Below are 144,179 nucleotides of genomic sequence, written 5' to 3'. Positions count from 1 at the left end.
TTAAGGTCAGGGAAAGATCATGGCTTTGACAAGAGGGCAGTAAAGACACTGCAGAGCATGTTCTTACCTTAACCAACTGTCTAAATTCAGCCATAAAAAAGTTAAATAACATGACAAGAGCTGGTATTTTGGTACAAAATCAGGAAATACAATGTTGTTGAACATTTATTAAAATTCACAGTTTCAACATTTTAAATAATGCTAGTCATGTTAAGATAGTTCCCTTAGGATGTTTATCTAGATATCTATTTTTCTACATATTGAATATATGCTTATTTTTCTACTTACATACAATCTATGCAGTATTAATACTTTCTCAGTGATTCTGTTCATCAAACAATCTGTGCAATACCACTGATATGTGCGATAATGTTTTTTCTATAACTAATACTTTTGTATATTTTCTTTTTCTTAAATTTTTGTACTACATTCCTTAAATGTTTGCACTAACTTTGCTGCTCTAACACTGCATTTTCCCCATTGTGGGATTAATGAAGACTTATCTTTCCATTTGCATCAAAATGTTTTTGCTGTTTCAAATTGGCGGTATACATGTGTAATTTATTCTGATCGGGGTTAGATTGAAAAGAGGGATACAGCGCACCTTCACCATGTCATCAGCTTCAAAGTGAGCCACCTCCCCTTTGTTAATCATAGACAATGATTCTCGCCTGTATACAGACTCCCATAATACTATTGTAAACACAGCAGCATTAGGAGATATCCTCAAGAACCCCCACCACCCCAGCAGCTTCTGTCCTCAGGCTTAGAAGGAGGAGCCCCTGGGACAAATCTGGATTTAGCACCAATGCGGATGCCCCAGGAATAATACCAAACACAGGATGCACGCGCTTGTCTCAATCACACTCGTATGCGGAAGGATTTATTTTTCATTTCAGATTCTATAAAGGTTGTCTGAGCATCTCAATGTCAGGGTCTCGAAATAAGTTAGGAGACCGCGCATATTCACGACCAGTTTTAAGGTAAAGTTTTGCATCATGTAGCAGAGCGTGGACGCGCATTTCCGGCCAATTTGAATGACTTCATAAAACATGAACCGTGCATTTCAAGTGGATGTGTAGTCGGGGTGTGTAGCTCGTTTAAGCGTGCATGTCACCAGGGCTGCCAACCATGAATTAATGAATCAAGTTGAAAATGTCAAAGCAGGTCCCAGATCGCTCTGCTGTGGTTCGGCTGCAGAGCACTGTCAGCACCAGGCGGCTAACTGATGGTAAGAGGCCTCGCTCACAAAACAAACACAGTCAAACAAACAGGCATGCGCGCGCACGTGCACACACACATTGTCTGCCAAGCCTTTCCATTTCTCTTGCTATAAAAAAGGTCACTGTTGTCTTTTCTCCAGCCTCGGTGGGTGGTCAAATCTCTGCACTCGAGCCTTCTATGAGACTGATTGCTACACAAGCGAGGGTTGCTGCATCTTTATTATGTACACATTTCTCCCATCTTGCATATGGAAATGCTCTCTTCCTCCTGCAGCCAGACTGACATTATGATTTCATACCTGTCTATACTTTACAACCCACTCATCGTACCCCCACGATGCTTTAACTTCATCCGTCTGCATTGTCATTATTAGACAGGGGATGTATGTATTCATATATGTGTATCCTGGGGTAGAAAACTCATCACACAGATGCATTAAGGGCAGAAGGGTGATAATCTCCTCTTCACACTCTTTTTTTTCATCTCCACCTCATCTTTCTTTGCCTTTCATCACCCTCTTCTCCTCTATGTGTGCCGGCAGCAAAATGTGATTGATAAGAAGAATATAAACAGCGTGACATGAAGAGCAGCTGAGTTCATAAAGAACATCAAGTGCCGAAATTGTGTGAAAGGATTCCGAAAGACGTGCAACAACACATGCATTCAAACCTGCACGCAACAATGAGACTGTAATTGATAATAGTACCATTTCTTGCTTTTATTTTGTTTAGCCCTGTTCTAAGTTCTCACCGCTGTTTGGGATTCACTGCATGAGTGCAATCCGCCTAAATCCAAACCACCGGCTCAGGATTATTTGCTTGAGTTTGCCGTAACTAAACAAAGCCACAACTTTCCCACCCAGCAACATTACTGCAGGTGCAACAAGAGCAGCTTTCCAGCTCTGCAATCGATACCGCACCACTGTCACCAACACACATTTCAGCAGTTACTGAGGCACTAAAGCACAAGCCAATGATTTTCCTGCTGCCTTTAAGTGTATTTTTTTACACACGCTTAAACGCAAAATACCCACTTAAATGTTCTCACACATGTAGTGTTGTCAATGGTGATGCGTCTAATGAAGCATGAGCTTTAAATCACTCAGAGATGCAACACTCAGTTATCTCCAAGACATTCACACTTTCATAATCTGTCTGTGTCAGTTTCTTCCCTTTTAAATTTCTGTCACATAATATTTATTTATGGCACACACACACACACTTAAGAATATGCAAAGCAGTGAAATTCCACAGCAACCCACAAAGCGGTGGGGTCATCCTTTAACTTCAAAACATCCTCAGTGTTGCTTTATTACAAAATGTATTTGTTTACTGCAGCATTTTCCCTCCATTATCAAAAACTTTCATTTGTTTTAAAGAAACGTGTTTTTGAAGGTGAAAATCTGCATTATGAATTTCAACCTGAGACATTCCTAAAGGGAGCCTTATTTACATTTGGCGATTTTCAAGTCCACTTCATCAAACTCTGAGTGAGGAGGCATGTAGAGAAACAGTACCATTATAAGAGTGCATTGTTTACCCTACAGGGAGCTTCTCTTTCAACACAAATGCCTCATATTCTGCATCCGTTGTTTTGACCACACAGAGCAATCAGAGGTTGGAATGACTCTCAGTAGATGAGCATTATGCTACAGTGTCCAACACCATATGTTTCTACCCTCATTTGCTGGTTTACTCCCATTAGATCATATCGCCTTCCATTGGTCAGAGGTCTGGGTTTTGCAATCCTAATATCAGTGGTTGTCAATGTGCACAATGCACAAAGTAGAAATTTGAGAAAAACAAGACTTCTCTGGTGCTTCTTTCTTTTGAAAATACTGTAAAAAAAATTGCTTTACCATTTCAATAAATGTTTAAATAAGACAATGTGATAAGAAAAATGTGGAAATCACTCTGAAGTATAAGCAATTTGTAGGGAATCAAAATCACAAATGAATTGGCAGGTACTGCCAAATGATATCTGCATGTTTCCTGGATACTTAGTCTGCTGTTACCATCACCTTACATTTTTTTCTGTTTATTAGGAATGCTTAGGCTCTTTGTACTTCCATGTAGTATAAGATTTCAGACTGTTTGGAAACCGAGTGCTGCAGAAAATATCAGATTCTGTATAGATATTGTGGACTCTCTAACCCATTGTATCTGTGTGTGTGTGTGTGTGTGTGTGTCTACAATGGAAGGGTACAGTATGTGCTGCTTTTGTCTGGAAATGAACAGATGGAAGAAACTGGCAAAAGCGTTAAAAGTATCAAGTTGATTCTCCCACAGATAACTGATGTTCAGGGCGAGAGAAGACTGCAGATTTGTCACCTCTCTTTGCCGTCAGCCTCAGGGCCAGATGCTGTTTGAATACTTCCTGTTGAGTGTGTGGTCTGTCCGCCACAGAGTGAGCACATACAGCACACATTTCGCTTTCCGCAGTACTTCATATGTGTCCCAGGGCTGTGACTCAGCAGTGCATAACCCGCTTTCTGACAGTGGGGGTGTTTGGTATGACTGTACACTGGTGCCAGGAGCTTCAGTTCATCATTCACCTCTTTTCCCGTCCCTATGGAATTCACGTCATGTCTGAATCCACATTTCAAAGTCCTGAAAAAAAAAAAAAAAAAAAACGGGGCACAAGGCGCTTATAGAATCTACTTACTGTAACCGTTCTGTCTCTTCAAGTAAAATCCGGCATGCATCAAGTAGATCAAATAAAGCACAGTAAAGCGATGTGTTGCTTTAAGAGAACATCACCGGACGAAAACCAGAAGTTGTTTTGACAGTTTAACTGGAGAGAGGCATGACTGAGTTGGTGCAAAGGAGACAAGATGGTCAGGTACGGGATCAAACAGATGGCTGACATATGCACAGGAATAATATGTTCATTGTTTCTTTAATTACATCTTGGCATCATCTGTCATTTATCAAATACATAAAAAATGCAAAAAACTCTGTCTAATATCTACTACTATTGTTGCTATACTTCCATATTTTGTAGTTCTTAAAACAATTTTATTAAAAAAATCCCAAGGATATTAGCAACCTCCTTTGAGCTAACTTTACTGACTCTACTTTGTATGGCTAGTGTTTTATTACCTTCCACAGACGTTTGTTTGCCTTAACAACTAAAGATATTCACGTAGGAGGCCAGAGTTCAGCTCGTTCAATTTTAAGACGCTTTCTCGTTTTACCTCCACCAGAAGGAAACCTCATGCATTTGTTTGAATAAATCTTTTTAATGGCAAAGCAGACCTTTTAAAAATCCTTTCAGGATTGCGGCTGATAACGGGGATGGTAAAAGGCTGACCCTCGCAGTAAAGAATTAGCTATCTGAGGCCTGCAGATGACTTGCAGAAACAATGCTGATGACCGGGAGAAACGATTACACACACAAGCACACACACACTGCAAGACCTAAAACAAGCACTGTGCAAGCACTCTGGGGGGAAAAAAAGTTCTCAAAACACATTAACATTTTATATTTTGTGCGTTTAGCTAGGGCTCTGAATGACTCACTTCAGACAAACACAAAGACTAGAAGCTGCGTGCTTGTTGAACTCGGGTCATACGGCTTGATTTAGCACCATTATGCTCAAAGTGTTGACCGTTTTTTTCACCATGTCCTCTAAAACCCCAAAACAGCATATTTAGTATCTCTTTGTGCGTGTCTGGGAGGGGTGTTTGTCCACTACCACGCTGATGTCCACCACTTTAATGTGGTGTTTGAGTTACACCGTTTAATAAGGAGGTGTTGTGGGAATTTTCAGTGTCTTGGCTCTTCTCCAGAATTATGAGCCCATCCTCTGAGGCTGCTCAGTGATAAAGTTGTCAACTGAATATTACCCACCCAGAGAGAATTTACTCCCTTTTATAAGAGTGTGTGTACGTTTGCTAAGCCTTGTGGCTTGGTCATGACATTAACGTAGGGTATTATTGCCACACAGAGGCCTGTTGACTGACAGACATTAATTGCACTAACATTTTTTTCTTCTTCTTCTCTCTTTTTTACCCTCCTTGCACTCTGCTAATACTCAGGAGGTCCTTTCTCGATGCATCTGAAAAAGCAGAGAGGCACTAATGCTCCCTCCATGACCCACATTCTTACCCCACATTTCTAACATACTGCCCCAGAGACTTGCTCCCTCAGCGGGGCAAGTTCTAGGTTTAACCCCCCTTCATGATGGTAAAACCGCCAGTGATGGATGTTCGCTGCATTAAATCTTTGTGTGAGGTTTTGTGCGTATGGTCCCACAGATGGTCTTTTACTGGGAGCATGGTGGGGTAGTATATGGAGTTTGTTCACCACAGGCTGCCCTTGGATCAAGTTTATGATCATTTTAGTAATGTTATGGTTAAAGTACTAGCATGTGGTAAATGAATGTGCTATAAACAGCCCGAAAGCGTGGATACATTTGGAGCTATATTTTATTCATTTAACAATTATTCCACTTTTGCGAGGTTAAAGGCATTATGGAAGATTTTTTTTTTTGTTTAATTTGTCTGATTCACATAAAATGAATATACTGACCTTTAGTGGACTTGTATGTATGGTTTCTAAAAAAAATTAAAAATTAAAAAAAAATGACTGTGGACATGGCAGGACCTGAAAAACATCAGCCAATCATTGCACTCAGACCGAGGCGTTTGGTTTGCTCCCTTTCCTGTCAATCAAAAATCTTCCAGCTCAGGCCTAGGTACGTAGAGTACATACGCCTTGGACTTACGTGTTTTCTGTATGTGTTGCTTTGGTATAGCTTCGTAGTTAGCTGGCGACTTGTTTTGCTCATCTTTTTTTACATAATGGCAGATAAAGATCCAGGGGGACCCAGCCGTAAAAGACAACTTCACGAGTCCTACGCAAGTTTCTAGAGGGGGCGTTTCTTCGTAAATGTTAAGAGGGGAGAGGTTAGAGGGGGGTGAGGGAGAGGTTGTATGTGCGCATGCGCATGCTACGTTCAAAGTCGTAGGAAATTAAATCTCCTCTAATGCCTTTAAGTCGTGCCTCACCTCTTTGGCTGTAAAACCAAGGGAGGACAAACTATCATTAATAGTTCCACTTCAGCTTCTCTCCAAAAACAAGAATAATCACATAATTGCAATTTAAGACAGACATGTATTTCTATTGATAAATTTTGCACACTGCCAATCTGCAGCTGTCTGGTGTTATGCACTGTCTGGCCGACAGTCCTCTAAATGGAGATTGCTAATGAGAGAGAGCAAGACAGACAAATAGAAAGTAAAAGAGAAGCCTTGCTCATCTTCCCCTGAGAAACTCAACTCATGCCCTGTTCTCCACAGAGCGCCTCAGGGGACGCTGGGAGTTGGAGGCACTTGAGTCGCTCGACTGTAGTTCTTCAGCTAAATTGAGCACCAGCTGAATTCCCTGTTGATTAGCCCAAAACAGCAGCCAGTCTGACTGGCAGCTCACAATCATCAGCCGCTGTCACTTCAATGCCCACAGTATAATTCAGCAAAGTCCACCACAGCCTCCACTGCATTAGTGAGACATTATTAATGGGTCATCAACCTTCTAACACCTAATAGTGTTGACATGAAGATGGACTTTGACTGGAATTTTCCCTGACAGCGTGTCTAAATATCTGAGAGATGGTAAGAGGAAGGAGGCCATTTTACTGAGAGAAAAGGTGGATGAGTAAACAAATTTTTTTCCAGGCATTTATTGCCAGAGTGCGCGGTTTGATGTGTCATGCAGAGAATAAAATACGAAATCTTTATGACTGCATCTTAGCAAACTTAAAGTAGTGAATTCAGAGCACTCAAAGGCACGTGCATGCTTCATTTTAATTGAAAGTGAGCACCACTTGCAGCTCGGTTCTTGTGTGACAGAAACTAACTATGCTGAGGACTGAAACTTTTAATCTGCTTTTAATTCTGGGGAAAGTTTACTCTGCAGCTGATGAAGAATAAGACATGGAAATCCAAAGTGGCACTAACCACATTTTTTACAACAATACATGAGCATAGCGACAGCTGGAAGACAACAGTGAAATCAGATTACCATGACAACACAATCTGTTCAGTGCCTGGCGCTGTTGCATGTTATAAACTGTTGTTATAAATTAGGAAGCCACTGAAGTAAAAATAATTATATTTTTGTAACTATTGGAGATGTTTGCCATCAAATGAAGCCAGACTTGTTTCTTTTTTAATAATTCCCATCATGTTTAGTGAAGCTATTATGTTAAAAGTCACTCTGGACTTCAAAGAGAACATCAGTGTATAAATACATAGTTATGTCATTCATCACCTGTCATACCTGCTTCTCATTCCACAAAATCAGACCCCTCTCGTCTACTCTCCAAGATTTCACTACTCCCCGGTCAGGTCCCTAACCACATGCTAATATATGCTAATCCACTCAGAATTTACATGCCACTTTTAGCCAATGAGCTCAGCTAGAACAAAAGGCTGGAGGTAACCTTTCTCTCATCACTCAGCCGCTGCAGCTCAGGATAAAAAGTCTTTTCAGAGAGGAAGATGTGCACAGACACATTCAGTCTTCGAAACAGCTCCTGCTGTGCACGCTTGATTTTTTCACTGTACCTCCGTAAATGTATAAAAGTAAGAAAATCCTCAGTGAGATTTCAGAGCACCAGAAGAGCAAGTAATATCCAGTTTTATATCTGTGTGCATTTCAGTGGCACTTTAACTAACAAGACAATCCTCATTCTCTCTTCTCTGGAAATCTCCCAGAAAAGGCCTTTTTTCCTCCCCGTGGTCCTACTCACCAAAGCATTCGTTCCTGCACCACTAGAGTTCTCTTTTACCCCTTTCTATGAGTGGAAGGCTGAGTGTGAAAAGCCTGGTTAACCTCAGTCAGGGCCGTTGGGGATACTAGAGTGCTGTATGCTACATGTCAGAGGCTTAATGATGGCTCACAGTCAACTCGAGCTCAACTCAGCTTGCACATTGTGAATGTGCATGGACTGTGTGTGCACCTGTGTGCGGGCGAATACATCTGAATGCGGCTCTGTGTGTGTTTCCAAGATCAAGGGTTAACTACATAGGGCATGGTGTCAAAAGCAGGGCTTTGGTCGGTAAAAATACTGCCGAATCCACTCAGCAGTTACCATGGAGACAGCAGTGCTAATTCTTGACTGTTCCTCAACAGCTCTGCTTCTGTTATCAATGCTATTTACGCTGATTTGGTGCCTTTTGGAAATTACTGCTCATTTGAAAGGCATTTTAAATTAAAAGACCATCACTCAACACAAGTGAAGACAAGTTGGATGTTATTAATACAGACTAATATCACAACAGGCAGAAACGCCTCAGGTTACTTTACAATCTGCATAGTGCCCTCTATTCTCAGACTCACAATTCTAATAAAAAAAATTGCACCCCAAAAATCCTTTAACAGGGCAAAAACTGGTAACCACCTCAGAAAGAGCAACGGAATAGAATAACTTCGTCCGGACGAGTAGATGTGTGTATTGAATCTCATTCCCTGACACAACTCCTGGGGTAAAAGCTGTTGACAAGGGAACTCCAGAGAACCCGTTCTTGAGCGTTCCTTCTTAATGTCTGTTTGTAGATCCCTTCGCGAAGTTGCCTTTGCCCCTTTGTTTTTCCTTGAGGATTCCATGTCAGTTCTTGTCTGGTGGTGTTGGTCACCAGTTTTCATAAAATATACACAATTTAGCACCATTTCCTCTTCTGATTTCTTCCTCTACTATCCTCTACTAGTAATTGCTGTGTTTTCAACCATGAATAGTTGGTACTGATCTTTTCCAGCCAGCGCACCTTGAGGATCTTTCTTAAGCAATTGGTTGATGAAGATCTGTACTGTACTGAACGTATTTTTCATCATTCTCCGAGTCTCTGAACCGTAATGGATTTTGGATTTAATATTTGAGTAGAAAATCCTTACTTTAGTTTGTTGTTGTAATACTTCAAATGTTTTTGAGCTGCAAAAATCTTGTCCTCGCCTTGCCAGTTCTTGATTTGAATGTCGGTGTTGCTTCCAAATAAGTGGATGGCTCCATTTCCTGTAGTTTGACTGGTTCATCATTGTTTGTATTTATCCTCATGAGTGTACAGAATGTAGGGACAAAACAAATCTGCTGTATAGATGAGGATGACAAAATAGAGACTGCCAACCAACCTGCCACCAGAGTACCACCAAAGCACAGGACTTGAGCTCCACCATAAAGACATGGAAGGATTATAGGCTACACAAGCAGCAAGAGGCAAAACCAAAGCGCACGATTCACAGATACTGGAGAAAGGTAATCAAACAAAGAGAGAGAGAGAGACAGGAGCAGAAGCTGAGTCTCTTAGAAGAATGAAGATCAGATCCAAAACATATGGACGTTGGCACCGACAGCTAGGGGAGCGAGGAAGGTCCCAGGACAGCGGACGATCCAAGACAAAGAAGCCTGAGTGAAAAGACAGGACAAGAAGGAGAACATAAAGAGAGAGAGAGAGAAGGGAAGGAAGGAGAAGCACACACAGCTTGCATGGCCATGTGGTTATTTTATTGAAGTTATTTCAGGGGAAGGGCCGCGATATGAAATGGCCTTGCAGCCTGCTGTCTTCTTTTTAACTGTCAGGAGCCTGCAGACGATGGGATGGAAAGCTAGACTGGACTGTCTGAAGAGGCCATAACCATTCAGAAGTTGGAAAAACATTAGCATCAATTGTGACTCAGAGTTTGAGATGTTAAACCTTTAAAGTCATATAAAATCAGAATATCTTCTTCTCTGCCTTCTCTGGTTTCCGGAACATCCTGTTGCTAGTAGCAACTGCTCCTAGCACAGTACCATCATCTTTGTCAGCAAATATTCAGCATCTTACACCTGTGCCACAGATGTACTTGTTGAAAGATTGTCTCTAGGTACTACTTTTAACTACAACTGTCTTGTGCTTGCAGATTTATGTTCCTGTGATCCGTTTACTGCCAACAGTACCGGTTCGACTGTGTGTTCTGACAGAACAGAATTTTAAAGTTTCAGTGCAAAGATGCAATTAGACATGAATGTGTCACGAAGACTTGCATACATAGGAGTTGAAAATGTTTCATCCAGAGCAAAGAAACTGTGCTTATCCGAGGGCTTTATGAATACGCTTGCATAAACATACAGATTAGAGGGAAAAGAAGAGAAACTGGAGGGCTGAGCTGAACATAAACACACAGACATAGTTTCTTACCAGCTTAGCCAACATTTGCACATTTGTTAGTACACTGGTTGTTTGGGGAAAATAATCAGAGGACTTGAGATTAACTTTTTGAGGCATTTGTCCTTCTGAAAAAGTTTATTTTTCCTTTCCCTCAACCAGGTAATGAAATCTAACCTAACTAAGGCTAGTCTGTGTGCCTTGTTTGCATTTTGTTTTTCATATTGTCGTATAAAATGTCTCTCAAAGACACATTTTTAAAGCTAAATTTGAATTTTAAATAAAGATTTTTTTCATTTTTTTGTCCGTATTGAAGCTATTAAATTCCTTTGAATTATCTTGCCGTTTTCCCTGGACTGTGAAGCAAATTGTGAAGTTTCTAATGACATCCACAGAAAAATCTTTGACCATCCTGCTAATGTTATAAATGACGAGTGAGATTTTACCCTGGTTACATTTAAGAGCGTTGCTATGTCAATTCATGGATAATTGTATGTACAGACAGACGCATTTCTATTCATAAACAGAATCGGACATATGTGCAGCTTCATACATTTCAATGAATACAACAAACAACATTTGAAATGACAGATGTCTTGAGGTAAAGTGCTGCAAAGTACGTTCTCAGTCAACATTCACTAACTTTACATAATGAAGAGTGTAGTTAATCACACACACACACACACACATACACACACACACACATATATATATAACAACTTGAGTTATACTAATTCATGTTACTCTGTGCAATGACACTAAATCTGAATCTTCTCCCATCGTATAACTACATATCGAAGCTACTAGCACTAGCTAGTCGATGCTGCTTACTTGCCAGTCAGGTCGGGTTGCACCAGGGAGGATACAAAACAATATTACACTTTTTTAGTAAAGCCTCCATTCAACTGTATGTCTCCAACTGTTTACAATTTTAGTTGTGAAGACACACAGTGTTTTATTCATTTATTATGATCTTAAACTAGTCTGATTGGCAAAATGTTGAGCCTTCGGTCAAAACTGTGTGAATGACGCAGGGAAATTTAGCTTTTTTTTTTTTTTAACATGCTGAATCTTGTCTTGAATATTCAACTCTTTTGCTTTTTATAGATTTGTGTTTACGTATTAGTAATGTGCTTATGTTTTGTAGTAATTTAGGAATGAAGATTTAACTCAGTTGCTACACTGGTGGTGCTTTTTTTCCTTCCTTGTTTAGAAGACATTAATAATTACTGTTAAGATGTGTTTGGACGGCAACAAAAAGTTAATCTTAGCCTTACCTCAATACTGAAACCTTGACCCTTGGATCCTTTGTGTTGCTCTGCTCCAGACAGCTAATATTCCTCCCTGCTTAATCTACATTAGCTGGAGGGTACCTACAAACAGATGTGCCTCTGGGAGTGCGTCTGAATTCAGATTAATCTCTCCATTTCATTTTTCCCCCTCCGAAGTCTCTAAATTTTCCTTTCTTTGTATTTATGAGGCAGATTCATGAGTTCCTGAGATAAATACAGATTTTTTGTTTAAGCCAAAACAATTTCAACCCTTGTAGATTGGAACACCTTTGTACATCTGTTTGTGCATGTGCTGTTTTTTTATTTGGGACTAGTTTAAGTTCTGTTAAATATTCTGCCTGAATTTTGAACACTTCATGTTTTAAGTCCAAAGAATATGTGGTTTTACCTTCGAAAAGTTTTATGTGGAAGTTAAGGGTGCAATATCTCCAGAAAGCTGTGAAATTTGGTGAGGACACAGACAAAATTGTTCCCAGCAGATGACTAAATAGCTGCAGCACATGTAAAGTTTTGAATTAGTGCCACTTAAAATGGAAGAAAAAATTTCAAATGAAGATGGTATTGGTGTCCCAGAGACTGTGTGTGTGTTTGTGTATGTATGTATCTATATTTTTGACTAAAAATGCAGTCTTTGGTCAACATTTCACCAACGTTTAAGCCTCTAACATCAGTAGAATTTTTGTGACAAATGAGGCAAGGCAAGGTTCCATTTTTTTTTTTTTTGCTATATTGACATGCCAAAAACTAATGTGGACATAGGACCACAAAAACTAATGTGCGTAGGAGTCTATATTTGATCACTATTTGTGCAAAGTTATGTTATTTCTATTTGTCTTCATATTTAAATGTAACAAACTCTAAGACTTGTTTGTTTTGCCCCATGCATGCACATGATAATTCAACACACATCACAATAAATCTCATATTTACTGAAAGACATCCTGGCAAGCACCATAAAAACAAGACAAGTGATACAGGATATTAGTGCTGTACTGAGAGCAACAAAAGAAAACAAAGCCAAAGAGTTATCATTCATCAATGGATTTGCATTTCAGCTATTTGCAGAGAGGAAATTCTCAAAAGCCATTTCCATGTTTGTATCACTCTTAATGTCAAGTTTGTATTGTTTTCTGTCTTCATTGCAGTTGGGATGGGTGACAAAACATGTACTACTAACACCAACAGATATCATCAGCTGGAGGTCACATGAGTGATGCAGCTGCATACGCTTTACCCTCACATTCTGCTCATCTTCATCTTCGTAGGTGGTGAATCCCAGCCACCACTTGCCACCAGAAAAGGTAACAGTTCACCGCAGGTAAGAGAGGAATGATTCAATATAATAAAAGTATAGACAGAGACCTAAGAGGGCAATAAAATATAAATAAAACACTTGAAACCGACAAACAAAAATAATACTCGACTATGCTAAAATGTAAGAGAAAACCAAATTGCTATTTAAATTCTCAGGCTGACAAAGGTGGCATTTAAAACAGTTGAGGCAATCAGGTTTCACTCCTACCACAAATGTTGTCACTAAAGACAAATTAAGAGGCTTATCTGCCAACCTACTTGCCACCTAAACCACAGACAAAAATGAGATTTTCTAAAAGATGCTACATTTAAAATGCATTAGAGGAAGCATAATTAGAACCAATACCTCCACTGGGGGAATCTAAAGATGTTACACCGAGACAAATGTGCGTAAAACACAGTAGATTAATATCAATTTAAAACTACAAGTTACAAAGTGATTGTTTGGGGACAGAGTGAATTGCACATACCTCAGGGTGGATAAAAGTCAGACTGTAAGATGATTAACACGAGGTCTTTAATCGTGGCTCTGCAGAGGGTCGGAGACAGCTGTGACTGTGTTGTGCGCGGCAGATATTTGAACACTGGCCGGATATTCTAGTTCATATCTTCAGTGTTGGTCTTTTCCTCATAAGCAAGGTGAGCAACACAACTGGAGTGGCAAGACATGCACAAGTGAACTGACCTGACAAGTTGAAATGCAGTTGTGCTACTACTTAAGTTTGTTTTACATTCTGAGTCTTTACTTTTGGTAATTTGCTTTTCAAATTAGTGTATAGTTCCCCCCCCCAGTACCTTTCATCTTAGTCTTCTTCAGCTATCTAGTTTTGTTCGGATTTGTTTTCCTTTTTATTGTTGTGTTTAGCAGGCCTGGACTGGCAATCGGGAGAGGGGGGACTTTTCCCGGTGGCCTGCCTCCTTATCAGCCCGATCTCACGAGGATTCGTGAAACTGTCACGTAAATTTTTGTTTCGGTTTCGTGCGCACCAACACGATTTCGTCATGTTTTTCGTGCCGCTCACCACGAAATGCGCACCAATGTATTTTAAACGGCGGACTTTTCGTGCCACTCAGAACGCATTTCAAACGAATGTGTATATTATATTTTTAATGTAAAACCGTGGCGAATCCAACGCTATATTTTGCATGACATCGTCCCTAACCATAATCCTAACCATAATCTAACCATAACCTAACCATAACCTAACCCGGTGGTACACTTACCAATTTGCATAGGAATTCAAAGAATGTCCGACGGCCGCAAACGCGATCACACAAGCAGTATACGCCGATGGACAGCTTAGATCGTCATGAATCCGCCGGTATAAACCACTTTCAGATGTGATTACCACAGCGGGTTTCGTTGTGAGCAACACGAAAAACATTTCGTGGTGAGCGGCACGAAAAACATGACGAAATCGTGTTGGTGCGCACGAAACCGAAACAAAAATTTACGTGACAGTTTCACGAATCCCCGTGAGACCGGGTTGTCCTTATTGGCCTGCCTGGACAGGCCAGCCACGGACTGGCAGGCCAATGAAAAAAGCAGGCGTAAACTAACCGTGACGTCACCCGTTGGTTTCAACGGCGAGAAAATGAAGCCCGGATTTTGCTACTTCCTGGTCGCCGTTTTGGATTTTTTGGAGCCAGTGACGTAAAAAGCGTCATCAAACAGACTGGACCGGAGAGCAACTAGGGGCAGGATTGGCTGAGAACTCTCTTATCCCGCCCACGTTTTACCGCAGAGGCTTCTGTTGCTGTCTATCAAGTATAGCCACGCCCCCTGGCTCTGCCAACTTTAACGATTTATTTAAAATTCAGTATTGATTTATTTTAAGATCGGCCACCTGATCTCTCATTTTGACCATGAAAACTAACAGGAAAAAAATCCTGAGCTGTAGAAAATCAGTCTATCAAATTTTATTTTTTCCAAAAATGAATTGGGGTCTATGGAGCAAAAGCTTTTTGGAGCCAACCCTAGCGGACGGCGGGATATTGCAAGTTTTTGACACTTCCGGGTGGACTTCAATTCTGGAGCCAGATGCTACGTCCACTATACAGTATATACAGTCTATGGAAAAAAGTTGATCGGCTTTTTGGCAGACAGGCCAGAGACAGCAGCGCCAGAAGCCTTACAGAGTACACGCCCACCCTCCTGTCACTTACACAAAGCAAGTGCTCTGAGCTCTAAATCAGAAGGATAGGGATTGGTCAAAGTGACATTTTTTTTTAGAAGAAACGTGCCATGATTGGTTAGTTGCTTTATGTCCCGCCCCTTCATAGCGAGAACGGGAAAGCACGCACTGCAGAGCGGTGATATGAAAGAGAGTGGAAGGAGCCAAGATTATGGAGCACCCTGAGAAAGCTGGCGGCAAAAAACGAGAAAAGACGAAGAGAAAAGGTGGACATGAGAGGGAGATGGAGAAGAAAATAAGGTTGCTCGAGGAGGAAGGGTCAAAGTGTTATAAAATAACACACATGTTCCAATTCTTTTAGTTTAGCTATGTTTAGCTGAAATGTGCCACCTGCTGAACGTATTTATTTGGATCACAGCAGGGGGCCTGATCTCACTAAAGTTTGTGTGATTTTGATCCACCTTGTCTGCTTCATTGGATCATTATTGCAGTGTTTTTGAAAACTGATAAATACTTAGTGCGCTATTGATGACCATTAAACAATATTTGTAGAGAAATGAATCAAATAATTATTACACCTTTGTTCTTACATGGTGATGGAAATGTAATGCTAATTTTAATGCACAAAATATGGTGAGTCTGGCCCAAATAAGCTCCACAGGTATCAGGTGGGTTGCAGGAAGCCTGAAAACGTTTGAGACCCCGTCTTCAGGTAGGATAGGCAGTTGACTTACAATTATCAGTTATAAAATGAAGATTGGTGTTTGCATATACTATTAGCTATGACCAGCTGACATCTAAATGACTTGCTGACAAAATAATATATATATTTTTTTAATTCCACATGTTACACACGTGGACAAAATTGTTGGTACCCCTCAGTTAAAGAAGGAAAAACCCACAATTCTCACTGAAATCACTTGAAACTCACAAAAATAACAATAAATAAAAATTTATTGAAAATTAAATAATCAAAATCAGCCATCACTTTTGAATTGTATTTAACATAATTATTTAAAAAAACAAACTAATGAAATTGGGCTGGACAAAAATGATGGTACCCATAACTTAATATTTTGTTGCACAACCTTTTGAGGCAATCACTGCAATTAAACGATTTCTGTATTTGTCAATGAGCGTTCTGCAGCTGTCAACAGGTATTTTGGCCCACTCCTCATGAGCAAACAGCTCCAGTTGTCTCAGGTTGGATGGGTGTCTTCTCCAAATGGCATGTTTCAGCTCCTTCCACATATGTTCAATGGGATTCAGATCTGGGCTCATAGAAGGCCACTTTAGAATAGTCCAACGCTTTTCTCTCAGCCATTCTTGGGTGTTTTTGGCTGTGTGTTTTGGATCGTTGTCCTGTTGGAAGACCCATGACCTGCGACTGAGACCAAGCTTTCTGACACCAGGCAGCACATTTCTCTCCAGAATGCCTTGATAGTCTTCCGATTTCATCGTACCTTGCACACTTTCAAGACACCCTGTGCCAGATGCAGCAAAGCAGCCCCAAAACATTACTGAGCCTCCTCCATGTTTCACCGTAGGGACAGTGTTCTTTTCTTCGTATGCTTGGTTTTTGAGTCTATGAACATAGAGTTGATGTGCCTTACCAAAAAGCTCCAGTTTGGTCTCATCTGTCCAAAGGACATTCTCCCAGAAGCTTTGTGGCTTGTCAACATGCATTTTTGCAAATTCCAGTCTGGCTTTTTTATGAGTTTTTTTCAGCAGTGGTGTCCTCCTTGGTCGTCTCCCATGAAGTCCACTTTGGCTCAAACGACGACGAATGGTGCGATCTGACACTGATGTACCTTGGCCTTGGAGTTCACCTTTAATTTCTTTGGAGGTTGCTCTGGGCTCTTTGGATACAATTCCAACGATCCGTCTCTTCAATTTGTCATCAATTTTCCTCTTGCGGCCACGTCCAGGGAGGTTGGCTACTGTCCCGTGAGTCTTGAACTTCTGAATAATATGAGCCACTGTTGTCACAGGAACTTCAAGCTGTTTAGAGATGGTCTTATAGCCTTTACCTTTAAGATGTTTGTCTATAATTTTTTTTCGGATGTCCTGGGACAATTCTCTCCTTCGCTTTCTGTTGTCCATGTTCAGTGTGGTACACACCTTTTCACCAAACAGCAGGGTGACTACTTGTCTCCCTTTAAATAGGCAGACTGACTGATTATGAGTTTGGAAACACCTGTGATGTCAATTAAATGACACACCTGAGTTAATCATGTCACTCTGGTCAAATAGTTTTCAATCTTTTATAGAGGTACCATCATTTTTGTCCAGGCCTGTTTCATTAGTTTGTTTTTTTAAATAATTATGTTAATCAACAATTCAAAAGTAATGGCTGTTTTTGATTATTTAATTTTCAATAAATTTTTATTTATTGTTACTTTTGTGAGTTTCAAGTGATTTCAGTGAGAATTGTGGGTTTTTCCTTCTTTAACTGAGGGGTACCAACAATTTTGTCCACGTGTGTATATAAATAATAGGAAAAGGACAACTTTGGAAAAATTGGTGAGGGTAGTGAAGAGATTACAGAAGAGAAAAGTACTGGACTGTATGGAGCTGTCGTTATGGTTGTGTTTAATAGACTTACTGTCTGTTTAGTAGTGTTGTAATTGCTATAACGTAACTGTAAAAGGCATATTTTTGGAAGGAAAAAAAACAAAATTTTGGTGCATTATCCCACGTGACACAACCCTTGCGGTGGCGGAAGTGGCCTGACTGATTGGAAACCTCCCGGCCTGAATTTCTTTCCCAGTCCGGCCCTGGTGTTTAGCTCTCAAGCACTTGTCCAATATTTTATTTCACAGTTGCTTCCTTTAAAAAAACTTCAAAGACAATCTGCTGTCTTTGACCTTTATTAGCAGTGCTCGCTGCACAGCTGCACTCTTACATGCATCGTGACATGAGCTATACTATACCAGAAGGAGCAAAGCTTCAAAGATAAGTTATTCACGCACATTTGAAAGTTTAAATCTAAAAGGGACGAGGGCACAGCTCATATTTTAGAGTCCCTTTCTCTGTTACCAGAAGTACTGGGATTCTTTAAATTACTAGACAAGAAACTCATTAAAAGTGGACAGTGAAAGTAGCAATCTTTTAAATTGAGTAGACTGGAAAAGCTATCAAACCCACCAAAATATTTTCTTATCTAAATTGAAGCACTCAAAGCTCAGCAAGACTGAGCTGTGAAATGACAAACTCGGGACCTTTCATCTGATATTTAATTTGATTTGTAAGCTGTTTTTTTATTCAGATCTTTCATTTCTATCAAAGGGCTGAATAAAAGCGATAATTCTGATGCTTTGAAGACATATGAGATCTCCTATGCAGAGAAAATGGGATCTTTGGATGGTTCTGCAGGCTTTGTGCTCTTTGTATGATTGCCTTGTCAGATCAGGCTGAATTCCTAATCCTACAGCAGCAAGTGCTTCTCCATGGCGGCGAGTTGCAAAATATTAATCAGTTAATAAAGTGATTAGAGGCGGTTTCTAGCATGCTGAATGATTGCATGAAATACTGTATGTCATGATGGACTTTATAAGTGCACAATAACTGTATTGTAACTACTGTGACTGTTAATCAGAAAGTATGATTAAATAACCACACTAACAATGACTTGCAGTACTACGCTCTCCTGTTGCAAATACTACCACTACTACTACCACTATCCATGTACTACCATGGGATTGTGCATAACGAGCACCCCACTTCAGGCACATTTCACATGCTATGTCTACATAATGTCATTTAAGAGTGTTAAACTGATGCAAACGGTTGGGGTTAAGGTGAGGAGGCGGGTGTTGCTCGTTGTAGTGTGAAATGTCATGTGAAAAGCAAAAGAAATGCATTGTGATGACACTCAAAGGGACTCGGCATATATTTTTCATACACCACAGAATGCCAGGCTGACTACAAATAATGATAGTAACCTCACAAGATCAAAAATGTCCATCAATACAACAACTAAGCATTACAATTTCTTCTAAAAATTCAGCTTATATATCAAACTATCTACATGCAGTGGGTGGTCTCCTATGACCGTTTATTGAAATTATATTTCTGAAGTTATTTAGTCTAGTATAATGTAAGGTAATAAAACCTGCTAAAACAAAGCAACGGGATTTGGCAAAAAATCACATCTTCTATGTAGCAAGCTTTTTAATGAATGTGTTTTGGAAGTTGGTTAAACAGAACGCATCTACAAAATGTTCACTTACTACATATTTCATTAGTTTTCTAACAGTGTCCACTCATAGCAACTTAATTAAATATTTTCATGGTTGTGTCTAGGCACTCACAGCACTTGGTCACGGTAAAAGAAAGTTTGGTAAATATTCTAAAAATATGAATTATGACAAGTCACGTCAATCGCTTCACCAAAACCAAAATATGTCCCACACAAATACCAAAGTTTTTACATTAAACCTGATCACGCTATATTTGTATTTTAAATGCAAAACTGGATCTAAATCGGGCATTTTGTAGACCCAACAATCAAGTCAACCACCTCCTACTTCCTTTACTTTACTGAACATAAGCTAGGAATTGATTACGTTTCCACTGGAGTATATTTGGCAGAAGATACCTGGTATACACACATTCATCTGAGCCAGCCTCAACAGTGAATCAGCAGGACTTGTGTGGCTAAGGTAGTGATGGATGCTTGATAACATGAATACATGCAGTTATTGGATGTGCATGCTAAGAGGAAAGGCTGAATGACTTGAATCTGTAAACTTCTTGTTATGATGCTGCATGATGGTAATTAAAGCTAACTAGCTGACACTGACAATAAGAACATGCTGATGGTAATGTTTGTCAGGTTAATTGTCTAAGTTTTAGCATGTTAGTATGCTAATATTTGCCAATAAGCACTAAACACAGCACTTCTAGGATCCACTGCATAATTCTGAAGTCAGCAGAGTAGGCTTCAGATTGATGCAAGTTGAAACTATTTTACAACCAGGGGAGCACCAGCCTTACTTGTGGTTAACACAGCCCCAAAAGTCTTGGCTAATGGGTATAAACATGCAAGTATGTATTTATGAGTTTGAGGTGAGGTGTACATCCACCTTGCAGCCATATTCTACTGTAATAACCTCTGGGGCCAAATATTTCTAAACTCTCTGGGGTCCCAGTATTGCTGGCACACACACACATACACTCGCACAAACATCCCACAACAGCCAACAAACAAGTCTATTTGCTTTCCCCCCAGACACAGCTTCCTTCGTTGCAGCATTAAAGGGGGAGAGATTATTCCCTCTATTTCCAGGGAAATGAATTTTATATCAGTTGTGTGTTTGTGAATCAGACCTCCATTTCCAAGAAAGCAGGGGGTATTACTCTTATCTCCTTTGACTGTATTTGTAAAAGCACAACAATATAGATTACAACTTCTCAGATTTCCTACCTGGCTGCCTTGGGAACATGCTTTTCCTGTTACAGCTGGTATATCTCCAACGGAATAAATCAATTAAAGTGCAAAGGCAGAATATAGAACACACCATGTTTCCTGACACTTTTGAAAATAGATTTTTTTTTTCCCAATGTCGTTCCCAGATCTTTTATCATTGGTTATCACTCTCTTTGAACCCAATCTCCCACCACTAAGTTAAGGAATAGAGTATATCATTTGCATTTAGACAGATAAGTTACTGGAGGAAATTCAGATCAGCCTATTGACTACGCTTACTGAATTAAGTTCAATTTTGCATGCCTTCACTTGCCGCAGATAGTTTGGAAACGTTGATCCCAGTTGGCTGATAGCATGGGAGCTGTGGGGTAATAGATCCTGGATTGCTAAGACATTGCTCCCCTCCGTGGCACACCCACTGCACCACTTGGGCCCAGGCACCATCAAAGTTTTTTGGGTTCAGCGTCAACCTGTAAGATATCATACCCGACAAGAAAAAAAAAGGGAAACGCAGAAAGAGAGAGAGAGAGAGAGAGAGAGAGAGGGAGGGAGGGCAAGCACAGATAGAAATCGATGAAGATGACGAAGACTATGGCAGTCTGATTGAAATCTGCAGGGCTTAAGTCATTTATGAGATCTGCAAAACCAAATGTGATTACCCGTACCTCCCTGGACCTCCCTCCCCATCCCCTCTACTTCTTCGTTCTTTTCATTCTTCACTGGATCTGTCACTCAGCCTTGAAATATTCATGCCGGCTCTGAAAAATGAATGCATCTGCCGAAAGGAGCAGAAGTTGAAAAGAGAGAAGTTAGTCGTTTTGATAGATATTCTCTCATGATGCAAGTGACAGAGGGCTTTGAGTCAAGCCTTGCTTCAGGAAACGTGGGTGACGTGACGGCTTGAGGGGACAGCGGTGTGCAACACGGTGTGCACGGCGGCATGCGAGGACGTACGAGTGTGTATGTGGCTGTGTTTACACATAATCACGGTAGAATCGAGGTATCATCATGCCATTTTAAGTGAAGCGGGCTCAGGGAAAATGAAATTTATAGGTTGGGTCACAGCTTTTTTTCTGAGCATGATTGAATGTGTGTGTGTGTGTGTGTGTGTGTGTGTGTGTGTGTGTGTGTGTGTGTGTGTGTGTGTGTGTGTGTGTGTGTGTGTGTGTGTGTGTGTGTGTGTTACCACTTGATAAATAACTGAGAGATGAGCACTGCAATATTTGACCTCAGGATTCTACAGGTTGATACTCCTGACAAGTTCAGTACACACAACACATTCACAATAACAACAGGGTGAGACTGGGTGTGTTCAGATCAATGCATTCTATATAGTGAAAATAATGGACCTTCCTCAGAGGGTCTCTACTATTACTCTCTCTCTCTCTCTCTCTCTCTCTCTGTCTCTCTCTCTCTCTCTCTCTCTCTCTCTCTCTCCCTATGTCTGATCTTTCTATTTAATTGGCTGCAGAGTTTCTCAGCTCTCAGTCTCCACAAAGTACATTTTGTATTGATCCTCTTTCCTTGGCTTCACAGACTCTGCTTCCCATAGTTATCCCATCTACTGCTGGTGTCTCTATCAGCTGGCCTCACACACTCTCGCATACACACACACACACACACACACACACACACACACACACACACACACACACACACACACACACACACACACACACACACACACACACACACACACACACACACACACACACACACACATTGGGGAGAACACAACATTTAAAGAGTCCCTCTTTATGAAGTCTCATATAAAGCCCTGGGAAATTAAATGGGGCAGAATTTGTCACAGGCAATCCTGTAGGTCTGTTTATTTTGGTCTTCAGGTTTTTTCTAATCATTCTGCTTTGTAATTAGCTGTGGGGTGGCTTTATTCTGAAACCACAAAAAAAATTTTTTTTAAAAATCACTCTCGCAGCTTTCTGAAAAACTCAGATGCAACTGGAAGAAGTTTGATTTAGTTTAGCTAGTAGGTGATAATGTAAGATCCTCAAAGTCAAGACGAGTTAATCAGACAACTTGACTGTAAGTGGTGCATGCTATGAGAGCATTTTTTCCGAATACGCTGCATTCCCATCACTCACTCGGGTAATAATAATGGATTCAGATTTACACAATACTACTAAAGTTGAAAACTTTTACAAGATTTTTTAAAATTATTTTTTTACACAAATTGGTATTTGACAGTGAAAAATGACTACTTAGCTTTAAAGCTGTACAATAGATTCTGAAAGTGAACTCTGATGGTGATGTCTGAAAAGTAAAGCCGACGAGAGGGTGACTTTAGCCTGCATTCTTTCTAATGACCAACAGGGGGGTGAGTGCTCCTGTTGCCAAAAAAAGCCTGAGTATATAAAAGTCTATGCAAAAATCACCCTACCTTTCACCTGATTTGTTACCTTAGTAAATATTTTCCTAATTGATTTATGGTCTCAACTGTTAGTTTTAAGTCTCTTTTAATACAGCATCATGTTCATTTTGTTAATTATGATAGATTATAAAGCAGGATATCCAGGTGAAAGTCAGATTTGAATCTCAAGACTTTAAAGCAGTATTCCACAAAACAATGATTTATGTCATGTGGCTATTTTTACATACAGTCTTTGGATTTAATGATGAAATGGTAACGTTCTTTGGGAGTTTGTGGTGTTTTTACATTCAGTAGTAACGCCAGGTGAAAAACATGAATGTATGGGTGTAAATTTAAAAAAGGTAGCAGTGACCTCAACAGGAAAGAAAATGGATCCTAACTAAAGGACCTGTGTTTTTGTGGCAACAGCATTATAACAGCTATTCACTGAAGCTTCTGTCTTATCATCCCAAATCGTTTAACCCTAAAAACCCACTGAGGTCAGAGGTGATAGGAACACTTGTGCAAAGCTTTGATGCTCTTTGGTTTTCCTACAGATTTGTCAGGTCTGTCAGAGTCACACAACCGGAGAGGGGCACTCATGAATAATACACACCTCCACGGTTGTACACAACACACTGCTGTACTGGCACATAGTTGACTTGTGTACGAACATACTAACAACATCAACTCGTCTGGAACACGATGCTGAGATTGATACTCATGCTGCTTCGCACACATACACTGAAACACACATGCAGCCGTACAACGTGTCCCACAGGTAGCGAATGCAGAATAACATTGTTTCCAGCACGCTGGGCTATTAATCATGGATGAACTTCTGCATCACTGACAAATCAGCCTCATCTCACAGGGAAGGGTGTGAGTGTATACACACAGGCACGTGCACACTAACAACCAAACACACACACTCACAGACACATCCATGTGCATACACAAAGTGGAGTGTGTATGGACGTGCACACGCTCATACACACATGCATTTTATCAGTCTAATCTCATAGGAAAGAGCATGCTCTGACTGGCAAACAGAGAATTAATGCAGAGCAGGGGGCTCTCCTCCCCTCTCCCTCCTCCTGTCTCAATCTTTACTTATCTGTCTCTCTCATGTCCTTCTCCTCCCCTCTCATCTTCTCTCTGTCTTAGTTCTTTTTGTGGCAAACAACAAAACAACATGAACTTTCCGTCTACACGCAGGCTGGTGAAACAGCACACAGTCAGCAGACTGATGGACTCTGTGACAATCCTTTGATTTTTATTGAGCAGCACACATCTCCCACATCAATTGTAATGACTATTACAAAAAAACAGGTGCCTTCTTCATTCAGTGCACACACAGATACATTAATACACATATTGTGCGCCTAAGGAATGTGCTGGAAGAGAGGCTGCACTGCAGCAGAGCTGTTGAATATCTGCTGTTCATGAACTGTGTGTCTACGCAGGTTTACTGTAGATGTGTGTTTATAACTACTAGTGTCTGCATGGTCAAGAGAAATGGAGCTAATGAGACAGAGATCTTCACAAAGAATGAGTGTTTAGCTAAATAAATGAAATGCTGTAGGCTAAAATCTGTTCAAAATGATGACAGCTTGGATTGGAATTTTGGCAACCGTAGATGATACAAAGAGCCAATGTAGTCTTTTTCTCACTCATGTTTGCGTGCTGATTTGTGTGCTGCAGCATATATATGTACACATTTTGAATGTTGGTGTGGATGCTAACACTTGCGCATACATGCATTCATGAATCACAAGCAGCCCTATGACTTCTAAAGGCTCCTTCAGCTGTAGCGCTTGCATATCTCAAAGCCCTGTCGGAACACACAATAATATCCTGTCCCCTCAACGCCCACCTCTGTTCTAGTCTCTTTTCCCTTGGCCTTGTGACTGGCTGCTTTGTACCCTGACAAATATACAGCCCTACAGGGCTCTGGGGAAATGAGATACAAATGCCACGGTATCTGCGGTACCACTGCCCAAAACCATGCTGCAGCCTGTGGCAATAAAGCAGCAGTCGGGACACTGACGCTACAATAAATGGGATAAAACAACACAGTACATGATAAATCAAGATGATTTTAGACATACAGCAGAACTCCAATCAGACAGGACCGACTTGATTCTAACACTCTTATTTAGCCTGGTACATGTCGTCTTTTCACAGCTCGTCATGTAACCTAAATAGGCTTTTAATCACTGATCCAAACATGAAAGACACACAAATGCTATTACATCACTGTATATCTAACGCAGTGTATCTATGTGTCCTTTAATTTGCCTGGCTAATGCAGCACTCTAGCATAGTGATAAGAGAGTGTAATCTTCTTAGGTGTGGCGAAAGCTTAATCAATATTAACATATTCCTCAGCTCCCTCTGCATTGAATAATTGATATCCCCACACAGTCTTGCTGAGAATGAAATAAGATGTAGGAGTATTAAAATAACTTCCCCGAGATAAAAGAAAATTGATTAAAAAAAGATGGCTGAAAATTAAAGAGAAGGAAAGGGAGCCTAAGGGATTGGACTTTGCATACAAATGAAGAAAAGGGGTTTTGGGGGTGGAGAAAAAAGGAACTTTAAGGAAGTTATGAGCCCATTTATCCAACTCTAGTCACTGCACACTCGGCCGGCTGGGCTTTTACCAAACCAATCAAAGCGGTTAATCTGAGGGATCCACTGTAGCTTCACCAATCCCTGACCTCCTTGTAAAACATGTAGTTATTAATCAATGATTGCTCATCTGTAATTTCCACATGATTACCTCTTCATTAAAACTTGCAGCGGCAACATCTCAGAGTTCACCTGACAGGGTACCTCCCTGTTCCCAACTCTAACATCCTAAGCATTGTTCAGACCTAACAGACCATGCCTGCGGGCTCTGGTCGACCCAGGCAATAATTTCCCAGCAGGAATAATAATTAGAATTAATTGAAGTTTTAAAAACTTATTTCCACAAGGTCCTGTAGTTCAACTCCTACATTTAAAGTTTAACACTATGCCAGCAAGCTATAAATTGCAAAATGTCCTAAAAGTTTTGGGAAAAAAGAACACAATGCATTTAAGTCCCTGGCCCTTGCTACTAGGAGTTCATCTCTCCACAGCTGCAGGGACAACACAGGGAAGGATTTTCAAGATGGTTGCTGTGAGAGGATCAGGGTTAAGAGGAATCATGCATTTAGACCACCTCAGCGCTATCAGATCACTGCTGACACCTCACCTACCACCCCCGGGGCTTTAGCACAGATCACAAGTTGAGAGGCAGAAGGCAGACAGATGCTCGTGACTTTGTGCTCGTGTGTCTGTGTGCATCTGGGCAGTTTATGGGAATGTTTGTGCGAGAGGGAGAAAGTCGGCAGACAAATTTAGCCCGTCTGATATCTCAAGGTTGCTGCACTCACAAAGGAAACACATGAAGGACAAATGTTTGTGAGGTGTTGAGCGGCACGTCTGACAGCTGTGTTCAATCAGCGAGAGACAAACTGATGGGTGAAAATGAGATGTCAACGAGATAAGAATGAGGCCAACATGGAACAAAGATATAGACAGCAACCACACGTACACACAGAACTTCATGATAAAATACACTGGAGGTCGACGCCACTGTGTCGTGTCTCCTCTGTGGAGAATTTTTTAAATAGACAACTTGAAAGTGACACGTGGGTTCATCGAGGGTTTGATTGAAGTAGTCATGGATGCGGTCACGCCCGAGTGTCTCCTGCACGTTAAACTGGTCTCTCGTTCATCCAGCACTGTATCAGATCACCTCCATCTCCATTTGACAGGCAGCTGATGCGCAGAGAGGTGAGATAGTTGCTCCGATCAATGTCTTCGATCTTCTCACACGCCGGCATTTACTAGCACACTTGCAGATATATCCTTCAATATTAACTGTGCTTTTTTTTGTTTGCTTTTTTTTATCACGACAAAAATTAAACTCATATTGTCTCCCTATCCCAAACTGAATCAACCATCTGTCATTAGTAATGGTGGGAGGATTAGATTTCAATGCCTCCTCTAATTCTTGAAAAGCGATGGTCGGTAGTCATAATGATAACTTATGACAATGCAGTTAAAAAGATCTAAAATCTTTTTCATGGCCTGTTTTAGTGTTATTCTTTTAATAGCAGACATTAACATCTTGAATTCATGGGGAGAAATGGCAAATTGCAGCCATTTGTACCTCCATCTCATGCCTCTGACTAATCAAACTCCAGCCTGTTAACTGCTTGCACTCTGCTATGAGAAAAGATCTATGCACTGTGGCTCTGCACTCATATTTGTTTTTGCAGGTGTGAGATGATACAATTTTCTTTCCAATTTTTTTCCGTCAGCCTTCCTTTGCATAAATTATAGGCAAATGTGTGAATTTTGTCTGGATTGTAAGTGGAATCTTCCCTCTCATTTTCTAACTTTTTCTTCTCTCTTTTCACTTTATGTTCAATTTCTTTTGTATTTTTTCCCCCACTCTGTCTCTTTGGCAGGCGTCCTGTCAGCTGAAACAAATAGCCATGCATCAGACAGCTAGAGTACAGGGCAGGTGTCAGTCAGGCACAGTTCCCACAAACCAACAATATAGATGCGTGCAATGCTCACACAGTTCATTGATTATACAGTTTTCTATGCCTTTATTTAGTCTACTCAGTATGACGGTTCATTTGAGTTCTGTAATAGTTTCTCAACTGTGTGTTGCATGTTCTCTTCCCACAATGCACTTTGTCTCATTCCTGATAAAGGGATTGTGCTGTGCAGTTGCTGTTTTTTTTTTTTTTTTTTTTTTTTACATTTTCTATGATTTGGATGATGGGTGACTGTAAACAGAAGGTATAGAACTGAGGTTTAATTATAAGTGTGTTCATGAAAGACGCACATCATTCAGATTGCTTAATGTAATCTTCTCTATCAAATGTCTCTTATCTAAGTTTCTAGGAGAGAAAATAAGTCGCTCCTGCTGACCTGTCACAGGTCTTGCAGTTGCCGTATATTGTCTCAGAAACCAGCATTTGTCAGTATTTGTTTAAGCGGTCTGTATTCAGTAATGAAGGGAATTGTCTATCTGAGGTGGTGATTTTAAAGGAAAACAAGGAAACATGAAACTATATTGTCTTAACTATGAAATATGTTTTATACGTTTATGGCTAAAAATAAGGAACTAGACAGTATACAGGCAAATAAAGGCAATTAAAGGAAAATGTTTTACTGTGGTGGCTGTGCACAAAACCACCTCTTTGTTGCATGGGATCTCCCTCTCCTTGAAAACTCCAGAAAGGCTCTCCTTGTGAGAAATCCTATAGCTGACCAGACAAGAATGGTGTCAGTTAATGCTGTTCCTGATAGTGCGTGAATCAGACCCCGTTTACAGCCAAACCTTGGTCTGGCTCGCTCAGCCTTCCAGCCTCATATCTAGAGCAGCATTCAGTCAGCCATCTTTGCTTCACAGTTTCTATTTCTCAGTATCTCATCGTCATCTGGGTTTTATGCCACTTGAATGAAGCACAGAGTGCTGAAAAAGCAAAAAGAAACTGGTGTACATCAACCTCAGGCTGCAAAGTATTATCACTTTCATGACTGATGAGTATTTGAATAATTCTTTTCAAGTGATCAATGAATTGTTTTGTTCTTATGGTACATATATACTGAGGAGCCTTAATTACAGATCAAGAAAAAAAAACAGGTTGTACACATTGTCAGAAAATTGTTAACTGGGGAGGTTATTGTTGTGTGTCTAATAATGAGATTTTGCTGCATACAGTGAAAAAATCTGTCACTCACACTATAATGAACATGTGCACTTGTAACCTTACATGTATGGATAAAATATCAAAAATGTGATCTCAAAGCTTCAGTGTTTTCCTTGGACTCTGTACAGTTTTATACTTCCATCCATCCATCATCTATACACTGTTTAATCCTCATTAGGGTCGTGGGAGGGCTGGAGTCCATCCCAGCTGACTTAGGACACTCACATTCACACCTATGGAGAATTTAAAATTCCCAATCAACCTCAGCATTTTTATGGACTGTGAGAGGAAGCCAGAGAACCTGGAGAAAACCCACGCATGCACGGGGAGAACATGCAAACTCAATGCAGAAAGATCACAAGCTGGGATGTAAACTTCTAGCTGCAAGGCAACAGTGCTATCCACCGATCTACTGTGCAGCCCCACTATACCTGAATGTTTATCAAATACTCATCACTGAATTAACACCTGTCACCTTGACGTACCTTATTTTCTTGATCAAAAACCTTTAGATGATGGCTCAAAACTTTTAAGATTTTAAACTACAATAATTGTTGCGATCTTAATGAAAACACATCTATTAGACTCCTGAAAATTAGTTAAAAGACACTGAGAAGATGTTTGTTGGAGTTGTTTGGGAGAGTCTTCTAATCTTAGTCCTTCTTTATAGCACTGGTACAGAGTGATGCCTCTTCTACCTCATAAACAGTCTTTGGCAGACTGCAGAACAAAGCCGACAGCAGCCAAGTTTTATTTTGGTCTGTCATTAAGTCACTCGTGGAATTACTGTTATGTAATGAGTCATTTTAAACAGTGAAAGTGAGACAGACGTGAAGACAGAAGAGAGAGCTTAGCAAATTTCACCAACTTGTGTGTGAGAAAAGACTCCGCGTGATCAAGACTGTTTTTTTTTTTTTGAAAAATCACACTGTTTTCACTCTTACATGCAATGAATTGATTGAATTATTTTATTGAGTTGTTATTAAGGAGAGCACACAAAGAAGAATGCAATAAAGAAAAGAATTGTATTGTAATTAGCTTCATCTGAGCCAATACCGATTCATTAAACAATGCCTTGATCAATCCACACAACTTTTTGGCTTTGTCTTCTTAATTTCTTAATTAGAAAACTTGAACAGAGGTGAACAGCCTTAATAGGATTGGAGGACAAAAGAAGTGTATCTGTAATGTCTTCAAAGTGTCATCTGTACAAAGCACTATTTTACTGAGGAAACTTTTAGTACTGACAATTTAGACAGTGAAGACAGTCAAATGACAGCTTGACAATTATGTGTAATGATAACAGAGGTGAAAACCTGTGCCAGCACAGATGGAAAATACACAAACAGATGTGCGGGAGGAGTTGAAGAAGGCCATTGGAGAAGGACTTTCAGCTGGCCTCAAGGATATTCCAGCCAACTATCAGAAAGAACAGAAAAAGAAAGGATGTGAATCTGACTGAACCTGATCAAAACACTCTCAGTAGAATAGGACTATAGGATGCTGAGGCTGTTGTTAAAGGCCATCTGGTTCTTATACAACCAAGTAAGAGCTGTGTCTGCATTCTTGGTAGGAAGTTCACAACACTGTCAGGGTGGCCTTTTGTCAGTGAATCTGTTTGTGGTTTTCATGGACAGGCACTTAAGATACAGTCAAGGGAGGAGAGTAGCAGGTTTGGGGACCTTCAAATTACTTTTCTTCTCTTTGCAGATGATGTGGTCCTGTTGCTTCATAAGCTTGTAGCTGAATTGGAAGCTGCTGGAATGACATTTTCCAGGAAATTGGGATGAGACATGGTTGGAGACTCAAAACACAATGATGATATTGTTTATTTAATTTAGCCTCAGAGTGCCTCAGGATCCTCCAAGAGGAACTGGGAAATGTTCCGAGGTCAAAAGGCATCTGAGAGCCATCCTTACCTTGCTCCTGCCACTACAACCGAAAAATACTTGCAGGATTGTGGAAAAAAAGTCTTAGGCACTTTAGATGTTTAGATTCTTATCCAGCTAACTCTGGCAATGCATTAGGTCCATCCTAAATTTGTTCTGCAGCACAACATAGAACAACAAGGAGAGTTCAAGCGACTATATGATCCCCACAGAACCCTGATATCAGCATAATTAAGACAGTCTAAGATTAGCTGAAGTGACAGAAGACACTGACAAAGTCTAAATCTGTGGTAAATTCTCCGAGATATTTGAAACAGCCTACCTGCTGTAATACCTTGAAGAAATTCTGCACAGTATTTTAGGCTAATCTCCTGAATCATCACCATCTGAATATGCTGAGAGTGCAAGAGCTAACACTCAAACTAGTAATTAGATCCTCATCCCCAGGAATGAACAGTGTCTCCCCGATTAAAACCCTGCCACAAACCAGAACAATGTTATCAAAAATGAGGGATTTTACCTGAATTGATGTACACAGCATCGGTGAGTATCTAGAAAATTGCTCTTTAAATAAAATATAATAATACTAATAGACATAACTGACTCAAGGTTGCTAGCTCCTTGGGCATAAACATTCCACACTTTCGAATTTATACGGATTTAGGCAGACAGGATTGAAGATCTTTGTTTATTTTTGTGGTTTTCATTTGTAGTTTATTTGCATCTCGTACCATTTTTAGGCTTCGTCTGCTTTGAAGATGAATTTCAAGCTTAAGATAAGAAATGGAGATTTAATTTACAACATGACAAATATCGATATTGACTCATTCTGAGCGATACCCACAGCTATCACAGTTATTATGTTGTGGACGAGAAAGGCCTTGAACTAGACCAATTTCTCTGTCACCAACAGCGGTACACACACAAACACACACACACACACACACACACACACACATGTTTGTTTTTCTATACCGGTGGGGACTTACCATTGACTCCCATTCATATCTAACTCCTAACCCTTACCCTAACCCTAACCATCACCAAATCAATGCCTAACCCTAAACAAACGTTTTTGCACTTTTACATTTTTTATTAACAACAATATGGCCAAGAAAACGGTGTTGCCACCCGTGGGGACCTCATTTTAGGTCCCCACCGTAAGACAAGTCCCCACCTTTATAGCAAATAGTCAGGTCAAAGTCCCCACCGGTATAGCAGAAACAAGTACACACACACACACACACACACACACACACACACACACACACACACACACACACACACACACACACACACACACACACACACACACACACACACACACAGAAAAGAAACAGCTCAAGAATGCTGAGTGTCTTGCAGGTCTTTTCTCGTCGTACAGATGTCCAAGTCACACTGCAGCTATTTCCGACGGCCTTTTTTTCTGCTCTTTTTAGTTGACATGCATTGGAGCTGACTTCTTCCATTTACATTCAGGGAAACATGGAAAGAGAACCTCATCTACCTCATCCAGTCCATCAGAGGGAGGGGGGGAAAGAGACGGACAGGAAGAGAGGCAGAGCACGAAATGTTTGAAAGCACAGGAAACAGCGCTAAAAACTATTTCCATCATTAGACCCCACACCACCAGCTCTCGCTGCCCTCCCCTCGCACACACTAAAACATTTATACAGCCGTGCCTGTCTGCTGATGGTTCTGCCTGTGAATTATTTACCAGTGGAAATGCAGGAACAATCTAATTGAAGAGAAGGGAACTCCATTGGAGATGAAACTCTCTCTTTTATTTTCTTTCTCTTTTTTCCCCCTTATAAGATAAATGTTTTCCGGTTGATGTGGTCAGATTCTGCTGCCGTTGACTGTGCCGTTTTGTATTCTCAAAGCTTGCCGTCTGCAGCTGTCCACAATTACTACAACGTTAATGACTTCTCCTCTGTGAGTTAGATATCAGAGGGCGAGCTTTAAATTTACAGTCGCAGTTAGTTTGTGTGCGCCTCATGGGATATGTATGTCAGATGTGTGTTATGATGCAGTATGATGGAAATGTTGCTTGACACTTTTCAACTTTAAAGGAAGATGGAGGAGATGTATTGATTTCAATTTTCACACACCTTTGCGGATGAATGTAAGTCTTATTTGAAGAGAGCTACCAAGAAAATCAAACCAGCTGTCCTTGTTAATATGAAAGATCGGTATGTGGTCGATTCTTAAAAGAAGGTGGCAATTTAGTGCCGAATTATTTTACTATATTGGCTTATTCAGGTCACATTTCTATAAGCTTTCACTTATGAGAGAGTCAGTCATGAAAAATACAGAAATATGACCAAAAAAATGCATAAAAAAGACAAAAAGCTTTATACATCTGGCTGAGGTGGAGATGGGGATTTATTAGCAATAATATAAGTATTTATTTCTTTTTTATTGTTTATCCCTTTAAACAATCATATTGTAGGACCTGTTAGCTGATTCGTTTTACTTTATTTGCTGCTGCATCATACTGACACCAATTTTTTGCTCCACTAGAAAGTCAAAACAGAAATACCCTTAAACTAAAACATCACATTTTGAGCACATGGAAGAAAGAATTCAATGCCACATTTGGTGGGATGCAGCTGAGGCGATTGCTTATGCATTCTTCTTGCACCTTCTACAGAATGTTTGCACTTGTAGTTCATGGTCAAGCTTATTGACTCACACTTTGCTGTTTGAAATGGACTCCAAATTTGCATTTGATAAAATATTTGGATGCATTTATACCGACTACCACTACTACCGCAAGCATCTTTGCATCCTTGATACAAACTGAAGTTGCTAACGGCACATTGTAGATTTAAAAAAAAAAAAAACAGTTTGCAGACACTGCAGGATAAATATTGGCTGGGGACATCGCTGTTGAGCGTCTGATGATGAGATTCCCTGTACAAAGCAAAAAAAAAATACTCTCGCTTACACTCTATTGCACATGTACACATTCCCATAGTTACACACACACACATGCAGCTCTCCCTCCTTTGAAGTGCTGCATCACTAGGCTGTAATGGAATTCTATACCTGAGTGCTGACTGGAGGCTTTGGAGGGGGGATGGATGGAGAAATGGGAGGATAGAGAGAGAAATGAAAGGAGAGGTGGGTGGAAAGGTGGGAAAAATTGATTGAAGGAAATTGGTGGACTGTTTTTGTGGTCGTGCTTTTGAAGAATTGTGCCCCTTTGCCTCCACGGGGGTTGTAGAGGTGCACGAGTCTGTCTAATTGTGTGTGTGAATGCTCCTTGTGTGATGGCATTGATATTTTGCGTGGCACACAGATGTACAAAGGTTTTCTTTTTCTGATATCTGTTTTAGAAGCCCCATCTTGCCTCACAACTTCAAAAAAGGCTCTCTGGGGTAAGGATGTAAGTACAGGCAACACCTCCTCCCCTTCCTTCCTTTTCAGAGTACTTTTTAGCAGGGGACAAGAGGGTACTGTAAATTACCTTTTGATTCATCCCCTTTAATTATGCAAATAGACTTCATTATCTGCACCGACTCTAAAGTGTTGTGGAATGCATTCATTAGTCTGCGTGTAGAGCTGTGAGAGTGTTCACTGAGGGGCACTCAAGTGTGTACAATTTTGCTTGCTCCCATTTTTATCGGTGCATGTGTACAATATATTCAACAAGGTGTGTGCGCACCTGTCTGAACAAAGTGCACTTATCCAGTGTTAACGCTTAAAGGCGCGGCAAAAAGGAAGCCGTATCCTCTCAGCCACTGTGACTTATTCACACATGAAACTGATCATGTAGATGGAGCATAATTCCAAAGACAAATTAGATCAAATACAAGGCCATAGACAGACAGTATAGAGTATTATTGACCTCCACTCACATTTTCCTTTCTAGGAGGGACACATAAACAAATAAGACTACAAGTAACTTTGAGAAGTTCTAGTTGAGATCCAGGCTGCACAGTAGGGTAGTGGTTAGCACTTTTGTCTTGCAGCAAGAAGATCCCCGGTTCAAATCCCGGGGTGGGCCTGGGATCTTTCTGCATGGAGTTTGCATGTTCTCCCTGTGCATGCGTGGGTTTTCTCCGGGCGCTCCGGCTTCCTCTCACAGTCCAAAAATATGCTGAGGTTAATTGATTATTCTAAATTGTCCGTAGGTGTGAATGCCAGTGTGATTGTTTGTCTGTATATGTAGCCCTGTGACAGACTGTTACCTGTCCAGGGTGTCCCCTGCCTTCGCCCAAGTCAGCTGGGATAGGCTCAGGCACCCCCCGCGACCCTAGTGAGGATAAAGCAATGTATAGAGAATGGATGGATGGATGGATAGTTGACATCCATAGACTGAGATGCTGCTCTGCGAGTTAGTAACCCAGAAAAGCTAATGGTCAGGCACAGTTTGATGTCATGGGCGGAGCCAAATAGTCATATCACTTTTGATATATACTGCCTCATGTTCAAGATGAATCTTAACATATTACAGTAGGAGAGGAAGAAAAAAACATGATATAGTTTGATATAAAAGCACTGATTCATTTAGCTAAATACTCATTTTTAAAGATACTTCATTGTAGATAACCTTTGCATTTATTTTGTCTCCAAGGTAAACCCAGATTACAGAGTTAAAATCACTATAGACCGAACAAAAACATTCCTGACTGCAACATTCTTTAATTCAATACAGATAAAGGGCTCTAAAGAATTAGAATACACAACCTGTCTTCATCTCATTCTCAAGGATAACTTTAATGATTTTCTGTGTCTTTCTTCAATGAAGACAGCAAAACAATTGATCTCAGTAATAAGTATCAAAAGCTGGGTTTATCGTATCCCTCTGTGCTGGATAGCTCCATTATTTCCAAAAACAATAGTTCGCTGAATATTTTAAATAGTCCACAGACTAATAATCACTTTCACAGCCTTTGAAAAATGTAGCAGAGGCCACTGCTAAGCACAGGGACATGGTTTATATTGTTAATGATCTTTTCTTCTTCTTCTTCTTCGTTGCCTTTCGCAACTTATACAAAGTTAGTATTCGAACATTAAGTGAGGTGAACACATGAAAGTTGATCCTGGTCTCTCCCATCTTTAAACTCCTGTAGTGCAGCCTGCATAATTTCCCATTCACTGCTTGGTATTACTAAGCCCTGATTGCAGCTCCACCACCAGTTCTCCTGCACTTCTGTCGGGGTGTTCGGTGCCTTGTTGTTCAGTTGATGGAGTCATGTTGGTTTCTGCTGTTGCTCTCAGTCTTGACCCTGTCAGTATATCTCTTTTTCATTTTGTCTTCTGAATACTCCTCATACAGGTAACGTTATATGAATCCAACATATCCCGCAGTTTCTTTCTGTGCATCATATTCATACTTGTGTATACATCAGATGCTGTCTTTGTCTGAGGAGTGAAGTCTAAACTCAACAGATTGTGATCAATAGACTTAAGGTCACCTTGTGGAATGACCCTTGAATTACAGGAGAGACGGAAAGTCAATGCTGTTATTCGTCTGAGGATGTGCTATGAAATATACTACGGTATGAATATTTTTCAGAGTGAAGAAATGTCACCCAATAGCATGGATGTGTCTCAGTGTCTTTATTATTTGGGTCAATATATAATTGTGGGACTTTTCTTAATATATTTGACATTTTTGCTGTTTTCAGGCCTAAAATCAACATGGTCGCCTATGACCAAACACCACATGACATTTTAACATAAAGATTCTTCTAAAATATTATATATTGTTATAATTATTGAGTAAAATTCAAATTGAATGTTATTTCTAAAGATATTGTGGTAAACCTGTTGACATATGACAAATCCATACTTGACTCACACACTGCTTTATATCAAATAACTCAGAAAGCCTTGGAGTCTTGCCAGTCTTTTCTTCAGGAGGAAATATCATGTGGAGCAGGTCATGTGAATTTGGAATTAACACACTTCCTTGAGAGTTTTTTTTGTAATGGGTAACTTAGTTAAAAGTGATTTCTCAGACACAGATACAATTTATCATTTTCTATGTAAAATTTGATATATTGCCAAAAAAATATCTGTCATGATTATCTCAACTTAATATTATTGAATAGGCTCATTTTTTAGGCTGATTGTTTAGTTAATTATAAGGTGATTGGTATTAAATTCAGATGGTTATTTAGTTGACATTTTAGTGATAGACAGACTGGTGACCTGTCCAGGGTGTCCCCTGCCTTCGCCCGAGTCAGCTGGGATAGACTCCAGCACCCCCTGCGACCCTAGTGAGGATAAAGCGGTGTATAGAGGATGGATGGATGTATGGATTTTAGTGATATCCAGTCATTTTTCTATTAATAAGTGATTGTTTCCATAATAAATTGTTATAAAATTTGTAATGACCTGATCATAATGAACATAAAACGTTATTTTTTTTAAAAAAACTTTTAATAAAAAAAATGTATGCAGGACATATCCCATAGACTTCAAAAGTCCCTCAATTATATACTGACATGCTTATATATATTTTTCAAAAACATTTTCTTTTCTTTATTTTTGTAGCTGTATGACACACAAGGAGATGGTACATGAAGTCTTAGATACATGCAATATTTGTTTGGAGAATTAATTATTGTTGTTTTTTATATTTTCATGGGAGAATCACCAAAATTCTTCTTAAACTTTGAACCTATTCCTCCAGCATTGGTGTTATTGGATGTTATTATTCTAGGTTCATCTTATGTTGGCTATGAACATATCCACTGCAGTGCTATGACACACATATATAAATTCAGCTCTCTCAGTGACAAACACAGACGCCTTCTATGCCTATGTTTGGAACAGAAACTCTCCTGAGTTTCCAGCACAAACTGTATGTGGCTGTAATTATGCAAAAGAGGTCATTAACTTAATAAACAGCATGTGTAAACAACAGCACAAAGGCACAGTTTCTTTGCGTCCTCCCCTTTTTCTTTTCTCTCTTGCTGCGTCTCAGTTCACTCCCTCCGTCTCTCTATTACTCCTCTCCCTCTATCCCTCTCCAAATTTAACACTGTGGTCTTTTCAGTCTTGGTGATGAGCGTCTGAATCTGAGAGAAGCATCTGAAGTTGGAGAGGAGAAAACATCCGCGCTATCTCAATAGCTAAATAAACAGCTGATGGCGCAGCGAGGGAGCAGAAAGGGTTTAATGAGTAGACTATGGCAGCATGACCCAGATCTAGTTTGTAGACTGTCACTGAGCTGACTGCAAAAAACAAACTGACAATAACAATCGTCAACAACAAGTCTCATTAATTACAGTGGCGACACTCGTGATCTTCATTCTCAGAACCGGCCCAAACAAACTCCCTTGAGTCTGCTGTGTGTGTGACAGATATCTTTCTCTATCGCTGTCCCGGTCTCCCTCTAATCCCGTCTTCTTCTCCTCATCCCCCCATTGCTCCCATGTTCTGTAATGCTCTTACTCTAACTTGGCATCATCCCACCCTCACATCCTCAGTGCTCCACGCTAAATGTCAACAACTGAATATTCATCACAATGCTGACACCCCTCCCCTCTGTCTCCCTAAATCTCTTCCCAGAGATGTTTTTTTTTTTCTGTGCATGTTTCTCCCTCCACAGACTGATTAGCAGCAGATTTGAATATTACCAATTACCAATATTAGAACAGTAATTTCCTGCAATATTCTGCTTCTCCACCCTCCAAGAAATTCAGAGAGATCAGAGAGTTTTCTCCTTGTTTACCAAATGCCAACAGACGTAGTGTAATAGTAGCTTACAAAGCGTTAGCCTCATTTGTTTCTGAGTTTCAAAGTGTAAAATTTGTGTGCTAATTTTTCTATGGAGTGATACCTTGAACGGGAAATTTGCAAATAGAATAAGAGTAAGGGGGTGGTATTAAATAGGAAGATAAAAAAAACTGCTGCAAAGTAACTAAGTACATTTGTTCAAGTATTGTATTTGGGCACAATTTTGAACATTGTACTTAAATACAGAAACATACATCTAAGAAAGAAATATTGTACTTTTCATTCCACAACATTTATCTGACAGCTTTGGTTACTTAGATGAATATTTTACACTGTGGATAATATAACAAACTTTTAAAGTCCAACACATTGTTAAAGACTAAACCATCAGTTTTTTGGCTTCTGCCGTCTTACACAAAGCAATGACTAGTCGGGGTCACATTTCAGACGACTTTGAGTTGTTAACAGCTCCACTAATTGGTGATTTTTCTCTCTCAGCTTCTCACATGGCTTCACCTTCATATATCTTCAAATGATCCGGTGTTTCACCACAAGTCAGAGATTACAGAAAAAGTAAAAAAACTGAAAATCTGTGAGTCAAGATTTTGTTTTATTCGTCTTCTCTTTCCCATTGTTCATCTGTTTAGCTAACCGTGAGTATTAAACTCTTTTTTTAAAAGTATTTAAAACTAGTTCCACCTCAGGTAGCTCCAACAGAAATTTGCTGCTTACACGCTGATGCTTTAGTGTCAATTATCAAATCCTGTCTTTATAATGTATCATTCAGAGCAGCTCGACCACACAAAAATTACATTCCTGTATAACTTGTCCGCATTCTCAGTGATGTTTGACCGGTCAAAAGTTTTAGAACACCCCAATTTTTCCATTTTTGAAAGCATAGAACGAACAAACAAATGAAGGTAAAAAAAAAAAAAAATCAGTTTAGAAACCAAAATGTATTCTTAACTTTTGACTCATCAAAGTAGCCATCTTTGACAGATACAACAGCTGAGCACAATTGTGGCATTCTTTCAACAATGGAAATCAAATATTGTTCAGAAAATTCTTCCCAACTATGTTCCGGAAGTTCCCATAAAAGTGTGGCACTTGAGGTTGCTTTGCTTTCACTCTTCTGTCCAATCCATCCCCAACCAGCTCCATGGGGTTTAAGACTCGAGACTGTGCTGCTTCATGTTTTCAAGCATCTTGTTCTTTTTGTTTGTTTCTAGTTCTGGCATAGCTTGAACTTGTGTTTCGGGTCATATTCTCACTGTAGGATGACCCCCTGACCACCTAGGCGCATCCCAGAGGGTACTGCATGGCGCTGCAGAATGCTGTGGTAGCTGTTTTGGTTCATGGTACCTCTCACTTTGTACAAGTCACCGGCCCTGGATGTGGCATAACAACCCCAGACGATCATGCTTCCTATTTCATGTTTGACAGGTGATGTCTCTCACTGAGGAACCATCCTTATACCTACTTGACGGCGTACAAAAATCCTGTGTGATGAACCAAAGATTTCAAATTTTGATTCATCAGTCCAAAATACCTTCTTCCAGTCTTCAGTAGTCCATCGGTGGTGTTTCAAGGCCCAGGTAAGCCTCTTTTTCTTACTCTGACATCTTTGCAATGGCTTTCTTGCTACAACTCGACCAGTCAGACCTGCAACTCGAAGTCTTCTCTTCACAGTTGAAACTGACACTGGCTTACTATGACCACAATTAAGCTGTGCTTGAAGGTGTTGTCCTGTGAGCCGCCGATGACTCAAGCTGTTGACTCTAAGAAACTTGTCTGAGAGGCCCAATGCAGGCCCACCAGGAAGCAGAGGCTCATAGTAACTGAGAAAATGGAGGCTAAGCATCAAACATGTTGAGAAAGGGTCACATTTGAACCCAAACCATGATTCTTCCCAAAAGACCAAGTAGTTTTAGTGCCGCAATCTAACCAAATAGTGAATAAAGACAAAACCCAACTCCTACACAAACACCAGTGACCTGTGTGAAAATCCGGTGTTGGACTAATGCCACCTCCTCCACTCCAACCTGCTAATGTGAACTGTGTGGTACTATGAAAGTGTAAACAGTTCTGACTGCGTTATGCATTTCCTTCAAAACACGAGTTGTACAGGAATTTAACTTCTGGAAGACAGAGTTCTTGAGGGAGATTTTTATGTTTGTAATGGAGTATTTTTACACTGCTGTAGTGGTGCTTTTACTTGAGTAAGACGAAAAATTATTAACAAAATGCCCAACATTCAAACTGTAACCTTTGTGTTGTGGGCCTTGAGGTATCTAACATTTAGTTTTTTTCCCTAGATGAGCTGTTTAGTAAATGTAGTTGCAGGTTTGAAAACTGGGTGTCATTTTTCTCTTTTTATATTTACCACTTTCTAATTAAAAGACATAGTATCAGCAAGAAATTCAAAGTTATTTGCTTTATTATTCATTCTGCCATGAGCTAGTCACCTTTTAGAGGGACTGTTTTGACATTTTATAACAAAGTATGAGTCCTTCAAGTCTGATGAGGACAGAATACAAAAGGTCGAGTTGCAGCAAACTGATTTGCTCAACACTTGAGTTTTAAATATGAAGTAAAAGAACTAAAGCAGCCACCAGTTTCCAAACAATGAGCATTTTTAATTAATGGGTGGAATTGACAATGATCTGTTCAACTATGCGTGCTTACTCATTGAAAAGGCCTCAGGACTGAATTTCACATCGAGATATGAAAGGTTCCGATATGTCTGCCTTCGAGAGCAGACGATCATTATCAACGCTGCAAAGAGACGAGAGATAAATTGAGGTTGTACTGAACAGTTAGTTCTCTGCCTATGTGGATTAAAAGAGATTCATCTGTAATGCATTGAGTGGTTGAACTCTGCAGTCTGAATGCCATGTCTTCTATTCTATTTTTCGCGAGCAACGTGTATATTTTAACCGGCTAAACAGTTGCCTCACCAGCTGTGTGGCCTACTTTTCATCTCAAAATAATCCAAAACGCAACTTTGGTGGGTAATTTGGGAGACATTTCTGTGACAATCGCCACTAATGGCATCCAGTGAGAGGTGCTCTCGGCAGGTTAGGGTTCAGCCATCTGCTGCTCTGTACAGGTGACAGTTACCTGTCACTTGGAAATGCCTCTTGAGCCTACAATAAATGAAAGGCGTGGGTTGGCTTTGCAAGGCTTATGTTTTAGTGTCTGGACAGGCTGTGTATCGGCAGCCTGCTAGTTAGTCTAGATGTCATGGAAATGAATACTGCAAGGCCACACACACAGATAAGCAGACGCACACATTTTATGCAGCAAGTAGACGAGAGGTCATCTTATCTGTGTGAGTCATCAGTGCAGCCTTAATCACCGTGACTCATATTTAAGGCTCATTCGGGAGCGACTCGTAGGGAATAGAAAGGGAAGCACACACCTCCTTTAATGTGTCCTGTGCCATGAATGACACAGCTGGGGCAGGGGTTATCTGCCTCTGTATGTGTGTGAGCGAGCGTATCGGGCAGTGTGTTTGAGGAAAATGACAGGTTGAGACCGCCATGTAAAGAACCCCTTGGGCTTGTGCCGCTTATCAGTCCCACACACACTCGTTCTTTCTTGCATGCCATCCACCTTGCACACACAAAGGCATACACACACACTCAGTTGAATTATATGTCACGCTGATCTATTGAGTTCATCTGTAACCTGCTCAGATCTGCTCTGTTTCCAAGTCTCATGACAGAAGCCATATTATTTTTAGGCCATCATTCCGCAGTAGCGTCACAGAACTCCCCCTCCATTATTTCTTTCTTTCTACTTTCCTCTTTCTCACGTCTTTATTCGAATGTCACAGTCAGACTGCATGCCTGCACATGTCGGATGTTGCGTAGAATTATAGTGAGTATGGGAGATGTTTCAGGAATGACTTACTTGTCTTTAGGATAGAAGGCATATACGTTTGTCAGACACCTTTTCTCTTCTTGACTTAAGACGGTTGCGTCGTGTACATCCAGTAGACACCTACATGAATGATTTAACATCGCTGCTGCTTTAAGAAACCATGTTATCCCATTTTTAGAGCAATACTTACTATAACATATGAGGTCCTACACATAAACAGAAAAATGTGTGTTTTCAAAAAAGGAAAAACGTGCAGCATAGCATAGAGACTTGTACAAGCAAATGACACAAATACAAACAAATCTGGTATCTAAAAGCAAAAAATGTTCATATGAGGTTAAAATGTTAATTAATTCATAACTAACATTCAGAGGATGCTATCAGGACGCTGTCAGGGCCACAGATTACTTACATATTTTCATGATTTATTGAGGCTTGAATAGGACAGAACGTTTTCCATAAAATGTTCCTGCAATGTGATGATTAATAAAGGTAGAACATTTTGTCTGCAACAATTTGAGGATATTTTAGGGGTGTTGTTGAGGTAATATTAGAAAATGTACTTTAACAGTGAAAGGACATCCTCAACATTCAAGTATAGTTTTAAGGATGTCAGAACAAAACAGTCTAGCAATGTTATCACCAAACATTTTTATGAATATATTTAGAGAAAGTTAACTAACTTTTACTAGAGATAAGTAAATGACTTCATGATGAAAACATTTCTCATAGCGTTCATCTTCCCAAACTATTTCAAGCTGGTTTGCTTTCTGACTTTGGTTAATCATGTTTTTGTCAACTCTAACTATTAAATACTATCCCTGACACAAGCTTTCACCTTTTTTGGCAGCAAAATCAACAAAATCAAACAGAAAACTTAACTGCTTTTAACAGCAAAACAAACATGAACTTACCGTCTGTTTTACAATTGGTTACTAGCATTTAACAAATCACGTCTTTTTAAATTGAAGTTTCAATTGACATTGCAGCCATGTGTCCCCCACATGTAATTCCTATTGTATTTTTGAAGGGTTTGGAAGCAGAGGGGTCTAACCTTTCTGAGAAAAATAGGTTCAAAGTTTTGAACATTCCATGTGCCACTTTAACGCTATATTGGGCTGTGGGTTTGAGCACAAAATATTACAGAAATAATATAAAACTCAGTTCAAATTTTTTGTTTGATAGGCCACTCTGCTTCTAACCCCATCACACATATAACTCCAGAATTTAAAAGTACAGCTTTTTTCCTGTAGCTCTTGCCTGTCTAAGCCTAAGTACTCCTAATTTGTAAAAGTAGTCAAGTTAAAACGTCAACATTCAGGTTCATCCAGTATTCCATTTTCAGTACCAATTCTGACAACAATTAACAGAACCGATATAGACTTGCAATAAAAATGTAATCGCAAACTTCATTCAAATACTTTGTTTTATTTATGTTGTCAGTATTTTTTTTTTATTAAGAATGAACTTTCCAACATTTATCCTTCAGTGCTGATTAGTTATTACTTGTTATATGTAGCCAATCTTTGTTTACGATCACTGGAGAGGAAAAGATGGCTGCATCAAACCCAAAGTAACATATTATAAAAAATTTATTCGTTTTATGTGAAATAGCTTTAAAAATAAATGATACTGATCTTTAACATCAGTGTCAGGAATCAAATGTTTTATGTTGTTTAGTTGTATTGGAAATAACTAAAAAGGCACTTCCTCACTGTTTGAGAGAGACTGATTTATGTTTCACCAGAAGATAAATAAGAGATACACGAGTTCTTTTCCTCATCTGTATCAACTGGCACTTTACTGTTGTACAAATCTGTTGACACATGATGCATTATACTTGAGATAAATCACTGCATATTCGTGCGTGTCAAGCGTGTCACGTTATTACCATGTTTTCATTTACTAAATGACACACCTGTCCTTTTAATTGTTTCAAAGCGATGCACACTTCTAGTAACAATGATTGTTGTAATTATGAAGAATGTTATTTCAACTAACACAGTCGCGTGGCTGCTAATTATTACATATTTTGTCTAGTACAGTTTATTTTTGTCACTTCGCTTAACAAGCACACACCAGCTACAGTTTCCAATGAACCAAAAAATCGAGTGTGAATTTTACAAACGGCAATTTGCAAATCACAGCCCAGCAGCCAAAAATGGATATCAACTAAAAATAGTAGGTAAACTTTTGGAGCACATTCCTCCCGAGTTGTTTTTGTGCTGGTATCACAAATTGATATGGTTGTATTTTCCAAAATTACATGAATACAGACAGGTGCATGCTGGTAGGCTTGAAGTGTGTCATTTCAAAATAACTAGTTTACCAAATTTTACGGCTTTGTAAACACTAGGTTTTAGACTAGAAGGCAGAGTGGGCTCAGTTAATCTAACAATGATTTGTAGATTTTTTTTTTCCTGCAACTGATGGGTTGTAAAGTAGCCATGATTTCTGTCAAGCAAGATTTCTGAGGTTGAATTAAGCCCAGGCGTAATCTGTCGGTGAACACTGTAGCATGGAGTACAAGATGAGAATAGCATCACATCAATATATTAAAATCCCTCTTCAGTGGTTGATTTAACCCCTAAAACTCTCTGTGTATCAGAGTCACAGATTTAGAAAATATTTCCATGAAAATAATCCCTTCCAGCTGCAAAATGGCTTAGATGAAACTCCTTCAGAAGATGCAGATCAAAGAAGTCCTATCCTTTCTCTCCATGCACCCTATCCCACCGGCTGTAACTCGAGCAAACCAGCTAACCTACGTACAACGTTGCTCAAATACTGTACTTATGAGCTTCACAACGACAAGTTGCAATACTGGAGTAATTCAGTGGTATATGTTTGAACCAGGTTATCATGGTGGTGCAGTAATGAGCGCTGTTGCCTCAAAGCAAGGAGGGTTCAAATCTCTGGGTGAAGTGTTTGCATGTTCTCCCCGGGCCTGTGTTGGTTTTCTGCAGGTGCTTCCTTCCACAGTTCAAAGACATGCATGGTGGGTTAATTGATGTTTCTAGATTGACTGTAGGCGTAAGTGTGAATGGTTGTCATGGCAGTCTTCCAGTGTATAAAATCACCATGTGGACAGATTGACGAGGTAAATGAACTTTTTTTTTTTTTTTTTTTACCAAAGGAGGTCTGTGGAACACTCTGACTCAACTTGTTTGTGCTGAAAAAAAAAGTTTGCTACAGATTGTTTGTAGGCGTGTAAAGAATATAGATGGCTATTTTATGATAATTCCTGAATGTTGTTCCACATTTTTTTGCATTAAAATGACTTTTTTTTGTTTAGAACAACAAAAATCCAATGTCCTTTTCAATGTGTGCTTCAACTACTGAATTTGCTGCTTTCGCAAAACTGACATTGACCGTCCTAACAATCTGAGTTAGCTGGTTGATAGGAAAAATACAGACATAGTTCAGCATGTTTATGTCTATCATTGAACCCTCGATACGTCACCTTCCTCTAATCACCGTCCTTGCAGTGATGTACCAGCGTAGGAAAGCTTATCTCATCGTTCAGCTGACTGTAGCATCTGCTCTGGCATCTGTTGTTAGCGTCGACCATTTCCGTCGCCACCGCTAACCAGAGAGCACACCGACTAATCTCAGCATCGTCTGGATATTTTGGAGGATAGTCACAGATGACGAGATTAGTGCTTGGTAGCAGTGCCGATGATCGGAATTGTCAGACGGCTATGAGGGGGTTGTTAGAGCCGCACCTGATACCTCGCTTCAGCAGCAGTGTTAAATATTTTCTGTAACTATGTAGTGAGAGCGGCGTGGTATTAGAGGAGCTGTGGAAGAATTTCAACAAGCCTCACATGGTTGCCTCTTGATTGGATTCACACACAGCTTGAGAAATACCTTGTGAGCAGTTAACAAGAATACTCAAAAATTGAAGCTGTCATATCCTGATGTCAAAACCCTTCAACAGATTTTTTCTCCCTGTAATTATAGCCGCCTGTTTCGTGCTCACTCTTCGCTCTCACCTCCCGTGTGTGTATATGTGAGAATCTTTATGTGGGTTTTATTCTCTGTAATCTTTTAATGACATGCACTAACGACGCGTTGAGGCTCAGAGAGAGCCCAGGCCATGAAACACATACGTATACGCGCACACATCCACAAACACACACACACACATCCACACACAGAGAGAGAGAGTGACTAAGGCTCAGTAAAGGCCCCTGGGAGGATCCACTGGGAGATTAGCCAAATCAGAAAAGAGTTTTAGAGAAAGGCAGCTTTAATGCAACACAACACAGATTTTTGTGTGCGCGTGTGTATTTGTGTCATGGAGAGAAAAGATGGATATCCTCAAACCCAACATTCTGTTTCCAACTTTCTTCGACTGATCCTTCTTGTTTCATTTCCATCATCATTCGAGCCAAGTCCCAGATATTTATGTAGAACATCGAACACAACAGACACTGAGACACAGTTCTTTCTAATAGGGAAATAAGATGCATCTTTTAAATTTAACAAGCAAGTTTAAATGTTAAGGTTTAGTGCGTATAAATACCTGAATAACGTAAATAGCAATGTTAACAACCTACCATACACTACTGTTCAAAAGTTCAGGGTCACTTAGAAATGTCCTTATTTTTGAAAGAAGAGCAGTTTTTTCAATGACGATACCATTAAATTCATCACAAATACAGTCTAGACTTTGTTAATGTGGTAAATGACTATTTTAGCTGTAAAACAGCAAGTTTTTAATGGAATATCCATATAGGGATACAGAGGCCCATTTCCAGCAATCATCACACTGTGTTCTAATGGTATATTGTGTTAGCTAATTGGCTAATTGATGATGAGAAAACCCTTGTTGGCACACGAATAAACGTGTGAGCATTCATGGAAACCCCAAACCCTAAACTTTTGAATTGTAGTGGATTATACTACATGCATATCTATACCTCACTCATTTAAAACTTAGGATTTAGACGCTATTACATTATATGCAGGAAAACCCAACAAATCCAAACAAGAGAAAGAGGCCACCAGCAAAACCAGGGAGTTCAGTGATCTGTCTTGACTAGCTAGAATGATGACCAATAACAGAGAGAGGAAACGCTAGCAGAGACACACAGACAACAAAAAAGACACTGTAAACACTTTACAGGATGGTGGACCTAGTAGCTGAACAAAGCACAAAAACATGCAAAAGTGTAAGAAAGTAGAGTGAAGTGTCACGAAAAAATCAAATAGAACCACTGTGGAGGGAAAATCAATTTTGAGCTTTTAGATTATCATTTATTTTTATGTCAATCATCAGTTGCTTATATGCTTATCATCTTAACTCATAAATGTTTAGGTGTTCAGAGTTACAGGTTGATTCCTGCTTATGTAGAATATGTGTCTGTTGTACAACAAGAGTCAAATATAGAGCCATCAGGTCCTGTCAGGTTGGGAGTTCGTCAACTAATGAAATGCAACATCAGCTACAGGTCCTTCTAGGAGTCTCATCCCTATAAGAAGAGTTCCTGTCTAAAGAACGTAGGAGTTTTACACGGTATTAAAGCTGTACGATGAGGGAGGACGCACAACCTACTTACAAGATGCCAATAGGAAAAAAGTTTGTTTACTGTCATGATATAAATGAGCTGTCATACCTAGAGAGGGAGGAGTGAGGTCTCCTCCCCATTGCATTGATGCACTTTCATTTTCTATATTGCATGCAATAATAAATCTGTCAGTGACCCAGCAACGTGTTTGGTGTTTTCTGAGTTTAATTTCCGCGACATTACATATTCAGATCCCTACATGAACAGGGAAATCAAAGATGGAGCTTTTTGTTGAGATTAAAAAGAGGTTGAACAAAAGAGAGAACAAAAGTGGGGGGATCTGAAAGTTGGCAACAAGGAGGCTTAACGTCAACATCTTTATCTGACAGTTGCGTGCCTACAGTACAGCACACTGTCCTGTTTGGACTTAGAGCATAGTGTACTTCCTGTAAATTGTTCTACATTTAAACCTACATCAACCTCATCTTACTGTAAGGCTTGATATGACAGCACTTGACTCTCTTGACTGAGTAGAATACTACTTGTCAAACTTGCAAAAAGACTACGAAATGGGGAAATAAGGGCAGGAAGTACACCCACGCATAACCCAATGGAGAGCATGTAGACGGTACAGCAGGTATTGCACTCGACTTGCTTAAAAGAAGGCACCAGTCATGTTCCTGTGATCATTTCACAGTGATCCATTGTACTGTGGTTGAAAACTGTGTTGCTGTTATAATATTTGCATCAGGTATCTCTGCACTGGATGTGAGGAAATTTGTTCTGACAAGGACCCATATTTATTTAATGCATTGTGACCAAGTTGAAGAGCTCACAGGCGTGGGTCATTCCTGGTCTTAAAGCTATTTTTTTCTCCACAGTCTGTATTTGGTTTTGGTTTTCTGAAACTTTGACTGAGCAATGTACTGAGCCATACTTTTAATTACACTCCTGAAGTAAGACGAGCTGCATGAAGTACAGTAACACAAATTCATTTTAATCAGAGAAACTGAGGTGTATCACGCTCATAAAGGACTGAGCAAAAGTCCTGAAGTTTGAAAGGAAAGGATTTGCTTCTGAAATAGAAACTGGGGGGGGGTTCCCCCAACGGCCCTTACTTGCTTTAGTTTGATTCTTGTTTATTTTCAGTGTTTTTCTTTTGGTGTCATTCAGAGTAAAAGAAAAAAATAAAAGAGCAAAGAAAAAAATCACTTCAAACATTCCTTATGTACCTGATGTATAAAACCCTCTGTGACCAGCTCACATCACTGATAACACTGAGGCAATATCAAATAACCATTCATTTGGACTGTTTTGGAATTCCAGACACCGGCATGGTTGGAGTGTCTCTGCTGAATGCTAAATAAATAACAGCGTGAATCCACAACAGAACAGCAAATATAGGTGTCGTGAGGTTGCCATGGCAATGCACACACGATAACTTTGTAGATAACAGAAGAATCCGGTGGTCATGAACTGAGTGTTTGAGGCAGATGAGCTTTAAACGACCCAAACATCGCTGCCATGTCAAATGATCAGAAAGAAAACTGTTAATGGTGACAGAAATTAAGCACACCTCGAATATTAGACTGGCTTCCACTTACGAAGCCTTTTCAACATTATTTGAACGGTTAAACTTGTATATTTAAAGCTGCGAAAGAAGGACATGATAAATTGGTTATGGCAACAGCTATCTGTCATTACCAGCCTGGGTTTCAGCAGCATCATTAAACGGTGTACAGTAGGTGAAAAACATAGTATCACTGTCAATCCTTAACCAGTGTGGATCAACTCACCTGTTGGTTAAGCTCTGCACGAAGCCACAGCATCCTGCACTAAATCTTGTTTAGCAGCTCAGTTTGTTGTCTGAGTCATTTTGCTTCCTCAGCTATTTATGAAGTATGAAGTTAAAATCCAGTTCAAATGCACAGATTTCTGTAGACCTTGTTCAAATACTCGCAGATGCCAGCAAACGGTATTATCTAAATGGTAACCAGCTGATTAGACAGTCATATAACACAAGCAACGGCCAAAAAGAGGAGGTATTCCATATTCTGTCCCTGATAAAACAGTTGGAAATGCACAGAAGTTTTTGTTTACAGCGGGAAACAAACACAAAGAACTTAATATATAAATTACAAGTGGATTAACTTTCAGTTATTGATGACATCACTTGGAGCCAACCCATTTAACACCAGTGGTGACAAATTAATTACTGTAAGTGTCTGGTTGCTTCGGGGATTTCTGGGGAAATTAATTTACACTCATGTTATCGAAAGTGCCGACAGCTCCATACATCCGTTGCGCCACACTGCAGCGCCTTGCTACAATTTGTGCTCACAGCATAGGTTATAATGTGTGGTTTGCGGGAGATTTGAAAAATCTCTAAGGAAATCTCAACAGAATCCCAGTGTGAGACTGAAGCAGACCGCAGAGATTCTTCTTTTCTTTTCAAAGGTTTTATTCATTTCATATAATACTGACACATGTACTCAATAGCGGTTAACAGGCGTTTAAAAACACAGATATTAAAACCATTAGAGCATCAATTTATTTTCAGCCCCGTTGATTCCATGGACCATTTTTTTACACTTTTACATGTTTCAATATACCATAACATCTACTTGGTATTAGTCTAACCTCAACCCCTGAAAGGATTTTGTCCTTTGTCAAAAAAAGAAAAAAGAAAAACAAAAGCAAAGAGAAGAAACTGTCTCTGCATTTTAAAAAATGGCATGTGGTAAGCCACAAACTATTTAAGGTAAAATACTCTGATGGAGGTGAAATCCGATAAAATAAAAGGTTCAGTTTCAGGTTTGAGAAACACTTTTGACAGCATTAAGTGTGTCATATGTGGCACAGGTCAATTGAAATACGCCATCCGGACTGCATGAGGCAAGCATTCTGGATCCACTCCCTCTTTTTTTTTTTTTTAGTGATGTTTGTAATACAGGATAGCTGTCTAAAATCCAGAGCGCCCATTATTCCCAGTATGCATATCAAACACAACTCAGCCATACAAGAGAGATGAAGAATATAGATTGCTGTAAAGAAGTAGTTGTTTTTAATCGTCATCTAATCAAGTTTAGGTGATAGTTCGCTTTGTTGAAGTTTGTAGTAGCAGTAAAGGTTTGTGGGGGGATGCGGTCCTCTGCAGTAAAGGACCAAGGACACTCAGCTGTGTTTAAGGTGATGGCAAGCAGCAGTAGAGTCCTGTCTCTTTTCAGCCACCATTTCTTGGATATCCTCAGAAAAATGAAACGATTACTGGTTCCTCATAGAAGTCCATCTGAGTACATTTGCTCACAACTTGATTGGTCCATTGTGCTGATTAATTACTTCCACCACCATTTCCCTTCCGCTTCTATTAAGATGGGCTGGACTATCGGGTCACCTGGAAGAGGGGGAGAAGAAGAGGGTCAAAACTCAGTAACAACAGTCCCCTAGAAAAGTTATAAGGAAATAGCCTGAAACAGTAAAGGTCACAGAAAATGGAGCCAGTGCTGGTCTTACATGCCAATGCAGGGCTTTAAATAGCGTAGTGCTGTGTGGTGCTGGCTGCTTTTTGGAAATAATGGGAAAGCATTCTTATTGGTGGAGCCCTGACAACATGGCTTGTGTGGTCTGTGTCTCTTTTGGCAAGAGACTAAACAAGACACAGTTTGAATCATGGCAGCCGGCCCACAGTACCTCACTCTCAGCACCTGGCCCACTGCCATGTCATTTCGTCTATTTGTCGAGACGGCTGCTCTAATCACATGGTCTCTTTATCTCGTCCATCCATCTTTCCATTTTCTTTGCCCATGCACTCATTTTTGGTTTATTTCAAGCTATTAGGAGACATTTTCTCCCAGCCAACGACCAAACAGACACAATTTGCTGTATAACTGCCAGTACTCGGGCATATAATAGACCAGACTCTCCACGACTGTTTCCTGCATGCCTCTCTCTCATTGTGTTTCCCAGCAGCTTCCCCTCTTAACCCCAACACATGCTGTCCCTCCTGTATTTCCTCTTGAGGGAGTCACTCTTTTCTGCGACCCAGGTGCCATCTAACAAAGTGTGAAGGCCAGCCATCACCGAGAGAGCTCAGAGCAGCATTTCCTCCCAGCTGGCAGCTGAAATTGTTCTACTGTATCTGCTCTTGATGGCTCCAGGCCACCCTTCCTGGGCTCATTCCCATTGCCTTCAGGCATCTACTCCTGTGCCTGATCAAATAGTCTGCAGGCGTTTGCTGTCACGCCAGTTCACTATGCATGCACATCGCTGCATCTCTGTGCCTGCTACGCTTTAAGGTGCAAAGTCAAAGTCCCTTTAGGTGTTCATCCCCTCGCCTGTTTAAATATGCCTGTAGGTGGCAGTTTCTGTGCCCAATTAAAGAACGGATTTAGGTAGTTAGATCTCAATTTACAAAGCACACAAGGAGTGCTTGAGTGTCATATCTGTGGGCTTTTTTTAGGCCCATGAGTGGCACATTTTCTACTGCTTATTCCAACAGCTTTAGCTGTCGACACTAGTGGCTGCTCATATGGCCACAAGGCAGATGTCCCCTTCACTCACACATTTTATATACTTTTCATGGCTTACCCAAGAGTAAATTATGAAAAGCATCCCTGTAGTTGTTTGATCCTGATGTGTTTTTTTTTTATTATTCTTTAATAATTTAGAAGCTGCCTCTAATTAAATCTACACAAAATGTTTGATAGATCTTTATTAACCGTTTCTATTGTTTCTGTCAAACAATGCAATCAAAGAGAAAAGTGTAGATCGTCTTGCCTAAAGGGGTTTATAGTGCTGATAGTGATAGTGCAGATTTCCACCTCTGTGTAGTGTGATGTAAGCTAGCTATATAGGAAGTGAAACTTACATGCACTGCTGACACCTTGTCATTTGTTTGTGTGTATTTGCCTATTTGTGCATCTACACAAATGCACACACGCTAGCATTGCAGTCCATGACAGCTCAGTGGCTTGGCATCCCGGCCACGTCTGTCTACTCGTCCATACGATATTATTTGGCATTTATCGAGCTGTCTTCTATCCCCTCCTTCTCTCCTCCCTCTGCCCTCCTCCTCTCCTCCTCTCCTCTGGTTCCAGCCAAGGATGGAGGGAAGGATCGTCAGCGCCAAATCCTTTTTTGTGTTCTCGCCTGCGCCTTGTCAGCTGACCAGTTCCAGTAGGCTTGTTTTCTAGTGTTTTCTTTATTCTTTTATCCCCCATCACCTCTGCCTTCAGCCTTTCCTCTCCACTTTCTACTTGTTATTGTTTCTCTCTCATCCATTTCCACCTGCCTCCTCCCTCCTCTCTGCTGCTCCCCATGTCTCTCTCTGTCTCTCTCCCCCCTCATCCTCTTTCTCTCTCTCTCCATCGTCAATTTCAATTTACGAGCGGGTCTTAATGGGACTATAAGAGAACGTTCGATGTTATTGATCTGGATGCCTGTGCATCTTGACCTCAGCGTACAACACCAGAGGAGAAAAAAAAAATCACTCTTTTCATCATCAGGCATGCACATCAGCTAACTCTCTCAAATAGTGTAGACACACGCACACGTAAAAAGAGACACACAAACACACAAGCGCACACAGATCATTGATCAAAGACCTGAATGCAAGAGACAGCAAATATTTGTGCTCTTTTAAACTACGACAGAGTCAATGATAAAGCGATGCCAGGCTGAAACCGGTTTGCTTTGATCATGCTCAGGAAATTATAAATGCGCACTTTGGGGCTGCTAGAACTAAATGCATGAGATCAGTTATATAAAGCAACTTACAAATGACATTCACATATTCAGAAACTGAATCACTGTCACATTCAATCAACTCTCATATGCTTCTCTCTTCAATTATTCCTGTTACATACTTCAGGATCACTCATTTCCTATCATTTGTTTCTATTGTCTGTTTTTATTTCTGTGATGTGACTGAACTAGGAAAGTTATATTTATGAGCAGCCTCTCACACATTTGAGCCTGGGCCAGCACAGCGGAAAACTATTTCAGGGTGAGAATAACAGGAGGGGCTGCTGAGGAGGAAAGAAGAACTTGTGAAGGCGTGATCCACTTTGCGAGGTGAGAGGTGAGCAGAGGAAAAAGTAAGAAAGGAATTCCTAATCATCTGGACGAACGGGAGACTGTCACTGAGTTTTTTAGAGAAGGAGAGAGTGGGGGAGGAGAGGGGGAGATCACATGTGTCTTGAGCTTTCCTTATCCCTGTCTTTTACCCAAGGAGATGCACTCTCTCTCCTTTGACCACGCCTTCAATCAATTATTTAGGCAGAAAACAAAGGTCTGCACCCAGCCATGAATAATGGAAGGTGAGAAGGCAGAGAGAAGGATGGAGGTTAGAAACAGAAACGTACAGTGACAAGAGGTGAGTCTCGCACAAATTTTTTTCCTATGACAGACAGCTAAGAGCCTGCTCAGGTCAAGGCGCTGAAGAGAAGCCAACAGGTGCAGATGGAGGCTGAGCAGAAATATATATAATGCACAACTACACCTATTCACAAACACACAGAGACATAGACAAAGAGACAGTATGTGAAACGTTATTCAGGAAAAATAGAAACCCGGCCGCACATACCGCACAAACTGTATTATGGAGGAAGTAGAGCATAAAAAACCATTCGAGGACATTTACCACTCTAGTGTATCGAATGCGGTACATTCTACAGTCAGATGGCATGCCAGTCAGACGCAGGGAAGCAGGGCAAGTGAGAGTGAAGGGAATTGTTTTGTTCATGTTCAGTGTGTGTCCGCATGTGCGGCGTGTGTTATTTGCCTTGTTCTTGTCAGCCTTATTTTTCTTCCGAGAACGTTTGATGTTGGATCCAAGGTGGAAAAAATAAAGCGAGAGAAATTGGGTGGAAAAAAAAGAAGTGTGATATTGGGTGAAAAGAGATAGGGGATGGTAACAAATAAAACAGAAAGCAATATGGGAGAAGCGAGGGATGTAGTCTAACATGATAAAGGTGGAAATGGGTCACTCCATGTGTGTGCAGGCATGTACGTGTTAAAGGGATGATAAGAGTCTGTGTGAGAGAGAGAGACAGGGGAAGAGATGTATCAAACAGAAAAAAGATTGTGTGCACACCAACCTTTGTGGTCTTGACTTTGTTGCCTGAGCTGCAGCTCCATCCTGTGAGGTCTGGCAGAACTTTGCACTCCTCACCTTCCATACATGGCTGCATCTGACACCACCACTTCTGGGCTACGATGGAGGCTACAGGAAGAGTGAGAGAGGACAGCAAATATTGAGTTTGGTGAGGATGTGACTCAGTGTTTGTGTTTTCATTCATGTCTCTCCAGACCATGTATTTGTGAATTTTGACACCAGGGTTTCCTTTGCCATGTTTCCATCTAAATTTCACACGAACAAAGAGTTTCCAGAAGAGCAACTTGCGCTTCGCATCCAACGCAGTTATGTGAATAATTGGAGTTTGATGCATTTAGATAAGCAGTTGGAAGCACTAATTCTAGAATCGGTTGCCATTTAGTCAGAATGTGGAAGAGGCAGCAATGAATTATGTAATTAAAAGAGCACCGGTCAAACCCGTTAAATCAATTCAACCAAAGTGGATGACGTGATATGGAAAACATGCCTTTTTTGTTGTAATTTAGGGAATGTTACAGTCACCACATCGCTTAACACCAATCTGGTATTTATAATTTTTTAATTAATTTGCAAAATCTGTTTCTACGGTTTGATTTTATCAGTAGAGCAGTTTTTCCACTTGAGTCAAAACAAAACTCAGCATGTGTTGTTGTGCACAAATTGAAAATGAGCATAAAAACAGGTAGACGCAAAAGTACTTTCTCCTGCTGTATTTGATATAGATGCAAATTCACAACAATATAACTACAACGACCCCAAATATTTAGGCAAAAATCAGAAATGACTTATAATTTGGAGAACAAGACAAAGTGCACATCAGTGTGAGCTTCAGTGGAAGTGCATCAACATCAAGACATGGCACAGCTCTTGTCATGTGACGTATCGTATCGAAAACCTCATTGCCATCATCTAATTGAAATAGGTTTTTCAAATGCAGCTTTATTGCTCAAAGATTGTACAAATGATTAAAAAAAATGTTTGAGCAATAAAGAAAAATTAGTTAAGTTCTATTTGAAGCGCAACTTTTCAGTGCATATTATTACTATATGCGTGGGTTTCATCGGCACTAGACTCATGTGAATTTAATCAGTACAAAACAGATCGTTTACATTTTCATTTCAAAAGGGGCAAGATATGAATGAGACATCTGGGAGTGTTGTGATCTTCTAGGGTTTATAGATCACATCAAATTAGATGAAAAAAGTAATTAATGAGTGTGTTTGGCAAACACTGCAGAGTCAAAAAGACTTCAAACTTATCAGGAACAACGAGGTGACTAAATATTAGAAATAATAACAAAATAAAGTCACCATAGTAAAAGCTGACTGAACGAATTTGTAAATGTATGCAAAAGGCCTCTGTCACATTGCAGGTCATGTGAATATTTAAGTATTTGTCATTGAAAACTTCCAGTTTATATCAGCCTGGTGTACAGTGACTATAAAAAGCATTTACTCCTCTTTGAAGCTTTCCCTTTTACAGCTTTTCAGCATTGAATCGTGGCCTATCAAATTAGGCTTTTATTGTCAAGAACTTACATACTGTAATAATAATGTCAAAGTGAAACAGATTCCTACAAAGTGATGTCAGTTAATTCCAAATCTAAAATTAAAATATGTGATTGCCTAAGTGTTCACCCCATTTAAAGACACTCACCCAATTCAACACAGTAGCAGCCAGCTGGTGCTTGAAGTCACACAATTAGTGAAATGGGGATTATCTGAGTGCAAAGAGTGTGTCTCAAGTGACTGAAGTATAAAGACACTTGTATCTGGAAGGTCCAGCTGCTGGTGAATCAGTGCTCATGGCTATAAATACAACATGAAAACAAAGAACACTACAAGCAGCTCTGTGAAAACAATATGAAAAGCATAAATCAGGGGATGGACAAAAGAACATTCCCAAATCACAGAATATCTCTTGGAGTGTAATTAAATCTTCATTCAGAAACGGAAGAAATATGGCATTAGATGTAAATCTACCTAGAGCAGGCAGTCCTCAAAAAAATTGAGTGACCATGCGAGAAAGAGAATAGTGAGTGAGGCCACCAAGACACCAATGACTCCACTGAAGGAGTTACAAACTTCAGCAGCTGAGATGAGGCAGACTGTGGATACAACAACTGTTACCTGTTCGTCACCAGTCAAAGCTTTCTGGGAGAGTGGCAAAGAGTTGAAAAAACAGTTGAAAAAAGCTCATATTTATTTCCTGATTACTGAAACCAAAATTGAGCTTTTTGGCCATCAGACCAAACATTGTTTTTGGTGGACACAAAACACTGCACATCATCACAAAGACACCTTCCCCATTGTAAAGCATGGCGGTGGCAGCATCATGGTGTGGGGATGCATCTCGGCAGCTGACCCTGTATGGCTTGTAAAGGGTAAAATAAATGCAGTAAAGTATAGAGAAAACCTGGAGGACTGCAACTTGGGAAGAAGTTTGTTTTCCACCAAGACACGTGCCCGGAAGCAAACACCCAAAGCTACACAGAAATGAACAACCAGGTGGTTGCTCTTCAGTGGCCGAGTCAGAGCCCAGACCTCAATCCAGTTGAGAATTTATGGCTGGACTTGAAAAGGACTGTTCACTCCTTATTCCTGATAGAACCTGAGCAATTTTGCAAGGAGAAGCAGGGTGAAATGGCAGAGTCTAGATGTGGAAGGCAGATGCAGACTGTTCAGAGAGGCTCAATACAGTAATGGTGGGACCAAGTGTATTTAATAAATACTGACTTGAAGAGGGTGAAAACTTATGCAGCCACTTATTTTAGTTTTCATATTTTTCATTAACTGACAGTGCTGTAACAATCTGTTTTCACTTCAACACTTTGACAGTTTTTTTTGTGCATTCTTGTCAAAAAAAGATAAATTATAATGACCGTAATTCAATATTCAAAAGCAATGAAATGGGAAAACTTCCAAGGGGGGTGAATGCTTTTTATAAGCACTGTACTTCCAATGAATTTGGCTATTGTGGCTCCAAGTGTCATGCTAACTTTAAACTCTTCACCATCATTGAAAAGATTTGGGGTAACGAGGAGTTGCACAAAACGCAGCAATTTGGCATGCGCTCCCTGCAGCTTTCCAAAGAAAGATGATTTTTTACACGAACCATTATAAATGTTTCTTTTTAGTTAGACTAAAAGTAAACACAGAAATAAAGCAACTGGAACAGTCATTTTGATAACTGCTGGTTCAGCCGGCCTTGGACTTATCCTGATTTTGGGGAGGTGAAACACAATCTTGTTGATTGCAAAGTTCACCAAAGCTGCTGATTCATTGGTTGCAGTTTCACTGCTGTGATTACTCTCATCTGTGGACACTGAGAGATTTATGCCATCAACAGGTCTCACTCTTTGCCCCCAAGGTTTTCCTCCTCAGTTGTAAGGAAAGCACCAGTTTCCTGAGGTGTATGGTCTTTCAGGATGTACCGCTGTTTTTCTTCCTTAAGCTCCATGCTCTACATTTTTTCTTCCATTTGATTTAGCACCTCATCAGTGTACGTCAGATCAAATATAGCCGACAATCAAACTGAAATTAGCTTATATTGTCCTCATAATGGTCCATGGGTAATCCACAAATGCATTTGACTGTTGAGTAGAAGACAGTACGACCACAGTGAAAGTCAGCCTTGCATTAGGAGACAAACCAGCATGCCAATGAAGTCAGCTGGCAATCCTTCCCGGATAGAGATGCTTTTTGGAATTAGCAAAGTAGCCATTCGAGCAATTTATTGGTCAGACTGATAACAAATACACTTTTTTCATATAAAAATTGTTTTTCTCTGGAAAACTGCAGGGAGTTCAGTGACTTCTCAATTCAATAGCTACATTAATAAAAAAATGGATGGATGGATAGATAGAGAGATAGATACATAGATACTTTATTAATCCTGAGGCAAATTCAAGATATAAGTGCTGATATAATATGGCCAATGGAAAAACAAATTGTATTGTTAATACTCAAAAAGTATTCCTTAGTATCACTCCTAAGGGTCTAATGATACTCTCTGGGAGAGATTCTTTACTTGAACAGTCCAACCTTGCAATACTATCGGAGAAATTTGCACACACAGTAGCCAATTTTTCACAGACATTGTTGGTTCTCTTTGATGTTCACTGGCCCATTCACAAATTGCTACTGTGTTTGTTAACCTGTTGAGGTGCATCTGTGGCAAATTTAGTAATTTGTTTCTGAGTTTTGAATATCTACTTTGTTAAAATTACTTAATCATTCTTGCCCTTCATCTTCTCTTTCTCTGCTGTACTCTAAATGAAGATGGCTCTTTGTGCTCCAGAGTATATTTGAACAAAAACTCACAAAAAACCCCCAAAAAACAACAGAGCCATAGAGACTGCAGCCTGTGATTTCATCAAGTGCCACTCTTCACTGCTGTAGTGGCTGCCAGATTTGATTTTGTGCACACAGACAGTAGCCATGGTTGCTTTCTGGGCATATGGGAATGTTTTCTAGCTTAGAAATGTGAGCACAACTGTGAAACAAATCTCATTTAACCCACTTACATCTGGGTCTAAGAAATCAACTTTTCATATGCTGTCAACAAACCAGAAGAATAACACTTTCTGGAGATTACAATATTTGCTATAAATATTCTTTTTGGGAGTTTTCTTTACGCTGCTAGGGGGAAAAAGAATGCACATCGCTTAGATGCAAGGATATTTCATGTAAAAATTCTTCATGGAGATTTTCTTCAGAATTCCACTTTGGATTGGCAAATCATGTCTCCTAAAAATAAAGTTTATTACCAAGTAAATGTTTGCGTTCAGGTGCAAATAAAATTGTTAACTGGATTATGTTTAATGTAGATGTGGATTTTCATTGCGAGAAAGCGGCACATTCAAGATGCACTTCTGAGTCAGCAGGAGGTAAACAGGTTGGATGGTGCTGAACTCACACCAGAGACGAGGGTTTAAACAACAAATGCACTTTGGTAAGGTTAAGACACATGCGTTTTTTGTTAAATGTAAATAAACTTTTTCCTGTTTAAAGCTCTGTTAGTTTCTGATATTATTCAAAGGCTGTAAGAGCATACAGAAAACCCTAAAGAAATGTAGAGACTGGAAATTGTGCTGAAAGGATAAATATTTTGGTGGAACAGCTTGTATTTCCAATTATAGTGATATATTAAGAACACGTCTCTATTTTTTTGATAGACCACATCATCTTTTTGCAACTATGCTTTCTGCTAGACAGATTTGATTTTAACATTTCTATGCAAAGAAATAGAATTTTCTGGAGAGAAGGTCGAATTTGTAATTTGTTGAGAAGCACAAACTATTTTCAGACTTCCATTCCTTGGTAAATTCGGAAAGCAGACATTTCATTATTTTTAGTTTACAATGTAACCTTATGCATGCCGTCATATCTGTCCGATATTTCCTCTTCAACTAAAATCTGATAGTTGATTAAAAGCCAGGTATCTGATAAGGTAGTGTCTACAGATACGGACCCGTACCCGTAGTCTGTGGCCCACGGATACGGCACTTTACCTTAACATAAATATTAATGAGCCCTACATAAATATTAATGAGCCAGCTGATGAACGCGCTTCGTGATTGGCTGGTAATCCGACGGACATAAATATTAATGAGCCGGCGACGGTGATGAAGGCGCTTCCGTGATTCGAGGTGAATCTGCGGAATGAATGGCGGAACTAACAGCCAGCAAACTATAAGTATTTTTTACCTTCAAAAGTAGCGACAGACTATTACATATTAACAACCTAAACAAAACCCTGACGTATTTTCTGCGTCTGTCAACACAGACCCTGTCACAGTCACTTTAATGTTAGCGGACTCTGTTGAATGGCTAATTTACATCACCACAAACAAATCTCACAATATCACAGTAAATCGAGTAAATGTTTTTTTTAAATTCATGCCGAATTAAAGAGCTGCTCCTCACCATTCACGAGTGTTTGTTTCATATTCGACATCCTTAATTTTATCTTGTAAATTAGCGTCCGAAATTAAATGGGAACATTTGCAATGGAGTTCGTCAGCCGCTTCCACCACTGAACGCGGTAAACTACTTAATAGGAACTGGACTTCAAACAATTTAGACACGGCGTCTAAAAGCGTAAAAACTACTTTGTCTACGTAAAGTGTGAGAGAAGACGGTGTATTTTTAGTTAAATTATACAATGTTCGCCGTCAAAGTCATTCATATAAACTGCCTGTAATGTGCAGCAAATAGTAGTTACCCATCGCCAGCTCTTCAGTGACCTTAACACGTCCGTACCTTTAGTACAGATGCTACGGGTACGGGTCCGTACCTCTACCATCAACCATCTGATAATGACCGGTGGCATAGTTGACACACACAAATCAAGGCTTGCCTCAGTATATAAGCTCAGGAAAAACAAGGACAGACAAACTCCCGGTGCCTTCAGTCCTGTCATATAATTTGCACACAGTAAAACATAATGTATTGTACATAATGTAATAAATATAATAATGTAATCATGCTGTTTTCAACATTGTCACTTTTTTAGAATGCTTTTTTTCTTAATCAACACTTGAAGGAATACAGTAATTCCTGTGAATTCATCACAAAATATCATAGACACTGTGTGTATTAATAAATCAGGTTGCTGACATTACATTGGACAGAAAGGCAGTGACAGTTGGAGCAAGGCTTCTGTTTGTGTGACTCACTTCCACGCATTTCAATTCAGTATTTTGGTTGGTATACACTAGTCTGACTCACCAGATATAGACTGTGGGTATAAGCCTGTCACTGGTTGAACATTTAACTCCATTCCCTTTTTGTTAACCATACGTGACTGTTTTCAATATCCACTTCCCAACAGGAAACAACAAAAACAATCTGCAGGATAGTAATCTACCACGCTGAACATGTCAAAGTTTGCAAGGATTTGGATTGTGCATCAAGGCAGCCGTGCAAGGTCAATCTCATTATAACAGGTTTTTCCCAGTTTATTGACACTTCACTTGTGTGCAAATGTTCCGCCAAAATATATCCACTGGCTCAGCTCCCCCCAACTGGTTGTGTATAGTTTAAAGGAGTACAAACAAGCTCGAGTGTCGTTTTTTCCCCATTAGCAGAATGACAATGAGGTGCAGTCAAACAATTCTGTGGTTTCTGGAAATGCAAGACTTCCAGTGCACAGAAATGCCACCAAGAGAGTCCTGATGGGTTAATATATAATTGAGGGACTTTTGAAGTCCATGGCATATATCCTGCATATGTTTTATTAAAAGTAAAAAAAAAAACTCATGTTTTTTTATGTTCATTATGATCATGTCTTTACCAATTCCATATTTTTTTTACTATGGAAACAATCATTTATGAGCAAAAAATGACTGGATATCACTAAAATGTGAACTAAATAGGTGTCCAAATTTAATAAAACCACCTTCTAATTAGCTAAACAATAATAAAATTAGCTTATTTAAAAATTGTTTTGATTGTGCTCTTTTTATTAAATTGAGATAATCATGACAGATATTTTTTTGCCAATATATCAAATTTTATATGGAAAATAATACATTGTATCTTTGCCCGAGAAATTGCTTTCAACTAAGTTACCCCTTACAAAAACACCTCTAAAGGAAGTCTGTTAATTCCAAATCACATGACCTGCTCCACATGATGTAATTTCCTCCTGAAGAAAAGACTGGCAAGACTCCATGGCTTTCTGAGTTATTTAATATAAAGTAGTGTGTGAGTCAAGTGTGGATTTATGGCATGTCAACAGGTTTACTGCAATATCTTTAGAAATAATTTTCAATTTCAATTTCAATTGTATATATAATATTTTAGAAGAATCTTTCTGTAAAAATGCCATGTGGTGTTTGGTTAGAGGCGGCCATGTTGATTTATGGGCCTGAAAACAGCAAAAATGTCAACAATAATACACATCAACTGTGATACAAAAAGTCCCGTAATTATATAGTGACCCTGATATCTGTATCTTCCCTGACTTGCTAATGCTAGCAATGCACATGTGACCTACATAAATAGAGTGCTGCTAACACAGTACAAATGTCACACAGCTGTTACACAGCAGTTCAATACGTCTTTCAGAATCAGTAAGCACAACTTTAATGCTCTGCCTAAAATAAATGAACTTACACGATACTCTGTTATCATACTCAGGAAAAACAAAAAAAGTGTGAAAATATTTCAACTCTGTTGAAAGCAGATGTGCATCAGGCAGTTGAATATGCATACGAGACATACACAAACGCACGTACTGTGATACATACCGTCAACACAGGAGGGCATAGCCCGAGTGGTGCCAGCGACCTGTCCAGGGAAGCAGGAACATTTTACAGTCTGAGATCTCTCCTCAATCTTGTTCTTGTTACAGCAGCGATGAGCAGCAATCACCTCACATGTGCCAGCCTTCACATGCACTGCGAGAGAGAGAGAGAGAGAGAGAGAGAGAGAGACAATCAATTCAGGATACAAGGCTCTCAGTGATTCTATTGTTCTATTTTTGTAAACAGTCGTCTTTACACTTTCTGCCAGTTTTAAATCCAACATGTCTAATGTCCAATATTAACATGTAAGTGAATGAAGGCCAGTGCAAGTGAAAGGATAGACAGTGAAAGATTTTGAAATGATGCGAGTCTATTTCCAGATCTTTGAATTGTTACCAACATTTCAGATGTTTTCTAGTGGACAAAAATATACCACATGGGTTTGCCTTGTGCTCACTAGTCTGCTTTTCCAAAAGAAATGCTAAACAAATGCAGCTATGTTGGAGAAATTAAGACTGAGCACGTCATCTTTCTGTTCTCGAGCCACTTAAATTACAAGTGCCATGCCCCAAAATACCTGCAAACACATGACCTTGTAAGAGGAGTTAAAGAAATACAAGCACTTGAATAACCAGAATAAAATAACCTTTCCTTTCTCCCCCTCCATACAAAGAATGCCAACATGGATGTGATATCAGCCTGAATAATGAAGTGCAACGAAAAGGCAGCGCAGACCAGATTATAAGGCTATTATCAGAAAGCCGTGAGCCGTGCAAAGATGCAGTTTACATTTTGAGTTATCAAATTATGCATGTTTGTGGGTGCTTTATTTATACACTGGAGTGTGCACAAACAAAATTACAAATGTAAAATACACATCGCTTTCAGACACTCGTACATAAATATACAAAAATCAGGAGGTCCTACTTTTTACGGCGTGGCTCATGAGCAGCTGCTATTATTTTTGCTTTGAGCATATGCACAGAAAATGTATGTTAAGTCTCTGGTAGCCTTTCTAAACTTCAAAACACATGGAGTAAATTCGAAAGGGAGAAAAACAAGCCATGTCTGTATTAGAATATACTGTTTGTAGTGTGTGGAATTCCAATTTGGTGCAGTGCTAATGAACGGGAGATGTGGAAAAGCCACTTCACTTGTTCTGTGGCTAAAACTTTGTGTGCAAATTTATATACACAAATTTCAATCAGGCAGCCGTGTGGTTAATTAACAACAAGTTCACCCCAAGCACAGAAGCCGTTGAGTCGGCCAAGAGAGAGAGGGAACAAAGAAATCACTCTGCATTTGAGGATTTCTGATGTCAACACATGGTCCTTTCATACCAGCCTTTCATCTAATACATGAAAATGTCAAGGACAAAGAATACGCCTTGTCAGGAGCACTGTGTGCAAGTATGCAGTGTATGTTTGTATGTGTGCACCTGTATGTGACCGTTTGCATGTATATAATACAAAGAACATGTGTTCTGATAGACTTTGCTTGTTGTGTGTGTGTTGGGAGTTTACATGCACATACATGCACATCCCACACACAGCACATGGTGGCATGGCTGTGAAAGTCAGAGTCTGGTGTGTGTCTTTTGTCTTTTCAAACATTTGTTGGAAGTTACTGTTATTTCCATTACAAAGAGTTCGCCCACGACACAACAAAGAGTGCACACTGCATGGCAATGAACAGTAAAGCAGAAAACAATGGCTCTGCTCTGTCTAAAGAGTATTTAAAAGTGAGGCAAGCCAAACTGAAAGACCCCGTATGAATATGTTAAGCAAACTAACAAGATTTGAAAAGTTCTTAATTTGCTCTGTTAATGAGAAAAAGACAAAGCAGCAATCCCGCAAAGCCCAGTCCAATTAATATCTCTGTGAAAAGCACACTCAGATATCTCACCCACTGTGTGCATCTCTCCCATTGTTCTTTCCGATTTCCCTTTTTGTTCCACAAGCAGTGAGTCCAAAGGAGAGTGATAATGTTTGATTGGCTGTCCGTCAGGCCAACACTTTGAGGCACAAAGCGAAAGCTCAACAACTATTGAGCGTGCGATGAAAATGTCCATTTATCAACAAGAAATAGCTATGTGTTGGGAAGATTGTTATAAAATTTATCATACAAATATATTCTTATCAGAGAAGAAGAGCTAACTATATTTAGGACATTCTGTGAGCGTTCCTCTCACAAGTGCCTTGGGTGAAATGTTAAGCAGTACTGTACTGGCTGGACAAATAAGAAATGATGTCATTAATGCTCTCCAGAGGACAAACCTTTCTGACTGCGGTGACCTCTTCACCTTCTCTGTGTTGACGCACTCAGTTTGCACTTTTACGATCCCCACTTGGTCTCTGTCTGTTATGGTTAGAACATACTCGGGCAATGATTTTGTGTCAGATTATTAGATTTGTGCACAGAAAAATTAGTCATTAAACTTTCTTTCTTTCTTTCCTTGCTTCTCCTTGTGTCTTTCTGTTATTAAGTACAAAAATACATTGAAGGTTTAGCTGCATGAATAAATCCCCAGCACGCTCGCTCCGTGGTTTATAACTGCCTTGGATATCCCTTGATGATGGAGGCCTTTCGTCCTCTTGCGCTTTCCTTGTTGGCTCCTGTGCAGGTCTCCCAAGACATGCTAGTCTGCTGCCACATCACCCATCTATGCCCGTAGACCTCCGCTGATGGAGGCTGTTATCCACGGGGACCGGTGTCTCCTCCACCACCTCCACCTAAGCAGCACACTCTCAGTGACCTCTTCCAAAGGCTGACAGACTTTAAACTCATGTGTTCCTAGGCTGGTGATATAGTAGTCAAGGCTCAGAACCTTAAACTCTGCACAGCAAAGCAGCTTCTCACTCTCTGGGTTATACTTGCTTTTTTATTTATTGTGTGACCAAAATAGATGAATCCTAGCCTCGCCGCGCTAGACAACCCACGGCAACAAATTTAATTCTCTGCCAGGGTGGGTCTAGTTACTCTCCATAAGGCTCGAGGCTGGATTCTCCTAAAACTGGCCGGACGAATCACCATGAAGTCTAGAGTCAGAAGGCGGGCGTAACTAAGTGACGACAGAGGCGTGACGATTCTGACAGAAACAACCGGAAACAACTAGCCTAGCTGTGCTAGACAACCCACGGCAACGAATTTAATTCTCTGTCAGGGTCGACAGCAAAAACGAAAACAGTTGTTGAGCTCCATTAGCACCGCCTCCCTCCCTGTCGAGCGTGCCTAGACCCTTGTGCCTTTAGAACATGGGTCTAGCACGGCTAGGCTAGATGAATCCTATATCCTTATTCATTTTGATTTCTTTGTGAATTTATTAGTTTTTTCATTGTTGCGCAAACATTAAAACTATCACCTGTGTGCCTTAAGACACAGGCTAATGCAGGTGCATCGAAAACTCAAATTAAGCCTTTCTCTGTTGCTCTTTATTAAAAATAAGTCAGTAAAATGATCAATAGTTCTAATTATTGATCATTAAAATGATCAACAACTTATTTCAAACAAAAAACAACTCAATTAAGCTTTTTCCCCTGTTGGTCTTTAGTAAAAATAAGTCAGTAAAATGATGAATAATTATAAATACTGACCTAAATAACACATTTTATTGTGATAAGCTTTTCAGCTACATTGCCAGATCTGGAAGGCTATTTGATCATCAAACACAGACACCTTTCGTCATCCGACTACCAACTGTTTTCCACCTTTGATCGAAACAAACACTGTAACGCCTATAGACAGCTCGTGGGCTTTAGAGCTTGAGCTTTGTTTGATACTAACACCTATCGTTTTGCCTCCTCCCCTTGCTCTCTTGCTGCACTAATTGACTTTTTTCTCTTCTTATAAGCTTGACAACCTCATCGGCAGATACCCCAGCTCTGGAAAATCCACACACACAGAACAAACACCTTAAACTAACCCCCACCCACAGGCACACACACCCCCTGGCCCATTTTTAGGCTCAGCACCTGCGGTAGTAATTGACTCGGCATCAGTAAGAGCAGCAGCACACTGAGCTCAGCAGGAGGCCACGTGTAATGAGGAGGCGGGAGTGAGGATTTTACTAGAGTCGTATAAAAGTTCATTGAGGTTTGATTACACATATTAATTTTAATAGACAGCAGTAATAAAAAAAAAGAAAAAAGTGGACCACATAGTAAAATAAATATGAGCGCTGTGACAGAATTGATACACAGATTGTCTTGTTTTATTTTATGCATTCTCTAACTTGCTGCTGAAGCATTTATGGTCTTACTTTGAAAAGTTAATTTGATAACTTTTAAGCCATTACTGCTGCCAGGTGGCCGTAATGGTTTTAAAATCACTCACTATGTATTGTAGTTACCCAGGCGACAAAAACGAAGGCACTGGAAATTGTTTGATTGTTATGATTATTTTGTTTGCAGCTATTTGGGGTTTTTCACAAAATGCAGACAATGGTAGCCATCCTGCTTGACATCTGGCTGTGGCTGTTATCCTCTAAAACAACCTTTTGGATGTGAGGACATAAAAATAGTGAAACACATTCTGGGGACTGCTTTGTTTATTGGACATTTTTAAAGGATGCTGGACTCAATGTGTCATAAAGGCAGCATCAAAAATTTTGATTTCATATTTGATAAGACATGAACTGGCAGCATCCATCCCTGTTTGGCTCACATTATGAAAATCTTGTGTAAGTTTACACTCAACATTTATATTCTCTGTTAAGTGTACGCGTGGGCTACAAGCCAAACAACCAACAGCTCATTTAAGTCCACTTTATTGTATTGATTTTTGATTCTAATAAAACAGTGTTGATTAACAAGTTGTGATTCACAGCAGTTTTGCATTTTACGACCGCTAACCTACTTTAAATAATGCGAAGACGATAATGATGCTTGTCTGTATCGGTTCCGCCCCCACATGCACACACGATGAATGTGTCTGCGTGCATGTAGCAGGAAGTGAAGCGTTGTCTTCAGTGTTTCACAAATATCAGCAAAAATAATTGATGACAAAACACATTAGGTACAGCATTGATTGCACAGACAGGGGACTTCCTCATTAGACTGGCTTCTTCGGAAAACACTGGTGCCAGCAACTTGACGATAAAACGCTGCATTTTCCACGAACGCCACACAGAGTGAGTGAATTCTATATCTGTTTGCATTGTGCTTTTTGGAGCAGAAGAAGGCTAGAGGTGAGGCTGAGTCGGTGCATTCACAAGATCTGATTCGTGATTGTTTTATAAATGTTGTAATGCAAGATCAATACTTGTGGATTTACAAGACAAGGGGAAAAACACATTCCGCCTTAAAAATATACATATAGACACATATTTTTCTGGTAAAACACAACATCAACAATCATTGTGGTATGTCACTATAAAGCTTACAGTAAAAGGTTTTTTTTGGTGTGTTATTTTAATAAATAAATAATGCTAAATATGGTCTTAATTCCCCACAAAATTTCTTAAAGAGATTATTGACACAGTTGAGCCCACATCGTCAACAGCTCACAGCTTCTTAACAAATGGCATTTTTCCATCTTCTTTTAAACATGCTGTGGTTTGACCTCTTTTAAAGAAACCCAACCTAGATCCCTGTGCTTTGAACAATTTTAGACCAATTTCTAAACTTCTTTGTTTATCAAAGTACTAGAAAAGTGGTTTCACAATTCCATCTTTTAGAATTTTTTGGTTTTAGAGCTTTGCACAGCACAGAATCTGCCCTCTTCAGGGTATCTAATGACCCCGTTTCAGCTGTCGACAGAAGAGGGAGCACTGTTTTAATTCTTTCTGACATAAGTGCAGCTTTTCACACCATGTCATTTGTCGTCAAAGGTACTGTACTTAGCTGTTCTTATGTTTTAAATGGAACTCAAGTGGTCACCGTAGGTAGTTACCTATGATTACCTGTGGTGTACCGCAAAGTTAAATTTTAGCTCTGTTTTTATTCTCTATACTTGCTTCCACTGGGACAAATCATCCAGCAGAACAATGTACCTTTTCGTTGCTATGCCGACGACACACAGATTTACCTTCTGGTGACCCATGAAGCCTTGCTGCTGTCTCAGACTGTCACACTGCAGATATCAACAGCATTTTCTTCAGCAAAACAAGTCAAAATCCGGACGAATTCTGTTCAGTCCCACATACACAAAAATTTGTGAAAGTAGCCTTGGTTCAATGTCACCCGACATAAAACCTAACGCCACATATCTGGTAGTTCTTTTTGATTCCAATTTAACCGTTGACACACACACATCAGAAGAAGTCGTACGGTCCTGCTTTCTTAATACTGAAACCATCTCCGGACCAAAATCCTTTTTTTTTTCACAACAAGACCTAGGAAAAATGCATTATGCATTCATTTTCTCGAGTACTGTAAATTCCTCCTCTTCGGTATCAACCAAAAGTCACTGTCTCGCCTTCAACTGGTTCAGAATGCAGCGGCTTCTTGCTGGTTTTAGCAGGTGGCGCTACTTCACCCCGATCCTGGTTTCTGTCCTCTGGCTTCCAATACGTTTAAGAATTGATTTTAAGATTTAATTAATTACTTTCAAAGCTTGTTAAAGTCTAGCCCCCAACTTATTTAAATCAAAATTTTATATGTGGACTCCATATGAGCTTGTTTGCACCCTGAGATCCTCAGGTCAGGAGGACCCTTCTTACTGTGTTTGCAATCAGGGCCTCTTGACTTCTCTCATTGAAATAGTGTCTTTTTTTAAATCACTTCTTATAACCCATTTTCATAGGCTTGCTTTTATGTGATGTCATATTTTATCATCTGTTTTATTGTATTTGTTTGTTTTCTACCTTTTACTCTTAATTTATTTACTCATTTCCATATTTATTTGATTTATTTACTAGTATTACTCTTACTTCCAGCCTTGTCTTCATTATATTCCACTTGTTCGTTTTCCTTACTTTTATTGTTCTATCTGGTGTTGTTGTATTGATTTATCCTGTAAATCTTTTGCCATGTTGAACTCCATTTCATCACTTTTGCCTCTCTGGTCTGTCACCTTTTGTTTGGACTAACTAATGTCTTGTTGCTCAAGGACCTTACTATGTATAATTCTTTACTTTTTTGCTCTGTCTGTAAAGCACATAGTAAATTTAGTTTTTAAAAGACACTATATAAATAAAGTTACTTATATTATTTACTAAAGCTCTGATCAGTGAAGAAGGCAGGACCAGATGGTACCAAACTGTCCTACACAATAATACACAACCATGTTCACAACCATTTGCATTAAAAATACAATATTTTAGATTACTGTGTATGATATAATTGAGGCATCAGAGTGTACCAAAGGGCTCCAAGTCTGGGCTTTGAAGGCCATGGCCGTGGTGTCTGGTGTTTGCCTTTGACTCTACCGCTGAGAATTGTTGAGAAAATGGAGATAAACAAAGGGTATGTTTTTAGCTGCATCATGTGTCTGACCTTCTTGCGGTGCAGATAGATGCTGCTGCTCATCAAATTTACACACCTGTTCCACATGTTACTGTTCCTAGTGCCGGTTAGATCTGTGATCACGCTACCGAGCACGAGTTAGAAGTTGTCTGAATGCCTCTAAGTGAAATCAAACAAGGGCATAATATTTGGCGCATAATAACGAAGTGGGAATGGAGACGGGGCTCTGTGCAGTGTCTGTGTGCTTCTTAGCTCTGCAATGCAGCTGAAGGTGTCAACAGTTTGAGGCTGTGTTGTACTAAGATGCTAATAATTACCAGTCTGGCAGATAGTGAGTCAGGCAGGGGGCCACAGACTCCAATAAACTATGATAAATTCTCGGCTAAATTAGGCATTACTCAGCACATGACATACGCTGAAGGACACACTTACAAATATACACACAGAATACACACAGTCACAGTGAAGTGGCGTATTTGTGTTTGCAGTGCTAAGATAAAAATCTGGCGTAAACTCTTCGAGATGTTGTCCCAGGAGATATTAAAATTCAGCATGGACCTCACAAGCATGTGTTTGTTTGTAAATTACCCAAAAAAAGCATCCAGCTCAGTCTTAATATTACAGAAGCCTTTTTTTTTCTGTTCCATAAATGGCACAAACACACACTTTTTCTGACCAGTTCTGCTCTCCTCCTCCTCATCTTCATCATCTGTCCATCCCAGAGTGATTTCATAAATGACCTCTCCTTACCCACTCCAGTTCCCATTTTTCCCCTGCTCTCTTAGCTCAGCACAGCAAACTCAGCAGGGTAGCAAACTATTATCCTCAATCACAGGCCCTAAATCAGAGAATTTTTTACACTTTCTATAATATGTCCTCCCTCTCTCTCACCCTTTTCCTCCCTGCTGATGTCTCTCTGCCTCTCGAAGGTCCCTCCCATCTCTCCCCTTGGAATAAGTGCTTGTTATCCCTGCCTCTTTTAACACAGCAGTGGCTGTTAACCCCATTTACTAAGGATGACATGCAACTGACAAACGAACAGATGGACAGATTGCCTTGGCTCTTAACAACCAGGAGCCGTGTGTGTGTGTGCATAGTTTTGCTGATAGACATAAATCACTGGGATAGCTCTCTTGCTTCCAGCAGGGTGCTTTTTTCAAATGTCATTCCCACTGGGGTCTCTCTCACACACACACATATGCACACATGTAAATACAGTACATATAGTATTAGGTAACCTGTAGAAATGCAAAAGCAACAGATGATAAACTATACTTTAAGTGGCCCATTTTCAGTGTAAATGGTTCAAGTAGCAAGAAAATGTTGCGCAGGTCTGATGGTACGAATATGTACCACAGCAAATTTTTGAATCAAAATCTATCAATTTAAATGAAACTTGCTGAGATTTTGGTGCGATTTTACACAGAGATAAACTTTGACCCAAAAATATGTGCTGTTGACCAATTGCAAACCACTTTTACTGTGCTGAAGATCTGCAGAGAAGCAGAGGGTCTGAAGCAGAGCAACCATATTAATTATGCAGCGTTGTTCCCTTTTCCATTACATTCTCTCCACAGTTGTGTGATGGGAATTCGGAGCCTACACTGTATACTAGGCCATTTAATTTCCTATTTGCCACGATTTTGATGAGTTTCATTACCAGTCAAGCAGTAATCTGCAACTACCAGTAGTAACGAATGGACAACCTGTAAGCAGGCATATTGTCAAGCTTCCTGTTTGCGAGAACGTGCATATAAATTATTCTGGGTTTTTGGTCTGACAAGGTACTATGACTGTCAGTTCAGCCATTCTCCTTTGTGTTGTGTGTTTTTATTTAATGTTTTTGAGATGGGACAGTCAGAAGCACAGAAAATGGTTACAGTCCAAATTTTACATCCTTGACAACATGTTTCAAACAACCAGTCAAATGCAAAGCAAACTGACCTATTACGTAGAGTACAAACTTAAAAATCACATTTAAATTAAGTACATTTCACTACTGACACAAAGTTTGTTCATCCCTTTGCAGGTTTCATACTGCATATTTTCCCTCTGGACTCCAAGCAGTTTCTGAGTGTTTTTTTTTCTCTTATCACATTTTTACTCACTGTGGGCTCATTTTTCACTGCAGTATACAGTACAGCACTTCTATAAAAACAGCACAACCACAGCTAGAAGTACCAAGAACTCAAAAATGTCTTTTGTGCAGTATGCCACAGCTATGATGCCTTAAAACTAAGAAATCCTGAATTTTAAAAAAATTAATTTATGTACAATATTTTTCCAAGTGCCCAATGATGTAACCAATAAAATGGTGACTCTTGTTTTTTTTTGTTTTCACCTGAAAGTTTTTTTCTCGGCTCTGTGCAACAAAGGCTGTAGTTCAGCTGAACTGTCCCTGAATTTCTGGTTGCAGCAGGGTCAATAATGGCCTTCAGTTGTGCTGAAGAGTGCAGAATATAAATTTTGCTATAGAAGTTGGGTGCAAATGTTTTTTTTTTTTTTTTGTAAACTCTTACATGAAACATATATACTAAATTGATTTTGATTAAATATTACATTTTTCCTTTGATTATTTATTTATTCTTTGGACGGAATGACATTCTACACATGATTAGTTCCTTGCAGATTTAAATCTGAGACTCAGTTTTAGGAAGGATGAGAAGAAGACAGATCCACACAAATCACCCTGTAGTCTGAACAAACTTCTTGTCTTGTGGAAGCACAACCTTATATGCATACGATCAACTGGTAATCAAACTCCAAAAAAAAAAAAAAATGGCCAATGCTTTTGGGGAATTCACTTTATTACAGAAGTTTCCACAGCAGACAGTGTCATATTAGGATATTGCTTTTATTAGATTCATGTGAGAATTAGATACAATTTTATTGCCATCTGCGTTATGTGAGCAGTCAAACTAATGAAAGAATGAATGGGATATTTGGATTCTTCACTGTCTGATGCATCCCTGCGTTATGTTATGCCAAGCAACCAGTCCCTAAAATTATTGCTCTAGAAGCAAAACAGTTATTGTGGCAGTAACAGCATCATTGGTTTGTCAATGATGAATAAATCCTGTTCTGATTGTGCAGTGTGTCTTCACAGTTTCCAAGCAGTGCTATTGTGAAGACTCTTTTTTTTTTTAAATGAAAAAAAAGAGCAAAAAGATATTGTACACACATATTCAACACTAAGAGAGTTTGTTGGCAAACAGGCTACAGGAGCTAACAATCCCTCATCAGGTCTAATTAATATACAGGCATGATGAATGAACATACCAGCAAAATAAACATCCCCTCTGGCTTTGTTTGTTTTTGTAGGTGCCGGTTACATCACACTCTGATTATATTAAGTTATCTGTCGTATTTTTGAGGTTGAGAAATACTACATTTTGACTACAGTTCAAATTTAGTATGTCAGATGTTTAAGGGGTTCTTTTCAATCTAACTTTTCCATGTGGACTGACCTTCTTGATCACCTCCTAAAAGTACCAACGGTGCATATAGATGCTCTATATACATCACACATGGACTGTGTATAAATATTTAAGTATTTCCTTAAGGCTCACAGTGTTCTATTCACAAAGTGCATATTTTGAAATGGAAAATTAGTTTGGATTGCTTGCCAAGTTAATTAGATTACAACCTACGTTTCTTTGTGTGTGTGTGTGTGTGTGTGTGTGTGTGTGTGTGTGTGTGTGTGTGTGTGTGTGTGTGTGTGTGTGTGTGTGTGTGTGTGTGTGTGTGTGTCCATCAGTGCATGTACGTCCATGCATTTGTGTTAATAATTAGATTACACTGGCCTCTGAGATGGCACCATTTGTTCTGAATCATAAACACAGAGCAAATTAAAATTCTGTTTAAGAGCCTGCCAAGAAAATTAGCATAGAAAGAAAGGAGGCACGCACACTCGACCACTACTGTCTTTTCTTTCTTTCACCCTGCTTTCTATTCTCCGCCATGTCTGAATGCTTCCTGCATGCCTGCAACTCCAGCCCACATCTCTGCTCATCTGCTGCCACACCATCGCTATGTAATGGTTATCCCCCAAGGGTTATAAATGGTACATGACAAACGCAAAGGGTAAATAATTCTCAGGAGAATTAGGCAAAGTCGGTAGGTAAAGTTGTACTCAAGCCAGAAGCATGAGAACTTTTTTTCAGCGAGAATGAACAAAGATCACCACTGTGCTTTCTGCACTGCCTCTCTGTGCTCATATTGTCTGTGTTGATGACAAATAGACTGATCAACGGCAGCCCCCTGAGGAGCCAGACTCTCCTCACACACTTTTCACTGCTATGATAATCCTTGAGACCAGCAGGGGTAAAACATGAGAGGAGAAAGAGCAAACACAGTACAGCAAACCAATACGCCTGTAAAAATATACCTCTTTTTGTGAATGGCTGGAAAAGCACTCATTTATCAATATTTGTGTAATGGACTGTGCAGGAACTTACTTTGGAAACTATCTGGTTGAGCATCATTTTGCCCTTACAACAAGCCACGGCTCGCAAGGAGTAAAGAGGAAGAGATCAGAGAAGGAAGTAAAAGAGCAGAGTAGCCAAGCTTTGGGGAGATATACATCTCATTATGCTTTTTTTCTCCTCTAAGTGGAAAAATGTTTTCCACTAACCAGACTTTAATAAATGTGTTTTCTAAGCAGAATGGAATTAAAGTATAAATTTAGAAACAAAGCAAGTTGGTTCTATTTTCCACTTGGGCAGCCTGGAGAACACGCCCTGGCTAATTGCGGTACAGCACTTTAAACAAGTGATACAAATGGCCGGCAGTTGAAATCATCAAAGGAAGTAGTCAGTTTTTAGAACATGGAGAAGATGTGGATTTATTTTGCTCTTCAGCGTAGAAATGTATTAATCTCCCTTCATTCCCAAAGCATTGATAACCTGACTACTGCTGATCTGACCTTTTCCTCTCTTCATCTCTGACTTATGCAGGTTGACAGAAGTCACTATTGCTACAGCAGCTAGATTTTGCTAATTTGTTAAAATGACCGGTGTTATTATTTTTCTTAGGAGGCAGGCTCAACATAAAGTAAATAAATGACCATAAAACAGCTGAATTGTTGACCAAAACGAGTCTTCTGTCTATATTTTCTACAAATTTGCCATCACAAATATAACCTTCTTTACTTTTTCATGGACATGTGAACAAACTGAGGTAGTCAGTGAAAAAGAATATTAAAACTTGCCCCCGTTTATAAAAGTGTGAAGTTAAATTCAGACTGCCGGCTAAGATTTCTGGACACACACTGTCCAAACACACACCATCCCTTCAGCTGAATGAGTGACTGACTGAGTGAGTGACCACAGTGTTTGCTCACAGTGGCGGTTCCTGCTCACGCTGTGACAAAAATGAAAAGTTAAAAAAAAGAAGCATTGGAATCTGGCTCATAGGAATTTAGATTTGAAGAGGAAAACAAAATACCGTGGGCGTCCACACATAGGGGATCATCCCTGTCAGAAAATACGCCTCGTCATAAATCATCCAACCGATTTAGACACACTCAATCAGCCTACACAGAAAACAGAAACCTCAGCATCACCAAATACTCACAGCGGCCTTTTTTCTGATTGCATTTACCCCTTAGTTTTGTCCTTCTCTTGGACAAAGTGACGCCTGTAGAGCTACACCCACCCATGCACCCCATGTCTTCCTTCTCTGTACTAATCATCCTCGCTGATATGGGACCAGCTTGTGCCAGATTCTCCCCGAGCCCCCTCGGACCACGCCTCTGGTTCTCCGTCACTGATTTCCATGCACATTTAATGCAGCTCAGACGAAGGAATTATTCCTCCACGCCACCAGCCACCACCACCACTGTCCTGGTAAATCATAGGAGATATTAGTTCATGCGACAGAGCAAGCCTGGTGACACATGGCGCGTCCCGATGCATGAGCAGCCCCGCCGCCACCACTGCTGCCACCCCACAGCACGCGATTTGTACTAATTTGTGCTCCAGGCAGGATATTAGGGCGGTGAATTGGGTATAAATTGTTAATGTGTTCAGATGTATTAACACAGCATTACCACTCAACCATTAACCTGGAGCGGTGGGTGTGTGCGTGTCTGTGCATGAGGCCCTCATGTTTTAGACCCTGTGTTAATTGTTAACTGCTGACTAATGGCGACTTTTCACGAGCCCTCTGGGAGTGTCCAGGTTTCCTTACTCATCTGTATTTCTGTCTCCCCCTCTTGCTCTCTCCTCCCCCCCAACTCCGTCTGGAGGTGAGAAACCTTCCCAGCACACAGGAGTATTTGCATCTTTTTTTCTTCTCCTACAGCGTTTTATTTTTAATGTGCGTTGTCGCGGGGGGAGCTCAGAACCATGCCAGACTCTTCATTTCCCTGGCTGAAGCTGGTATCTCTTTTCTTTCTTTCCCTACCTCTTTCAGGCTCTCTTTCTCCTTTTTCTACGTTGTTCTGGCAGACCAGTGTACAGACTGAAACACAATGACTGTGTTCAGTCCAAACATCCCCCTTCTCCAGTTTTCTCGTCAGTCAGCAAACACAGAAGAAGAGATCTATAGCACAGCAGCCATGTTGATGAGGATTTCATTCTGTCTGAATTCTCTCCCTGTCAAAGGAATAAGGACGGACACTCGTAAACGTCAGGCTCCGTGTATTTCACTTTAACAGGCTGCCGAGTGTTTGTGTGCGCACATGCGTGAGTTCGTGTGTGAGTTATGATGCTTGTTTATATCTCTCTGTTGTAGCCATGTCGTTTCACAGATCTAGATAAATGGCTTGCTATCAGCCTGTTTACTCTCCGTGAAAGACTGGACAGTCTCATATGTTACGCCGCACACTAGCAGTCAACTCACAGCGCACGACGCTGCTGTCACCTGCAAACCTTGTGGATGTGATATTAGAGATTGTCACAGCCTTTTATTTTGGAACCGAAGGTTTACAAGAGATAGAAGAATCCATTCTTTTGCAAACATTTTGCGGTTGGAAATAAGTTTTCTTGATAATTAGCTCAGAATCAGGTTCAGAAGAGCAACCAAACACTCTCACCACAAGTCCCATTCTGTGGAATACAACTGAAAGCCAAAGACAAAATACAGCACACATGCTTTTAGGCCTCCTGAGGATTAATAATAAGCGCTGAAATGGACCTCCTGAAAGTGACTCGCATTAAGTGGTTTGAATTTTTCAAGCACGTCTACCTGCTCAGTGTGCTATCACTGAATGGGCTGTTGGTACCATCAGGTTTTCCACAAAGGAATTAGTTCTTTTTGTGTGAATTCATCTTAACTTAATGTAATTAAACTTTGAAAGGTAAACAGCCACTCCTGCAAATTTAACCTATATCAGCCGGATTACCCTCCAGTCTGGATCCTGGAGTGTCTGATGCTTGAACATATCAGTAGATCCTTTATATCGTGCAGATTGTGACTGAATTATGATGTGGACGGCCGATTGCAAACTTTCTTTCTTAGAGTTGATTAAGTGAACACAGTGATCTGGGAAAGTCCTGCTTAGAGAATATCATTAGCTGTGCAACTTTTTTCTGTGTGTATCTTTTTTATATAAACAAAACAAACCATAAACAACATTAAACAATGAGCTTCCAGTATATTGTAACTTACAGTTTGTCACCAGTTCACAGTGAAACTTTTCTAAGTGTCTTGGCATTTGGATCCTTGAAAAATGTCTTACAAATCCATGTCATTATGATATTGTATTTCAGTCATGATTGATAATTGATAGAGAAAACAGTTCAGTTTTCCATAACAATTTGCTATATATGAGTGCAGAGGGTACAACTGTCCTCATTAGCTGTTTACAGGTAAAAAAAATAAATAAAATTGTGTCCCTCTTCATTTTTCCCTAAATTACAATTATATATATATATATATATATTTTTTTTTCCTGATAAAGACCATAAAAGAGTTAAAATTAGCACAACTGAACAAATTACATCACATATCGAATCCACACCTCAAGAATCAATCGTGTTTTTCAGCATATTTGATGACACTGGCATTAATAAATCTAATATGAGCTCCCTGCTTGTAGATAAACAGGCATCATTGTATAATCTTCATCATTAGGGAAGTTATTAAAAATTTAATGATCACTATTGAATGTACCTGACAATAGCAGCTGGAAAACACAGCAAACAACTGACTCTTCATCCTAAATGTTGTTAGAACATAATCATTTCTTCCACAAAGCGCTTAATTCGTATCTCAAACATTGCCATTGAACATTGACAAGTGATCTGATGAGGCCTGTGATTGGTGCATTATGCTCGTCTCTTCTTAAAGTCTCTTTTCCATTGCATCAGCACTTTCTCACTAACTGCATTCATCAGGACAGATCATTACATCCTTCCTCTCCTTTCCTCTCTTGCCTGCCTCCGTCTCTCATCCCATCCCTCACTACCAAATGAAAGGGAAACCCTGGTGTGTCGGAGGCTGGCTGGCAGCAGAGCCAGAGGTGGAAAGATGAGAAGAGAGAGGGAGGTGAGATGAAGGCAGAGAGAAGGAATGAGAAAAGAAGGGGAGAGGAGAAAAAGCACAGCCTGCTCTGACTGTAAATGGTGTTAGAGAAGACCAGAGAGTTTGTGTTGGAGGGATGATTTGTCTCTGTTCCAAGAACCACCAAAGTTGGGCTGTTAGTACGATGAAACCGAAACTCCAAGTCTGTCTGCTGCAATTTTCAATATCGCACTGGAAACAATGAGTCTAAATTGGCAACTTGCATGCTTAGTACCATTTTGTGCAGTTCAGCTGGCCACATGTGTTCTGCAAGTTCAGCTTTTGATGGAAAAATCCAATATTCGACATCTTACAATAGGAGACGGCCAAATTCCAAACAGCTGGCTTTATTAGAATCACACAAGGCGTTGCATTGTTTTTATTGGTGTCTCATCAGAACTCACAGAAAGAAAACATGAACATTTTTTCCTTTCTCCTTGCTCTATTTGGATGTTGACAACAATCTTTTGTCCATCAGTGTTCATACAGCGGTGGAAAAAAGTTTTCGGACACCCTTACAATTTTACACAATCTCAACTATTGTCATGAAATATTTGTGGAAAAAATCTTTTTTGTGTTTCAAAAGGTGTGGCAGCATTAGACAGACACAAAGAAATACAAATTATTTTTTTGTTGTCTATTGTTTTCAAGAAAAACTAAAAAATTTTTTTTTAACTGTTTCAATATGTCAGTTCTCAACATTATCGGTATCAAAGTCAATAAATAACAGAACATGTTTTCAAAACTGAACAAATAATAAATAAGCCACAACATCATCAAATTAATATTTAGTAGTCTCACCATTAGACCTCTAATCCTGGCTGGCATGTTCCCCACGAGCATTTCACACTGTTGAAGGGCAATCTTGTCCCATTCTTCTTGAATTACTGCTTTTAATTCTTCTAAATTATTTGGTTTACGCTTTGTAACAGACCTTTTGATAATCCACCACAGATTTCTAATGGGGCTCATGGAACATCATCATTGGGTGTTGGACCCTGCCAGGGTAAACCCTTGTCTCTTATCCTGTCATTCTATGATATTCATAGACAGGATCTCAGGGTGCGGCCAGGGTGAGAAGGGTGTCCGGTTCAGGAACCTGAGAGTCACACCTTTGCCTTTTTGTGCATAATGCAGTTCTGTTGACTTTCTCAGGCTGTGACCTTAAATGTGCACTTGAGCGGTTTGAAGCTGAGTGTGAAGCAGCCAGGATAAGAGTCAGAATCTTCAAGTTTGAGTGTATGATCGTCTGCTAGAAATCAGTGGATTGCTCCCTCTGGTTTGGAGATGCCCCAAGCAAAAGAGTTTATCTCCAAATCTTGTCCACAAGTGATGCAACATAGGAGTGTAAGATGGACAGATGGACTGGAGTAGCATCAGCAGCAATGCAGCCACTGTAATGGGCTATTAAGGTGAAGACTGAGTTGAGCCAGAAAGCGATGCTCTTGGTTTACCAGTCAATCTACGTTCCAACTCTTGTCTGTGGCCACAAAGCCTGAGTGGTGACTGAAAGAATGAGGTTGCAAATACAAGCAGCCAAAATGAGGTAACTCGAATCAGCCTTAGAGATAGGCTGAGGGACATGAACATCTGGAGGGAGCTGAAAGTAGAGGTGCTGCTTCTTCGTGTTTAAGACAGCTAGCAAGATGGTTCAAGCATCTGGTCAAGATACCTCTGGGACACCTTCTTTTGAAGGTTTTACAGGCATGTCCAACTGGGAAGAACCAAGAACTTGTTGCAGAGTATGCATATCTCATTTCGCTTAGGAATATCTTGGGATCTCCCAGGAGGAAGTAAAAAGCATCACTAAGGGACAGGCATGCTGGGAATGGCCTGTTTAGCCTGTTGTTACTGCGACCAGACCCCGGATGACTGTCACAAAATGAATGGAGACCTCTTTGGAAGATGTGGTCACATTGCAGTCTGCCCATTTATTGACACAAAAACATTTATTTACTTCATGTGTCAAAATGACACCTGATGTACAGCCAGCTTGAGAAACAGGATTAAGCAATTTAAAAAAATAAATAAAATTTTTGTTTGTACCTGGCTTCACATTGTAACTCTAAATCTCTATGAACATTTCACAATAAAATAAACTTATTTAGGCTGCTGTGCCTACAATGTCAGCACAAGGCTAACCAGCTTGAAACACTATGTGCGTACTCTCAAGTGTTTTTCCTTGTTTTTGCCAAAATGGCATGAATGCAGAATTAAAACCCATTCACATGCACTCTTGTTTTCACTTAGGTTACCAGGATTATGCAGAAACTGCACTTGACTGACGTCTCCCTCAGTCTCCAGTTAGTTTTGTTGCAGAAATAGCCCTTTGTCACAGCAGAAGTTTTGGCATGGCAGGAATGACATTAACAACTGTCTTCCAGCGTCCTGGTATTGTGCACACTGGCTCACTGTCACACTGTCATGGCTTACAGGGCATCTTGATGTAATGTAGTCATTGTTAAAGAAGCTGGTTTCACATGGGCTCCCCTGCTACGACGAGAGAAAAATGTCTTCCATGAAAACAGTCTATTAGGAAACGACAACTTACAACTTGGACGTTCTCAAGTACAAAGAGTTAGATGACATGTAATTTCTAGCATTGCTCTGTATAGCAGGTAACGGTGCCATTAAATGCACAACATGCCCACTGTACACCCACACAGGTGTCTTCACTTACCTTTGCCTGATTAGATCTTTTCTCAGGATTATGTGGGTGTATATAGATAGACATTTCCCGTACTGTGCTGTTGCACCTTAAGGTAAGATAGCTTTTTAATTCCAACACAGCTCTGCACAGGGTCCAATCTGAGCAGAGGTCTAATTGGCACAATAAATTCAAACACCCAGGTCAGTGTGCATAGCCTTTAAATGAGGCAGGATTTTGCCGAAATGTCTCTCTTTTTGGCATATCCATTTGACTCTCACAGCCTCGCATTTTGGAAACATTTCAGGTTTAAAAAAAAAAAGAGATAATAACAGCAAAGTTGTAGCAGCACAGCAAATATTCTGTATTTGCTTCAGGCGGCTTGTATAATTCACTTCAGACCCAGCAGGGAAGATATTAAAGAACTCAGTTGCAGAGTTTCATTTTGAAAAGAAATGTAAAAAAACACAAAACACTTTAACGCTATTTATTTGATATGCATTTCATCATTTCTTCAGCAAACAACAGCATTTACATTATTTTTCTGTACAGTACAAGCTTTGAGGAAAACTGCGTGCTATGTTGTGTACATATTTACTTTTGTATTTTGCTTATAAGCTTTGTATGCTTATCCTCACTCCTGTTCCACTGGCCACATCTTATTTACACTTAGGAGGTCAGTGTTGATTTTTGGTTATGTGTGAGCAGCACTTATGTGTAGCATGTAATCATGGTGGTGATTTATTTATTTTTAATCATTTGAAGTCGTATCTGTAATTTAAATTCCACACGAGCAATTAGTTGATTAAAATGCTGAAGAGGGAACCATTTTCTTAATTATCAAGGAGGCATTTCTTGATTAATTAGGTCACCTTGAAATTCACCCTGATGTTGTGTCAGTACAGTATTTGGACTGCTAGATAACAATAAAGACTACTTCTTGAAAGAGAGAACAACGACAACATGCCGAAGAGATGTAAGCTTCAATGCAATTTAGCGCAAGTTGAATTAAATAAAATGCATAAATGACGGATGTTAATGAAATTAGGTGAGGATCTGAACCACAAATGGAGACCAAATGACATGATTGCCTTGGGAGGAGTGCAAATGTGAATCATGATCTTCCTGGATCGTACATAATGCAGTTTAAAACAGCCCACTAAACCCGAAAATGAATGGCATCTGCAGTATCATGACCTCTGTGTAAAGGGCTAACTGTATATCAGGCATCTCAGATCCATTTCTACTACTGCTGTCTGTCTAAAGCCTACAGAGTCTCATATTGATTGTTGCAGGGAGTACTGTATGTGCTTCAGCACAAAGATACTTTAAAAATACACACACACACACACACACACATGTTTGTACTTCTATCTTAGTGAGGACATCCATAGGCGTAATGCATTTCCTAGAGCCTTACCCTAACCTTAACCATCACAACTGATTACCAAAACTTAATCCTGACCCTAACCCTAACCAAACCTCAATTCATACCTGTTCTCTAAAAACAAGTCTTCACCCTCAAACATGGCTGTTTCAAAGTGAGGACCGGCCAAAATGTCCTCACTTTGTAAAAATGTCCTCACTTTGACAGTTAAATGCAGAAAATGGTCCTCACAATGTAGCAAGTACAAGAACACACACACACACACACACACACACACACACACACACACACACACAAATCACACACACACACACACACACACACACACACAAATCACACAAAAAATATCAAAAGTCCGAGAGAAGGTCCTGTTATTTCCGAGATATCTCTCTCACAGATGAAAAATAGAAGAGTTTGTATTAATCTGAAACAAAATAAGCATAAAACACTCAGTGAGGGATTGAGTGATTTGTGCTTTAATGCAGCCCACAGAGTATTTACAGTGGTGTTCTGCTAGGATTAGTTGTGTGAGAGGATTAGTGAAGCTGCATTACTGCTGTTTTATTTAACTCACAACAGCAAAACCCTAAAAATAAAAGCCTCTTAAACACATTTAGGCTACATGAGAGGCCAGCCCGGACGGTTAGACAAACATGGTGTTTGTATCCTCTTCACAGACCTTTGCCAGAGAGGGATGTGTAAAAACATGCATGCTTTCTCACGTACTCAACTTTCTGTACTTAATCTATAATCTCGTAATGGGCTGAAAGTGGCCCCGTGCAGCATATGCTGTGCATGGAAACACTGTGTCATATTAGTTAAGACGATGATGTTGGTGAGAGTGCAGCATACGCAAATACTGACAGGATCAACAGAGTGGGAAACTCACCGAGAGAGGAGAGGATTAATGCAAAAAGACTGGGAGAGAGAGTGAGATCATGAAGGAGAGAGAATGAGAAAGAGAGATTTGCAGAGGCAGCACATCACCCTCTCTCTCTCTCTCTCTCCCTCTCTTTCTTTCTCTTTCTCTCTCTCTTAGTCTTTCTCTGCCACACTCTCTTTCCTTGCATCAGCATTGATCACAGTACATCAGTAAAGAGCACCCCATCCATCAGACCACGGCTCTGCTGTTAAGAATACTGAAGCTGCTCTCCACAGTGCACACACACATGCACAAAAGCACAATCATATGTATACAGTTTACTACATAAACATTATCATTACAGAAGCCCAAACAGACGCGCCGCTATTCCTGTAGTATTTAGTGCAGTTTAAACTACACATAGTAATCGTGATGTGAAAGGATTTTTCCTCACTCACAGTCAGCTGAAGGCAACTTTACACTGATCTGAGTGTCTCTCTAGTCCACATTTTGTCTCTACCATTGTTCTCATTTGGCTTGATTATTTCAGCACATGTTCAAACCTTAGTCCAGGATTAACCTTTTCCATTTTACAATTTCTTGTGCTCCAGTGGTTTTCGTCTACCAGTTGTGGTGAACAATCTTTAAAAGAATCTAATTGATCCCGATGAAGATCCGCTTCTAATGGATTGCTTTGGAAAAGGAAAGCATACTTCTATCCTTATATTTTTATCCCAACATATATGAAGCTCTTATACAGGATAAGTATGTTACATTCATTATTCACATAGCTTGAAGCGTGCCAGCTCTACTGGGAAAACTGAAAAGAGGCTATTCTACTTTAGATCCCGAGAACAGAAGACAAGCAACACTTGGGAACCATCTATACTGCAGCTAAAGAGGCTATAGGTAAAGAAGAGTGTTTCTGGGTTATGATACACAATAAAACATCATTAATCAATGCAGATCATACAGTGTGAGGCATTAACCCCACTTTGAAGTTTCTGCCTTGTATTGCTGTTCAACATCAAAATCATGGTCATTTTAATTCCGCTTTCCTTCTTCTTTTCTTGTTACGAGGATTGTGAGTGAACAATTGTTTTCAAGTCTAGCAACAAATTCCATATCCAGTTGAAGTCTGGGCTCTGCTTCGAATACTCAACATTCACCGTGCTGTCTTTAAACCGTTAGCTTTGACGGAATGCTTCGTGTCACATTCTTGCTAGAAAACAAATCATGTTCCAAATGTCGGCTCTGTTGTAGACTGCATCAAGTTGTCCTTGAGTATTTCCCTATACTTTGGGCCATTCATTTTTTCCCATACCTTCACAAGCCTTCAAGAGCCTGCATCCGAAAATCTTTCCCATGATGCTGCCACCACCACGCTTCATAGTGAGGATAGCATGTTTGTGATAATTTTGGTCTCATCTGACCAAAAAACCTTCTTCCATTCTACTGCAGAGTCTCTCACATGACTCTGATGAACCCTAATCAAGAATTAAATAGAGCTTCATTCAATAGTGGCTTTATTTTTCAATTTCAGTTGCTGAAGCTCGTAACTCTTTCAGAGGAATCATGGGTGTCTTGGTGGTTTTCTTTGCTTGTCTCCTTCTCACATAGTCACTCAGTTCTTCAGGATGGCCTGCTCTAGACAGAGGGAGAAGGTGCCATTCTTTCCATTTCTTAATGGTGTCTTATACTGTACTGTAAGTGATACTCATAGCACTGCTTCACCAGTGACTGGACCTTCCACATGTAGGTGTCTTTTTACTACAATCACTTGAAACACATTTATTGCACTCAGAAGATTTCAGTTCCACTAATGAATTGACTTCTAGCACCGATTTGCTGCACCTGCACTCAATTTTGTGCAACAGTAGCATAACAATAATTACGCAATCACTTAATTTACACTTTATATTTTTTAATCTTTGACATTACTTTGTAGAAATCTATTTTCACTTTGACAAGAAGGAGTCTTAAATTCTTGTCAAAAAAGCTGAATGAAATTGGCAATGATTCAATACTGAAATGCAATAAAAGGGGGGAACATCTAAAGGGGGTGAATATGTTTTATTGACACTGTACAAGGCTGAGAAAACAAAAGCTTTGGATGGATCCTGAGAGTCTCACATATCTAATTAGCTCAAAAGGTAACAAGGAGCGATTTGTTTCTTTTCCAAACACCTGGTCATTTGCAGAACCTCCTGAGACTATGATCAGTGTACACGGGGAATGAAGCAGGAGGGAAATGGGGGCAAATGGACCCCAAGGAGGCCGAGCAAAATGCTTTGATGTGCTTAGAGAGTGGCTGTTTACAAATTATACAATCACACTGAGGGAGCTCTGTTTTTCAATGGTAATTTGTGATTCTCTGAATAACCACTCACAGAGAAACATACAGTCTATTTTATTACATTCTCTTTCTGTTTGTTCACACAACATAAAGACAATAGGAATTAAAAGCTTTACTGTTACCTGCAGTGTGAATGTGAGTATTATGTGTCGTACGTGTTAGCCTACTGTTAGACTGCTAAAGCTCCAGTCCAGCACGTGGATTAGATACATGCTTTAAACAATAAATTAATTCAAAGTAAGACGACATACTGGCAACAGCAGGCAAGATCAGATGTGTAGTGTGTGTATATCTGTACCAAACTTAGTTTTCTTTTGTGACCTCTTGAGTATAAGTGTCCTGTTTTCTGCTCATGTTGACCGTGAAGATTGAATGTGAGAGCACAAAGGAGACATTTTAAATAATGTAGGGATTGGGATATGATTAAACATGCTTTTCCACTATAGAAGGTTACTGGTTTTCATTTTTTTTAAAAAGCATCTGGATATGATCATAAGGCAGGGATAATTAGATAATATCTATATGCTCTTGATGGGCTGCAGGCTGGCTCGGTGGTTCGGAGCCTCACAGCTGGATGATCCCCATTTTGCGTCCCGGTCTGGGCCTGGGATCTTTCTGTGTGGAGTTTGCATGTTCTCCCTGTGCATGTTGAGTTTTCACTGGGTTCTCCAGCTTCCTCCTACCGTCCAAAAACATGCTGAGGTTAACTGATGAGTCTAAATTGTTCATAAGTGTGAATGTGAGTGTGAATGGTTGTCTCTTTGTGTAGCCTTGGCGACCTGTCCAGGGTGTAACCTGCCTTCACCCTAAGTCAGCTGGGATGGAGTCCAGACCCCTGTGACACGGATTTAGCGGCGTATCGATAATGGATGCATGGATATGCTCTTAATGTGATACTAGTTCCTTTAATATGAGGCTGTACAGGTTGCAAATATGAAGCAAAAGGTCTTTTTAATATTTCGGTATACTGGAAATGTCAGAGAAAGGCATGAGGAAAAACTGACAGAAGTGGTTAAAAGGCAAGACAACTTAGCATCACGTATTCAACACAACACTGCATCTAACTGTGGTAAGTTTCAATAGTTAGGCTTACTTTGTTGTTTAAAAGATTTTAGTATAATTCTTTTGTTGTCGTTAAAACCAGCTATAATTTACTTTTCACACCTCATGCACTTCCATTCCTTGGTAGATGAGAATACAGTAAACAATTCCGCAGCACAGTAATCTAAAGTTTCCTGTTTGTGGGGTGTGATGAACCAGGAACCTTCAAGCACCAAAGTTAGTTCGTTCTGGTCATCCTTGACTCTAATAAAAGGAAATGGTATGTATTGTTTATACATATTTCAGCCGAATCCCTCTTCTCTTGCCAGGAGCTCAGTTGAAAGGGCGATTCCCATCTTAATGTGACTTTCATGTAAAATAAAGCCAAAAGAATTGCAGACACGGAATTGGAAATTCAAATGCATGTGTCTGTAAGACTGTGTTCCTATGAATACCAAAGGCGAGTATTGTGCAAACACATAAGAACAAAAGCGCTGCGCCACCCACCAGGCAAATACCTCTGGAGGACAAATTGGAAATTGAATCATAAACTATAAAGAGCCAAGGTTGAGTTCAGCTGCGGAAGAAAAGAGAGACGAGATGGAGGAGGAGAGGAGAAAAGAAAGAATGGCTGCATTAAATAAAAGTTCGCTCTTTCTCCCCTGGCCCTGCAGAAATTCACGCTGTGCTACCTGATTGAAATTTCCTGGTTTAATAGCTGTGAAATAAAGTAAAAGTTGGGAAGAGGAGGAAGGAGAGAATATGAAACAGAGGGCAAAAGACAGGAAAGGAGTGCAGGAGGAACAACACATGAGAGAGAAGACTTGGAAATGCAAAGACCGACACATATGGACTTTATGGGAAGTGAATTACTTTATGACTTCTAAAAACTGCAGTCAAGGACACTCATTACTTTTTTAATAGTATCATCATCTCATTTTGTTGCTCAACTGTTGATCCTGCTGTTGTTCTGTATGTGTATGGAACATGTTACAGTAGATGAAATCTAGATTTCCTGAGTAAATAAGACTTGATTAACTATCCTTGTTCCACATGACTCAGCCAAACTTACACAGTCAATTCATGCTGCTTTCACTGAATTCATACAGATGTACCAGCCTAGGTCCATGCAGGGTTGGCTAGTGAGCTAACAGGTAACGATTTGAACTAATGAATGCAATGAGAGGGCCCCAATGAGATAATCGCGCTGTGCAGCCAGAGGAAACTCTCCATTTACACCAATTAGTGCGAACACATAATCAGACAGTGGCCACAGCACCCAGAAACATGCTGTAAATGATCTCATTGGAGTTTCACTGTAAGTGTGGCTCCACAGCACAAATGTTTTTCTCAGGGTTGTTTACAGGCTTTTTTGTTTTTTGCACACTTGAAGAAAATCTGATAAAGACTGATAAAGATTTGCAGTACAAAAGAAAACCTTGGAGTCTCAATGTAGCAAAATTTCGACTAAACAAATCTTTGTTTTCAGTATTTGTCCTTCAGTGTTCATAGGCTATTACTCATGATATGTAGCAAATCAGGACATTGCTTAAGACCACGTTGTGACTAAAGAGAGAGAGAAGTAGCTGCATCAGATATAAAGTGGCACGTTTTATGCAGAATTAGTTTTTAAAAAAATAACAACAATCGGAAAAATGTTGAATTCTGGATCCAATACTTGCACATGCCGATGTCACTCAAGCTGTATTCTTATGTTGAATTCCAGTAACTGCATTTTTGCCATTTTGAATCTAGTGCCAACATCATTATCATCAACTTTAATTTGTCCAGACATGCCAAATATCTGCAACAACAATGACATTCCTATCGATTAAACTGTAATTTGTGTTTAGTGTAGCAAATGTCAAATTAAGGCAATGTACAATATTACACCTGTTAAACACTTACTGCTATTCATCATTATTTATTGAGGAAAATATATCAACATATGAATGCAATTAATACATTTTTCACATTTGCATTACATCATATCACATTTTAGTCTAAAAGCGTTGAAGACTTTGATTAAAAAAAAAAAAAAAAGCATCTCATTGACACATCTCCCATGTAGAGTCCCTGCCTTAATATATTAGTGCGAATGCGTCACCGTGCATACAGCCTGTTGCGGTCATGCCTGCTCTTTCTTTCTGTTTTTCCTACTTTTGGCTTCTTATTTAACTTTATTGTTTGACTATTTATTGCTCGCAACTTTTTAAAGCTATTCCCTCTCCAATATGTAGGTGGAGAGAGGTTTGAACTTTTTTTCACTGTGGTTTTAAGCGATTTCCCCTTGAGGATCAATAAAATATTTCTGATTCTTAACAAACAGCAAATACATAATACATATATTTGACGTTAGACATATGCACAGCATCTGGCTAGTGCTTAGTAACCCAATCACACCCTCACAGTCCACTTTTTATCTGTTGCCCTGGTTCTTCAGGCTCAGCCATGAATCATGCTGCCTCCTAGCAGAGTGCATCTTGCTTTCTGGCATCACCCTTCTACTTTTATAGATATTCATTTTCTGCACTTGGTAAGAAATAGCAGCTATGAACACACTTCCCTGTGGTAGAAAAAACATTTTGTTTGCATTGTGATCTTCCCGCTCAGTATTTCAGAAAACAGAAAGTCTGGTCGACGAGCATTAAAACTATATGTCTTGTATGCCTTGAATATTTGATGGAATCATGTCTGAGTAGGACTAAGCACAGATTATTATAATGTGATAGACTAGAAAAGGCCAGAGTGCCTGTAGCCGGTTATCCAATTCACTCCGGAACATTAATAACATCATGGTTAAAACAACACATGCATTACCAAGGACACACCGATTGGTGAAGGTGAGCATATGCAAATTCAGTTACTTGGAATTTGTCAACAACACCAAGTGAAGTAGAGCGAGGGAGGGAAAAAAAGTGAGCCACAGGCTGCATAACACCCATAATGATAAACAAATAGACAGATCATAATTAGTACGTATCTCAGTTGCAGTAATTACATAGGACAAAGAGCTTCAACCTTCTTCAGTGGAAACTAGTATGGAAAAAAATATTTAACAGTGATTTATAAATGATAAGATGTTTTTATATATTCATAAATAAATTACAAAATAAATGAGCAAAAATACAGATTAATGTCAGCAGCTGCTCTGCGAGATACTACAATGAATAATGAGACCATCCGCCACCATAAGCGATGATTCTCTGCTGTCAGTCTCAGGTAATGGCACTACGATGATAACAAAATACAGTTGCAGCATGTGCAGTTCTAATAATGTTTCTCCGTGAAATCCACTTTGACTTTGTTCGCTTATGGGTTGTAGTTTCCAGCAGAGCAATATTACGGGTCAAAGGTGTGTGTTTTGATACCAGCTGGTGAAACCTTTGCTAACATTCAAGAAAGAAAATCTATTTTTCTCTTGTTGCTTGATCGAACATGCAGTTGAGGGAGGTGTGGATGGAGGGGAACAGTCATGCACAGATGTATAGTAGGTGGCATCTCAAAAGACAGAACGTGGTTCACAGAAGACTCCATGCTGTCAAAGTCACATCCACTTCTGAGTGATCAAACCGAGTTTCTGCGTGATGCAATCAAATCCCTCTTTAAACTGTACCCACATTATTAAGAAATGTCACATTTCTAATGCTGCTATTTTACTGGAAGTCAAGATGAAAATCTTACCTCCCATTGTGCTTTTCATAGTGTAGTGTTTTGTGACCCTCGGTGAAGGAAATTTCTGGTCTACTTGTTAATATGGACGGAATATTATGTGTATATAGGCAGTTAGGATCTTTATACTGTCGAAAGGCAACACAGATTCAATTTCAGTAAAGTTCAGCTTTTCGTTTACTGTTATAAAAAGGCAGGAATCAATGATATTCCTTGTGTGGTCACTGCCTAACAAAGAGCTTCAGAGTGTGAAGAGTTCATTATTCATATCTGCGATGAAACAGTGTGCAACATCAACACTCACAGAAATGAACTTGTGTTTCATTTAAATGTCAAAGAGCCATGAACTGGCAAAAAAAAAACTGAACCGCCGGGAGGCAGAACATTTTAAATGCAGTAAAAGAAGAAGAAACATTTCATCCTCAGCAGCACAAAAAAGAACACAACACAATAAAAGTACCAAAAGTATTGGGGGGGGCAGAATGACAATAAATTGCCATCTTCGTTTTTTGGCCCAGTGCCAGTAGTTAATTTGGCCTCTGTGCATTTCTTTCGCATGCATGAACATCCGCACATTCTCGGTTTCTTGACCAGTGCATCAAAAGTGGAAAGAGGCCTGGGATTTTTGTCAGCATGAAAAATTTCACGTTTGTAATTTTCAGCTTGAATTTTTCACAAGCCATATGGAGCCATGTTGTTGACCAAGCATGGAGTGCCGCTTTACTGTGGAGCAGCCACTAAGAAGGGCAGACAGTCTGTCTCTGCACATCACATTTAAGAGCTCCTTTGATCGTGCATGCATGTACACGTGCGTGCATGTGTTTGTGTGTGTCTTTGTGTGTGCATTTACTGCAGGCTTGTGTGTGTGCCTGACTGGATGCACATGTCCCTCTGAGCTTGTGTGAGAGCGGTTCAGCACATGCATTTTAGCCCTATGCATCTTTGTCCTTACATCTCTGTTTCCCCTTCTTGGCAGTCACAATGCCTTTCACAGTAACTTAAGTTCTTGGTAACCTCTAATCAGTGGCGATGTATGGAGATTGCAGCCTATAGACTGAGAATCAATGACTCGACAGTGTGTGGTGAAGTGATCAGCATAATCGCTGTTCCGCTTTACTTTAAAATCCAAGCCAAGCTGTTTCTCCAAGAGTATTGGCAAAGCCACTGAGACATTTAACCAAGGCCTGACTTTGGCCACAAATAAGATGTCGTCATTGCAGGAGATCTGGGGTCTGTGGTCAAGATATAAAGGCTGTAATTTTCATGCATTCCTGTAGTGATGTGTACAATAAAGCATGCGAATAGGAGAAAAAAGACAGGAGGATGGATGGCATAACAGATGGAGAGACATCAATGGAGGCATCTTTTTCCATTCTGTCCTGAGAGAAAAAAAATCTGAAGATTAAAAGATGAAAAGAGGCTGTGAAGGCTAACACACACACATACATTAACATACAAATATGCTGAGGCTTCTTTAGCCACATTTCTCCTGAGGTTGCTGCTACTGTCTTGTCAGCAAATGCCTCATGAACTGGTGGCAAGTACACGCTCATATACATACTCGCATATGAATGCCTTACACCAGGTGAAATAAAATCTCTTTTTGGCCAACTTGGTGACAGTTCTTCTGTTGCATTTGTTGTGATCGTATGGCTGGCTAGTAAAGTAGAATCTATGGCCTGTCAACTACCAGCGCCTCACTTCTTGTAATAAGAGATGACACCTGATCAACACAAGAGCGGAGCTAAGAGCTTGGAGTCTTTTTTTTTTTTTAATCCAGTCAGGCCCCGCCAAAGACTCGATTCACTACAAGATGGCCAGAGCCGAGCTAGTCACCTGGAGTCCCATTAACCGTGGTGGCTGCACATATAGTATTATATTTAACAGGACTGTTAAGACACTACTTGTTGACTATATAGAGAGCTGTCATTATTTATATTATATTTAATTCAATTCAATTCAGAAAACTTTATTTGTCTCCTGGTGCCAATTCAAAGGCATGTGAAGCAGTTTTACACAGAATGATTGCAACAGCTGTGCATTGTATTAGCAGCCATGTGGTGGTTAAAATAGTGTAAAATGAAATGAAAGACAGGATATGCAGACATAAGAAAAGAGTAAATGATCGTACTGACAATGTACATCTATTTCACATGAATGAACACGTGTACACACTGTTTTTGTTAAAAAAAAAATTCAGTTGTATGAATAAAAAGAAGAGAGGAGGACGCGATACCAACCACAGTCATGCACTGAGCTACCATCAGTACCTTTGTAAAATCTGTCATTCCCCACATTAAAATCAACATTTCTTTACATGTCACCTTACTGTATGCATGCATATATGTGTGTGTGTGTGTGTGTGTGTGTGTGTGTGTGTGTGTGTGTGTGTGTGTGTGTGTGTGTGTGTGTGTGTGTGTGTGTGTGTGTGTGTGTGTGTGTGTGTGTGTGTGTGTGTGTGTGTGTGTGTGTGTTGTATGAGTGAGAGCGTCAACCTTGAAGTGACCTAAGGGATTGTATTCAGTAATTATCTGATTACTCGTCTGTTTTTGCCCACTCAGACAACCTGCAACTGGATAACGCTGTAACTCCCTGATTACAACTCACCCCACAATCAATCACCCATTAACGGGAGCACGCAGACGACACACATGCCCACGCAAAAACAACACCACCATTAACACCACTGTATCTGAGAACAGTAGGATGAAAATAACCGCTGGTAAATTTTTAGCCACACAAAGGCCAACGCTGCTCATCTTTTGCCTATCTTGTGACTTTGCTGTTCGTCTCTCTCAGCTGCCGTTTTCACCATTTTTACTGCTTTATGCAGACCTCAGCACATAATTGAAAGCCTGGTGAGGCACCATAGTAAGAGAATGTCTCCGTCCTCTGAGCATGTCTTTTCACCACTCCTTCCATTTCTGACAACGTTTGCCCTTGCCCTGTCAAGAATCTCTCTGTGAGAGGAAGCGATAATGCCTGGTAGCCAAAGAGAAGGGGAGTCAATCTTGTACACAAACAGACACAAAACACGCACACAAAAGCCATGGTTGTCCTGTTAGTACTCATTCCAGCAAGGCCATTCATTTAGAGTACACATGAATAAACTCACACAAAGAACCTTGATGTCTCCTAGAAGTGATAACATTATGAGAATGTTTCAATTTCTACACAGAACGGCGAAGGACGAGTACACATCTGTCTGAGATGCAGGTGCTGGATTATTGTTGTTGTTGTTTTTAAATTAATGAAAATGAATCAGTTTCCGTTTCAGCCATCTACTAATAGAAATCTATTAAATGCAGATGTTGACACACAATACGCTACATGCAGTATAAATATCTTTATCACCACGGAGGTTACATACACAGCAAAAACCAAGACAAACAAAGGTGAAGGGCAACTGGTGCACACCACTTATCACGACGTGAAAGCCAAAGGCAAAACTTAACATTTTCAAGCCATCACTGCCTATCATATGCAGTCAAAGCAAAAACAAAATCCACTATCATCACTTCTTGGTTTTATCCTCAGGTGATTTTGTCATTGTCAATTACTTATTTTGGTCAGATAAGTTTTTTCACACATTAATCCCCTCCCTGCTGTGAACATTTTGCTGCACAAAGGCAAGGAGAGGAATCTTAAAATGGATTTTGCTGGCTATGTGCTTATGTCTTTAAGACAGGCAAGAACCTTTCAAACTGCAAAAATTACCATTTTGCCAGATCTGCATGTTTGGTGCAACACTTGGAGGACAGCATGTCTTGGTGCACTGTGGATGAATTATTAGAAATACCTTAGTGGATACTTGGTCCCACAACAAATGAAATTCAAATCAATTCTTCATCAACTGGCCACTCTCTTTCTCATAATTTCTATTCATTATTTTTCAGTACCAAGCAGCAACCTCCAGGACTGAAAAACTGCAGTTCCTCGAATGGCCACTTGAACCATCCTTCGAAAGTGAGTCAGTCTCTTCGACCCCCATGGTAAAATGGCCAACGTTACCCTAGAAATATGCATGTCTAAAACTCGGTACAAAAGAAAAAGAAAGTTTTAAAACTACTTTTTTGCTATCCATGGAAACAGTATGCTATGCTCCTGGTTAAATTGTATTACCCCCATGACTGGACTAAATGCAGACCATTTGTGAAGTGAATGCTGCAACACTTTGCTCCAGAGCAACAGTTCATAATGTGTATGCACAGTGCGGCCCTTTTACACTGAAATGGTTCAAAAAGTGCCTTTTTTTCTAAATCAAACTACAGGTATACAAAAAATTACAGCTTCGTATCAAACAGGGCTTCCACTTTGGAGACTGGATCACCCCATCTGCCTTTATTCGCCAGTAGCTACCAGCTTATGGTTGCCTCGTAACTTCATGTAGTCTGTAGATGCCAACTTCCCCATGTTGCACAACCTCATTGATAAACTTCACATCACTGTGCTGGTTCCAGAAACTAAAGACTATCCAAAAAGCCACCATCTTGTTTTGCCACAACACAGTGCCAGACTGCCAGATAATGTTGTGTTTTTCTACATATGGACGAATATGTGCAATTTGGATCAAATCTGTGCAATAATAATACTTCTTTATTAGTAGTTCTACTCTTGGAAGAATATGTGCTATACTACTGATAAGCTGTTATTTTCCACATCCAAATGAATTTGCGCAATCTGAATACTCAGATATGGAAGAACAAGCAGTGGTTTATTTTTATTTGTTTTACTAATTTTTTTGTAGCTCTGCAAATGTCCCCAGTCTGGGATGAATGAAGTCTTATCTTGTCTTCCTCTGATCATACTGTGTCCTCATCTCATCTCATCTCATCTCATCTCATCTCATCTCATCTCATCTCATCTCATCTCATCTCATCTCATCTCATCTCATCTCATCTCATCTCATCTCATCTCATCTCATCTCATCTCATCTCATCTCATCTCATCTCATCTTCACTGCAGGCGTAGCCACTAAATAGGTATCACATCCGCTCCCTGAATAGTCCGCATGCATTACATGTACAGTGTATCCATGGCATGAGGTTTAAAGTTATGCATAATTAAAGATGCTGCCACTTTGAGTGACGGGTATCTACCATCAAAGGACAGTGCATGGCTCAGGGGATGTCTACATGACCAGCTTGAGCTCTATTCACACTTCATTCCTTTACTCATCTTTGGATTAGATAGATAGATTAAACCTTTACTGAGACTGCCAAAGTCATGCCTAGATTTGTTCAGTTTTGTTAAGTAAGCCAATACAAGAATACAAAAAGAATTTTAAAAAATGACACTAAGTTAAATCAACGTCTCTTTTTCAGTCTCAACAGCAGAACAAAAAAAACTCACATTTTAAAATTTCATAGCTTTTCTTTGCTACTCTGCACTCAAACACAACTTCTATGCAAAAGTCAAAATGAAACTGCAGCCAATAACACTATCACCGATTTTCACTTTTCAGACATATCCTCAACAAAAACATTTCAGATGTCAAAAAAATCATTAATTGTTATGTTTGTATGTATCATTCATACGTGAAGAGCATAATCTTACACACATAAAAGCTCTTATTCATATACAGGTACAATGTGCTCCTCATTAAACCTTTTTCTTTCCCAGAGGTATGTGATTTTCAGTGCCACATGCGGTTGATCACTGTGAACCAGGGAGGCAAAGATACCCAACCTTCACACAAGAAATGAAGTGAAAAGTAGAAAGAGGCCTCTGGGCTCAATCATGCTAGTGACTCAGCCACTTGGACCACATGGGAAGGATATCACACAACCAGGGATTTCTAATCCACAAAGCTCACTGCTCACTGTCTGTCCTGTAACCCCCAGGCATTTTTGAGAGTCATCCCGCCCTGATGGGACCGCAAAGACGCCAAAGCCGCTGAACTGAGAAGACCTTTCTTGTTGGATTACTCCTATTCCCCTTTCTTTTATTAAAGAACATTTTGTGTGTTCTTCCCGGCAACCTGCCTCTGCGGTCTTGTATTTCATTGTGAATCCGACCTCGGCGTACCCTCGGGTAGCACACGATCTATTCACTACAACTTTACAACATGTGAAAAGAAATTCGCTGAACAGGCTGCCTGCAGTGGTAATCTACAATACTGTGGATGTTGTAAATAGACACTGACCAACTGACAAGAATATATATGGTGCACACACACATTTGGACATACAGACAAACATCTTCCTACCTGTGTGGCTCCTGTGTGCATGTGTGAGGGAGGCCAGGCAAAGGGATAGCAGCAGACTCCACACACCTACTCCACAAATGCAAGGACCCCGTTCCCGCATTCTGCCAGGAAAAAACAAAAACATGCAGATTCTATTAGAGAAAACAACAAACGGTTTAGAATATGCAGAGCACGACTTTTAGCTGTTTATTGTATGCACTAAAAATGTAAATATATTCAGTTTTGAGTTGATCAGTCCAACACGTTGATCCAGACTCAGATACTATATCGATTGGATGGATTCCTCTAAATATTGTACACGCATCTGTGGTGGGTTGATGATCCTCTTATTTTTCTTCTGGTGCCACCCTCAGGTCTAAGTTTTTTTTGTTTGTTTGTTTGTTTTTGCCTTTCCAGTAAAAAAAAAAATCTACATATTTTCTTTACTGGTAGTGACATAATTTTACATAGACATTTGTTGTTCCCAGAAAATTAATTCCAAAAATGTTGGTGACATACTGACTTTTGTTACGTGTTCAAACTCATGTGGTGCAATTGTGGCACAACTGGGAATGGAGCAGTAATAGAACAGGCTCATTATCACACTTTATTGGTGGACATGTTAGAGACTGTGTAAGCCATTCCCCTTTAAAAGCAGGGTCCTTCTCTTTGTTGACACACTTGCAGTTTGGGATTTCTGTAGAGCATTTTTGTCAAAGGAATCCCACTGTTGTTTGAGACACAGAGTCTTTCAAGATATGAATACAGCAGATCAAATAAGCTACCAAGAGCCCACAATCTAATGAGAAACTTCATGCCTTTGCACCTTCCAGTTATATGCAATTGAATGAGGTGCATGCCAAATCAAGGACAGCAAACTTCAAAGAGGAAACTTTGGAGAATGAGGGTGTTTTTTGTGTTGCCACCAGAACAGCTTTGATGCATCTTGGCATTGATTGGCTCTGGAACACCTGGAAGAGGTCTACCGGAAAGATGGAACTTCATTCTTTCAATCAACACTCTCTAATTTGTTGGTGGAGAGTGCTATCTAATACGCTGGTCCCATAAATCATCTGTCTCCCATTGTCCAGTATCTCCCAATTTGAACTTCTTTAAACAGATTTTAAAAACGAGTGGTTGTAAGCCCAGGATGCAGTGATGGTGCTCCTGCAAAACAGTATCAGAGGGAATGGTTTTGGGAGAACAGTTGCACACAGGAGGCTGCACAGTGGCTCGGCTGTTAGCACTGTTGCCTCACAGCTTGGTGGTCGCGTCCCGGCCTGGGCCTGGGATCCTTCTTTGTGGGATTTGCATGTTCACCCTGTGCATGCATAGATTTCTCCGGGTGCTCTGGATAGACTGACAACCTGTCCAGGGTGTCCCCCTAAGTCAGCTGGGATAGACTTCAGCCCCCCGCGACCCTAATGAGGATTAAGATATTTTTATTAATACTGTATGCGTAATTCTTTGTAAACTTTTGTAGACTGTATTTTCTGTAGTTTGTATGTGTGAGGGACCAGGTCTGCGAATTAGCTGTTAGCTATTGACCTATGAACATGACATCGGTTAATGTAACAATGTTTGTTGTTCTGTCCCTATCAAATAAACAAATAAACAAACAAATAAGCGGTGTATAGATAATGGATAGATGAATTTGCACAAAGGGAGTCAAGCACAATAATTCACTAAAAGAACCAAGCAAGCCTTTCTGATTGCACAGTCCAGAACTCTACTAAAGCTTGCCATTATCAGTGCGTTGGTTGCTGCTTGGAGGTTGTTGTTTTCTGGAGCAAACGGGGTTCTGAAAACTGTAATGAGAATGTCATGTGCAATCTGTGCAATCAATTTCAATCCTGGAAGAGACCACTCCCAGTACGATAGAAATATTAAATCAAAGAAAAAAAGGTGATCCATCAGAACACATTTTTGTGTTGTGTTGATTTCTAGTGATCCTTTCCTCTAAAGGGAACAAATGAACAAAACCATGCCGGAAAAATGCCTCTTACAGCAAAACTGATCAAAACTCCTCAATGTAGGTTTTTCCTTTAATTTGTCACCTGTCTTTTTATAGTCAATTCAATATAGGTGTATGTTTGTTATTGCACAGAAGGTGGACCAGAACTTTAAACCAATTAGACAATAGATACACTCAAGTGCACTGCCAGGGCCACTGTATATGTGCCACACTCTAGAATAAATATATGTAAGCAATACACTAAATCAATTGCTTTCCCAAAGTAAACAATACTGTAATCCAAACCAAGGCAGTCAAAAGCTTTTATATTCTACTTAGATATGACAAAAGTCGGTTGAGGATTCACATCAACTCACAAAAAAGGCAATAAACCTTCTGATAAAAACAGTAATAAAAACTTTTTAATAGAACAAAAACCAAAACAAAACATTATTTTTATTGGTTTTTCATTTCAATAATGAATTTTATTTTCTTATTATATTAATGTGTTGATAATGCAAGCAACGATGAGTAAACAAGGCGGATAGAATCTCCCTGTCAAAGCGCTGGCAGGTGTTTGCGTTGAAGTAAAGGGATGCATATAATTAAAGCGCTTTATATTCCAGGGAGCAAGTAGGACAGAAACCACAACACGCGAGCAAAATGTCTTTTTCCACCAGGGAAACCTGTTTTGTCCGTAAACTCGTGTACATGTGTTTGTGTGAATAAATAACTGCAGGAGGTTAGCAAAGTAAAAGTGAATGCATGAGACAATACAACATGAAGAGCAACTTAGCAACTCTGTTTTATCTTTTACACGATTTGTTTTTTCTCCTGTAAAAAAAAAAAAAAAGCACCCCAGAGGGATGTATCAGAGGAGTCAGAAGGATGCAGATCGGCTCCAAAAACTGCTATTCTTGCTCCCATTGCAAATGCAAACTCCAAATTCTACAAACAGCCAAGACTTGATTTCTGTCTTTGCATGTCTAGATAAGAATACAGATAAGGTACAAAATTTAACATAATGTTGCCTTGTACTTTAGAATCTCTTTTATTGTTTTATTACGCTGAGAAAACTAAGCAAAAACATTCACAATGAATCCTATAGACTGCAAGCAGAGGCAACTGACAGTGTAATAAAGTGGCTATGCATAAAATTTACAAGCTCCAGAAAGTTAATTTTGTTTAAATCACTCTTTAAATGTGTTTCGTGGTGGTGATTTACTTTTCTGGTGAAGCAGCAAAGGCGTAGCAGAGAGAGAGAAAACATTTTTGTGAAGTACTTTTGAACAGATATGTGATGATGTAAGTAAAACAAACCAAACTTTCCAGGTTTGTGCGAGAGTCTGGGCAGATTAACTCACTGCAGATGAGATTATACACACACCTGATTGGATCTGGGTATGAGCGGGTGTGTTTATTTGTGCACATGTGCTATGTTGGGGCATATATCTGCATGCGTGTGTGTGTGTGTGTGTGTGTGTGTGAGTGCTTGGGCAGTCATGAAGTGTGTGTTAAGCTCTGGCTTGAGTTCTGAGCTTGGTGTGTGAGTCATCTGGCTACGCAGCCAGGCATTTCTAGAGCTGGGAGAAGCTGCAAAGCCAGTCAGGCTGAGCCAAGGCTTTCTCTGGTTAGAGGGCATCACAGACACACACATACACAAATGCACACGCACGCACGCACGCACGCACGCACGCACGCACACACACACACACACACACAATCATATACATATACACTTTTCTGTCACCTCTCCTCTCTTCTCTCATTCATCTCCTTCAGCCCTCCTGCATCCTCCCCTCTCTCCCTCCTCGTCTCACCCCCTTCCTCCTGTCCTCACCTATGCTCCGCTAGTAGTAAATAATTAGGAGACAAAGCAGAGGCTCTGCCTGCTTCCTCTCCAGCTCATTTAGACACACAGCAGTGTTTGTGATGATGCAGTGCCACTTCATTATTGCTGGTTGTTTGGTCTGTCTGCCGCAGAACGAGTGGGTGTGTGATATAGAAATGGATTCAGAAAAGAGAGAGCGACTGAGAGAAAGACGACGAGTGGAGGCAGCCGAGTGTGTGTGCGTGCGTGCATATGAGCGTGTGTGTGTGTGTGTGTGTGTGCAAACGCTCAGGAACAAGGGGTTCTGATCAATAGCATCGAAACAGCTTGACTCTCCATCAGTATCAAACACAGCAGCCAATGGTGACTCACACATCTGCACAAACTCACAAACAACAGACGTTTTTCTGTATTGACAAAACAAAAGTCGGCCCGCGAGTTAGGAAGCTCGTGAATTTGGAGAATGTATGCCAACTGCCTGTAAACACTGGAGTTTACACTTGTTGTTGTTCCCACATGCACGCACGCGATTCCAGCAGATCCTTCAAGTGCTGCAGACACCAGCATTCCCGACACTCCTCTGATCACGTCTTCCAGTACGGATACTGGTGAGAAAGCAAGATCTTATAACCCTGGATGATGTAGCTTTCATTAGCCGAACACAGAGGAGCAAAAAGAGAAAGGAAGAGTGAGAGGAGAAAGAAACAGAGTTGGAGAAAGAGTGGTGGTCTCCGATGAGTTCTACAGTCTGTTCCATCCCTTTAATTAGTCCCATTGGAATGCCCTGCCCGCTCCACGCAGCTGATCAGTTTCCCCTCCATATCTTCAGTCTGTATTTGTGTGTGTGTGTGTGTGTGTGTGTGTGTGTGTGTGTACGCGTGGGTGTCTGTGTTTATATGCATCTGAAGCTAAAGCCGGACTGACATCTCACGGGCATATGAGCTCTGGTTGAGCTCCCAATGGTCGAGGAGAAAAATGTAGTGGAAATACATAAATATTCAAAGAGTTCCCATTCTCTGAGATATCTGCCATTTGGAAAATGGGATGCCCATACTTTCTGCATCAGCCTTTGCTGCAATTTACATGACATGAGGTTACTTTACCATCACAAGATATACACTGTCAATATATTATCCCTTGCTAACAAAACAGATCTTATTTTTTTTAAATATTGGGAATAGGTATTAATGTCTGTCAGTAACAAAATATGTAAAAGATAATAAAGAGTTTTGAGGCAGCAGGCTGTGCTGCTGCAGTGTAAACCACCTTTGTGAAAACCAAACAACTGGACCGAGACCACCTGAAAAAGAGGGATTTGGTCCAGTTCCAAATGGATGCTTTTCATTTGTAGTGTGAAAGCAAATGGATCAACTCCAGTCATTTTTGATACATAGCCCGGCCCATACAGGATATTTGATGGAGACACCAGTATTGCTGTATAAGTTTAAAAAAAAAACTCTGATAATGATGTATTGACTGCGCAACACAACCAGAAACATATTTGATAAGCTTCTGTTAACTCTGTTGTTTTCTTCTCTCCAGTTGTGATCAAGAAATACACAGGGCAGACCATTTTACAGCTGAAAAATAAACTTGTTACTACTCTCTACTGGAAAAAAGCACTGAGTGGTTTCAAAACTTGACAATTTTACACTTAATTTTCTTGTCATTTTTCAGCCCGCATGTACACAAATACCACTATATCTGACACCATAAGATTTGTAGATCAGGCGCTGCTGAAAAAGGGGCTTTAGCACGGTTTGAATTCAACTTGTTAACTGTGTACAATCTTTAAAAGAGATGTATACTGGCTACAGTTGGTGTCACTGGTAATGAGTAAGTGTGAGTCAGAATGCAAGGAAAGTCAAAGAATCAGTGATCAACCCTAATCCCACCCTTTAATGCCCACTATTTGTCATCATTAATAATAAACAGTCAATTTGTAGTCTGAATAGTTCTCATAATCAGCTTGAAAACAGAAGAAAACTGCCAAATCAATGCATTACCTTTTAGCCTGTGTGACCTCATGTTTGTAGCTCTTTATTCCGCTGTAAAAAGCTCATGTGAAATCCAACCTGACCAGCATTAATCAACAACAATTGTTGGTAATTATCTGTGTTCTTGGGTGGCTTAAAGACGTCCCTTTTCCCACCGACTCTGACTGTTTGGTGTTAGCACAAAGATCATGGCTACCTCCTATAAATGCTACAATGGAGAGTCTCATCAGGTACTCCATGACTGCATGGAACGGCATCTTCACAGTCTGCTTAATGTCAAAAATAAACAGCTTGGTTAAAGAAATGTCAACTGTCCCTTAAGACTGTCAATGAAAAAAATGTACATGCACATAAGATCCTGAAGGAAGAGTACCTTTTATTCTGATGTACACTACCATTCAAAAGTTTGGCATCACCCAGACAATTTCATGTTTTCCATGAAAAGTCACATTTTTTTTCATGTGCTAACATAACTGCACAAGGGTTGTTTAATCATCAGTGAGCCTTTCAACACCATTAGCTAACACGATGTAGCATTAGAACACAGGAGTGATGGTTGCTGGAAATGTTCCTCTGCAGATATTCTATGTAGTACTCTATGTAGATATTCCATTAAAAATCTGCCGTTTCCAGCTAGAATAGTCATTTAGCACATAAACAATGTCTAGACTGTATTTCTGAATGTTATCATCATTGAAAAAACCTGGGTTTCTTTCAAAAATAAATACATTTCTAAGTGACCCCAGACTTTTGAACGGTAGTGTATAACAAACAAACAAACAACAACTCAATCCTAACTCTTGATGCGTCTGGCCTACACATCTGATCTAGAAGGTTGATCTCTGTAGCATAATATAGTTGTACAGAGTTGTCAAATCTGCAGCACTGCTGAAGGAAAAATTTAAGGATGATAAAGTATGTCTTATTTTATTCTAACTTAATATGTCATAATTCACCTGATGAAATTAACCAAACTACAGGCATTTAGGATACCCAAAATGTTCCCACTGCTACACAATGTCATGTTTTGGAGTACTTTTATCATCAAGCATGAGAAAAAAAATCCTGTATCAATTAGTGATGATATTTTTGATCACTACAAACTTCTTTTTTGTCTTCGAATTTTGCAAATTCCCTCCCTCACACACTGTTACCTGGCTATTGTATGCCTGTGCCTTAAGAACAATAGATATGGATCTTATTCATCCTGAGAATTTAACAGAGAGATGACTATCTCACCCTGTTCTGTTGAGCAACACTAAGGCTAAGGTCACCAGGTACTCATAGTAGCTCGCTCTTTCATTCAAAGTCACAGTACCAAGAGAAAATGGACCATATTGTCTGATACCGTGAAGAGACAGCAAAGAGGGAACGGAAAGGACACAGGGATGATAGAAAGGATAGATGAAAGCATAGGCGTCAGTTTAGGGGGGACAGTGGGGACGTGTCCCCCCCACTTTTTGTCAGGGGTCATTTTGTCTCCAACACATTCAAATTCTTCACATGTAAGCCGTTGTAAACCCAGTTATTTTCAGTAGTCTAGAAAATTCCGACGCTCCTGAACGCACCATCCGCACTCGGCCGAGAGTTGCACAGACACGCAGCACACCTTCGTGAGGTAAAAAAAAAACGTGCAGATACTAAATTTGCGCCTGTGCCAAGTGGAAGCTCCGACCAGAGCCGTGCAGGGGCAAAATTTCGGCCCGGGAGAATTAGTACTATAGCGGCCCACAGACCCCTCTGCCTACATATACCAATAGCTCAAAAGGATGAGTCTCTGCCTTTGGTGTGGTGGTTGTGAGTTCGAGCCCAGCTTGTGGTATTTTGCCGCTGTTTTCGACATTTTCTCAAAGTGCTGTGGTCTCCGTCCCCGCCACTTTTAAAAACAAACTGACGCCCTTGGATGAAAGGTAAGGAGACAAGTGCACAGAAAACAAGCAAAGAGCAGAAGAGGACGATGCAAGGATGAAGAAGAAGGAAAGAAACAAAGGTTCTCAATAAGGCAGAAAAGGAAGGAGAAGGAAAGAAGCAAGGAGAGAGCAGAGCTGTAGAAATTCAAACCAGATTTAAAAAATGTGACTAAGAGCTCTGCACTTACGAGCTTGTCAGCTCAGAAATCCAGGAGTTTTCTGGCTGACACAGTGACCAATATTTGTTTGAAATGCTAATATAATTATTAGCATTTTGGAGTGGTGACAATAAAATTACTGTTCAAGATGGTCACATTTTACATTAGCAGCCACAACATTAAAACCATTAACGTGAAGTGAAAACATTGATCATTTCATCCTTTCAGTCATGTGGATGTTACTTGTATCACCCATCTAAACATTCTTGCTAACAAAAGCGGCTCGCTCAGGGCAACAACACTCCCTGATTTCAGTGATGTCACTCAATGTGCCCCGCCACGCTGCAAAAACTGCTAAAGAATGGCTCAAGGAACACAGCAAGGAGCCAAGAAGCTGGCAAACCCCCTAAAATTCCATGATCTAACTGTGATTGAGCATCCTTGAGATGTGCCAGAACAAGCCTGATCCACGGACGTTCCAGCCCGCAACCCTGAGGAACCAAAGGATCCAACCAAAGCCAACATCCCGAGGCCCTGTGTCCATGTCCCAATGACTGAGAGATGTTTTGGCAGCACGAGGGGGACCTACAAATTACTAGACAAGGCGTTCAGTGTTGTGTCTCAACAGTGCAAACATGACTGAACTAAAACTGGAGAAAGCCCTGCCAGCTAGGTAGTTTCATCCAAGGAAAAATAATTCACTGATTTGCGCTCATTCGTTCACCACACCATGTTGGCGTTGCTCTCGGGATGGCAAAGTCGGTCCACCAATTAAGCTGAAAGTACCGCTGTTCCTATGTGAAATCTCACAGAGTTTCTAGCAGAGCTGTGGCTTTTCAGCTTCATTAAATTGCTGACTTTCATGTATCCATTTCTAAAATCAATGTTTTTTTGAGCTGAAATTGGCCATCCAAACCCTTTTTTTTTTTTTGCAAGGTCACAAGAGGCTGGATTTTATTCCAGCTCACGTTGGGTTGGACAAACACATATAACTAGCTGTGCTAAATAGAAAAGGTTTTTAAGATCAAGTCCTGGGGTAACCTCAGTTACACTATTGCATAACAGGGGAAAAAATAAGCTATGAAAAGCAGGAAGTGTGCTTCACCTGCTTTTTATATGTAGTGGCTAAGTTCACACACAGCAGAAGATGAAAGTGGACAGATGATGATTTGGTAACGGAAACCTGCGTATCAACTTAATGGAAGGGCTTGTTTTCCTAGCTTGGGCTGCGCTGCTAGGACTCTCCAAACCTAATTGCAACCTCAGGAGATTTCAGGTTGATTAGGCCTTCCTGATCCTGCCAGGAGAATGTCTGCGTGTGTGCACAAGTGTGTACTTCACGTGTGCTTCACTAATCAAATCCACAGTTTGGCCTTTGTGGATAAATTTACTCCATGTGACCTGTAGATAAAGCCAGTGGCTCCAAATTAAGCCTCCAATTTAGCTAGCATTGTGGAAGCTCAACACTAACACCGAGTGTGTGTGCATACGTGTATTTGTGTGTGTGCAAACAGAGAGGAAGATGGAAGGAGGAGGGAAGGAAAATGAGGAGCGAGGAAGCTTTCTGGTCGTTCCCTCCTCCATCCCTCGGCCTCTTATCAGTCTCTCACTTGTTAGCGGCGCTCTATGGCTTCACCGGAGTGCACATCGCAGGCTTGACATTCGCATCTTTCAAATCAGCTTTTGCCTGCTGCTGCTGCTGCTGCATGTGTGTCCCTAACACATCCCTAAAGCTTGATTCGACCCAGGGGTGTCACACTCCATCTATCTCCCTTCCTCTCTCTTTTCTTTTGCTCTGTCTCTGTCTCTGTCTGCCACTCGATGTGCTAACCTGGAGAACTCAATGCACCGCGAGCTACGATCCTGATGTCACTACCAATCCATCGTCCACACACGACACTGCCACCCCCTAAAACATCCGCGGGTCAAAAGCACACAAAGCCATGCAGGCGCACACTCAGGCATGACAAACCGCTGCAGTGTGCGTCTGCTGACAGTGCAGATCCAGGTGGTAAACGCAGTTATGTTGTCTGAGCCTTTCTATCAGCCACCAGTCCAACAGCATCAGACAATGAAAGAAAAAAAAAAGCGAATTGCCAGCCCTCACCTACAGGCGCGAGCTACACCATCGTTATAAGCTGGCTTAACACTGCAAAAATAACATCAAAGTCCCACTCCTCTCCGTAGAATACGCAGCACACCACTTTCACATTTATCTATCACATTTTGACTACACTTCAATTTTCTGCAAGGTTCTTGGGCAATAACAGGAAAAAAAACACTTTGAACTAAATAAACAAATGCAAAGTAGGGGATCTCTTGAAGCTTTAGAATGGAGGAAATATATAAAAGCAAAATGCAAATGGCCTCCGCTGTGTGCGAGCGTCAGCCGTGGGAGAGCGTGGATGAAAAAATAATCCAGGGGGAAGAAAGTGGCTTCTTTAATTCAATTTCAATCCAGTTTTTTTTTTTTTTTTTGACTTTCGTAGCCTCTTGGCTGGGATTATTACAGCACTAGATGAGCAAATTGGAAATCCATCCAGTACTATAAGCCTTTGTTGACAAATGTAGCAGTTGTTCTGCCGAGTAAGAACAACACTTAAAAGTGAAAAACAGACTTCTGCTACAAAGCACTGACGATGTTATTGAACAAGCAAAATTAGGAATGGAGGCAGTTCAGTAAGAGTCTCATCAAAGAGTAAAAACAATAATAAAAAAAAAACTAGTGAGTCTGAATGCACTGGAGGCTGAAAAAGAGGTGCAGCTATTCACTTGCTTCTGGACCCGCTGACAGAAGAAGAATGCAGGTTCTACTTTTCCAGCTCACTTTAATGGGGGTGTGATTTCATCCGTCTATCTCCCAGACAGACAGGTGAAAGCGACCGGCAGTAAAAGCACTTGCTCTCTCTCTCTCTCTCTCTCTCTCTCTCTCTCCCTTCCACTGCTCTCTCTCTGCCTTTGCTCTCCTCTCAAGTTAATTTTTCATCACACTGTGTGTTTTCAGATGACCAGCGCTTTTGCTTTTGTGATTCTCCTTCATTTCTGTGTTGTTTCTACTTCATACCACTCGTTAATATCTTTATCGCTGGCATGAATGCTTTGTTGGGTACTTTAGTATTCTTATAGCCTATTACAATGATTAGTCAATGAATGAGTCTGTTTCCTGACATAAAATATCAGGTAAAACATTCATCATTCTCTTGTTCCAGTGTTTGAATGGCCACGATTTGATATTGTTCTCTCTTTATTTTGCATTGAATAGCTTATTTTCTTTAACTTGGGTTATCTGTTGAATGCTTTAAATCAAAGAGTTTATTGACAAGTTAATCAGTAATGAAAATACTGCACATCTTCTCTGTAAAATGAAACATCGAGCCATTTTCTGATTTTGGGCAAGAAAATCCTTTGTCTGTGCCTTTCAGAGCTGCTAAAAATCACTGTTAAACAAATGCATTAGTGTTTTATGATTCAACAGCACTGTGCTTAAGATTTGGGCAAATAATGGATTTAGTGAGAGAAAAATCATGGTTTGAATTAAAGTAGTCACTTAGTTAGGGAAACACTACAGTTTGCATTAAAATGACTGCTTTGCTAAGGTTACAGGACCTTTGTTGTCATGGTTACATTAATCACCATGGTGTTGGACTGAGGACATAATCTGGGTCACTAATGAAGGAAATTAACATTGACTGTTGGTAGAAAGCAGGAAGCAAACAGTGGTCTTTCATGTTGAAATTTAATGTTTTGTTGCCCCATCCATCCATCCATCCATCCATCCATCCATCCATCCATCCATCCATCCATCCATCCATCCATCCATCCATCCATCCCAATCTCCTCTCTCTGTTGACATTGCTATTCTATAGTAAAAGCGATAATAATAATAATAATAATAATTGTTATTATATAATAACCCCACCTGACTATTTTTTCCTTTGAAATATGAAGTTTTATGTCTTTGTCACTTGAGCGCAAACATTTTAGGGCCCTTGCTGAAAATATAAAGTCCATGTAAAGCAATAACAAATATGTTCTGAGTTTTTCACAACACAGTCAAAAAAAATAAAAAAAACTCATCCCCATTACAACCGTCATGAAAAGGGAAACTAATTGTAAAGACCAAAACCATTTACTGGACCAGGCTGTAAACAGGTTTATTTCTGCTGTAAAGTTGGGCGCTTTACCATGACAGCCTGTTGCGGTTGACTCGCTTTTGGAGTCAAAATTGCCTCAAGTGGCAATTTGACGAATTGCAACTTCAAATTTATTTATTTTTTGACTTCAGTTTTGGCTTCAATGTTCAGCTGCAGATGTTGCAGCTCAGACAAAACAGTCAGTGTTTTCTGCACTGAATGAAAGCTTTAACACTAGCCAAAATGAATTGCACTTGCTGTGCAAATTGACCTGAGTTTGTTTTAACTGAACCAAACAGATTACATGTGAAATCACAAATGAGCACTGTATCAATGGAATATTTTGTCACTTTGCTGCTGCAAATTACATTACTTACTAGAATACACTGAGGACATTGGGCATCTTACACTCACTAATGGACATGAGAGCTGACAATGGCACCTCATGTCACTGGATACCCATGAATTGCAGTTGTTTCAGAGTGAAGTTTGTACAACTACCTGGTGTAAAATGCTCACAGCTGATGCGGTTCATGGTGGTGATACTCAGCCCTGAATCAAAGCGGTTACTGAAAAAAGATCAGTCTACCTCCTCCTCATCTCATCATTTTTAGGAGGTTTTAGTGAGGAGCTGTTCTGCAAATTCTGCATCCTTGTGAAGACGCATTTGCCGAAACAAAGGCAAAGCTAGTTAGCAAACTGTACCCTGTAGTAGGTGTAGTTACTCACAAGTGAGCGGGAGAATCCCTGAGGATAATGTGCTCCAGTTTTTTAGAACATTATAGTGTTAGAGGGAGGTCTTGTGCTTTCTAGTGCAACATCGAGCAATGATTGCTGGATCGCCGAAAAACTCCAGAATGGTCTACCTCCACAATTGCATAATTCAGAGTCTTTACAGGTTTTCAGCAGTTATTTAGCAACATGTATGATTATGTTTTTAACCAATCTCAGAATTTGTCTTGCATGAACATTAAACACACAAAAAACTTTTTTTTGACAACTAAAACCTACATGACCTGAGGTAATTCTCACTGGAGATTCAAACCTGAAATATAACGCTGTAAGTAAGGACCACACACACACACACACACACACACACGCGCGCATATGCACGCACAACCAAAACTTGCCACTGAGGAAAACACACATTTTATATTGTCTAAAAATCAGTCATGTTGGGTTAAAAGACAAGCTACTGCCGATAGGGAACATCGAAAATATTCAATCTGGGTGAAAAACTTCATCTAGAACTGGATTCATCCATGTGTGTCAGTGGTGCACTGACAGCTGTGAGAGTGGGAGTGATGAAGCAGGACAAAAGTATATTAGTGGAGTGAACAATCCATTTTTCCTGCTTTTTTTTCTGTGTATTTTTTTTTTTAGAAAAACTGTGGAGGGAGAAAGAAAGAAAGACTCTGGTGATCAGTGGTGTGAGCTGATGAGAGGCAGGAGGTAATGATTAGTGTCCAAGCTGCCCTCGGAAACTTCTGCCTCAGTTTAATGAATACCTAAAGAGGGGAAAGAGCATGAGATGGTAAAAGGGCACCGACGCATCTTCTCTCTCTGCGTTTCTTTCTTCCTTTCCCTGACTCTCCTTCTCTGACAGATCATGAAATTTCTAAACAACCCAGTGCCAAAAATGGGTATTTTACTGATGGCCTCGGTCCTCTCTGGTCTCATTTTGTAACTCTCCCTAAACTCTTCCCAGTTCAGACCTATTTCTCTGCCCTAAATGCATAATTTTGTAAATGAAGCATCTGCTTGGGTGGTCCCTGAAGGCTCATGTGTATCCGGCTGAAGCTGACATGCACAGGAATAAACCATATCACCACTCAAAAATAGATTTATGGACAGTCCCTAAAAATATGTAGCACACGACAGCTAAGTTTTATAATAGATAAAACTGTGCACTGTATGTTAACGATTTAATATATAGAGGTTTGGTAAATGGGCAGTATGGGAAGCAGCATGGTGGCAAAAATAGTAAATGACATAATGCAACAACAGATGCTGGTAACTGTTTAAACCATGAATCATGATGCCGAAAAGGTGGCTTGCTGTATCAACGAAAACAAATCCGTATTTAGGTTCTCCGAAATTAGAACAGACCTTTTATCAAGAGCACATTTGTTCAGTGCAAGGCTGCTACTGGAGCCGTACAGATAAATAATACACTGGAAGCTTTCAGGCAAACAAAAAGCTGCAAATACGGCAAACAAAAGCAAAGAAGTAGTTGTCAATATTTATCTGTACAAAATCACCAGCATGAAGTCAGTGTTTCTATAGTAACAAAACTCTTGGTGTATTGACATGAAAGCAGAAATTAAATTTAATGATAACAGAAAATTACTGTGAAAACAACTGCTCCTGGGGCTGTAAAAAGCCAAGTCAAAGCAGGTTTGATAAGCACAATGTGATGTCTTGAAGCACTCCATTTTATATCCGACTACTGTAGTACATCTAAAATATTAAAAAGAAATTTAAAAAAAAGCTCCATTACTGGCCAATAATATTAGTAGTTTGAGGAGATGGATTCCTGTTAGTGTGTGTGTGTCTCCCTGACTCATAAAGTCTGTTACTGACCTTAAATTAAGTTGGATTTTAAGAGTGTGTTTGTGCAAACAAATCAAATTATGTCAAGAGCTGGATTATAGTGATTTGCATATATTTTTAGAGGAGTGTTTGTTGTATTTCCTAATGACAAAAAGCAGCAGAAAAAAGCTTCACCTCTTTCTATTTCTTTGTCTCTCCTCCCCAGATGGCTCCTCGTACTTTTCCTATTTCACCTCGCAGCCTGGTGCACATAACTTATGCATGCTGTTTTCATACAGGTTGCCAAGGTTTGGTGTGTTATCTGCGTGCACGCTCAACATGTGTGCGTGCCTATGTGTGTGTGTGTGTGTGTGTGTGTGTATGCGCGCGCGTGTGTGTGTGTGTGTACATGCATGTGTGCTGCATTTGCAACTAGCAGCGGTAGATAGCAGCAGAGCAGTAATGGTGTATAACTCATCCTAATAATGTAACAGTGAAGTAGCAGGTAAGGTCAACACACAAGACTGTGGTGGAAGGTGAACTGCCTGCACACACACACTCACACACACACGAATGCATGAATCAGGCCCAGACAAACACATCTCCAGGCACATAAACATGGACCCCACCAATCTGTATATCACTCCCCATGCAGCCTCTCCCATATTTTCCTGCAACCCATTATTTTTTTCTTCCTGTCTGTTTCTCTTCTATCCATCCCTCCATCCTTGCTCATTCCTCCCCTCTTTCGTTCATCCCCCCTCTCCTCCATCCCTCCCTCTGCCTCACGCTGATATTGTTGGAGGTCAGTCGACACCCTGAGGAAGACGGCTGATGAATGGATCCATGATTACTGGCTGTAATTACAGTGTCAAATGAACTGTTAGCTGTCCAGTATGTGCAGGTTTGTGTGTGTGTGTGTGTGTGTGTGTTCTCAGTGTAATGTGCGAGTCAGCTCCCTGCAGATGCAGTTGCCATATCAGCATCCAGAACAACAGATGGAGTGCAGTTACACATGCACACATGCAGATCTACACACATGCAAGCAAAGCGACCATTATCATTTATCACAGTGTGAAATACCAAAAAAAAAAAAAAAAGTTTCATGTAGCACCGCTTGAAAAAGTCAATGTATGTGGTAAAAAGAGCATGGTGCCTTTGTGTTTATTGCAATTATGACATTTCTGTACAGACTCTTAGGGGGAAAGACAGGTTACTAACGAAACATCTAACCACAATCTATCCTGTCATAGTAAATTCCACTCAGCAGGAGTCTATGTTGCCAGTAAGTCTGGCAGATGTGGGATTTGGCACACGCACACCAAAACTCCCATCACAAGTTATTGCCAACAGATCAGGGTGAGCTATTGACTTCTGCACACATCCCTCAATCAGACACGATAATGGAGAACTGGAGCCACTGGGGCAGGCAGATCAGCAGCTGGGCTGGCAAGAATCAGAGGCAGACAGACGGACAAACAAAGAGTTTAGCTTTTCTGCTGGGTGAAATTCTGTTTCATTTTGTTCAGCCTCGCTAATGGAGTGGAAAACGAAGGAAGGCAGTCAAACAAGCTGCTCTTAAACTACTGTCGTCCAATCCATTCTAAGTATTTACCGTTTATGTACATATGTGTAAGCTAGGGTGTCAGACTAATCCACAAAATGCTTTTTCTTAAACCTGTAACCAGTGGTGGAAAGTAATTAAGTACATGCATACAATTAAATACAGACATGTACTGTACTTAAGTAAAATTTCGAGGTGCTTTTCTTGAAAATTTCCATATCACGCGACTTTATACTTCCACTCCTTGACAAATAATGTACTTTCTACTCCACGACATTTATCTAGCAGCTTCAGTTCCCCTCAAGATGAATATTTTATACAACAGATATAGCAAGTTCTTAAAATACAACACATTACAGAAGATTAAACTAGCGGTTTCCAGGCTTTCTGATTTCTGACAAGATACAAAAATCACTCTGTAGTGGTGCTCACATTTCAGATGTTTTTGAATTGTTAACAGCTCCACCAACTAGTGATTTTTCCTTCGAAGTTTCTCATATGGTTTCATTTCAGTCAATGTTCAAATAAAACAAGGATTTTAGCAAAAATCAAACATTAGAGAAAACAATCTGAACCCAAATTGGTGCATTAGATCTCATTTTTTCCACTGACCATCTCACAATTCCTCAGATTTGTCTGGTTTTCCTTTATATCAAACTATCTGCATATGAAGTAGCATAAACTGGCTCCAATTGTAGCAGCTACGATGGTTAACATGCTGCCTCCTAATGCTTCAGAATGAGTCACATAATTGTGTCACATGTATTAGTATATGTCAGATAAACAAAACCAGTTCTTTAATACTTTAACTGAATTTTGCTGCTAAAACTCAGGTACTTTTACTTCAGCAGAAATTTTTCAGGCAGGACTTTTAGTTGTAATAGAGTTTTCAGTGAGTGCAATAAGTTTGTTGTTAATTTGTTTTGGCCATTTGGGGACAGCAGAAATAACTTTTTACATTGATATAGCAACGCTCATTTAATTAAAATAATGTAAAATCTTTTTCATCTCCACCAACTGTGAAGAGAATGTCTGTCTCTTTCTGTGCAAAACACTATGTTCATTAGTCACTATGTCTGAGTAGGTAGTCACACTGTGGAGTGATTTTAAAAACTTTTTAGCTCATAATATTTGCTGCTGTGTGAGTATGAGTAGTCAGAATGAACCAAAACAGAAAAGATTTGGATCAGACAGCCAAACGATAAACAGAAACCTACTATAAAGCAAAGCCGAGATTTTTCCACATTGTTTTTCAAAATGCCACTTGTCTGTCTGCCAATATGTGCGTGGTAGAAGCAGTAACAGGCCAGAAGAGAGAATTTCAGCATGATTCTGTTTTCTACATCCCGTTAATCAGGGCAGATGTTCTTGCACTCTCACTGTAAGATGAGTAAATCATTTATAACGCTCGGCCTCATGCACTAATGTGCCTGCAAGACACACACACACACACACACACACACACACACACACACACACACACACACACACACACACACGCATGCACAAACACACACACACGCACACACACATGCACACTATGTTCTCATGGATGTGTTAAATGCACAAGAAAACTAAAGCGAAGCGAACCACCTAATCAAATTCAGAGCTACATCTTGAGGGAGTTTAAACATGGATACACATTCCTCTCACATGTGTGTCTTTGTGCATTCGAGCGCGCATTTTAATGTGTTTGCATGTGTGTGTGTCAGAGAATAAGAGGGGGAGAGTGTGTGTGTGTGCTTGTCTAGTTTATATTCCAAAGTGGCTTGCTGTGAGTGTGGTTTCCCACAATTCTTATCAGAGTTGTGATCACAGAAAACTGGTCTCCTCAAATGGAACACATCCCTCCCTCACACTATCAGACACACACACACACACACACACACGCACACACACACACACACGCACACACATACTGTCTGCTGGTGATTCCCTTCCTTGAGTCTAATTCAATCTTCAAACTTATAACACAACAGTGAAACACGCACAGCTAAGAACTTGAATGCAATTTAGAACAATCTGAGGTGAGTATGTCTGTCTTATGAATAAATAAGAGTTTTTCCTTTGAAAGTCCTGCACACAACCAGCAGAGGAAATCTGTCTGGGGACGAATAAAACAATTGCTGGCTTAGAAAAATTGAAAACAAAGATGGCAAAAAATAAAAAAAAAATTTAAAAAATGCTGCAGCAAATACAAAGCACCGGGGAGAAAAAGACATGCAATATTCAGCGGGGAAAGCAAAGAGTACGACATTTTGAGGATCGGTGGTGGGGTAAGAGGGGTGAAAAAAGCAAATGGCTGCCAGGTTGTACTTCAGCTAGCCTCTTCCTGGCTGCAGTGTTCATCCCTGAGATGGAAAACACTCGTGCACTCGCTTTTAGCAAGAAGTGGTCTAATTGACAAGCCAGTGATGTAGTGTAGTAACTTAAAGTACATAAGCTGTGTACTCACAGGGAAGCAGTGCCGCACCTCTGTGGCAGTAAGGTAGATCTGCATGCTGATATGCTGAGGAATGCATCACACAGAGCAGTTCACGCAGAGGTAAAAAAAATGTGACGAGAAAAATACTTAGATAAGAAGAATCTTGTTCAAAATCTGGCTTTGCTTCATTCTGGGAAGTGTGTCCTAGTTTGCACGCTGCTGCTCAGAGTGTACACACACACACACACACACACACACACACGGCAGCATGGACGCACACACACACACACACACATTTCTATGCTGCTAATGAACAAGCTGCTTTCTCGCTTGGGATTTCTCTCCCTATGTTTCTTTTTTCTCTGTACCTTTACCGCATCCCTCCATCCCTTCCTCTTGCATTCCCATGACAGCCTCTCCTCTCCAGGGTTTAGATGTTTGACGTGTGTCACTCACACACACGCCGGCTGGCACATTGCGAGCCCAAACGCAGACACATTTGAATTCAAATAATGTGCTTAAAAAAAGACTAAGCACCTTTCCCAAAAAAAACAAGTGAGCACAAGCGTAATGAAATGGTAATGAAACACGCCTTACGTTGACTCACACACACCTGAGATCTGAGGCCTCTTTCAGTCAGTATGACAGCACTTGTGAGGGACTGCGCTGTCACCTTTTGCATCTGCAAATTAGACGAACAAATAAATCTATAATTCTCAAACATCGCAGGCGATTTGAAATGCATCAGTCCCCTCATCCGTAATGTATTCATGTTATTCATCTTCACGCTTGCCATACACAACCCCTCTTATTCAAATACTTATTTTCAGATCCTTTTAATCAAATTTGCATGGATTAATTTTCAGAATGTTTAAAGCATTGAGTCTCTCGCCTATAAATAGCCCGGCAAATCCATTTGAAGGCCGACAGACACACTTGCATCATAGTTTCACACTGCACCATGTGATATGTGTGGTAATTGATGCAACTAGTTATTTCTCGTCTCTTGTTGCAGGTCACAGTTATGGTTCATTAAAGACTTACAGCTGTGAGCCTCGGTGTCAAACAGCTCTACATTTTGAGGCCGACTTCAAACAGTTCATTTTGGAGTCAATCATATAAGCTGTTTTACTCGGAGGCAGAAGATGATGAGGTTTGTTTTTTTTTTCCAAGCCAGGTCGACAACCGCTGAAAATTATCTGGTGGAGGCAGATATGTGTTGGGAAGACAAAGAAAGAGCAATGGGATGAGAGAATGGATCATTATCACTGGTGTAGGTTACCAAAATCACAGAGTAAAAACATTTTTATACATGAACGTGCCATGTATTTACAATACATGTGCTGCATAAATTTAACTTTCACAACTTATGTTATTTTGGGTCAAAGGTAGGAAATTTGGCAGCATAAACGTATGAAACTTTAAAAATACAATTTTTCCCAACCTTTAAAACAGCCTGGCAGTCCAACAATGCAACAAACCTTTCATGTGCAAACTGATTGCAATGTGGACAAGCATTGTGCACCTTTTTAGAGCTTGCTAATAGGATGTACTGCTTTGAAGAGAATAGATTAGCAGTTTAAGTGTAATGATTCCTCTGTAACTTGTCTGGTTTTAATTGCCGTGTTGTATTATTTCTCTTGTATATAAACTATAGTTTACCAACACTGTGTACTTGCATCAGTTTACAACACTTGTAATTATTCTGTTTCATTCATTAGCTGTAGCAGTAAGTGGGTTGACTGGAAAACATCATAGTTTTTGTCAGTGTTGTGTATGAAGCTTTGTTATTTTTAATGGACAATAGCTAAAAGTGCAAAAACTGAGCCGTAACATTATCAAGGAGCATTTGATATACAGCAGTAGGAATGGGAGATGGTAAAATGTTTCATATTAGTTGCTACTGATAGTTATTGATCATTCTAAATAACCTGTTTTTTAAGAAAGATCAGGAGAAGAAAAGATTTGAATTGATGTACAACTTTAATCTATTTATCAAGGTAGACAGGTGATAATTTCAATGTAGACACAACCATAAAAATTTAAGATACAGTAAGAACAACAAAAATGGACACAGGAATGATGTCACGTTAATACGCATTAAGTAGCTCAACGAAACCCAGAGGTGTAGAGAGTACAAACAGGGTGAAGCAGCCACACCAGGCTGAGGTTATGATTCCGAGTGGTTAGCCTGGACCAGGTATCAAGAGACCACAATCTAGCAACCTAGACATAAAGTCCATCAGGTTTCAAAGGTGGCCACCGTGAATGCGTCCCTCAACAGGAGGTGATGGGGAAGACAGTGTCCTGGTTGTTTTCTGACCATGAAGGCTGTCCAGCAGGGGCAGCCACTCATCCCTGCAGGTCAGAGCCTCTGCTAAGAAAGTCTGTGGTTTTGGACGGGAGTGACAAGAGGCTTATGTGGTCACAGACTATCACACCTCGGGAGACCTTCGTGGAAGCCAGCAGCGTAGCACACTCTGTTATCTGGCTGTTTATGAGCAACCGAACTTTGCGTTTTGTTATGTGCTTTTGTGACAATTTCTGGCTGATGCTTTTATATGAAACCTATCAAACACCGGATCAAACAGTTTTCTTAGTGTATTTTTAGCATGTCAACAATACGCATTGCAATAAATTATCACCCAGGATCATAAAAAGTTACGAGAAGCTTTACCATTTTTCAAGCGATTATCTCACAAATGTGAGTCTAAATCTGCTTTTGATTTCAAATCACATGATAAAAACCAACATAAATAGTCAAGTTAAATTATATAGAAAACAAAGGAAAAGGAGTTTACTGGAAAAGCAATTGAGCTTAGTGACTGGTCGTTTGTTCCGCACACTTACATCTCATTCACATTGACTGAAAGTGCTGCTGCTTTTCTCCCCTTGTCAGCTGGTAAAGCCATAGTTACATGATGATAAATACAGTGTGTACCAGTGTAGACCCTGGTCATATCAAACTTCAAAAAGCATCAAAGAAAAGTTGTGCCTCTTTGCTTTTCCCTGTCATTACTTCAGGGGTCTGAAGATTAAAAATAGCTTTGTACTTCAGGTGGATTGGTTCTTCAACACCATATGTGTTGCATTTGCACACTTGAGCCAAAGAAGACAACTGACACCTAAAGGAATTCCCTGTGGTGCCAATAAATGATAGTGTTGCATTTGCCCCCTCACTGGTTTTATTGTCTAGCAGCTGTCGTTAGCTGTAGGGCACTATCTCGCAGACAAGGCTACATCTAAAGTAACAGCGGACAAACAATTAAGTGATCGCTGAGATATAAGAATTACAAGAGCAGTCTGCTATTGAGCCCAAAAGAAAAGATGTTTGCACTAAAACTAGTGGATACAGCTTGTGCACAGCTGAACAGAAAGTTTGCTGTCGTTGCTGTGTGTGTGTGTGTCCATAATTAAACCTGATTCCTGTTGAGCTTTTCAGAAATAGCACACATGCACATACACCCCTTTGCATCACCTGATTATGCCTGATTACAGACTGCGCGTGACAGCAGCTCAGGTGCACAACTCAGCACACACACACATCATCCCAGCAGCAGCAGCACAAGCCCGGCTGCACACACAGCCAGCGTCCCGCCACCCCTGACAGCATATTGCCAAAATAAACAGCATCAGCCCTGTCAACATAGAAATCTCTCACTGCAAGGGAGACTCACACACACACACACACACACACACACACACACACACACACACACACACACACACACACACACACACACACACACACACACCTAGTACCTACACAAACATAAATCTACACACACATTCTCTTTCGATAAACACATCTGGCAATCAGAGATGTGTAGAGACTCACAGCAGGGAGAAGAGGTTCAGTGGGGTATTGATATTACAAACACACCTGCATACTTCTTTCTTTCTTTCTTCCTTTCTTCCTTTCTTTCTTTCTTTCTTTCTTTCTTTCTTTCCCTCCCACACACACACTCTCCACCCCTGACAGAGACACAGACTGTTTCTGACAGGCTGAAGGACGAGTGATTTCCTGGCAGCCATTGTCTCCTTGCCTCTTAATCCAAGCTTTAAGAGGTGGGCGGTGTTGACATCTGAGACCGGTGTATGAGATCCTCTCATATCTGACCTTTAACACAGCCAGACCAGAGCAGGTAAAGGTCTACAGCTCCCCAGTGGCTTGCATAGATTTGATACTGCACACAAGACGAAGAGAGAGAGAGGGGGGAGGGGAGGGGGGAGGGTGGTGGGGGGGTGGGGGTGGGACAGAGCAGTGGCACAAATGGAGAGTTCTTCAATAAAAAACCTATTAGCTACAAAGAAAAGTAGGTTCCTTCCTCTTTCTTTTCAAGATCACTCATTCAGATTCCTTTGCGTCAATAAGACTATATTAGCAAAAACTTTGAAATGGTGTGTCTGTGTATTCACTGGACTAGTCGGTGTATCGCACTTCTGAATTTATATCCCTAAACACACAATTGAGTCCTCAATGGGCTAAATAGGTTGCCCTACTGGAGGCCCCATTTAACACAAATTCATAATACATTATCTGATTGCATCACTGATACAGAGTCATTATGAAAATAAGCAGCCTGGTACACCTTACAGTTAACTTTTTATTGGGCAATGCTGCAGTGTGTGTATGTGTGATTTGTGTACAACACTGTAGCTAGTGACGATACGGCTGTATTAAAGTCAAACTATAAAATATAGTGCAAAGAAATAAAACACTTCCATCATGGGAATATGGCATCACTCCTGTACATGCTACATATACTTCTATTAATTCCTTACATGCAATTATTTGGATGCTCTGAATCAGGATAGAGTTTAAAATGTGTCTGGAATGCAGCAGGAAAATTAAGCACGAATGTGTAGCTTCACAGAGGACAGTTAAGCTCCAGCAACACCACACTTGTGTTGACAGTTACCAGCTACACTACAGCACAAGAAGGGGAAAAAAAGCAAGTTGTGTGTTTCAACTGTTAGTGAGGTAAATGTAGTGCATCCAACTGTTGACTGTGACACTTTTCAGATATTGAGCAGCTTTGAAATATATTCCAAATTAAGTAACAGCATGGAAAACAAGTCATCCCACGTTTGCAGCTTGTTTATCAGTCACATTCTCACACACTCTCCTGTCGGGCCACTGGAAGCAGTTGAAATGATTTTCTTTGGCAGTTAGCATTTTTCAGTCTATCTGTTTGTCTTTCTGAGCTCATCATCATGTGTGACAGCGATGACTCTGGGCTGCTTGACAGGTAATTCAATCAGCATTTGTTTGCAGTAAACACAGTAAAATACATTACCTTTATAAACTCCTGTAAACAGAACAAGTCGGAGGAAAACATCTTTAAAGTCGCTTAACTAAAGTATTTGTACACTTAACAATCAATTAATGTATTACTTGTGTACATCTCTGCATTCAAATTTGATGCAAGAGACCAGAGTTTGTATCTTGACAGTGAATGTTGTCCTTTTATTTGAAGTTTCACTACCCTTTGCACCTGTAACAACAATGAACAATGGTGCACAATGAAGATTAAACACAGCAAGAACATGAATTTAAAATGTTAAAGAGTTACATTTGCTAACTGTTATTAGGCTCCAATTTCCATGCATTGGTATTGTAGAAACGGCTCATTTTAAAAAATGGAGATTGGGTGCTAAATATTAAATAATAATAGGATTTTTAAAAACACTGGTAGCATCACCAAACAGCCTGACACGTCCCCAGAGTTCTTCCTGGCCAGGACAGGGGAGATAAGGGCAAGCTTCGACCTGCCACCCATACCCATGACACCTGCCACAGAGGTCAATCAGCCAGGGGTGCCACGTCTGTCAGGGCCAGGGTGAACCGGGTAGCTAGTCACCAAGCAGTTTAATCTCCAACAGATTCCCACCACCTGGCTCCACTGGCGTCACACCAAACCCTGCAGCCCTGCAATCTGCCAGCTCCTACTGTCACGTTGCAGAGGGTTCAACTGGAACTTAACAGGAGACGGATGGATGGATGGATGGATGGAAGGAAGAATGGATGGATGGATGGATGGATGGATGGATGGAAGGATGGAGCACACACATCTCTTGTTAGAATGCATCATCTACTGCACCGTCTTTGCTGTATGCTGCATACAGTTGGAGCTATGGGTGACCCGCAGGCTATACTGCTGCTGCCTAAGTGTATGTGAATACATGAATGTTCGCCTCAGGGGGAATTTGCTCGTGGGTCTTTGATTACCAATTCGCAGTCAGGCTTTTCAAAATGACACAGTTGTTAGACTCCCCTTCAGAAATATAGCATGTAGCTCGTAGTCAAATCCCCCATCTGTTAGATGAGTTCTCAGCCCTTTGGCTTGTCTGTCCACATCTTTGTTGTAAAAGTCTGCTGCAGAGTTGCTTTAAGTCGCTGAAGGAAATGGAAGGTCAACCACTCGTGACTCAGCTCCTAAGAGATGCTGATGAAAAGAATAGAAATGTGTCTCTTAGCTTTGTCGAACAGTATAGAAGATCACATCTTGCATTGCCAAGAATCCACAGAAGTGGAACTGGGCGCACTGGATTGCATAAACAACCGGAATCTGGGACAAATTTTGGATGCAGCAGCTTTGTTTCCCTTTCCTCCAAATGTTTTGCTCAGCACATTATTGGCCTTTGTAAGCATACAAAAATCAAAGATATGCACAGACTCACTCTGAGGCCCCTCCCCAACAGCAACACACACGTGTCTATGTATGTATGTATGCTGTGTGAAATTCTCCTAGTCAACTGGATCAGGTGACGCTGCATGCAGTTGCACAAACAGATAACATGAATTAATCAAATAGGCTACATCTGCTGGGTTGCTGTGAGAACTCAGATCCTCTGTGTGAACGCATGCACAAAGGGATAAAATCAATTTAATTACGGCTGCTGTTAGAAGTTCATTTCACTGTTGATTAGTTGATTTTGTTTTGTTTCAGTAAAACCCTTTCTTTTTATTAATTTCATTTTCTGAAGTGCATACATGTTTCACAAATTAAAAAAAAATAGCAATCAGTCCATACAAAACAATGAAGTCAGTGAATAAAGCAAAAACAAAGAACTACAACAAAAACAAGAAGGAAAAAATCAGCGGGGGGTGCCTTTGTGTGGTTATATTTGCACGGCAGAAGAAAGAGTTGAAATGAAATAAGTAGCACTGCCTGACAGAAATACGAGGAGATCACTTTTTGATGTTGTGTATTGGAAATATGGATGTGCTTTACACAACATAATAGCACAAAATGAGTACAAATGATTACCAATAAATAAATCAAATCAATAAATATGTCAAATATGTTGAGCAGACTTCATGAAACTGATGTTTGTGATTATACATAGCTCCAGTTATACTATATGTTCACAGGAAACGTTGCAGCTTAGTAATTATTATGGCTCTAAATCCTATATCAAGCATCTCTTGTAAAATATTGTAGTCATAACCAACAAACTTTAACAAGCAAAATCTTCACATTTCAAAAGCCAAACCTAAAAATATTTGCTGTTTTTACTTGATTGCCTTGACTCAAACAATTAATAGATTATTAAAAATGATTAAAAATGGTGTGACCCTGTAAATTCACTACTCTATACATATCTGTAATGCAGTCTTTTGTTGTAGCGTGTCTTTGCAAACATTCATGTCAGCAGGAAACCAACTTGCAATGCGATCCCACCAGCTGCGACATTAACATGTTACCGTGCCAACAGATTACATTTATGCATGATTACTCAGATCAATATTCAATATCTACAGATGTGCAAGCTGTAATGGCCTGTCAGGAGAGATAAACCAGGCCAAGTTTCGTCCCTCGATGCCTATTCATATCAGCACATTTTGCAATGACCACTATAAATCCTCCTAAACCTCCCATAAATGCACAACACAGCGCACCATTACTGCCCCGTATGGTAGCTACTAGTAACATGAAAGTGCTCTAAATGATGTGAAACACCCACAAAGAACAAAATATCCCCATTATGTTGCTGTTCGGCATCATGAGTACCTAGCATTCAAGGGTTTTGAAGGTTCCTAACAGAATTAGATCAGTACTATCGGACACTGAATCACAGTAAAATAGTAAGTGGCAAATTTCCTGGAGTACATCAGGGTGAGAGAGCAGAGTTATACATTAGAGAGAAACGGATATTGCAGGTTTGTTTTTCAGCTTTTCCCAGAAGAACAGTGTTTAGCATCATGAAATTTGTCTAGAAGTGATGCACTGAAGTCAGTTCTGATAAGTTAGTGTATCGATGCTCTTATTGCTATTTTAGATGAAACTCCATTTTGAAACAATTTGCAAGCATTTAAGGAGCCTCGTATTACCTTTCTATTTCCACGGCTCCTAACCACGGCAGGGAGACCTTTTTAGTTTTGAGTGTCTTCACTCTTGCCTGTTTCGTAGCTGCTAACTAGCCTTTACTACCCAATGATGTGGAGGAAGAGGGACGCTCTCTTGATGCTGCAAGAACTGTGACTTAATTTCCCTTTCTGAAGCAGCAAACAGAGAACACAACATCTTGATATTTGTTGTACTGAAATTCGGGCCGATCTAGACATTTTACAGCTGATTACACTAACTTCATCATTTCTGCCAGCATGCACTTTCACAGTGGCTGCGGCTACGTGCTGCAAATTACTACTGAGTTACAACAAAAGGCCACCGGATCAACGTCACACACGGATTACAAAGTCACAAAGCACTTAGCAATTAAAAACTTTGCAGTGGAGCACCTTACATAGAGTATTGTTGAATAATTAATTCAAGAACATGTGGGTGTGCCGCACTAAAATAGAGAAATAAAAGGCTGAAATTGAGAAGTTTGGACTTACTTCTTTACAACTCTATTATTCAGACGGAGGCCATTGTTCAGGTGTTGGAGCAGATTGCCGACTAAGTCTAAGATTGGCGGTGTGATCTGAAGTATCTCTGGGCAAGACATTGAATCCCAAGTTGCTCCTGACGGCAGGCGAGCACCTTGCATAGCAGATGGGTGAATGAGAAACACATTGCAAAGCACTTCAAAAGGCGCTAAAAGGTGCTATTTAAGTGGAGACAATTTGCATTTTTGTTGTTACAGAAAGAGCAAAGTACTGAAAAAGAGGCACCATTGTACTGGTATAAGTATCAGTTTAAATGTGAATGGCACCCAACTCTACTCAGTAACCATTATTGCATTACAACATGAGCATTCATGGGTCAGGCATGCCTGTTTTTTAACCGGGCCTTCATTTTTATCTCAGCTACACACCTGTAAAATTCCATGTCCGCATCTTGCACGGTTGTGGCGCTACTGTGTTGACAAAATCTGTCCACAAACAGAAACGCAGACAGACATTTTAAAAAGCTGCCAAAATACTCAAAACCCTCCTTGCATTTTTTTTCCCACTGCAGTCCCCATAACTACACACACAGACAGACTCGCAGTTGCGGCAGGTAATAAATCACGTTGAATTGAATTAGGCTAAATTGATTTGATTTAAATTGAGATGCGTGCGGTGCAGAAACAGGACAGACAGGCACACCTTTAAACACTCGGGCCCTGACATAATAACACATACCTGCCCGTCTGATCAAGCCTCTCCTCGGCTTCCCTCATTTGAGTGACTAATAATAGTCCACGCCGTTCCATGAATCACAGTTATTAAGAGAAAATATTTTCATTTAGGTCTCCCGGCTGCTTATTTTTCACAGTCTCATTGAGCGAGGAAGTTAAGAGGCGCGAGGGTACAGCGCTCACTCACAATACCAACAAAACAGCATCTTCATGACTCAGTATTATTACACGGCAAAAGCAAATGAAGAGCCCGTGTTTGTGCGGCGCTCGCCCAGCATTTTGAAAACACAAGGGCAGAGTCGGGAGAAACGGAGAAGGTAGATTAAAATAGATGAGTGTAAGACAAGAAAAGAAGCCAAGACACCCAGAGCCACGGGGAACGAAGACAGACAGACCGAGACAGAGGAACGGTTAGTAGGTGGGGACCTTGAAAAGCTTTTGTTCTCTCAACACAGAGGGCTAGTAAAGCAGCACTTGGCAGTTGGTTCAAAGCAACAAACTCTAAATCAATCTTTTACAGCTTGTCCAAACAGACTAACGGAGACACACACACACACATGGACGCAGAAAAGGACATACACACAGTAGGAAACACAAGCAAGCAGACAATACCAGACACTTTGTACTGTTTGAGACCTGTTGTGGAGAGAAGAAAAAAAAGGTTTTCACTTCCTATACTGAAATAGGAGAGAGCCTGGTTTGATACTGAGACTGTGTGTGTGTGTGTGTGTGTGTGTGGGGGGGGGGGGGGGGGGGGGGGGTAGGTGTGTGTGTGTGTGTGTGGTTGTGTTTATGAAAGTGTGTGTGGCCGTTGCTGTGTTTCTTTAATGAGCTCGGTTTACACACTTCGTTAATTGGCTGGCACAGCAAAGAGGACTGTCCACCATCTACAGGCCAGTCTACACACACACATACACACACACACACACACACACACACACACACACACACACACACACACACACACATCTCCATTTCACTGTGCTTATTTATTCATGTATTAGTTAGTTTGTTCCACTAGGTTCACTTGCAGGCTGCTGTAGTAATTGCCACTATATTCTTTGCATTGATTTGTACTGTTGACTGCAACACTCTGTGCTGCGTCTATGAACACACACGCACACACACACACACACACACACATACCCATACAGACACTCTGTGCATTCAAATCCACTGACTCCTTCTCTTTTTGCAAGTCTGACTTTGCAGAAAGGAAAGAAAACAAAGCACGGGCAAATTGTATTCGCAGTCCGTTTATGTCTCCGTTTATCCATTTACCTGTTTCTCGCTAACACGCATTATTTCCTATAACAGAGAGACAGGTGAGAGAGCAAGAAGTGCGAGTGTTCTAATTAAAGTATCTGGGAGGGGGAAGAGAGCCAAGCTTTCTTTCAGTACATCCCTCATCACACCGGCTGTAAAAATAGCATCAACCCCACAATCCCAGCCAACGTTCTGTCTGCTTGCAGCTCAGGGTTTGTTTCTGGTGAGCAATAGGAGGTACAGTGGAGAGATTCTGCTGCTGCTGCTGCACAACAAATACAGACCAGCCAGGCTTGGTCCGCATAGGCATTCTTCTCTAGCTGGGTGTGATAGTCCATTTAGACTGGACTGTGTATGTGTGTGAGGGAACCATGCTAAACATGATTACAGTGTAATGGTGTACGTGTGTGTGTGTGTGTGTGTGTGTGTGTGTGTGTGTGTGTTTCTTTACGTACGCGGTGTGTGTCCGTGTATGCTCTGTGTGTGTGCGTGTTTGTGGATATGTGGGCAGGCAGGACAGGAGGTCTGCAGGGAGAGATAACTGCTCAAATCTGTCTTCTCCTTCTCACTCACACCCTTCTGCTCAGACCTCTAAAAGCTTACCCCTCGGCTTACCCTGCACACACACACACAAGCGCAGACCCACGAACGTACATACACACACACACACACACACACACACACACACAGGATCCTCAAATCAACCCTATCCCCGACTCCCATTTTAGTCTTCACAATTCTCCCAAGTCTAAAGCGGCTGCGGTTAATTTGAGAGAGACAGACATGAGGAGACAAGAATATGAAGGACGAACATCAAGTTGTCAGAGTTAGCATTCGTTAATGAGGTGTTTGCACGAACTTTGTACATGTGCATACAGTACATCCATGCTCTCTTGGACTCGCAGGCATTCAGAGATTCAGAGAGAGACAGCAAGTTGGAGAGGAGTTGTTTAATATTTAAACAGGATGCTTTAAAGTCGAAATCGAATTAGGATACACAGGAAGACTCTAAATTTACCATTTCTTTTTTTAAAAAAATATTCCCTTCCTATGCATTCTGCAGGTAATTTATACTGCATGAAACCACACAATGCTTCCTTCCAAATCACCATCTTTTGTCTGCTCTTCAAGTTCTCCACTTTCAAGAATCTCTTTTGTTTTCTCAGCAGCTGTTCTTCCTTCATAGTGACCCTCTGCCCTCCCCTCTCCTCCTTCTCCCCATGAACAAACAAGTCCTCGTCAGATGGATTTTCTCTACACATGCCTCACTGTATTATCTCTTCCTTTCCAAACACCTCTGGGAGGTGAGAAGGACCATGCTATGTCAAGGAGATTCTTAAGATCACAGTGTCTCCATGCGGGCAAGTCGTAACGGTGAAAAAAATCTGTCTTTAAACAGCTGAACTGCACCACCTCTCTCTTGGACAGACACTGAGAGGGTAGCGCCGTCACGAAGGTGGCCGTGAGAACAACGAGAAATGATTGCGATCAGAAGAATTCATGTCACGCATACCGAGAAGTTCACAGAGACGGCTGTAAACATCTTTGTTTCCTGCACATCTTCCCTGCAGCACCATGGACAGTTTCCTCAGTGCTGCGCTGGTCAGCACCACAGACAGCTCCTCACTGGATGTGGTACAGTCCGATGACAGGACAGCAGCTCGCAAAAGATGCCTCGGAGGGCCTTAAGGGGCCTCATTAGTGCAGTCAGGGGATGCAGGTTGTGCAGAGAATTCCCACTTCTAAGCAGACAATAATAAAGAACACCCTCAGCTCAGCGTGACACCGATGCCTCCGGTACACAACATGGATGGTGAAATCTTATCTGATGTTCCTACCTCCCATTTAAGGAAATTCAAGTAGGATTAATGACATTCTATCTAACAGGATTAAAGTATATACAAGAACAAGTGCTGCAGAGGTGCTATATCACATGTTCATGATGATAAGCTTTATCTAACAAACACTTCGCTTTTATGCTCTCTGACTCCTTGCCTCATCCGCTGCTGTATTCTCTTTTATGTAAAATGCACATGATTGTGATCCATATCTAATGCTCTTTAAAAAGAAAAGAAGTGATGAAAACAGGGCGCGGTTGTTGTGGGCTGCTGAAATTATTTTCATTAGGGATGTAAAGTAGAAACACATAAAAAATGTACTTCAGGAAAATATCAAGGTGCTGAACTTTGCAGATCTAGACTGCATTTTAGAGAGACTTAAAAATAACTTTTTTTAAAAACTTTTTCTAGCATTTTTCTGATAGTTTTAGAGTTTTATTCATTGGCTAATTTGCAGATTGTGCTAATGGATGATGCCATTGTTGATCACAGATAACTGAGAGTCATTACGATGTTGAGCCCTGCATCATGGTTTTGCATTGGTGCCAACAGCATGTGTGTAAATATAGGTTAAGAACACTGATTGCATAATATGATACATGGTCACCTTACTAATGCTAATTAGGCATGAGTAGCTAATGTCTGTGTCTCACTGAATGAGGGGAAAGAATGTGTTTGATATTTTCTTTTTCTGTAAGGTTAACAACCATTGCTAAAGATATCTTGAAGAAATGAATAAAACAGAAAAGTATGAGTAAACAGTTATTAGTAGTTCACCATAAAAACATTTCCTTTCTATATTACCTCAGTTATTTCATTTAAAAAAGAGGTCAAACAACACAGTAATTCACAAAAAAAAGTGAAGATTAGAAAGACTAAAATCCCCAAAATGCATACAGATTTATAGCAAAACTTTGTGTAGGAAACATATTGACAAAAATAATTGACAATGTAATTCCTTGTGACCAAAAAGCCTTAAAGCCATCAGCATCACAAATTAAGCACCTCTTTGTGCCCTTCACTGCCACAGCTGCAGCCTCGGAGAGGACACAAGGCCGGCTCTGCCTCATCACATAAAGGCAAGCGGAATGCTAATAAAGTTGGATTCAATCAAATTGAAAGCAGTCTTTTGGTAATTCATGGCTTTAAAATTAGAATTCTTGTTCTGCATTCAGAGCCTTTCTCAGTCTCTCCCACACAGCTCGAGTCTTATCCTGGCTCGACCTGAAAGGATGTTGTGTTATACACTGACAGACGGATGTGTGAGGCATTATTTGACTTTAATCTTACAAAAACAAAAACACTCCAAAATACTACTATTCTAAATGACATTTAAGCAATTGTGAACAAAATCCTTTTTTTAATTGTAATATTATCCTGATGTTACATTAGATATGGTTTTAAAGGCACTTTTACTTTTATTCACACCATTTGTTGACTACATCTCGTTTTCTGCTGGCATTGATAAATATCTTTGTCCCTTCAGCCTCGGGTACTTTCGCTAAGTCTAACTAAGCAACAAGTTCCTGTAATGAACAACTGTGACTGCTGGCGGAAACATAAAGAACAGAGTCCACCTGTCTGCCAAATGGTTTTCTCCACAAATTACCAAACCAGTGCAGGATGACAAATAGCAAATGTAAAGGATAGATTGCTGTTGTGTTGTTTCATTCAGAAACAGAGCCGTATTCATATGAAAATGTTGCAGATTAATACTTAAAACCTGCTCAAAGATGTGTTTCTGCGCACATGTGCATGGCTATGTATGTATGTGCCCTCAGAGTGCTGTGGCTAATGACAGTGTCATAATATTAGTCATATTAGGAGCGGATTAGTAAGAGAAACCGTCTTAGGGATGTGATCCCTGGGAGGGGGTGCCAGATGCTGCTTGTATTACTGTCAGCCCTGTGTCACACACACATTGAGAGCCTCGCAGCCTTGCCTGCTTTCCTCAATAGGATCTGTAGAGAAACATGACACACCGAAGCACACCGCCTACTGTAGCCCATTCTCCTCTTCCACAGCCTTTTTTTTTTTAATCTCATCTATTGAAGTGCTGGTGTGAAACGTGTTTGGTAGAAAAACGGAAATGCTGCAGCTGTGTCGGAAGGTTGAAGCTTAAAGATCAGGAGAAGCAATCCTACGTTCTCAAGCCTCTTAACAAGGTGTTCCCTCTTAGAAGGCAGAGCGTGTCATTTATGGTGAAGCCAAAGTGACAAACTTCTCAGCGAATACAGTTTGTGACTTATGGATCTCAAAATGTTGTGCTGAGATGACATCAATTCAGAGTCTAAAAGCTTAAGAAATCATTTTTAAACATCCATCCATTCATTATCTACACACCGCTTAATCCTCAGTAGGGTCACGGGGGGCTGGAGCCCATAACAACTGACTTAGGGTGAAGACAAGGGACACCCTGGACAGATCACCACTCTATCACAGGGCTACACTTATAGACAAACAATCACTCTCACATTCACAGCTACAGACAATTTAGAATCACCATTTAACCTCAGCATGTTTTTGGACCGTCGGAGGAAGGAGAAGTCCCCGGACAAAACTCACACATACACAGAGAGAACATGCAAACTCCATTTTTAAACATTTCAAATTAAAAGTTGTAAACATTTTGAAATAATTTTAAGTGAAGATATCGTATGAAAATGAATCTGTTTTGTTTGTTCAAATGAAAAACATTGTAGCCTTACATTATTTTACTACACCAGTTCAACAGTAGTTTCCTCCTACCTTCATCTAATTTAAGTAAACTGGTTTAAAAAGACTGAAGTGGATCCTGCTCTGAAACCAATAAAACAAGAGATTCATGAATGGATCGACGACACAACAGAGTGAGTCAGCATTAGTCAACCTATTCCATTCTTTTAAGAATTTAAATATAGCTTTTATTTTTGTGTTCAGTAAAAGGGAGTCACCCTGCTGTCATTTGAGCTCCGACTTTATTCAACTTTTATTATGTCTGGCAGCAGCACAGCAGCCTACATATGACACATATAGCTGTATTAGCCACTGCTAGCTCCACTGGTCTAAATGGAGAAGGTGTTATAGAAATATTACACTGGACTCCTACCTTTAAATAAAATGACCAGCATACTACTGGGCTGTTAGTCAGTTTAATATCGCATGCAGCACGGAGAATAAAAGAGCATCATTGCAATGGGGAAGAGGCCTCCCTCCTCTCTCCTTCCAAAAGGAATGACAGCTTATTTTTAGCATGACAGTGAAAAAACTACTTTCCTATTGGCTTGTTGTAAATAGGTTGAAAGTTTAAACCTCATGGGACAGTTTTTTCCTCCTTCCAAAAACAAAAAATGCCTTCTAGGGATGCGTGTACATCTTCCCTCTTTGACTTTCCGATGCTGTCTTTGCACAAACATGCTGAGCTACAAGACATTCACTCTACTAACATAAAACTGTTTCCAAACAACAAAGATACACTGACCTAAATGAATCACTAGACAATAAATGGTAGCCTAAGAGCTCACAATTCAGGTAGTGAACACCAGCAAAATGGACAATAGGCTAAAGTCTAGTCACTTTTTTTTTGCATATTTGTTGTAACAATCACAGTAGAAGCTGGATTTAAGCATTAAGCAGAATATGACAGCTTAGTCAGGATGATATATTTTGTTATGCTAAGAAAAAATGTGTGAAATAACGAACATTCAGCTGGATATAAACTATCATGTCTAAAGTATTTTCTGTTTTTTAGAGGATCCCTCCTCTTGTTTAGAGACAGATGAAGCAGCCAAGCTGAGCTGTTAGATGCAGTATGTTGCTGCTGAGTCAATGTCCTCTACAGTTGGAGTCGAATCTTTGCACACCAAGCCATACGAGTTCTAGCTGCTAATGTGTAAACACAAGTCCTCAAATGTAAACAATCGCCTGCCATCACTGGTTTACATGTGGCTGTAAAATATCAAAATGTGTGTGTTATATCTGCTTCATCCTTACCGTTAGAGAGCTACACACACACACACACACACACACACACACACACACACACACACACACACACACACTCCTCCCCTCCACCACCACCACCACAGACATCCCCAACCAAACTGCGCTAATTACTGTTTTGTATGTGCTCCAGCTCAGACATACCACTCTACACTATACGAAGCTTCATACTGAATTCATAATTGCATAATTAGATGTAATTGCTTGTGCTGTGGGCTTGCCTGACAACCTAATGAGGCAGCTGTAAAATAGCTAGTGGTTCCACTTATAAGAACATAATCAAAGACTACAAGATAAAAGGGCATACACAGATAAACACGGGCAGCCAGTAGGACAGGCCCAGAGCTACATGCAAGGTAAAAACAAGAGTTGAAATTATTAAAGGAAAGATAAGACGGCGTGAGGGAGTGAGTTTGCTGCTCTGGTTATACTGTGTCAACAATTGCTCAGTTCATCAGTGAATGCATCTTTCATGCCACGGTCTTGTGGATGCGATATTCTTCCTACCTTTCCTTACTTTGCACCGTCGCCATGGGACTGACCAAAGCCAGACGCTCACAATCATGCCTAGGGACAGCAGAGACAGGACACACAAACACAGGCGCGCGAGGCGAGGCCTAATTTGGCGGCATAATGACCACAGTGATTGCTGTCTAGTTGTTGATGAAGAACACTGCCGGAGGGGTTGCATGTGCGACGTGGCTCTGACTTCTAGCTAACAGCTCTTCTTTGCCATCAGCCATAATGAGTCAGTTCTGACACCGCCAAAGCTACAGTGTCTGTGTTGGTTCATTTATAATGGCTGCTGAAAGTAATACCCCCTCCCAGCCCACACACTGGTGGAGAGTGCTGTCACTGCAAACTCATTAGCAGAAGCTATAGCCACGCCAAAATCAACAAATCAAATAGCCTTCTTAATAAGTTGCAACATGTCACAGCGAGTTGGCCATTACAACGGCAACAATAGTTCACTTGCACGTCGTGAATTTCCCTGCCACGGTGCAGCTGCATCCACTACAACCTGCTGTCTCTGAAATATTGCTAATTATCTGTCAACGACCCTTGCAACCAAACGAAAGCATGCCTTTACACGGCAACACCATTAGCGCCTACTGTATGCAAACAAAAAGAACCTCGTATGTTTACTCTTTGGTTGGGAAAGCGCATATTGCACAGTACATGTTTGCAGACAAGAACACTGTTTTGCTGCTTTCTGCCAAGAGGTTTCTGTTGTAACAGCTTGTGAAAAAAGAACTCGGTTCGTTTGCATGTTTCAGTGGCCCGGCTATATCACTGAGTCTGTTTTCTTCAGTTTTCAATCAGCTGTAGTGCTGAGATACTGGGATAATGTATAGGTGTGTTTTAGAGCCCAATAACAAATGACCATGTGTTGTCTTATCTGTGTGACTGAAACAGAGAGAGATATAAAGGGACTCAGTGCAGTGCAGTTATTGCTCTCATGGTTACCATTACATTACACTGCAGAACCCCTTTCAGCAATACTTTATTTGATTATTGTCAAGAACAGCAAATTTGAAAACAAAGGTGCTTATGGAGAAATCTTTTACACTAAATCTCCAAACTAAACTGACAGTTGGTGCAATAGCAGCAGAGCTCCCCTCACTGGTAACTGACAGCTGTAATTCACAAGAAGTTTCTTTCAAGTTTAAGCCATCATAAGATTCTTCAAAAATTACAGCCCAACCAACATGCTGCCCTATTACAGACGTATTAGTATGAGGGATCGACAGATGTAACATTATCGATATGTGGAACCACTACACATGGTGTAGCATGTGATAGCAGCAAACCTGCATTCATATCTATGTAACTTCCATTATAAGGATTACCATAAGTGAAAATGCATGCTAGCAAGATGAGAGCATCACAGAATTCTCCTGTCTTTACTGATCAATCAACTGATTGAGATTAAACCGTTTGTCCCCATACAGCAAAATCTGCTGTTCTTCTCTGTTTTGGCAATCTTTCACAGTTTTATCACTTTTACTGTGAACTGAGATGCATGTCTTGAAGCTATTGTTTTCCAGACTCTGTTCCAAGGTAAACTGCACCCTTAGCCACTGTGAAAGTAGCAAACTTTCTTGTTTTTAGCGACAGCTTATGTTTTTTGTTCAGTTTTTGTGGGTTACGTCTCTGCTAGACAGACATTGCTGAGATCACAGAGTGACTGCAGAGAGACCCAAAGTAGTGCATTTCATTTATAAATAATGAGTTAATAAAAATAACCATACTGGTAATCAGAAAAAAGACAGATAGAAGCTCTGATAATCCATCAGTCCCTTATTGTTATATGTGAATATGCTGTCTCATGATAGAACTTAATTCTCCAGCAAGGAAAGCAGCATTATGTGATGATCACCATACATTTGTCTGTTAGCAGCATTACTCAAAAGCGGACTAAGGGATTTGGATGAAATCTTCAAGGAAAGTCAGAAATGACACAAGGACCACCTGATTAGATAACAGAAGTCATTCAGCTTCTAGTCTGTATCCACAGAGTTGTTGAAGATTTCTGTATCATTGTGAGGTGGTGGCACAGCGTCACTGTAACTATGACAACAAGTGAACACTACGTCAGCTGCCTGCTGACGATCACATGATTGCGATCCTGCTACAAATCGGCCACTGCAGACTTATCGGGACTTATAACTCACATAGTTTGTACATTTCAACTGTTTACAATACAATCACTACTGTCTGCAATCAAGTAAACTTTATTTATTCTACACATTTTAAAAACAACCAAGGTTGTCCAAAGTGTTTTACAGATCAAAAATAGAAAACACTTAATCTGTAAGGAAATATACAGAGCAAGATAACTAATGCCATATATTGCTACAGCTACAATTAAAAGCCAGGGAGTACACGTGTGTCTTCAGTAGGCACTTGAAGGTACAGAGAGACCGAACGTTTCTAATCTGGACAGGTAAGCGGTCCCACAAACTGGGTGCAGCTACAGAAAAGGCTCGGTCACCTCTGTTTCTGAGCCTGGATCCCAGAACTTCAAGGATCATCTGGTGGCCTGACCTCAGCGATAAAAGTGCAGCATGGACAGTTCAAAGGTCGGATAAATCAGAAGGTGCCAACCCATTTAACACCTTAAAAACAAGAAATAAACCCTTAAAAAATAATTCTAAAATATAGACAGGGAGAGAGAGAGGGAGAGAGAGGGTGAGAGAGAGACAGAGAGGGAGAGAGAGGGACAGAGAGAGAGAGAGACAGAGAGAGAGAGACAGAGAGAGAGAGACAGAGGGAGAGAGAGACAGACAGACAGAGACAGACAGACAGACAGACAGACAGACAGACAGACAGAGAGAGAGAGAGAGAGAGAGAGAGACAGAGAGAGAGAGAGAGAGAGCGAGAGAAGGGGGAGATTATATATATGATATATATACACAAATACACATACATAAAAAAAACTTACCAGGAAAAGCCTGATCTAGATAGGTTCTACCCTGCAACCCACAGGACCCACAGAATCCACTGCAAACATCCCAGTGCCACAGACATCCCCAGAGGTCCTGTGTCCATGCCCCACTGGGTCACACTGGGTCAGAGGAGTTTTAGCAGCATAGGCAGGTGGTCATAATGGTATGCCTGATCGGTATGTGTGTGTGTGTGTGTGTGTGTGTACATATATATATATATATATATATATATATATATATATATATATATACACACACACATATACATATATATCATAATCAGTAGTCTACTGAGCTATTTGTACCAAATTGAATGTAACAGCCTGAAGTAGGAGCAGACTGAGCAAACTCTCCTGAACAGAATGTGTTCTGAATGTCACAGGGTTATAAACAGCGATGCATTCACTTACTCATGTAAGCAGTGAAGTGCTTTTAAAGAGTGGTGTGATTGCCTAACTTAAGGGGGAAAAAAAGGGAACATTTGAGAGACTGACAGAGAGACAACAGAGTTTGGCCAAGAGAGATGGCTATTAACAGTGCAAATGAAGGGAAACATGTAATGACGGGACCCCAGAGTCACTGATGAGGGTGATGGATGGCTTTCAGCTCAAATACATGGCAGTCCATCACTCACGTCACACGCAAACACACACACAAATGTTCTCGCAGAGTATTTTCACACATAGATCCACACACTCACTTCTCCCCCTTATTAACCTTGTGCACATCCACTTATGCTGTTTTGCACAAGCCATTCAGCACTGTATTACTGGCACTCCAATCACATATACAGCCTTGGAAAACACTTATGCATACAGCACTCACCACTGCTCGACTCACATACCGTGATTAGGCAAACAACAGGATCACTCCCTCGTCATCCCTGCCTGTCTCTCTGCAATGAACTACAATCATTATCTATTATCTATTGCTTATTATTGTCAGTGAATTGTTTAGTCTCTTAGTATAAAAAATGTCAAGAGTGATAAGTAAGGGGAGTCAATGAATGAAAGAGTTCAACATGATGTCCTGAAATAGCTTATTCTGTCTGTCCAAGAGCATAAAAAAGGCATGGCAAAATGGACACAATATGGCTGCAACTAGCTGAGGTTTGGCATTTCTATAATTAAATAATAATATGGATAATTATTTATCTACTATTACATTATAGTCTTTTCATTCTTAGAGCTTTATTTCAACACATTTTACACTAACTGGTTAATTAGTTGGCCACAGAATGTCTTAAAATCCCCCAAATAATGAGACTACAGTGATAGATAACAGATAAAGCAACAAATTCTCACATTGGACAGCGATATTGCAGTGATATTGAGTACCAGCAAATCCCCACATTTTCAGCCTTTTGCCCAATAACTGACCCAAATGACTCAGTTATCAAAAACATTGGCATTCATTTCGACTAACAAACTCATTAAAAATTAATTTCCCCTCATTTTAACTACTTATTCAGCCAGCTGACTGTCTCCGTGCTGCACACTAACCCAGATTAGACTAAGAACAGCCAAGGAAAGATAAGCTTCATGTTTTTTCCCCCTCGATTGAAACTCTCCCCTCTTCCTCTGCTCTTCACCCCTTCTTTGCTCTGTAGTCGAGGGAAACGGCGAGGGGCCGAGAGGTGCTGGGTAAACAGTGGTTCTGCAAAGTGCTTTTTCCCGGGCTGTGTATACCTGGGTAATAGAGGCAGTAATGGAGTTTGTTCAGGCTAAGGTTATCCTGGAGCTGTGAGCGCAGCATCTGCAGCTGTTTCTCTCTGATGCCGTTCTGTTCCACAGCAGGTACTGATGTTGTTGTAGCTGTCACCGTTACTGTCCCACACAAGTCGTTTGGGAATAAAGCAATGTGTGTACGCATTTGTGTGAACGTGCATTTTATGCCAAGATGTGTGTGTGTGTGTGTGTGTGTGTGTGTGTGTGTGTGTGTGTGTGTGTGTGTGTGTGTGTGTGCGTGTGCGTGTGCGTGTGTGTGTGTGTGTACATCCTGAGCAAAAATCGCATACAGATAAAGTAAGGTTCTGGTGAAAGATGTGTCTGTAGGAGAGGGAAGGTGTCAGGATGCTCTGTGAAAATGGGTGTATGTTTGTATGTGTGTGTGTGTGTGTGTGTGTGTGTGTGTGTGTGTGTGTGTGTGAGCGTGTGTGAGCGTGTGTGTAGCCAGTAAGAGAAAGAATCTAAAAAATATATGTGTTTGGGTGTTATAGCTCACCTTTGGGAGGTGGGATAAGAACAGGGCTGGCAGCTAGGAATGAATTTACGGGGCCCGATCTCCCAGAAACAATTTCTTTATATGGGTTACACACATTTAGAGTGGCTACTCGTTCCCCGTGGGTCTCAGCACACCACACACAGCTACTGGAGATGGCCAATGAAATACAGAACACCCTTTTATAGGACACATGCTTTTTATTTATTTCTATTTATTCCCTGTAGCTTTCTTTTTTCCCTTCTTTCTCTGCCTTTTTTTTTCCCACTATCTCTTCGTCCAGATCTCTCTCATTCCTGCTCCTCAACCTGCCTTCCCTCCCGTTCTGTTCTCATCACGCACAGCTACAGGAGGTGGCAAATGAAAAATGGATCACCTTCTATAGCACTCACGCTGTACTTTTTATTTCTTCTGGTTGCTCTCTTTGTCTTTGTCTGTCTTGTCTCTTTTTTTTCCGTCTATCCCTCTGCGTCTCTTCTTCTGGACAGGAGCTGTGGGCTTATTGGTGGAATAGACGGATAAAGGAAGTGAGTAAGGGAGCTACAGGGAAAGGGAGAGTGTGTGTTAAAGGTGCATGGGGAGACAGTAAGTTGTGGGATGATGAGGAATATGACTGTGCATGTATGTGCTTGTGGTCATGTTGCTATAGTTAGTCTGGGTAACATGCTCTAATCTAAACCTGTCCTGCAGACTGCAGTCATCGGTGTTTGCAAACATTTTGTGAATTTTTAAATGCAGGATATGCTATTATAATTCCAAAACAATTCAAAAGAGGTAATTTGAGTGTGCAAAGCAGTGCATTATCCCCCTAAATTGTTGTACATGTGCAGTGCAGCCATTAATTTTGCAAAGGCAAACACGCTGGGGAGTCTCTGTGGAAAAGGGGTTAAGATGCTGACCATGACCTTTGTTGTGCTTCTCTTTCACTTGTTTGCTCTCATCTTCCCGCTAATAAAGACACAAGAAAGCGCAAACATTTAAATTACCATATGCAGACCCACACAAGGGAGTTCAGTCCCCACAATATGACTGTGATAATACATTTGTGCTCCCACAACATGAATAATCAAGTACCCTTTTGTCCATAACCTAAACTTAATGTAACCTTGAAACTAAAACCAACCCTTAAACTCCCTTTCCTAAATGTGCTCTCAATCCACAGTACAAGTACACACACACACACACACACACACACACACACACACACACACACACACACACACACACACACACACACACACACATCTGTTTTCTTTGCCATGTCATCTCCTCTACTCCTCATATGATTTAATTTTTTGCCTCATACTGGAGCAGATATAATGTGATTCACTCAGCATGGCAATTCATATTTAAGTAATTGGAGCGGGTGTGCAGCCTGTGGCAGCAGGGAGCCTGCAGTTACTAAATGTTTCCTAAATGAAATAGCAAAACAAAAAAAGATTTGCAATTATATAAATGATACACTGTTTTTATGTAACTTACCTAATCTTAATTTGATTACTTTAAATTACTTCAATGATCTCCAGCTCACATGACCTTCATTTCATTCCTCCTGCATATGTCCTCATTTTCTAGCTTTCCTTTCATTATCTCCACTGACACCTTCCAGCTCATCGCTTTGACACATCTGTGTACCTGTGATGAGAAAACCAAACGTGTTTATTGAATAATCTGGTGATGTTAACATCCCATTATGATTCCTTTGAATCCATGGCCACATTGGAAATATGTTCAAGAACCACAGAGCATGGAGAATTAATATATTCTTGCATCCCTTCATGAATCCGAACTACCCAGTTCAAACTTCCTTGCATGTTTCTCCTCCTGTCAGTCATTCCTCGCTGTCAGTTTCTCCTTATTTTGTAACTCCTTCACTCCACTCCTTTGCCTGGTCTGCCCTGTGTTCTTCACAGAGGCTTGTAGGGAGGAAGAGACAGAAACAGATGGAGCAGGAGCATGTCAAAAATGTTGGGATGGCCATCTTTGTTTGAATTAAAGCACTTTGTATCCGCACAAAGCTTCATACACCACTGCAGGTCATGAAAAGCACAGAAACAGCCATAAACCAATGATAATATTGTCAGCTTTTGACTTCTAACAGCGCCATTTAACATATTCAGACCTAAAAACAACCTCTACAACACCTTTAACACCTCACTTTCTCTACTTTGATGCTGCATGCTGCCATTGTCACCATAAACTTCTCACATCCACCAGCATCAGGTGACCCATGGCGCTCTGCAGAAGACGCCCACAGTTGGATTAAGGGCACTCATCTTCTTTTTTTTAACAGGAAGGCCTGAAAGCAGCACAGAAGCGGTGTTTCTGCCACGCAAAGCCAACTACTGAGTGCAACTATTTTTCATTTTTATAAGAAACAAGTGATAGTGCGTCATGGAGGAAGGAAGCAGAAAGGTTCCTTATCTTTTTACTGTTCTCGACAACACATTTATCATGTAACACCTCTAGAAACACCACAGTTAATAGAATCCATCAACAAGAAACGAGACTAGCGCTAAACAGCAGCTCCGCCTGAAACAGCGCACTGAACCTGGCACCATATGCCCGTATGTGCACAGTTAACTCCGTAGTCCTGTGTGCGCGCGTCCATGTGTGTGTGCGTGAGAGAGAGGGGGGGGGAGCCCTGTCGGCTGTGCAACACCTGAATAAAACCGCAATCATTTATCTTTGGTGTAATGTAACAACCGTCTAAACAAAACTGGAACAAAACCAGACCTAGCTGATGAGTGCTACCATTAGAAATATTTATATTTTTCACAGAACTCCAGTGCCTTCATAAAATCCAATCATTTCCTATTCGCTAAAATGGAACAGATGGGGTGCAGACTTGTCCATCCCGTGCGTAAAATGGTTTTAAAATGCGATATGAGCATTCCTGGTGATCCGGTAAATCACTTTTACCACACTCACCTTTCATACAGTTAACCAAAAGCGCATTAAAACCGTGACGCGCACCGGGCAGCTGCGCCCAGGTGTAAAGCCTGCCCGGTGATCCATACCTGTTGGTGCGGTGTGGTCTTGTTCTGTTAGCCCAGCAGGTGAACCTCTCTCCTCATAGCCGCTCCGCTATCCGAGACGGAGGAGAGCCTCGCATCCCCTCTTCCACCACCGTATCTCCTCTCTCACGCCGGCCGCTCAGGTTCGACTGGAACGGAAAAGTTATACCATACCATCCACCTCCACAGCTAGAGGAATAGAAAAAAAAGAGGAACGGGTGGCCGATGTGGCTTCCTGGATTAAATAAACCACCCTGGAGCTCCTGCGACTACTCCGGTGCGAGAAAAGGTTCCCTGAAAGTTCCAGCTTCTCTACTCCTGTTCTGCACAGCAACTTAGTTATTAAGCCATTCTGACAGGGAGGAAACACCCAGTTCTGATTCACCCCGATGGGCTTTTTTTCTTTACTTGCTGTGCGCCGAAAATCTCCAATAGTTTATCCTCTTTCAAGGAAGTGATGAGAAAGTACGCCCAGTGGCGGGACAGAGGTGCGATGCGGTTGGGGAGTCACGCAGACTGTTGTTGCGCTCCTGCTTGTCCGCCTGGAAGATGGAGAGTATGCTGCTCGGCTGTCTGTCTCCAATGAAGTGGAGCAGCGCCCCCTGGCGGCCCAATGATTAAACAACTGCACAGGGAGGCGCATGCAATGAACGTAAATGATACTGTACAGTAATGTGAAGAAGGCCATCTGGGCTGCGCCAAGACGCGTTGGATATATGATATTAGTGGTGTCCTGTCAGTGTGGACTGTCTGTTAAGCAGAAAGAGGCGTGGGCAAGAGCATCAGCACAAAATATAAAGATCACACACACACACACACACGTGCCCACACATACACACACACACGTGCACACACAGTCTCAAATCTCCATATGTCAACAGTGCCTCTTAGGGGCCTGGTTTCTGAACATGGGGAAAATCAGAAATGTTTGTGTCATGTCAAGAAGGACAAAACAATATTTTCTCACTCTCACTCTCTCTGTCTCTCTCTCTCTCAGGTGTGAGAAGTTCAAATTAAATTGAGTTCACTTGAGCTGAGCTATAGTGGCATTTCCCAGTAGACTAAACCAACAGGAGTGAAGGGGTGATCGACACCACGCCGACCGAACTGGCCCGTCTCTCTGCCTCAGTGTGCGAGTGTGTTTTCCACCACCTGAAATGACCTGAGCTGCCCAACGAAGTTTACTCACAACAAATGACTTTGTCCAGACTCAGTCACTCTGGCCAGAGCAGTTCATTTGAGGAAGTAGCCCCACCGGCTCTGCAGTGTGACTAGTGTGACTGTGCTGGTGTGTGTCACTGTGCATGTACTGTATATGTGTGTTTGTGTTCTCCTCTGGTGGCAGGGGAAAAAGATAGACAGTAATACGTATTAAGGTCACAGAAAATCAGGCGGTAGAGAAACCTGGTCGTAAAACACTGTCACACACACACACACACACACACACACACACACACACACACACACACACACACACACACACACACACACACACACACACACACACACACACACACACACACACACACACACACACACACACACAAACAGCCAGTGAAACAAAGTGCAGCTGAGTGGTGTGTAGGATCCACTGGAGTCAGCATACAAGTGTGTGTATGTGTGTGAGATGTAATCGAGGTGATGATGTATGGTTGCAAACATGGATGACAGGGTAATTGATCCATAGTGGGGGTGTGATTGTGCACGTGTGCGTGTGAGGAGGCCGCTGCCAGTCATACATCATTTCAGCCAGTGAGCTAATCTGTTACTCTGACAAAGACTTCAGAATGCCGATCTCTGCTTTCTGTTCTCTTTCTTCAACCTTTAGCATCCTCCTCTCTTCTCTCCTTTTCTCTCCTCTCCTTTTACATTTTGCCAACATTTGCATTTTCATTTCTCATTCTCTGATACATCCTCCTGCTGCCTATGTCTCTTCAGTCTTCTCTCTCTCTCTCTCTCTCGCTCAAGTAACACGGGTGAATCATGGATAGCCTGGATATCCAAACCATGGGATTTGTCTTCTATAGGGCTCTCTGGCACCGCAGTCAAACTCAGCATGTGGATTGCAAGATAACAGATAGGGGACCCGCATGTATGCAAGAGCCCAGGCCTGCTTGGAAGCCCTCAAAAATCAACCTAATTCCTTTGGGATCTGTGGCATTTACACACATGCATCCTCACCCACACACGCATACACCAGTTGGTGGCCTCCGAATGACTCAGAGAGGGATTTAAAATGTGCCAATCAGAGACCTTGGTGCATTTCTGTTACAGAATAGATAGTCAGTTCCCTTAGAGAGGCAGATTACAGATCACATAAAAGCCCCCAAAAGGCATATTGTGTGTACATAGAGTATTATGTCCCAGTGCACACATACATAGCGATGTGGACAGAATAGCAGAGTGTGAAATTAATTTGTCTTACATGTCTTTCAGTCATGTCACTAAAACAGATCAAGTACAGTCACTGTCATTCATATAGCATGCCTAAAACAACAGCGGTTTATCAAAGTGAATTCCAGTAGTAAAATAAGAATGGCATGGAGAATTTACCCAACATTTTTAAATATTCAGGTGAAGACCTTACAATATCATTAATAATGCATATTGAACTGACTCATTAAATATTAAGACCCTAGAAAATTGTATACATTGCAAATTAACCTGACTAACTTAAGTGTCAAGGTTACAAGCCTACAATTTCGTCAAACAAATGAAATGACTAATTAAAAAAACTAAAGTCAAGACCCTACAAAAGTATACACACCCAACAAAATGAATCCAAAAACTCCCTATGAGCAGCATATTTGTGAAAGTGGAGAGGAAGAACTCTATGTCAACTGGAAGAGACTTCCAGCAGAAGGGAGGGCGGCCATCTGCTGTGGCCGTTTGGGTTGAGAGTAAAGGGGAGGAAGAAAAGGGTAACAGGGACAACCAGACAGACAACAAGCAAAATAACATAAACACTGGACATGTTGATGGAATCAGTGGCTGCAGAACAAACCCAAGGAGCTCCAGAAAAAGAAATACATGCAGAGCTATAGAGGGTAAGAGAGGGCAGAGAGAACAAAGGACAAACTGCAGGGGAGAGAAGACAGAAAGTTAATTAGATGTAATAGTGCATATGAACTGCATGGAGGAAGTGACATGAATCTTGAGTATGAACACAAGTGAAGACACACCACATGAATATGATAGCCAAGGGGAAGCACACTGGCCAATTATGAAAGAGATGAAATAATAAAAGAAAAAGAA

At 40.4% G+C, this 144,179-nt stretch overlaps 1 protein-coding gene across 1 annotated transcript; it reads right to left on the bottom strand.

The window, feature by feature from the left end:
* Positions 1–50,332: 50,332 nt before the first annotated feature.
* LOC110958146 (chemokine-like protein TAFA-2) lies at positions 50,333–141,490 on the bottom strand. Its single transcript, XM_022204523.2, has 5 exons — positions 140,928–141,490; positions 97,101–97,201; positions 63,023–63,172; positions 54,752–54,876; positions 50,333–51,048 (listed from the first exon to the last, which is right to left on the bottom strand). The coding sequence occupies exons 2-5, from the start codon at positions 97,198–97,200 to the stop codon at positions 51,037–51,039; spliced, it is 387 nt and encodes a 128-aa protein (XP_022060215.1). The 5' UTR covers position 97,201; positions 140,928–141,490; the 3' UTR covers positions 50,333–51,036.
* Between the last annotated feature and the right edge of the window lie 2,689 nt (positions 141,491–144,179).

This window comes from Acanthochromis polyacanthus, chromosome 6, assembly GCF_021347895.1.
Source record: "Acanthochromis polyacanthus isolate Apoly-LR-REF ecotype Palm Island chromosome 6, KAUST_Apoly_ChrSc, whole genome shotgun sequence".
Taxonomy (NCBI): Eukaryota; Metazoa; Chordata; class Actinopteri; family Pomacentridae; genus Acanthochromis; species Acanthochromis polyacanthus.
The sequence above is the reverse complement of the archived record's forward strand: the minus strand, read 5'-3'. Positions and strand labels throughout refer to the sequence as shown.

Bases quoted from the DNA above. Each gene is read 5' to 3' on its own strand.
- LOC110958146 (XM_022204523.2), bottom strand. From the start codon at position 97,200: ATGCGGGAACGGGGTCCTTGCATTTGTGGAGTAGGTGTGTGGAGTCTG. The intron at 63,173-97,100 runs GTAGGAAGATGT...TCTCTCTCGCAG, and splicing joins TGCACACAGGAGCCACACAG to TGCATGTGAAGGCTGGCACA. The intron at 54,877-63,022 runs GTATGTATCACA...CTCTTCCTGTAG, and splicing joins TATGCCCTCCTGTGTTGACG to CCTCCATCGTAGCCCAGAAG.